The sequence below is a fragment of the Syzygium oleosum genome, unplaced genomic scaffold (assembly GCF_021117445.2).
Source record: "Syzygium oleosum isolate NSW1041296 unplaced genomic scaffold, Sole_v2.1 Sole_v2.26, whole genome shotgun sequence".
Taxonomy (NCBI): Eukaryota; Viridiplantae; Streptophyta; class Magnoliopsida; order Myrtales; family Myrtaceae; genus Syzygium; species Syzygium oleosum.
This window is the reverse complement of record NW_026607510.1, coordinates 4,170,957-4,312,961: the sequence shown is the minus strand read 5'-3', so window position 1 is coordinate 4,312,961 and position 142,005 is coordinate 4,170,957. Positions and strand designations below refer to the sequence as shown.

The 142,005-nt window shown below is 40.8% G+C and overlaps 13 protein-coding genes, 1 non-coding gene and 1 pseudogene across 14 annotated transcripts; 7 read left to right on the top strand and 8 right to left on the bottom strand.

The window, feature by feature from the left end:
- Nucleotides 1-11,560: 11,560 nt before the first annotated feature.
- Nucleotides 11,561-12,514, top strand: LOC130134974 (probable WRKY transcription factor 27). Its single transcript, XM_056303095.1, has 3 exons — nt 11,561-11,881; nt 11,976-12,260; nt 12,342-12,514. Exons 1-3 carry the CDS (start codon nt 11,598-11,600, stop codon nt 12,472-12,474), a joined length of 702 nt encoding a protein of 233 aa, XP_056159070.1. The 5' UTR covers nt 11,561-11,597; the 3' UTR covers nt 12,475-12,514.
- A 1,985-nt stretch (nt 12,515-14,499) lies between these two features.
- LOC115682019 (uncharacterized) lies at nt 14,500-15,994 on the top strand. Its single transcript, XM_030606146.2, has 4 exons — nt 14,500-14,654; nt 15,289-15,366; nt 15,444-15,713; nt 15,800-15,994. Exons 2-4 carry the CDS (start codon nt 15,350-15,352, stop codon nt 15,837-15,839), a joined length of 327 nt encoding a protein of 108 aa, XP_030462006.1. The 5' UTR covers nt 14,500-14,654; nt 15,289-15,349; the 3' UTR covers nt 15,840-15,994.
- An 8,593-nt stretch (nt 15,995-24,587) lies between these two features.
- Nucleotides 24,588-25,781, bottom strand: LOC115682016 (uncharacterized; annotated as a pseudogene).
- Nucleotides 25,782-37,404: 11,623 nt separating this feature from the next.
- On the top strand, nt 37,405-37,779 carry LOC130134994 (receptor like protein 26-like). The gene has a single exon (XM_056303139.1). The coding sequence runs from the start codon at nt 37,405-37,407 to the stop codon at nt 37,777-37,779; it is 375 nt and encodes a 124-aa protein (XP_056159114.1).
- A 3,714-nt stretch (nt 37,780-41,493) lies between these two features.
- Nucleotides 41,494-49,548, top strand: LOC115681935 (protein LIKE COV 2-like). Its single transcript, XM_030606049.2, has 7 exons — nt 41,494-41,820; nt 44,367-44,419; nt 44,505-44,614; nt 45,557-45,724; nt 47,731-47,828; nt 48,479-48,605; nt 49,215-49,548. Exons 1-7 carry the CDS (start codon nt 41,668-41,670, stop codon nt 49,313-49,315), a joined length of 810 nt encoding a protein of 269 aa, XP_030461909.1. The 5' UTR covers nt 41,494-41,667; the 3' UTR covers nt 49,316-49,548.
- Nucleotides 49,549-51,163: 1,615 nt separating this feature from the next.
- On the top strand, nt 51,164-61,080 carry LOC115681934 (uncharacterized). The gene is made up of 13 exons (XM_030606047.2): nt 51,164-51,989; nt 53,604-53,682; nt 53,771-53,827; nt 54,404-54,459; nt 55,256-55,481; nt 55,763-55,849; nt 55,931-56,005; nt 56,152-56,232; nt 57,545-57,609; nt 57,690-57,882; nt 58,002-58,090; nt 59,124-59,238; nt 60,802-61,080. Exons 1-13 carry the CDS (start codon nt 51,349-51,351, stop codon nt 60,841-60,843), a joined length of 1,806 nt encoding a protein of 601 aa, XP_030461907.1. The 5' UTR covers nt 51,164-51,348; the 3' UTR covers nt 60,844-61,080.
- A 1,108-nt stretch (nt 61,081-62,188) lies between these two features.
- Nucleotides 62,189-62,261, top strand: TRNAR-CCU (transfer RNA arginine (anticodon CCU)). The gene has a single exon. It is a non-coding gene; the product is annotated as a tRNA-Arg (tRNA).
- Nucleotides 62,262-69,486: 7,225 nt separating this feature from the next.
- Nucleotides 69,487-77,087, bottom strand: LOC115681932 (cellulose synthase A catalytic subunit 2 [UDP-forming]-like). Its single transcript, XM_030606045.2, has 14 exons — nt 76,898-77,087; nt 75,555-75,747; nt 75,237-75,457; nt 74,986-75,088; nt 74,720-74,906; nt 73,874-74,140; nt 73,446-73,791; nt 73,177-73,314; nt 72,563-72,688; nt 72,176-72,388; nt 71,810-72,083; nt 71,518-71,714; nt 71,057-71,407; nt 69,487-70,548 (listed from the first exon to the last, which is right to left on the bottom strand). Exons 1-14 carry the CDS (start codon nt 76,976-76,978, stop codon nt 69,967-69,969), a joined length of 3,279 nt encoding a protein of 1,092 aa, XP_030461905.1. The 5' UTR covers nt 76,979-77,087; the 3' UTR covers nt 69,487-69,966.
- An 11,147-nt stretch (nt 77,088-88,234) lies between these two features.
- On the top strand, nt 88,235-91,151 carry LOC115682029 (alpha-crystallin domain-containing protein 22.3). Its single transcript, XM_056303107.1, has 3 exons — nt 88,235-88,388; nt 89,880-90,059; nt 90,810-91,151. The coding sequence occupies exons 2-3, from the start codon at nt 89,891-89,893 to the stop codon at nt 91,040-91,042; spliced, it is 402 nt and encodes a 133-aa protein (XP_056159082.1). The 5' UTR covers nt 88,235-88,388; nt 89,880-89,890; the 3' UTR covers nt 91,043-91,151.
- Nucleotides 91,152-92,201: 1,050 nt separating this feature from the next.
- On the bottom strand, nt 92,202-93,199 carry LOC115681968 (citrate-binding protein-like). The gene is made up of 2 exons (XM_030606078.2): nt 92,849-93,199; nt 92,202-92,748 (listed from the first exon to the last, which is right to left on the bottom strand). Exons 1-2 carry the CDS (start codon nt 93,170-93,172, stop codon nt 92,359-92,361), a joined length of 714 nt encoding a protein of 237 aa, XP_030461938.1. The 5' UTR covers nt 93,173-93,199; the 3' UTR covers nt 92,202-92,358.
- Nucleotides 93,200-96,380: 3,181 nt separating this feature from the next.
- Nucleotides 96,381-97,480, bottom strand: LOC115681930 (citrate-binding protein-like). Its single transcript, XM_030606043.1, has 2 exons — nt 97,220-97,480; nt 96,381-96,767 (listed from the first exon to the last, which is right to left on the bottom strand). Exons 1-2 carry the CDS (start codon nt 97,478-97,480, stop codon nt 96,381-96,383), a joined length of 648 nt encoding a protein of 215 aa, XP_030461903.1.
- A 2,229-nt stretch (nt 97,481-99,709) lies between these two features.
- LOC115681931 (citrate-binding protein-like) lies at nt 99,710-100,736 on the bottom strand. Its single transcript, XM_030606044.1, has 2 exons — nt 100,476-100,736; nt 99,710-100,096 (listed from the first exon to the last, which is right to left on the bottom strand). Exons 1-2 carry the CDS (start codon nt 100,734-100,736, stop codon nt 99,710-99,712), a joined length of 648 nt encoding a protein of 215 aa, XP_030461904.1.
- Nucleotides 100,737-103,745: 3,009 nt separating this feature from the next.
- On the bottom strand, nt 103,746-105,069 carry LOC115681928 (citrate-binding protein-like). Its single transcript, XM_030606042.2, has 2 exons — nt 104,699-105,069; nt 103,746-104,144 (listed from the first exon to the last, which is right to left on the bottom strand). Exons 1-2 carry the CDS (start codon nt 104,963-104,965, stop codon nt 103,761-103,763), a joined length of 651 nt encoding a protein of 216 aa, XP_030461902.1. The 5' UTR covers nt 104,966-105,069; the 3' UTR covers nt 103,746-103,760.
- Nucleotides 105,070-109,731: 4,662 nt separating this feature from the next.
- LOC115681983 (uncharacterized) lies at nt 109,732-114,093 on the bottom strand. Its single transcript, XM_030606093.2, has 7 exons — nt 113,292-114,093; nt 112,002-112,167; nt 111,862-111,912; nt 111,598-111,780; nt 111,378-111,471; nt 110,364-111,130; nt 109,732-110,269 (listed from the first exon to the last, which is right to left on the bottom strand). Exons 1-7 carry the CDS (start codon nt 113,753-113,755, stop codon nt 109,901-109,903), a joined length of 2,094 nt encoding a protein of 697 aa, XP_030461953.1. The 5' UTR covers nt 113,756-114,093; the 3' UTR covers nt 109,732-109,900.
- A 16,880-nt stretch (nt 114,094-130,973) lies between these two features.
- On the bottom strand, nt 130,974-133,504 carry LOC115664994 (citrate-binding protein-like). The gene is made up of 2 exons (XM_030586881.1): nt 133,223-133,504; nt 130,974-131,363 (listed from the first exon to the last, which is right to left on the bottom strand). Exons 1-2 carry the CDS (start codon nt 133,502-133,504, stop codon nt 130,974-130,976), a joined length of 672 nt encoding a protein of 223 aa, XP_030442741.1.
- Nucleotides 133,505-142,005: the final 8,501 nt, after the last annotated feature.

Genomic DNA, 142,005 nt, shown 5'->3' with positions numbered 1-142,005 from the left:
CGTCGACGCCCGGCCGTCCAGCACGTCCATACGTCACCACCCAGCACCGTCCGTACAGTGTCCGTACGGGTACTGTTCACCGTCCGTACACCCGCGCCCCGCCGTCCGCCGGGAATTCCGCCGCCGGTTTCACTGTTTACCAGTGATCGGCCGCCGTTCCCCGACGTCGTGATTTTGGATTAGGTGAGTAAAATTCCTAAACCCGGATTAGGACTGATAGTGCGTTTTTCCTGGACTGGTTTAGGTATTATCGGTGCATTTTGGACTGCCTTAGATAATAGCAGTGTGTAATTCAGACTGGGTTGAGGACTGATTGGTAGAAATTATTATCGGAAAAATTTAGTGGATTAATGAGAATCATTGGGGAGGATAATGGGGTTTAATGACCAATTTAGGATCTCGTTGGTGAAATTGCCGGGTATACCCGGGTTGACTGATTGTACGTCAATTGTGCTTAATTGTGGTTGATTACGTACTGCTATGTCGTATGTTGTGTGGCTGATTTTGTGGAATGCGATTGGCCATTTTTTGGTTTACAATGAATTGCTGATTTGTGAATCGCACGTTAGGCCACACGGTATTAATTTGGCCAATGAAGCACGTGTTGTGACATTGGGTGTCTGAATTATGTTGGTGCTCGTGGTGCATTGCATTGCATAATATGGACACGCATTGCGTATGCCAAGAGTGAGGCATGTGATGAAATTGTGCGAGAATGCGTGTCTGTCACGAGCATGTGATCACCTAAAATACCCTGAAACGTTATACGCTGGGTTCAGATAATAATGAGTTGTGTGATCACCTACGGACCTTCGGGTCGATACCGTCCTCATGCACTTTGAAGCAGGACGATGCCCGGTACGTCCGGAAGGCGACCATCCTCATGCACTTTGAAGCAGGCTCTGGTTCGCAAGGAGATCAGTGTCACGCCTCATGCACTTTGAAGCAGGCTAGAGACACTGGGCCAGATCGGTTGCTGCGCCTCATGCACTTTGAAGCAGGCTAGACGCACCGAGCCGTGAAAAATTGATGACTCGAGTCGTAATAATAATTAATTGGGCAAGTGTGCCCGTGTGGGCCAGTGGGCCAAAGAAATGTGCATGACATGTCGATGACATTTGCATGCATAAACATGCATTGATTAGCATGCGAGTGTGTGAGACTCGGTGTATGAGCGTGTGATTGGCGTACGTGTGATAATGTGTGCCACGTATGTCCTGTGATTATTACATATTGAACTGTCTAACCTGCAGGGTCAGAGAATTGTATGATTATGGTTGTATTATGATTTTAAATGTTTGTTTCCGGTCAGGAGATTGCATGCTAGCCTAGCCTAGGTTTAGGGGTTGAACTCACTGAGATTCGTCTCACGGTTGTGTAAACCGAAACATTTTCAGACCCCCAGCAGTAGGATGCCGAGGTCACCACCTCTTTTTGGAATACCGCATTTCATCCAGCAATCGTCGAGCATGCACCCCGGTGGAGACGGAGCAGAACGGAGAAGTGGCTGTTTGGGTTATTCCCAGCTGTTGGTGTTTCCTTTTTGGTTGTCGTGAACACTGTAAAAAGAGTTTTAAAATAGTAAAATAAGTATGTACATATTTTCTGCGTTGATCGTTGTTTATTGGATGGCTATCCTTGGCTCATTGTAATTGTCTGGGTTTGTTTATTTTATACTTCCGCTTGTGCTTGATCTCTGTATGGGCGTGGGTCGACGACGCTTCCTGAGACGTCGCAATTTATCGACCGAAGGTGGGATGCTCACGCTTCGTGGGGTACGGGGCGTGACAATTTTTGTCGGTGGAAAATTTGCGACGGACAAGCAGGTCCGTCGCAAATTCGCGACGGACGTCAGCCTTCCGTCGCAAATTTAAGTCGTTATTACCCCTCCCCCTTCCTCGATGCCGCCCCCCGCCCGATCTGCGCATTCCCCCTCGCCCGTCGCCGTCGCAGCCGTTGCCGTCGCCGCCCAGCCGTCGCCGGCTGTCGCCGGCCGGCCCGCAGCCCCCCGCCTGCCGCCGGGTCGGCCCGCAGCCCTCGCCTGTCGCCGGTCGCCCGCAGCCCCCCGCCCGCCGCCGGTCGCCCCCGCCCGCCCCGCAGTCCCCGTGCGCCCGCCGCCGGCCGCGCCTCGCCCCGCCTCGCGACCGCCTCCGCCTAGTCGCGCACTCGCCCCGCCTCGTCGCCCGCCCCGCCTCGCGCCACCACGCCGGCCTCGCCGCCCCCGCCCGATCGCCCTCTTAGCTCCGCCTCGTCGCCCGCCCCGCGGCCGTCAGCCCCAAGCAGCCGCCAACCGCCGCTGCCGCCAGCCTCGCGCTGCCGCCCGCCCGCTCAGAGCCGGCTGCCACTGCGCGACGCTGTCGCCATCAGCCGCCAGCCACCGGTGCCGCTGTGCCGCCACCGACTAGCCTCGCCACCTCGCTCCTAGGCCACCGGCCGAGGCTGCCGCCCGCCCGCCGCTTCTTGCCGCCGCTCGACACCGTCGCCGCCCCTGACGCCGTCGCCGCTGAGCTCCGCCGTCGTTCGCCCGGTCGTGGCCGAGCACCTGGCCGACTAGTCACCATTTGAGCTCACGCTTGCGCCGGGACCGCCACTGTTCTATCGGCCGATTTTTATTGTCCTTGAACCAAGTAAGCAACTCTCTAAACCCTAGTTAGTATAATTAAGTAATTAGTTGGACTTGTTTAAGGATTATTTAGGATCACTTTTCGTTGGCTAAGTTACGGGTCGATTTCAAGATTGCATGTGGCTTTGATCGATGGTCGACTGGTTAATTTGTCTATTATGTGGATGATTAAGCGTTAAATGACGATAAGGTGATTGATTAAGCGTTTTCACAGAAAATGCTTGAAAATTGAACAATTCTATAAAAAAATCAAGGAAAATTACGGAAAATTAAAACAACGGTATATGTTGGCAACAAATATGAAATTTGACCGTAAAAGTTTTTTAAACTTTTTAAAAAACAAAAATTTCAGAATATCACAAAATGGCAAAAATTAATAGTGACCACCCATTTTCAATGAAATTTAGATTTTTTAACGTTCCGGGAAAAAAAATATTAAAAAATTAAAAATTTCCATAACCTTATAAAATGGCTTAACATAAATGTGGTCACCCATTGTGAGGGAAATTTTTATTTTTTTTGGGTGAAAAAAAAATTAAAAAAATATAAAATTTCAATACTGCACAGAATTGCCTAGAAAACATGTGGCCATCAACTTGCAGTGAAATGTAAATTTCTTTATATGGCAAAAAAAAAATTAGAATTTAAAAATTTTCAAAACTTCACGGAATGACTTATAATACCTGTGGCCACCCACTTTTAGTTATATTTAATTTTTTTAACGTGCCCTAAAAATTATTAAAATAAATAAGGACAAAAATTTTGGAAACTTTACTTAATAGCTTAGACTACCTGTGGCCACCCAATTTTAGTATGGACAAATTTTTTTATTTCACGAAAAAAATTTATATTAAAAAATAATAATTTAAAAATGCTTAAAATTTTAAAATTTCAAAACTTTACAAAATGTCTTAGAATATCGGTGGCCACTAACTTTTAGTGAAATTTTTTTTTTTTTTGCAATAATAATAATTTTTTTCTTACAAAACTGTACAGAATGACTCAGAATACCTGTGGCCACCCACTTTCAGTGAAATTTAAATTTTTGTACGTTGTCAAAAAAAATTTAATCAAAATGAATGCGATTCATATAGTGATGTTTAATACCTGTAGCCACCCAAATCGTGCTCATACATTGATGTTTCATATCAAAATGAATGGGATTCATAGTATATTTGTTTGTAGGAAATTGCACGTCATAAACACTCGACATTGGCTCATTTCAAGGAAACATTTTCTCAGTCTTTCCATCAAAATGGTAAGCTTCGTCATGTACATCATTATGTGTTCGTAATACGTGTCAATAGTTCTTTACATATTCGCATAACCTTCCTACTTGTCAGTATAAACGTGGAGGTCACATGCCTAGAAGACAAGGCTCTTCCTCGTCCTCGTCCCCGTCCCTTTCCTCTTCCGCTGTCCCGGCATCTAACCCTCAACCACAGTATGGTCCGTCACAATATGGACACGTTGGCTCTTCCTCCAACACTCAACAACATGTTACGGGACTTGGCCATATGCGAACTGAACGTTCTCCAGTTCAATCTCCTTTAGCTCCCTCTCCTTCCGTTCCACCCCATTATTCAGCGGAACAATCGAATATTGACGGAAACAGAGGTCAAGAAGATAACCGATTCTTCATATGCCCATTTGGAGATTCGTAAGTACTTCATTTTTATTTTAGTATATGTAATATTTAAGGCTTTAGATATTGATGTCAATTGAATTGTCCATGTTGCACAATATTCATATGAATTGAGATTCACGGATGCTCCATCTGTTGTGAGGGAATTGAACAAAATAGTAAGAAACTTTTGGATGGGAGAGTATATTACTTACATAAATGTCCCACAAAAAGTGAAAGAAATGTGGTGGAATGAGTTCAAGGTAAGTTTTACATATTTTATATTTTCTCACCAATTAAGTGTGGTGTAGTATATTGATGGTCAAGAATGATGTAAAGGGACCAGAACAACTCTGTAGTTTTCGATACCTAAAGGACCAAATATTTTCCCCAACATGAACTTTACAAAATCTGTCTATATTTGTCTGGTGCATGGTTATGAATATGTAATCATCATAATAATTTTCAATTTGTGTTTTTATTCATTGCAGCGGAAGTTCAAGTGGGAGGAAGCGGAAGACAATGAAGCGAGAAGAATTTTCGATAAGAAAATAAGTGATTTTATGCGAAATGTCATGAATAGAGCGAAGAGCAAGCAAGCGAAGCTGTCTTTCTTTACAGCTGACAATTGGGAGGCAATTAACACATTTTGGGCATCTGAACAGAGTCGGCAACTCTGTGAGCAGAATAAGAAGAATCGATCTTCTAGTTCTAGTGATGGTTCAGCCACTTATGTTGGGGGCTCTATCAACATTGCGGAGCATCGCAAACGACTGGTAAGTCTGTTAAATGAGTTATAAGTTAATTTAATTCAATTACTCATGTTTACATTTTGTAGGCACATGAATTGGGGACCGAACCGACATTTGCAACTACATTTGAACGCACATTTCAAAAGAAAGATAAGACATGGACTGGCGATCGAGCAAAAGCTGTTAAGGTATGTAAGGTTATACTTTGGCTTATATGTAAACTATAATGAAAACCGTGAATGCTTTCAATATTTTTGGTAAATATATATAGTGATTTTATTTTCATCTACATTGTTAATGTAGGAAAAAATGATGAACTTTCAATGAGCAGTGCTAGTGGTAGTGATGATTGTCCTGAGTCCCGGCTACCAGTTGATAATATGGCATTATGGATGGAGGCAACGGGTGGGGCGAAAAAAGGGAAAATATTTGGGATGGGATCATTATCAAGGATGTACATGCCGAATAGTCCTGGAAGTTCATCATCCACTGGGACTGGTCGAAGGAGGTCACGAGCATACGAGCAATTGGCCCAAGAAGTGCATCGTCTGAATAATTTACTTGTTAAGAAGGATGAACGAATACATAACTTGGAACAACAAATGAGAATCGTTATGCAACACCTTAACATCAATCGCTATGACGATCCTCCTGTACCTCCAGCCAATCCAGTAGGTGATGGGTACAATGATGACCAACACATTGATGCCGAGAATGCTGCTGATGATGATGATGATGAAGATTTTCTCCGGTCTTTCTAGTTAAAATTCTCAAAATCGGGGGTAAGCTTGCTTCATAATCTTGGTTTTTCATAATTTCACTCATATTCATATGTAAGAACATTTATGTTCGTCCTGAAACGTATTTTTGTTAACCCTTTTGTTATTTTACACCTAGTTCCACATCCATGCATAAACGCTTTTTTATATTACGGGTGATTTATGTATCGACATTTCCTCGAGTCTCGACAAAAGTGACTACTTTTGGTGTCCCGCCATCGTACCAAAGCCGCGTCTTCTTCTGTATGGTTTTTTTGCGTCTTCTATGGTTGTCCCGTCTCTTAGTTCATGTTTTGACTGTATTGTAAGATTGGATATCAAATAGTATCATGTCAGACTCTACAACTTTCCTTCTGTTATTTGTTTCAATTATATGTCATTGTGGCTGGTTTGTCAGAATTTATGGTTTGTTCGTTTTTTTCTGTTTCAATTATATATCATTGTCTCCTTTGATTGATATGGACAAGAATTTATGGCCGAAATGATATAAAAATAGCGACGAATATTTTAAGCCGAATTTTGCTATCATTAAAGTTTGTCACTAATTTGCGACGAAATTCGCGACGAATTTTCTGACGAAATTCGCGACAAATTTTACGACGATTTTGCGACGAAAATTGCGACGAAATTGCAACGGATTTTTGCGACGAATTTTGCGACGGACAGAGTCGTCGGAAATTTGCGACGAAATTGCGACGGATTTTTGCGACAAATTTGCGACGGATTTTTGCGACGGATTGAGTTCGTCGCAAATTTGCGACGAATTTGCGACGGATTTTTGCGACGAATTTTGCGACGGACAAACGTTCGTGGCAAATTTGCGACGAAATTGCGACGGATTTTTGCGACGAATTTTGCGACAGACAAACGTTCATCGCAAATTTGCGACGAATTTGCGACGGATTTTTGCGACGAATTTTGCGACGGATTGAGTTCGTCGCAAATTTGCGACGAAATTTGCGACGAAATTGCGACGGATATTTGCGACGAATTTTGCGACGGACTATGTGCCGTCGCAAATTTGCGACGAATTTTTTTTCGTCGCAAATTTGCGACAAACTTGTGAATTTTCCGTCGCAAAATTTTGCGACGACCTAGTAGCGACGGAATTTTTTCCGTCGCAAATTTCGTCGCTAATCCGGTATTTTTTTGTAGTGAATGATACCCGAAGAGGGCAAGCAAGGGTCCCCCATGCGCTACCTAGGCGAGGTCAGCCTCGCCTGGGCGACCCTTGCTGGCCACAGGCAAGGCTGGCCCTTGCCAAATCTAGAGGTTTGCCTTGCTCGCGGCCAATGAGGACTTGGGCGCCAACGGCTAACGAGGCCTTGCAGGTCCTCGTCCAGAATCGAGTCCGGCCACTAAGCTTGTCTAATTTGACTAAGTGAAAATACTAACATGATTTCTTTAATATCTTATCTCTCCTACGTGGCATTCTACATGGTGTTAAGCTTAACTAAAACACTAAAACGGTATTGTTTTTATCTGAATCCTAAGTTTTACGCAAAACCTTCATTATATTAGGTTAAAATATCCAAAAAAATTTCATAAAAAAGGCAAACTCAAAAAAGAAAAAAAAAGGATAAAACTTAAAAAAAGAAAAAGAAAACACACACAAAAAACCTAGGCCGTCCGCCTATATTTTTTTCTTTTCTAAAATTTTTTTTAGCTTTCTTAATTTTTAATCTAATTTAGCTAAATTTTAGGTTAAAATTGTCTTTAAATGAAAATGCCCTTAACTAGCCGGAATATTTAGCCAGTATTTGAAACTATCATGGTTACTTCGTGCCCCTTCAGGTAAGAAAAAAGAGAATGATGTGGACCACCAAAAAGGATGATCATAAAACCTATTTCTTTTCTGATTCGGTCATATTTTCCCAGGGAGACAATTTGTGATGGTGCATGACATTATGCAGAGGCCTGTAAATGCTATTAACACCTCTTAACATCAAGATGAATATCAGACAATGTCACCACAAGCTATACAGCTAAACAGACACCAGTCCCGCCACAATAAGGAACTGCGAGACTTTAGGCTCGAAAGGATAGCTTTCAACTCCCTTCCATCCTTTCCATCAGCAAAACTTCTGTCATCTGATAGGAAGAGTACAAAATAATGAAGAAAATACCAGAAGCAGCATTGGTAGTCTCCAAATTCCTGGAAAGCTTTTCTAGTGTAATGTACGTAAAGTAACTGCACCAAGAGCATAACAAAAAGTTAACAGGATACAATTGACTACAGGAAAAAATGACACTGAAAAATAACATTTTCAATTTAGCAAAATGGTGGTTCTGTTCCACCAAAATTTTGTTATTCGGTTGCCATTATCCAAAGAGAGAATGAAAGTTTAACTGTTAAAGCACCTATGTGTCACTGGCAATATAATGCCTCTTTCAAAGATTAGAAAATAACTGTGATGTCATTCTCTCTTTGCCATCACAGGCAATATGACGCCTTTTTTTATTTTTTTAATCAGCAAATAACTGTGATGTCACTTAAAGGTTGATACAACAAAATGAATGGCGCAAAATGAGAAATCTATCTCCAACTCCAAGCATGGCAAAGAAGACGGGTATGAGCAGTTTATCAGTGCATCATACCGCGCGTCCATGTACTTTAAGTACGTCGACGAAAGCAATTCCAACCAAAAACACAACTTTTGTAGAAGAATAGACCTGGAAAAGGAAGCGGTTGAGTACCATCATGAATCGAATTATAGAAAGATGAATTGCCAGAACACAAACATAGAGAGAGAAAAAAAAAATGTAGCTTACAATGCTATTTACAAGCTGGTAGTAAATGGCTGATTGAAACCTACCCCCTTTTCCCATCGTCACGAACTCCATTATTACAACGTGGCCAAGTATTGAAAATGTGAGCATTTCTAGATTTCCTGATGGTCCAAAGAGTGGTCTTGACCCTGCGGGTGCTAACGGAAGAGTTGTAAGCCGTTTCCATATGCTGAAGAAAGGTTGATTGGCAATCCTTGTTGGGTCGCTGATGACGAGCGTTTTGGAAGAATGTACAGGTGAAAGAACCCATAAGATAAGTTGTAAGCAATTGACCTGGTTTTAAACGATCCCGTTTGAGTTATTGAGCGCATTTTATATCGAAAGCAACAAACTATAGGGTGCTAATCTGTGCCCGTGGTTTGACCCTTACCCGATTGAGCCGGTTGAATTTTTATTTTTTTTAGTATGTCATATCTCTAACTCTCGTTACTTTTTGACTTTTGCTTTGCCTCTTATAAAGGGCAGGAGTCGAATCTCGCACCTGTGATACTAGCGTCCCCACTCCCCCAATCCCTTTACCAGCAGGGCCGCATGCCTATTGGTGAGCCGATTGAATCAACCGACCATGTTTTATTGGAAAAAGACTAGTCAGGGCCACACAAGGTGCAGGTAGCAACATTAGTGATCGCACACTCAAACAGATATTGTGAGTTTTGGAAAGTGGTCCTAACTCTTAGGACTCCACCAAACCAAATAGTTTCCACAAGAGCATTGGCATTCCCATAAAGGAAGGTAATTTCAAGATTGTCTTGGATTCATTCCTCTCAAGTCTTTTTTAATTTAGGAAAACTGCTCTTATTAATGTATCGATCAACAGATCGTTTTTAACTCGTGTGATAAGTTTCGATAAATAATTTTTTTCGCCTCTTATGAAGTGTCAGACTAGTTAAAAATGCTTCCAATTAATTTCATGGTTCATGACCGGACCAGACTTGATGCAAATGTCCCCGAGAGCATTGTGATATATAGCACAATTCTGTAGCGATAGCATCTCCAAAAGGCGAAGTTTCACTAGCAAAGACGATAGGCGAAGCGCCATTCCTTATATTTTTACATGCAAGTTCCATTTCTCGAATAGTGAATTCTTCTCTCTTTCTTATCAAAAACAAAAGAAATTGCATCTGTTGATAAGTAAGAGCGCAAACCACAAAAGGGTTGAAGAATTTGTGTATCGTCTCACTGATCTGCAGCACCATTGGAAGAAGATAGGCGCAGGAAAGATGAGCAAGACATTCGACCTAAATCCAGTGGCATCCCAAGCTAGATATTGCTAGTTGATTCATTAGCTCTGTCGTGATGGCGCAAGGTGGGCCTGTTGAGATCGTCGCGCGACAAGTAAGGGAAGAAATGCCGAGTGCAAGGCCTCTCTTAGTGGTTGGGGACCAAATGGAACTTTGGTGTGGAGGACCTGCTCCGCCACGCGCCCTGCCCCCCGACACGGCGGCGCCACTGCTCGGCTCGCCCTGGTGCTCCGCCACGAACTGCCGCAGCCAGTCGGAGCACACGCGGGGCCTGCAAGGGAAGGCCTCCCCGATAGTCATGGCCACGGACCGGTTTTGGCCCGGAACCGGCCCGGGTCAAACCCGGGACCGGCCCGTTGACCGGGCCCGCGGTTCGGCACCGGAACCGGCCCGTGTCCTACGGGCCCGGTTCCGGTTCCAATAATTGTGGAACCGGCGGTTCCGGGCCCAGTTCCAAAAAAAAAAAACCTGAGTCATCTTCTTCCCAGATCTGAACTATATGCACGGAAAAAACAGATTTCACTCTGCAACAGCAAGTTCGCTTCGCGTGCGAAAGTGATGAAGGAGCTGAGAGAGTAGCCATGGTGGCCATGGCTTCCGTTTCTCTTCCCATCCACGGGCTCCCCGGCTCCCGCCTCTGGCCTCGCCACGTCGAATGCGGCTCCGGAGGCCCGCCTCCGCCGCGCTTCGCCGGAGCACGCCCCGTCCGACGCCGCCGCCTCGGCCGGGCGGCGAGCCCCGGGCGCCCGTTTCGTCACCTGCTCCGCCTCCAACAAGCCCTCCCCCTCCCCTTTTCTCCTCCGCCCGCCCCCCGTCTTCCCAGATCTGACCCCCGCCGCCGTCGCCCCCGCCCATGGCCGCAGCCGCCGACGCCCCCTCCTCCTTCCCCCTCGCTACCCTGCGCCTCCTCCCATTTTCTCCTCCTCCCCCTTCGAACCGGAACCGGCCGGAACCGGAACCGGAACCGGCCGGAACCGGAACCGGAACCGGCCCGGAACCGCCGGTTCCGGTTCATACATGGCCACGAACCGGAACCGCCGGTTCCGGTCGGAACCGGCGGTTCCTGAACCGTGGCCATGACTACTCCCCGACGTCTTGATGGGTGCCTTGATGATCTCGGTGATCTTGAACTTCCGGTTGAAGTAGATGAACATCTTGTAGTTGTAGCTCCCATTTGACCATGTCCAACGCTAGCTGCGAAGTTCTTTTACATTACGCTCTCTCTCTCTCTCTCATTAGAACAGAAACTATGGTGTTATGTTTGATTATATTGTTGTTGTTGACCGACTTGTGGAGATTTATGAAATTAGTTCATGCGTTATAGTTCTAGTTCTATTTTATGAAATTGGTTTGCGAAATTTGAATTGCAAATAAATGGTTGTTCAGATTCAGAATGGAATAAGATATGATAAAAGGAAATCCTCTAAGTATGGAGAAAAAAAATTCTTCAAATATTACTTCAGATTGTAGAGATATGTAAATCTTTATAAATCTTTGAAAATCTGCACCTTAGGATCGCAAATCTTTCAAAATCCTTCTCATTTGATATTTATGTTAGGATTTTGGGATCTCACGATTGGCTTTCCCTATTTGATAGAAATTCTTTAGGAAACTTTTGAGATTGAAATCCTCTTAGAACATCCTTTGCTTTATAATAGAATTTTCCAAATAATTTCGAGATTTTCGAGATTGAATTCATGAAATCTTTTTGAATATTTCTTCCACCTTGATATCGGGTAGTTCAAGACTCTTCAGGCATGCCTGCGAGGAGAACTGCAAATAGGAGCCATGACGACACCATCAAAGGTGCTCTCTGGGGACACTAAGCTAAGGAATAGGTTTTCGGCAAATCATCTCCATGGACGGCTCCAACCAGTTGGGCATATCGAACGGCCACAGAACCCGTTACATAAAGCTCGACCTCCGAGTGCAGATCACACGACCAAACACAAACCTATGGGCAATACCCCTCCCACCCTTCTCGGAAGGCTTAATCAAGCCTCCAAAGAGAGGAAGCTTCACCGTGCCAGGTACGGCCGCGAGCTTTTAGCTGCTACAAGAGCCGCAAAGAGGTACACGGAGCGGGATTTCGAATCGTCGATGCTAAATTTGTATTAATTCTGATTTCTGTCTTTTCACCTTCTCTTCTTTTTGTGCGTTCGTCAGAGCTGTTCTTAAAGCTCAGAGATCCAGGCATGCTGCGGAGGATGCTTATTCGGCACAAGCTTGTAAAGTCCTGAACAGAAGCGCAATAGTGGTCCACAACGTGGACGAAATCACAGCCTTATTGGAGCTATTAGGAGAAGCTCGACCGCCTTACGGGCTTCGCAGGGTGGAGGTTCGTGGCCCGGTTGGAAATGCGGTAGACCCCCTCGTGCAACAAATGAGGGAGAACCTCGAGGCTAGAATGAGGGAGAATCTCGAGGCTAACGGCTTTGAGTTGCGGGAATGGTACAGTGATTCTCTGCTTGCTCTTTTGTGTTTTCTCGCCTTCTTCTTTCGTACTCTTTTTCACTTTAATTCTATTTGCAGGAACAGTGACGCCCCTCCTCAACAGCAGGGGAATCCTCAAAAGGTGGATCAGAAGAGGAATAAGCGGTGGGAGGAGGAGGAGGAGGAGGAGGAGGAGGATGATGAGTGGGAGGAGGATGATGATGAAGAGTGAGAGGATGAATAGGAGAGGAGGAGAAGCATAGCAGGTTCGAGAGAGGAGCATTATGGTTCTACCTTTGTTCTTTCTGAGAGATTTTATGGTAATTTGTGTTGTTAGTTTGCTTCCGAGGAAGTGAACTGGTATTGATGTGATGGTTTGCAGCCATTCATCTCTTATGTTGAGATTGAATTGCAGGGTGACTTCGAGCATTTCAAAACTTTGTTCGACTGTGTTGCCGCATTTCAAGTTTTCAGTCTTAATTTTCAACGGGTATTTTCCGTGCCCATGAACCTGGTAACCAGTGGCTCCTTGGATCCTTGGCGGCGCTTACTTATAGAGATGCCCTCACCAAAGAGAGGGGAAGCCGTGCGACCTCCATAGCCTGTCCCTTTGTATTCGCAAAGGCATCATTATTTTAACATACCGCATGCCTCGCACTCTGAATAGGAGTAAAGTTTTTCTTCCTCACCGAATACAACCAAAACCCGGTAACCTTTACATGCCAAAACACAAGGCCAGTGAGCCCAAAGAGAACTATGGGTCAAATTTTCTGATATGCACAATTTAGCTTCTCATCTCCTTACACCCTAGTGCTATGGAAAAAGGGTCATGTTTTATCCCTTAAGACTGAACGAGACACTGAACAGATCATGCGGCATTAAACTGTACATGACCAGAGAGATGATGAGAATAAGGTAAGGTAAGGTAAGGATTTATCTATTTGACCCATGGGCATTCAACTTAGAACATTGTGTACTGCCACCAGTTTCCACAGTTTGGCGTTACATTTTGATGGTTACGTAGAAGAAAGTGGATTTACCCTATGGCCGAAAAACAAGAGAGAAGGCTTATTATGCCAACCATCATATGTCAAATTAATAAATTCCAAACTAGATTGTATGATTCTAAACGAATCTAAGTAAAACGTGGGTCATAGAAACTTTTTTTCTAGTCGATTTGCCATGAATTACCATCATCTCGTGTCATAACAATTGCAATTAATTAATGAAGTATGACAAAGCTAATGCATAGCCCATTTTTTCCACCAAGAGAGCAAATGAGTAATGGAAGATGTTAGCAATATTAGGAACTTTAGATTTCTTTTAGAAATATTTAGGACGTTTCCTCTGATTTTCTATATCTATTTTAATTAAGACTAATTAAAAAAAACACCAATTTTATCTGGAGTAATAATTCTGGACCCAAGTCGAGTGCCGGAGCATTAGGTACGGGCACCAAGAGTTCGGGCTCAGCCTCGATGGACTCGAGCGAAGGCGCCGGGGGGGCTTGGGCCCTGGATACCGAGGTCTCGAGCCCGGCCACCGAGACCTGGTTCTGGATGTCAAGACTCGGGAATCAATGTTGGGGTTTTTGTGCCCAAGTGTAAAGTTTCGGGTCCAATCGGCGATAGCTAGTCATATTTTAGAAAACATTTTTCTGAATTTAAGCTTTAGTAATTATACATTTTCCGTTTATTAGGAAAATATTTTTCTTTGACTTATTTTCCTAAGCAAACCAAATGCCGGAAATGAGGAAAGTGTTCTCCCGGAAAATATTTTCAGCGAAACAAACGGACCCTAAATATGCTTAACAAATTCTCGAAGAGAAACTCGTTAATAAAACTTGAATGTTTTATTTTATTCTTGTATATTCGAAAGAAGGAAGGAAAAAAAAAGTGTTGACCAACCTGTCAACACGAAGCAATGGGACGTTTTTTTTTTATTGTAATATCAATGGGACTCTTCGAAGGATGGAAAATGGCTCAAATTATCCTTACATCGATGTGGTCATATTGAAAATTATCGAAATCTTTGTCCCACGAATTTTTGGTAATATCAATGGGACTCTCGGAACTCGGAAGGATCGAATTAGAAATCACTTTGGATCGGATCAAACCGGCCTGTTTCAGGCAGTTCGCGGGGGCCGCCGGTCCGGCTTCCGGTTTCATGAAATTAAAACGGGTGATTTTCCGGTCAGGGAAAATCGGACCGATCGGTCAGTTTTTATTTTATTTTATTTATTCATTTTTATTTGGCACGCATTTTACCAAGACGTCAAGGCAAGGGCTGGTTACTTCCGCGTCCTTTTCGTTTCTCTTACGCGGTGGTGCTATTTACCTTCACTCCTCCTCCTCCGCCTCCTCTCGCCGCGGATTGTCGTCGGAGTGCGGCCTCCCGTCCGCCGATTTTGAGGTATCGCCGCTGCTCTGCACTTTCAAGGGCTTTTCCGGGTTTTTGGGCTTCTTTCCGCGGCCGTTCTTTGTGGCGCGTCGGCGTTTGTTTTCTCCGTGGCTGGTTGTGCTGATCTGTTCGGCTTCGTGAAAGCTTTTTTAGTGTCTCTGCCCTTTTTGGGCTTTAGCTTGGTCGCGTTTCGCTTTGGGTTCAGCAGATCTCGGACGCTGGATTTATGTTTTGGGTTTTGGACGTTGTTTTCGGTGATGGGTCTGTTTCTGTGCGGTGTGTTTTTGGTCTGCCGATCTTCGCTGTGAGTGCTTTAGTGCCTCAAGTAGACAGATACCGTAGGGAAAGCAGGTTTTCGTGTTAGGGTTTCGTTCTTTTTATCGGTCTGGTCCGGTCCCCGGTTCCAAAACCGGTCATTCTAGTCCGGTTCCTGGGTGGGACCGGACCGGACCGGATCGAGAACCGATCACCCCCGACATAATTTCTTGTTTGAGAGGAATTACCATATGATTTCTGCGTAATTTGGCAGATGAACATTCTTATAAAGTAGGGATCTTTCTTTATCATGTCGTAATACGATCAAGTTGTTCGTCAGAAAAAAACGACCGAAATTGTGCCACTAATTCCACTTTCCTCTTCTTGGAAGGGAAGCCTCGGAACAGATAAGGGTTCGCCGTTTGGAGTTCAACCTCGAGTGTTTACCTGCCATGCCTGATGCAAAGAGGTACACGATTTCAATTGCCAGTGCTCTTTTTATTTATCCTGATTTTTCGGTTTTTCTTTTCCTTGTCCGTTCGCCAGAGCTGTCCGTGATGCGAAAAGAGCCGCGGAGGCCGCTCATGATGCTTATTTGGCACAATGTTATAAAGTTCTGTACAAAAGAAGCGTAGTAGTGGTCCACAATGTGGACGAAATCCTAGCTTTAGTGGAGCTTTTAGCACACGCTCCATCGCGATTTCGGCTTGAATTGGTGGAGGTCCATGGCCCAATCCCGGTTGGAGATGTGGTAGACCCCCTCGTAAAAGAAATGAGGGACATGCTCGAGGCTAACGGCTTCAAATTGCTAAAAGGGTATATGTATAGTGATTCTCTGCTCTCTTTTGTTTTTTTGCCTCGTTTTTCCTTCTTTTTCTCACTTTTAATCTATTTGTTTGTAGGAATACCTACTCCCTTCCTACCCATGAGGAGCAGGCATAGAGAGAAATGAAGCATGGTAGGTTTGCCTTGTTCATGTAATTGTTGAGGAAATGATTTGCTCCAATTGTGATGGAGAAGATGGATTTCCTCAGTACGTACTCTTTGGCCTTCGATGAGCCTTGCAATTTGCCGATCTGTTGTCTTGTGATGTTGAAGTAGTCCACTTGGATATCCATGCTCAGCCTTTTTTTTTTAGTCTAGAGGCTCAGCCTATTGACCTGCACTAGAAATCCTTGTGCACATCAATTAATTAGCGCAAAAAATGCATAATCTCTCATGATATTAAGGAGAGAGTAAGAGTTCTGACGAAAATTCTTCTGGTTGCATTTAGAATGCCTCGTCTGCCGAATGCCTAGTTATCTCAGCTGAATATCGCTCTCCTGGTCGTGTTCGGAGCCAAACGGGTTACCGCATAATGTGGTTTGTCCCAGCTCTTCTCCTGGAAAATGCTAAAAAAGAATAAGATGAATATCTAAAAACATCAAGGTTATTGACAAATTGACAGTCATGTACCATCAATAATACGGTTTTTATCACTATGATTGCATTTGTGCATAAATCTCAATCGAAAGAAGATCTTACATCATGAGATTAAGTCTAGACAACATATATATATATATATATATATATATCTCAGCCTTTCAATCGCCCGAAAACGACGTTTTCTGCTGCATAGTATCCTGAGGAAGAAGAATAAGGAAGGAAGGAGTAATAAGTAGTAGGTTCAGATGGGGAATTGCTGGGGCTCTCCAGCTGAAAAGCCAACCTCTGCGACTCCTGATCATCCATCTCCCTTTAGGTGCCCACCAAAAATTACTGCCGCCAATCTTTTGTTGTCTGAGTGAATTTGATTGGTCCATTGGATTTTTTTCATGTGGGTTTCTCCTGATTCACCCAATGATTTGAGGGTTTGTGCCTCCTCTCTGTTTTCCCTTTAAGTTAGAACTTGTTCATTCGTCCTATTCAAGCGACTTATACTTGCATGATCTGTGCCCAAAATCTGTTCAATTCCACTGTGCTCGTGGTTCTTGCCCCCCCGTAGATTTCTTAAACGTCCTTCCACTGTGCTCCTCATCCTCAACGAGCCCAGACCTTGAACTTGAAAACCACCCCCGACCGGCAAACCCAATGCCACAACCGAATCTCCCGCCACGATCCCTCTGCCTCTCCTCCTCGAAGAAATTCGAGGGCTCTTCGGACCTCGTCCAGCTCCGCTACCGCAGGCGCCCTGTCCTCTCCAACTCCCCCATCAACCTCTACCTCATCTGGTACAGCCGTTGGGCGTCCCAGCAGAAGCTCCTCATCAAGGACTTCCTACTCTTGAGCGAGTTATTTTCATGCTTAGAGGAAAGTTTGTGGAGAATCCTCCAAATAGCGCCTGTGAAGAGGCCCTCCTGTGAGAGAGCACTCCTTTTGTGCCCAAAAATTGTTCTTGAGCGAATCATTTCGGTGTTCAAGTCTTTCCACCTGATCCTAAAGAGACCTATATGAGGGCTTTGATCACCTTCGATGGTAGATTACATTTGGTGGAGGCTGCAAAAGCTTTGGAGCAAATTGAAGGAAAGGTATTGCCTGGTTTCTTGCCATGGCAGAAGACAATGTGCCAGCAATTGTTTCACATCTCGTTATCATTTCCTGCACCTGTCCATTACGTTATCAAAGAGCAACTGGAAGATTTGCTTGCAAGTTTCAAGGAAATTGAAGGTAGTTCTGGCATCACTTCAACCTTTTCCGCTCTTTCAAGCATTTTTTTTTTTGTGAGAATAATGTTTCTACTAGTTGTTAGTGCGCGATTCATTATGAGTCTGGTCTATTATGTATTTACTAGCTACATTTTCTTTTCTTGTTTGTTCTTATAAATATCGCTGGTCTGTGACAGTGTCTGGAAGTTACTTCTTTCTATCTCGTCACACCATGAACGGTAAAAATATGCGTAGTGCTTGCCTATTGTTGCGGAAGTTAGAACCTATTTATTAGAACCATCCTCTTAGGTGGAAGTTGGTGATTGGAGCTCTGCAGACAAATAGTAGGGTATTCTGTATGTCTTTCTTTTGCTGTGTTTGTTTGGTATATCTGGTTTTTTATGCAGGGTCTGTCAGGTGTGAGTAAGTGCCAGTGGTATCATTCTTAACAAGGTCCTTTGTTATTCTTTTGTGTCTACAATGAGCGTACTTGCCAATGTTACATTTCCGATTTCTGATTTTATCTTTTTAATGTACATCAGCATCGATGTCATCAGGGTTTTCTAGTAAGTAACTTTATAAAGTACTCCATGCGAGATTGTTTTATATCTTGAAGCTGAAGTTTAGTAGCAGTATCGATCTCCTGTGGTATCCTTTGTTAAGGAATTGTAACCCGTGATTAATAAAAAAAATGTTTACATTGCTGCACCTGCAACCCAATCTTCTTATGTGGTCTATTGTTAGCTTTAACCACTTGGAAGTGTTGGATGCAATATTTTATGACAAATGGGGTTTTAAAAAAGGCTGAAATATTTCCTATATGTGAACCTTTGGTATCTTTAAATTCTTGTGTCAGAAGTTCTCTGAATTGCTCTACCATTATGTAAACAATATAATTGACAACTATAGTTGCATGATTACCTTGTGATATTAAGTGTAGATGCTCATTTTCTTTTGGTTTTTATGAAATTGCTGAATTGCTATATCATTACTTCTTTTTTTTTTTGACATTGCTGAATTGCTAATTCATGGAAAATCGATATTTTCTGTTGATCGAATTGATTTATTGCATGGCATATCTTGAATGTAATATCTGGAAACGAAGATGGTGAGAGAGGTTCTTAGCAGTTTTGAGTTTACCTAGTTTGTTTGCAAGTTTTTTTGTCTCAAGGTTGACGAATCACGTATCTAGTGGAAACTACCAACCTATGATTTTTCTTTTGGTATTTGGTTTCCTTTCCTGGGTCAATTTTAGTAACAGAAATCAACACCACAGACTGGGAAACTATGGATTATATAGTTTGTCAACTGGAATATATGATTTCACGAGCTTTTGATTTGAGAGGTGTCATAATATTCACAGCCACAGCATCATTTTTTGAATGTTTACACATATCCAATGTGCGCTGAGCAATGCATGCTTTGCTGTAGACGGATACTAACTGCAGTAAGTAACCTCATCTCAAGGGTAGAATGGCATTGGGACGGGACTTCAAATGGTCGCTTTCGAGTGAAAATTTCTGGCAATGCAACAAGAACTGTGGCAGAGATCAGAAGACCCGTGGAAGAGCTTATGAGAGGGAAGAGTGTTGACCACCCTAGTCACAGTCTGCTGTAGTACAGATTTCTTATATCCAGAGATGGCATCACTCTATTGAAATCACTCTAGCGTGAGAGTGGAACCTGGATATTATACGACAGGCACACATTGGAATTGAGGGTGTTTGTGTCTTCAGAGAAAATTGCTGTAGCAGAGGAGAAACTTATCACAGCCCTTGTAAACCTTCATGAAAGCAAGTAACTTGAATTCAACTTCGTGGTAGGGATCTGCCACCTGATCTGATGAAGGAAGTTCTCAAGAAATTTGGGCCCAACCTTGATGGACTAAAAGAAAAGGTACCCGATGCTGAAACCTGTCTTAATGCCCGTCGCCACATCATCTTTACGAAGGGCAATAAGGACATGAAGGAAAAGGCAGAGGAGATTATCTATCTATGATTTGGCGAAGACTATTGGTGCCTCGTCAGAGACACCTGATGAAGCGGCGGTAGCAGCAGAAGATTCCTGCCCTATTTGCTTTTGCAAGGTTGAGGATGGCTGCGGGCTTGAGGGCTGTTCACATCAATTCTGTCGGGCCTTTCTGGTGGAGCAGTGTGAATCTGCTATAAGAAACCTCAATAGTTTTCCCGTATGCTGTGCTCATGAGGTTTGTGGGGCTCCTCTATTGGTTACTGATTTATGATCATTATTGTCAGCTGAGAAATTGGACGAACTATTTCGTGCCTATTTGGGTGCATTTGTTGCGTCGAGTGGGGGGTCATACCACTTTTTCCCCTCTCCAGACTGTCCTTCAGTTTATCAAGTCACAGGTCCGGCAATACTCCCTGAGCCGTTTCTCTGTGGAGCCTGCTATGCTGAGACTTATACCAGGTGCCACTTGGAGTATCATCCATATGTCTCCTGTGAGAGGTATCGCGAGTACAAGGAGGATCCTGATTTGTCTCTCAAGTAGTGGCCTTTTGGGGGAAAGACCATGTGAAGGAATGTCCACAGGGTGGGTATATGCAATAGTGAAGGTGGATGGGTGCAACCATATGGAGTGCAAGTTTGGAAGGTGTGTGCTTGAGAATATTCAAAACCAGTGAGGATTGCTACGACCACTTGAGGTCTGTTCATTTGGCCATTGCTTGAATTTTAGATACTTGTGGTTATAAGCAGCTCAGTTGCATGTTATTTATGTGAATGTTGTCAATTTTAGGACTGAATTGGCACAATCACAATTAGGTTTGGGACTTTTTTGGTAATTTCCTTCGATAGAAGACACGGCAGGGTGAAATTTTTAGAGACTTTTATAGTATGCGCAGTTGAACCACGCGCTTCTTCTTTAGAATCGGTCCCTTAGGTTAGACTTTTGTTGTAATCACGCATAATTTATGTAGGCTACCTACCTTGTGACATCTATATAACCAACCAGCAAGTTCAATTATTCCAACCAGTTAAATTGTTGATCAGCAAAGTACTAGCCTGACCGGCTCTTACACCAGTGCAAAAAACTTGCGAGGTGATTTTATTTCATGTTTGCAAGAACTAAGTAATGTGCGAGCAGACCCTACCCTTTGAATTCTAGGTAAATTGCAATAATTATATATGCCGCACATCGAGAACAATGGCACGTGATCATCTACAGCAATCACCCATTCACGCCACTGAGAATTCACCATAATATAGACCACAGGGATTTCAAGGAGTTATATCCCTCCAATGTGGAAGCAACTAGCACAAAGTCTTTACTTCGAATATTTTCCCCCGACAGAGGAAGAGGCTCTTGAGCTAAACAAAGAGGTTAATCAGCACAACACCCGTCTAAGTCAGGTTACATTTGTACTTAGGCATGAAAGCATCCTGACTAACTTAGAAAGAAGAGTAGAGAGTCCAGTAGCTATCGCTTAAACAATATATTTAAAGTCCAAAACAACCCACATATTAGAAGAATCCCATTTACACTGAAGTAACAAAATTTAAACGATACTACATTCAAAAAATAACAATAGGACTACCTAACTCTCTCCCGCCGGAAATGCATCATGACTAATCGCACCAGCACAGAAAACAATTTGCTCCCTCCCAGCACAAGGTCGACATAAGAACTAGACCAAACAAGTAATCATTCCCCTATGGATGGTCTGAGAGTCATCGGTGGCTTCTTCATCACTGCCGCTTTCTTTTTCACTAACTTCCCCGTTTGAATTGTTTACCGGAATCTTGGGCTCAAATGAAGAGGAATGAACAAATGGCATTCGGATTCTACCTTTAAGATACTGAAAGTGACAACCAAGCAACGTACACACGGGAGAAATGGAAATGCGATGTGCCAACCTTTTTCTTCTGTGAACTATCATCCTCGCTGTCGATTTCATCAATAGATATCGCGCTAAGGAATGCACAAAAAAGAGAACATAAAGATAGAAATCAGATCAAATAAAAAAATCGCATTTCAACCGTGTACCTCTTATGAGCCATGGACAACTTAATGTACTGCGCTCTCTCAAGACCAAGACAAGTTTCGAAAGAGCTGTGGCCTGGCCCATATTTTTATGAAAGTTCAAAAACTACACTCTGTTGATGAGATATATAAACAACCATCTCCAGCAAAGAGAACTGATAAACAAAACTGTTATGCAGAAAGAATCGACGGAATTTGCTATAAACATAAATAAAATGACTATGTATACTGACTTCATCCTCCTCGGATTCATATTCTGAAGACTCGGAATCATCAGAGTAAGACTGGCCGAGGCTTGCATATTTAGACGCCTTCGAAGCTGGTTCCTAAGAAGTAAAAGGGGACCGTTACTGATGCTGCGGTATATTTATATCCAAATTCACAGAAAAAACTTCTGAACTACTCTTTTTCAGTTGGCAAACGCACCTTCTCCTCTTCCTCGGAATCAGAATCATCCGAGCTGCTATTATGCTCTTTCTTCTTTATCGTTGTTTTGGCTTCAGCTTTTTTCTTCTGAATAGACTGCTGTATCTCTTCATCTCTCTTCCGCTTCTTTGCATTCACATGCTTCTCCAATGCTTCTTCAGTTCCTCTTTTCCCCATGCGACGAACGCCGAAAAACATGACATTGCAAAGTTTGCAAGTAAACTCGAACAAGGAGGCACATAAAACCAAACTACTACTTCATGCTCGCACACAGACAATGCACGCGAGCGATGGACACGCAAACGGAGGAATCAGACAAATCCATAAACAAACAAAAAAAGAGTAGAAGAACCAAATGTGCGTTGCCCAAAACACAGAACAGCAGAGAATGGACCTACCTATCTTGGCAGACTCCGACCCCGCCATGGGAGCAGATTTCTTAGTTCGGTAAGAACCCTAGTTGTGGAGAGGAGTTAGGGTTTGGGTAATCTCATACTCGGTGGGGTGACGTCGATAGAAGATGCTTTGATTTATAATAAAACTTTTTAATAATTTTGAGATTTTCGAGATTGAATTAAGGGATTATTTTTTTAACCGTGTACGTTAGAATAATCTAAACCCTAAATGAAGAGGGAATATTTCTTTCTTCTTGATAGTGGAGAGTTTAAAGACTCTTTATTGATCAATAAATTAAGAGCAATGCTGGGCATGCTAATCTTAGTTTATTAAAATGGTTTTAATGAATATGGCAAACTGTAATTATCTTTTAAAATGATTGGATCATATTCTATACCAAATAAAAATTTGACATATTATTTAAAAAATTAATTTTGTAAACCAATCTTAATATTCTCCATCTTCTTTTAGGCTAGCGATCTTCGTAAACTCATCAAAAATTTATGTTGACAAAAGTTCACTTCGACACGAAGAGATTATTTGCACCCATTTTCAAATAGAATTAATAACAAGTACTAGAGTAAGAAAAATACGCATGAGATACTCCTGATTTCCCATCGACTCATGCTTTGCCAAATATTCAAAGCTTGCCAAACTTCTGTTTGAAACGCTGCACAGGATTTGGATTTGAAAAAGACAACGATAATAATACCATCTAATTAACAAAATGTTGCCAAATATTATAAACAACATTCATAAGTTAGAAACACAAAGTCATAGAATCTCAGGTATATTGTGATCCCTTGCCATTTTATTTACAATATTTTTCCTAAGCATGTTCATCTCAACTGCCTCCTCATGCCACTCATCTACATCCTCCACTTATGTAGGTCCAAATGGGTACTCCGGATATCCATATAGGGAAAAAATTTTGTCCATCCTGTCTTGATCACAAATGTAATTATGGATAGCACAATATGCAATTACAATACATGCTTGCTTTCAAATTGTAAATGGAGGCATGTGTATCAAAATGAAGAAGTGATTCTTTAATGCCCCAAATGACCTCTCAATTACATTCCTTAATGAAGAATGCCTATGGTTGAACAATTCTCTTGATGTTCTGGGCCATCTCTCCCTACCCCTATAATCGTTCAGATGATATCGTTCACCTTTAAATGAAGTTAAAAATCCTTGAAGTGCTGCATAACCAGAATCTACCACATAGTATTTTCCTATAACAAGGTATATATAAATTTGTTATGACATCAACGCAATATAATCATACAAAAAATTACTCCTTATAGATAAAGCAAATACCGGGTGGTGGTTGAGAAAATTGCAGTTGAGGATTCTCGAGTGCTGTCAAGACCACCCGACAATCATTGGCAGATCTTTCCCACCCAGCATATACGAAAGTAAATTTCATATCAAATGAACAAACACACAAGACATTTTTGGGTGGTAGTCCCTTTCCTACCTCTAAATGGGATTTGCTTCGACACAGGCACGGAAGCATTAATGTGGGTGCCATCAATATCACCTATGCAGCCCTGTGATTTTATGAAAGTCTAGTGCTATACAAGATTATCAACACATGTATTTGATAGAGTAAAATCGACATGAAAATCATACATTAAAGTAGAGTTTATGGTTATGATCCATAAGAATCTCCTCTGGGACAACATCAAAAGAAGGTGGCTTGATAACCTCTTTTGACAGTTTCGTAACGGCTTTCAACGCTACGGTAAAATACTTGCTGATTGTTTCTCCCGAATGTTGGAATCTCTCACATAAATCTCTGATGGAGTTCTTGTGACCAACCAAAGATAAAAATATCTCAACTTATTCATCTATCCTAACACACCGACTATCTTTCAACAAACCTCTTGCCCTCATTAAATCACATAGATTCACAAAAACATGTTTCTCTATTCTAAATGCTTCATATATTCTATCTAAATATCCATAAACATTCTCTCTTACCCATTCGGGTCCTGATAATTTGCTGTCTCTAATAGGTTCTCTCAAATGCACGGACGTGTCCATGGAAAGTGCACAACCATCCTATCATTATATCAATATCAAACTCATCCAAATACTGTTCAACCGGTGCTACCTCCCCATTAAACACACTATTTGTTCTCCCTTCCATAGTACCTATGCCATCACACAAATAAAAGAACATCAATATGGATATCTGGAAAAAAAAAAACCAACAGCAACTAATAACAGAAGTCATAGAGTGAAAGCAAACCAAATATAAAAATCCCACGCAATCCATCACACCCATGCCACCACACAAATAAAATAGTCTCAATATGAATATCTTTAAAAACCAAATAACAAGCAATACCATAAGTCATAGAGTAAAATGAAACACAAAGTCATGAAAATCCTACGCAATCCACGGTACAATTCCCACCATCTAGTTAAGAGATTGGAGAAGTCCATTTCTCCTTTCAGTTGGGGTTTTGATGAAAGCCTCACTCCATCTGGCACTAGCGCATGCTCGTTCCGCTGCTTTGTTGTAAAGATCCTGGTCCAAGTCAGGCATGCTAACTAGGAGATCAATCACAGCAGATACAGAGAAGGGGTCTACAAGTGGCGATGCGACTTGTGAAGTCACAGAGCCAGTCACAGATTGACTAGCCCTAGCTTTGATCATCTCCTGTATGGCTTTGCAGGTGCTAGGAACATTGAATGCGTTGCTCTCTCTTCTCCTCTTCGTATTTGGAGTCCTATCCAACTTGTGCTTGCCATGAACTGGAGTAACCGTCTTATCATATGTAAATACTCCATCATCAAGGTGGTGTTCACCGATATCTTCTGGATCATCGTTTGCATCACCACCACCACCATTGAATAGTCCCTCGTCATCATCTGACAACATCAAGCCTTCAACATTTCTTACTGCATGCTCCCTAGTAGCATATGTATCACCAAATACAATACACAAGTAGGATACTGAGGAAACCCATCCTTCTTGAATTTTGCCCACTCACTATTATCCTGCAATTGTCACAATGATGACATACGTTAGTAATATAATCAAACATCTTAAAACTTACATCTACAATGATCTCAAAAGGACCAAAAGTTAAATGATACCTTGATATGAGGTTCTCATATGCTTGGATCATCGACAATAACTGTTTTATTCACATTATCCTAGCCAAATCCGAATTGTGAAAGAAGCCTCTTAAAACTACCATACTGTTTTTTCAGTTTGTTCACCTTGTTCTTCAACTGTACTTGGTTATATTGGAGCCCTGTCTGATTATTGAATTCAGCCCGTTTGTTATTCCACCCTGCTTTGTTGTAAGTAAAAGAGGTGCAATTTCCCTTTTTGACATCTTCTACCAACAAACTTATAAACATGTTGGTTAAAGGCTCGGTTCACTTTGCATTGAATACCTCTTTCTGTGATGCCATTTAACTTTCACTGGTTGAGCATCATATGAGCCATGCATTAAATCATACCATAGTCATATAGGAATTACACGCAATACTACATTAAATCATAACATTGTAACCACCCAACATTGGCCACCACAGTTGCCCCTAGAAAGGAATTAAAATGGAAGTGAATTTCATCAAAAGGATTTCTATTATTGGCGACCAGAAAATGTAAGTGCCACATGGATACTCACAAAACATTTTCCATCTAGTGTCATGAAAGAACCAATTCTATGAATTTATAGCCCTTTAAATGTGTTAACTAGTAAAAAACGAATCCCAAATAACAACACACAAGAATAGAGGAAAGTCATTTGCAACATGACAAGAGATTAACTAATTTATTAATTAAAACAATAAATGCTACAAAAAGTTGATACACGTATTTAGGTATTACTCGAAAACAAAATACTAATCTTATGACAGTGCAATTCGATACCCTCCCTGTTGTAGATATAAGGGTACCTGCCAAGTTAATGGAAGATACATATGAGGATCCACGCCTTCATAAAATTGAAACCAATTAAACAATAGATTGCTTTTGGGGGTAGCTTTTGCAAATTGGATCCACACCTTTATAAAATTAATGCGACAGTAATGGAGAACTCCCAACTTACGGGATTCACCAAATTTAGGTCACTCTCGAAATACGCAGGTAAGCACCAAAACAAAGTAAACACAACCTAAATTGAAACCAATTAAGAAAAGACGTGAGACTTTAGCCATAGTCTTAGTCCTCAATTATTTTCACAGTATATTATACATCGGGCTTGAATGCCTAGGTGGAGAAGTAGGGTAGGCCAAACCCAAAGCAGAACACATTGAGTCTAAATCTTTCCATGCAACATGCAACCCATAGGACGTGGCTTCACCCAAGTCAATGTTAAACACGACAATGCCAAATAACTATCAAAGTCAACAGATAGCAAAGCTAAAGCTGGGACTATCTGTTTTGCCATCTGTTTCTCTCCTATAATTGCTATCGAGTGCTACAAGAACACAAGAGAGCCTTAAGAAAGATCCTGCGGCATTAGATGCATATGATGACACAATATTTCAAAACTCCAGGACATTGAGAAGGATTTTATATGCGATTCGTCAGAGTATGAGATTTAACACCACCATGCATCTAAATGAGACTCCACAATAGCAGCCTCAACTCTTTTTGGACCAAAACAAAAGCACTAGAGAATTGAAAAGAATAGGCCAAAAGCTCACTTTCATTTGTTGATATACAACTGGTGACAAACAAATTGCAAAAAATGTTTGGATCGTTTCTACGAGAGGTTTAAAGAGGAGCGATCATTTCTGCGAGAAGTTTAGATCGTTTCTACTAGAAATATATGAAGAACCTAGATCCTTCGGACTGACGATTGTATAAAGAGGAACAATGTACAAGATCGGCAAGAGCGACCCTCGCTCGACGGCAAGGGCGACCCAGATCGGCGAGGGCGCCTAGATCTGGGCACGGGCAGCCCTCGTCACTGTCGATCGAGGGCGGCCCTCGCTCGACGGCGATGAAGGTTGCCCACGCCCAAACCTCGCTGATCTAGGCGCGGGCCGTCCTTGCTACCATCGACTGAGGGCCGCGGCCTGCACCCAGATCGGCAAGAGTATCAAACAGAGACGAGAATAGAAAGGCGTACCGGCAGCTTTCGATTGGCCGGGGCTTCGCCACGAGTGATGGGGGTGGTGGCCGGTGCTTTGCAGATGACGGAGGATGGAGAAGGAGCTGAAGAAGCTGCTACTTGAAAGGGAAAAAGAGGTAAGAAGTAAAAATTTTAGGATTTACAGAAACCTTTCTACCTTTCTATTTCTATTTTTATTTCTAGGAACAAAGAAGTAGATTTTTTCTACTTCTTATTTATGTTCCAAATTTATTTATTGGCCACTTTTCTATTTCGAAAAATAGAAAAATTAACCGACGTTATCAAACAGATTTCTGTTCTTTTTTTGTTCCGGGGAACAAAAGAGCAGAAAAATAGAGAAGTAGAAACGTTACCAAACGCGCCCTTAGTTGCCCCATTTTAGTTTGAAGTATTGTAATGAAAACGTTCAAAATTGAAATAATCATTTGACAAATGAAGTTTCATGAAATTTTAATAACAATTTGAAAAGAAATAACCATAGATTATGATTCTTTGAATTGTATGATTTCTTGAGATATACATTGATAAGAAGTTTAACGCACAAGACTAAGGCTTGTATAAAAGTTCTTATCCTTATTAATCGAAAAGAAACCATATAATTGAAAGAATATAAGTTGTAACCATTGTTCTTCATTCTAACGTTTGATATCTTCAAAACAGGTGATATAACAACGGAAGAAAGGAGGACACGAATCCGAACCCGTTTGCAAACAAGAATGGCAGAAGAAGAAACGCACAATCGCTTAGTAGAGGTCGAAAATCAAATGATCCAACTAGCCACCATAATGGCGGAGATGAAAGCTTTTATTATCGCTGCAAGAGGATCTTATCCTATGGCTCCTAATACTAATACCCCAAATACTGGAGAAACTTCTCGAGACAACAAAAATCAAAATAAGGAGACAGTTCAGGAGAACCCACCAAAGATAACACCTGAGGTGGTGAATTTAGAAGAAGATGGCACATAAAAAAAAAACTCCATCTAGGGCCAAGGATGAGGAACAAGCCAAAAGTTTAGCTAAATTTGAAGAATACCTTGCAAGCCAAGGCTACGAGTTGCAAAAATTTGATAAATTCTCGCCTTATGCAGAGGTGGTCAATCCGGAAAATTATAAAGAACCTGAATTTGTGAGCAAATATAATGGAAATGGTTGTTCCAAAAGCCATTTGAAATATTATTTCTATAAGATGGTAAGGTATTCAGATAACACACATCTTCTCATCAACACCTTTCAAGATAGTCTAAAAGGAGCAGCTCTGGCATGGTATACCTCTTTGAATATCGAGGACTTTTGCGAATGGGATCATCTAGCGGTGAGTTTCTACGTCAATACAAATTCAATGTCGAAGTACTCTCAACGAGAGAAGATCTCTTGAGAACAAAGAAGAGAAGAAGCGAAGGATTCCGAGCCTTTGCACAGAGGGGGAAAGTTGTTGCCTTGGAAGTTAAACCCGCAATCAATGAAGACGAGCTTATTGAGCTCTTTTTGAAGTCCCTCCCATATGAGTATTAAGACAAACTTCATGTCTATAGTTGTCAAACATTCACCATATTGATAAAAGTGGGAGAAAGAATAGAATGGGCATTGAATGAGAAGAAGAACCAAGAAGCATCAACATGGAGATCATATCCAACGAGAAAGGAGATGGAGCTTGCTCATGAAGTGGCAGTGATAACAAGCCCAAATAATTATCCAACACCACCTCAGAACAACCAAACACCACTTGGAAAAGTACAAAGCCATTTGAGCCAAGGAAGAAGCCCATAAAGCAATTTACACTATTGCCATGACCATTGTCGAAATTATTACCCATGTTACTAAAAAAGCATATGGTGGCAAAGGAAGTACCAAAAGAGAATCCTCCAATATTTCATGGGTTCGATGAGTCAAAAACTTGTGCGTATCACATGGGAGAACGAGGGCATGACGTGGATAATTGCCTCACTTTAAAAATCAAAGTTCAACAGCTCATTGATAGGAAGATTCTCAACTACCAAGAACCCGAACCAAATGTGTATCAAAATCCTCTTCCAGAGCACAATGTAGTTGGCATGATTTGGGACGAAGATGAGAAAATTAAGTCTGACGAATACGATGAGTACAAAGCCAAAGTAAAGGCTGCTCGTCGTGGCAATGATCAGTTCCACAATAGAGCACGTCAGAATGGTGAAGTAATAGACACCTTAGGAGAAGATTCTGGAAAGTATAACTACCAAGTTAAATACACACCTCCTCTATGGGCATTTAAAAATGATGTTATCGTGCTCGATAGATGGAGCGGTATGGATGAAAGTCAAACTGACAAGTTAAACCTCGAAGAGAAAGAAGATAAAGAAGAACAAGAGAAAGAAAGGATTCGACGAGGCGACAAACAGTTCATTCGCAAGGCATGGAAGCAAGGTGAAACTGTGGACTTATTGGGTCAAGATAGCAGTCGCTATAACTTTCACGTCAAGTATACAACCCTTTCATGAGCCTTTAAAAATGAGGCCTGTAACAGCCTGAATTTCGATGTAATTCCGGGATCAATAAATTGACCATATTTCGCATTTTATTTTAGTAAGTCTCACCCAGAGCTGATTACTCTCGGGATACTAACCAATAGGGTATGGCTAACTTGGAAAATGGTACGTGGACCAGGGACCCGATCGTGAATTGGGCACCGATCTCGAGAAATGACGAGAGAATATTATGAACCAGTATGGACCGATCTTAGGAAAGGTAACGGATCTGGTTTGGCCAAGGCCAACGATGTACCATCAGATCGCAGGTGATTCTACAAGACCGAAAGTACACGTGGCCAACCAGTCTTGAACTTGAACCGAGCGATCGTGACCTCTGGAACTAATGATAATTTCTCATTCTCTCAATGATCGAGACCATTACGATATGGATAGCCCTAGGTCGATACGCGTAACTCCTAAACAGCTGCCCGTTAGTGAGAGACCCTGAAATTGAAAGTTTAGCGAGTTTTGTTCACGGAATTGAGCCCGGATTTCGAGGTCAATTTTCGAAGGCTTAAGAGACTATTTTTGGGAATCTGACGTCATATTACGCTGGCCACACACGTTTGGGGTTAGTACGAGTGAAAATTGGAATTTCGGTCCGGGGGTGAGAAATTACGGTTTTGCCCCTATGGGCACCGAGGCCGGATTCGGAGGCCGTTTGAGGTTATTTTTCGCGGCCAATATCATTTTGGGGTGGCCACGCACATTTAGAGTGGTTTTGGCCAAAAAGTGGAATATCGACAAAAATTGGAAAAATAATATTATTTTATTCCCGAAATTTTGCAGTCAGTTTTCGAGGACTTAAAAAGTGAATTTCGCGATTCCGACGCCATATTATGTTGGCCACGCACATATGGAACGCGTGTGTGCGAAAATTGAAATTTTGACCCGGGACCGAAAAATTACCAAAATGCCCTTGGACCCATTTTTGGTAATTCCGAATTTTGGATTTAATTAGGGGACTAACCAAGGTGAGTTAGGGCTAAACCAGGTCTGGTTAGCTTGGGTTAAGGATCAATGACCATTTTACCCCTAAATTATTGGATGAGAAGGAAGGATAGCCCTTGGATCAAGGGCAAAATTGTCCAATTGGCCTAGATCTTGACACTTGGACTCCACTAAGACCAAATTTGACCCAAATTTGACCAGAAATCTCTCTCTCTCTCTCTCATCCATTCTGCTGATCTGCCGAGAGCTCCCTCTCATTTCCTCTCTTCATCGCCATTTACGTTGCGGTGCACAATTCTCGCACGTCCCGGTATTGTTCACGCCGAACAGCACTGCAGGGCGGAGCTACCGGTCGCCACCAGCCACCATCCCGCACCACCAAGCAACCATTTTCGCCCTTAAACAGCCACCACATCCCATTTCCAGCTGAGCAACGAAGAAAATAGCGACAAATCGCCGTTCCGTCGTCGCTGTGACCGCCGGCTTGCACCCGAAACGCCGCCGTCGATCCTTACCGCGCGTCGGCGATCGACCGCCCGTTCCTGTCGTCCCGAGTCGCTAATAGGCGAGTATAAACCCCTAAACCCTTAATTAGTCTAATTGTGTCCTTAGGGGGTAATTAGGGGTTAATTAAGCTCATTTAGGACCTAATGATGTTTATTTGGGTGTAGGATGATTATGATAGGTCATTAGGGCTTAATGAGGTTATTTAAGTGTGGATTAGTGTTCAAAACAGCCCCTGTTCTGGTACTGTTCACAAAGTACCGAAAATGTGCATATTTGTCTAAGTTTTGCACTAATTGAGTTCAATGATTCAAGGCTTGAAATTAGACAATTCAAGTGTTAATTAAGCTCATTTGAGGCTTAATTATATGTATTTGGTGGTTGGATGTTTGGGGTAGGTGATTAGGCCTTAATGAGATGGTTTAAAGGTGGTTTAGTGCCTAAATGTTAATTTTTCCGGTACTTGTTCATTCAAGACCGAAAATGCCTAATTTGTGCCCAAGTTGAATATTCTAAGAATAATGGACTAATGACAAGAATTTAGGCATTTTTAGGGGATGATTAGGACGTGTATAAATCCTATTGAATGACCCCGAAGTGGTGAGAACAATTATTGAGATGGATTTGCCCAGGGCGGGCCTTTAACGCATTGAACTACCTTGGAATGAACGTGCGAATGAATGTGGGATTCGTTGAACCAAAGTAGAAATATATTGAATGTGCCAAGGATGCGGTGAATTCGTTGATTTGGCGAATGATTGTGTTCGGCATGTTGGCTTAGGTATTATCGGTGTAGTCTGGACTGGATTAGGTAGTACCAGTGTGTAATTCGGACTGGATTGAGGATCGATCGTTGGAAATTAAGTCTAAGGAATTTAGTGGGATTATTAGAAATAATTATTGGACTAGCACAGATTAATCGGGGATTATGTGATTGGACTGCTGGGTATGCCCGGGTTGATTGACTGGTTGATTTCTGTACCCAATTGTTGGGAAATTGAGTAATGCCATGTCGCATGACTGCGTGGCCGACTTGTGCGGAGTGTGATTGGCCATATGATGGCTTGATTGGATTATTGAATTGCACATTGTGGAATTGAGCCGCAGGGTATTAATTGGCCAGTGAACGATTGTTGCGGCATGAAATTAACTGAATGCTTGAATTGTGCTGATGCTCATGTTGCATTGTTTTGCATTTCATGGCACGCATAGTGAATGCCGGGAACGAGGCGTGTGACGAATTGTGCGAGAATGCGTGCCTGCCATGAGCATGTGATCACCTAAATGCCCTGATGCGTGATACGCGGGGTGCAGATAATAATTGATTGTGTGTATGTGTGATCACAATTTCGCCCTGATGCGTGTTACGCGGGGTGTGCCGTCCTGATGCGTTTTACGCGGGACGATGCCCGGTACATCCGAAAGACGACCAACCTGATGCGTTTTACGCGGGCTCTGGTTCGTGAGGATATCGGTGTTGCGCCTGATGCGTTTTGACGCGGGCTAAAGACACTGGGCCAGTTGATGCGTTTTAACGCGGGCCACGAAGTATTGTGATTAAATGAAGAGACCTGATGCGTTTTACGCGGGTCGTAATAAATGATAAATTGAGCAAGTGCCAAGGTGCCAGTGTGGGCTAGTGAGCCGAGGCATGAGTATGGTGTGACGATAGCATTGCATACATAAGAATGCATGGGCCGGTTTGCGGGTGTGCGGGACTCGGTGATTGACACGCGTTATTACCATTATTAAGTATGAGCATACGTTTGACGTACGCGTGAACCGAGTGCTCGCGTATGTGACTTGATTTAAATCATGATTGTCAATAACCCGTGGGGTCACCAGGTCGAGATCCGGGTCGAGGGCCTAGGTCGGAGTTTATTTATAAATTGGTTGGTTATGTTGTTTTGTGCTGTCGGTCAGGAGATTGCATGTTAGCCTAGCCTAGGTTTAGGGGGGTCATACTCGCTGAGATTCGTCTCACGGTTGTGTAAACCGAAACATTTTTAGACCCCCAGCCGTAGGATGCCGAGGACACCACCACTTTTTGGGATGCTGCATTTCATCCAACGGTCGTTGAGCGTGCACCCCTGTGGAGACGGAGCAGATCGGAGAAGTGGCTGTTTGGTTATTCCTAGGAGTTGGTGTTTTATTTGAGTTGTTGGGAGCACTGTAAAAAGAGTTTTAAAATAGTGATATGAGTATGTACATATTTTCTGCGTTGATCGTTGTTTATTGCTTGGCTATCCTTAGTCTCATGCGATTTATTGTATGGGTGTATATATTTATTTATATACGTTGCTTCCGTATGTGTTTGATCTCTGATTGGGCGTTGGGTCGGCAATGCTTCCTGGGAGCGTTGCACCATAATCGACCGTCGACGGGATGTTGCGTTCCGGTAGAGTACGGTGCGTGACAAGGCCATTATACATGATGGTTAAGGTGGAATGGACGAAGTAAGTGACGAAGGAATGGTGTCCATGATTACACCATTTGTGATTAAACTAGACGAAGTCGACAAGTACAGAGAAGAAGAATGTCACGTAGAGTCGATCACTATCCAAATTCCTATCGAAGAGTTAAGGATTGACGAAGGTGAACCGCAACCGGTGGTGATTGCTTTACTCTCAAAAATTGAGTTTGACACTAAATGCGTATCATGGGACTATTCTGCAAAAGAAGTTGATGCCATGACCCGATCAAGTAGATATTAATGAAGAGAGAAGTGGAAAAGAAGAGAGTAACAGAGGAAGATGCCAAGCAACTTCTATAAGTCATGAGAACAAGTGAATTCGAGGTAATAGAGCAATTAAGGAAGATGTCGGCACTAATTTCTCTTTTGGACCTATTCAAAACATCCGAAAAACACAAAATGGTCCTTATGAAGCTTCTCAACGAGGTACATACGCTAGAAACTATTAACGAAGTACAATTGGAAGATTTTGTTGGCACTGTTCTCCTTAAAGATCATATCGCCTTCTCATATGAGGATTTTCCTATGAACGGACGCTCACATAATAAAGCATTACACATCGCGGTTAAGTGCCAAGGTAAGGAGGTATCACGGGTGCTAATTGATAATGGCTCTGCTCTCAATCCATGCCTATTAGGTACACTACACCGATTGAGGATCAGTAAAGAATTCATTAAACTAACGAAAGTAACTATGAGATCGTTTGATGGCATGAAGAAGGATATTATTGGAGACATCGAGCTGGAAGTGTTCATTGGTTGTGCTCTATTTCTGATTAATTTTCAAGTTATTGACATTCCAAGAACCTTCAATCTATTACAACAAGATGAAATGTCTCGACAGACGAACTGTGATATTACTCATTTAGCACAAATCCTACACGATCTCGGTTGCGGCAGACACGATACCTTCAAAAGTTACTACGTATTTTACTCAAGTCATGATAAGCGGACACGATCGCAATTCAATTCTACCATCTCAATTGGCTAATTTCCTGCACTTCACTCTAATGATTGCTAATGATGTGGCTTAAACAAGTTCTTGGAAGGGTTCCTCTTGTGGAGGATGAATGCTCCAAAGCTAGTTAAAAAGTTGTGTTGCAGGTCTGAACTGTGAAGTGGACCAAATGCCGATTTGGGAGTTGACCTCGTCGGTTCAAACAACCAATGAATTGAAGCTCTTCGAAACCAAAAAGCCTGTCTCGTTCACGTCTCGAAATCCTCAGAAGATGCCTTCGAGCTCCAATGGATATACCTCGACAATCGTCGATTTGTTTCGTCCGACGATGTTCGGGCCCATGCATTTTTGCTTAAATTTGACTTCTAGCAAGTTGGTCTCCCTCAGCCGGCGCACCTTGAAAACTTCACGACGGTTTTGCTAAGGAGAGAAGGGGGAATGTCATGTTGCATCAATGGATATGTGTTGTTAGTAAAGTCTAACTTAAAAGCCTACGCTTTTATATGGAGGCGTGATCTAACTTGTATATATTCTAACTACCCACCATGATTAGGCTGGATTTCGGCCTAAAACTTAGTGTGAAAATATATAATAAAAAAGGCAAATAAGAGATTTGTAAAGATTTGAATTCGGTATCTCATGCTCTGATACCGTGTAAAACATCTGTTTTAAAAACTTAAAATTTTTGAGTTGGATATTTTAACATCATAATGTGGCACGACATAAACGCTTACATTTTCAAAATAGCCAGCAACGATCTCGCAACATCTTTCATATACAATATTAATTTCTCTAATCCCGCACCCTTATATTTCTAAAATTTGCGCTTTGCAATCTAAAAAACTCGGGAAAAAAAAAGTAATTTCTAGAATTTTAAAAATTTAAGGGTACAAAATTAGGTAACGATTCTCATTTTTCAACTAATAAATTATTAAATAAATAAAGCAGAAGGAAAAAATATGAGCTTTGAAAATTTGATCGAAGACATTGCAAATCGACGATGCTTACCAAGCCGACGTCTGCTGAATGGACTCCTGGTGTTTCGTTAGTTGATGCAAGTCTGCCGTCGACCGCTCCTGCCATGGAGGTCAAAACTTGTCCTTGTAAATAAAAATAAAGAAAAGGAGTGGGGAAAAAGAGAAGAATGGTATCAATATTGGGGTCCACATATTAACAAAATTTACTTTTGGATACCCATATTTATGAAGATTGAGATCCTTTCGATTTAGACTAAATTTACCTCTTCGATTTACTCATTTTGAGAGGTTGACATAACAACATGAAGAGATAGGTTCGATTACTCCTTTGCTTTTCTTCCCTTTCACCCATTTTCTTTTCTCCTATCTTGCTAGTTCTCCTCTCCCACACCTGATATTGGAGGTGATCGATTTCAGTATAGGTAGGTTCCAAGAGTCAATTCATGAATTTTGGAACCGAGAATCTAACCGGTTCCCTTTGGGAATGGAACAAGAACCAAATGATTTCAAGGTCAATCAAGAACCAGGCTTGAGTTTAAGTAATATATAACTATTATTATAGGGTAAACGTATCATTGTGAACAATCTGTAGCGTAGTGGTTAAGGGATCGATGGATTTTCTAAACTTCCTAGTCTTGAAACCTATCTAAAACAAATATCTATATTCAGGAACCAAATCGGTTAAGGCCTATTACCCAATTCTTCACCAAGGAATATACCCGGTCTTCATGCAAAACCGGCTTGGAACCAGTTTAGTAATGTCTGCTCGGCTCAATTCTCAAATTGAACCGACTTGGTTACTCACTCCTATCCACCGCAAAATCATAGGTGAGTGAAGATAGATTAAGACCTCATACTATTACGACTAGTGACATTTATGTTAAGTGTGCAACCTATTTTTCCAAAAGTTTATGTTTTGCTTCTATCTTAACAAGTATTTTTTTGGGAAAATAACACAAACAGTCCATGAACTTTGACTCAATGTGTAATTTGATCCCTCAACTTTTAATTTGTTCAATGTAGTCCTTAAACTTTAGCCTAAAGTTTAATTTGGTACCTGAACTTTTAATCTATTCAATATGGTTCCAAAACTTTTAGTACATGTTCAATTTAGTCCCTAAATTATATGAAAATGTTCAATGTAGTCCTTCCATTAATTCAAGTTCAGGGACTACATTGAACATTTTCATATAGTTTAGGGACTAAATTGAACATGTACTAAAAGTCTTTGGACCACATTGAACAGATTAAAAGTTCATGGACCAAATTGAACATTAAGCTGAAGTTCAAGGACTATATTGAACAAATCAAAAGTTTAAGGACCAAATTGCACATTTGACCAAAATTCATTGACTGTTTGTGTCATTTTCCCTTTTTTCTTCAGCCCAATCTTAACAAGTGGGCCGGATTGTCTGATTTCCTTAGAATTGGCCCAAGTGATTCTCGGTCCAAAATAGCAGTGGGCTTGGCCCCAGGAGACCACTTCAACGGGTTTGCTTGCATGCGTTTATGATCCCATTTAAGACCTCTTTACTTGCTTTTCTCGAAAATTTCGTTCACGATACTCAACAAAGGAATCGACATGGAGCACAACAAGATCTCGGAGTACCTGACCGTGATCAACCCTTCGAGCAACGGCTCTGTCGGAGAAATCCCGAGTTCCATCGGAAGTTTGAAGGAACTCCATTTGCTCAATCTCTCCAACAATGCCATCGCCGGCTCCATTCCTTCGTCCCTGGGAAATTTGACCATATTGGAAGCTCTCGACCTGTCAAGGAATGAGCTCACCGGAAAGATCCCTCCGGAGCTAACCCAACTCACTTCCCTCGCCTTCTTCATCGTGTCGGACACCCGTCTTTCTGGGCCTATAGCTCGAGAGAAGCAGCTCAACACATTCGAGAATGGCTCTTACGGGGGGAACTTGGGACTCTGCGGAGCTCCCTTGACAAAGAAATGAGGCAATCTCGAAGCATCGCCACCTCCGCCGTCCCATGATGTGTTTGTCAACGAGGACTCGAGGACATGCATCGAAGAACTCGATTGGAAAATCGTGCTGATGGGCTTTGCAAGCGGGTCGGTCATTGGCGATCGTCGACAAGTTTTGCCAAGGAAAGCAGAGCAGACGGAGGCGCAGAAGAAGGGTTGTGTGATCTGCATTCTGTCATCTAACATGATGTAATCAGCTCGAATCTGTGATGTAATCAGCTCGAATCTATGCGAGATATGAATAGATGTCACTCGAGTTCATCAAGCTAATGCCAGTGCTAGTGTGCGTGAGATGATCTTCAGCTCCCAAAAGTTTACTTGGAAGTACTCAAGAAAGCAGCAAAAGATTATAAAATGGTCTCTTCTTGTTTGCGTACGGAAAAACCTGGGTAGTTATGACAAACTGATATACTTCAGTTATGACAAACCGGTCAATTATATGATTTTTACTTTGCTATATAATTATCACTCGATGTAATATCCGCTTTAACCAATAATATTTCCGATAAAAAAAAATCCGTCCCATTTCAAGCCTTATGGTTTTGTCCTTTGTTATACATACAACCACTTTCCCATGAGATTGCCCATTTTGATAGGTCTAATGAGGAAAAATTACCAAAAAAGTCATAAACCTATTGCGATTGTGTCAATTCAAGCCTAAATTTTTTTTTTTGCCAATTGAGTCTTAAACATTTTACATTTGTGTCAATTTAGTCCATTCGATCAATTTTTGCCGGAAATCATTGATATGGATGTCGATTATCCTATGTGATACAGTCAGCACTGACGTGGACAATTTTTAATAATATTTTAATATTTTTAAAATTTTTCTTTTTTTCTTTCTCTTTCTTTTTTTTCCTTCCTCTCTTCCTCTAACTGGTCGCCAAACCTCGAAGACCGGCCAAAGATGAGGATCGGTGAGGTTGACCTTGTCAGCCACTCGGCAAGGGCTGGTCGTCGAGGTCTGGTAACCAGTTAAAGGAAGAAGAGAAGAGAAAAAAAAAAGAGAAACAAAAGAAAGGAAAGGAAAAAGAAAAATAATTGGAAAAAATATTAAAATATTAATTAAAATTGTCCACGTAAGTACCGGTCGTGCTACGTAGAACTGCCGATATCCATGTCAGCTATTTCCGGCCAAAATTGGTCAGATGGATTAAATTGGTACAAATGCAAAATGTTTAAGACTCAATTGGCAAAAAAAAATGAGAAAATTCAAAATAAGGGTCTGAAATACCTTTATTATTTCAAGGGTTAATACCACAAAAAACCCTAAACTGGTACATTTGTGACACATTTACCCCAAACTATTTTTTTGACCATAAAAAACCCCAAACTGGTACACCTGTGACAATTTTACCCTGAACTAATTTTTTGACCACCAAAAACCCCAAACTGGTACACCCGTGACAATTTTACCCTGAACTTACCACAAAAAATTCCAAACTGGTACATATGTGACAATTTTACCCTGAATTAAAATTTTAATATTATTTTTTATTTTTTTTGAAATTTTATTTATTTTTTATTCTTTTCTTTTCTTTTTTTTTCATCTTCAGACCCTGGCAGGTCGCCGGTCCGGCGACCGGCCTGAGGCGAAGCCGCGAGGGCCGCCCCCGCCTCGCTGCGTCGGCGAGGGCCGCCCTCGCCGCGTCGGGCGAGGACCGTCCTCGCCCGCCCAGTCAAGGGCGACCCTCGCCCGACGCAAGCGAGGCCGCCTCGCCGGATCCGGGCGAGGGCGACCCGCCAGCTGCGTGGCGAGGGCCGCCTCGCCTAAGCCTCGGGCGAGGGTCGCCCTTGCCATGGGCAGGAGAGGACGGCCCTCGCCCGACGCAGGCGAGGGTCGCCCTCGTCAGATCCGGCGTCTAGCGAGGGCGGCTCTCGCCGGCTTCCGCCTCTGGCCGGTCGCCGGTCCGAGGTTGAAGGTGAAGGAAAAAAAAAAAAAGAAAAGAAAAAAGAAAAAATTCAAAAAAATTCAAAAAAATAATATTAAAAATTAGTTCGGGGTAAAATTGTCACATGTGTACCAGTTTAGGGTTTTTTGTGGTATGTTTGGGGTAAAATTGTCACGGGTGTACCAGTTTAGGGTTTTTTATGATCAAAAAAATAGTTTGGGGTAAATGTGTCACAAGTGTACCAGTTTTGGGTTTTTCGTGGTATTAACCCTTATTTCAAATAAGAGCCTGAAGTGAACTTTATTTCAAATAAGGGCAGGAAATATGTCATCATTTTCTCAAATAAGGATATGAAGTAAACCTTATTTCAAATAAAGGCCTAAAGTGATTGTGTCAAACTCAAAGAAGGGCATGACTTCATCAACTGGTCAATGGCATTTTTGTCCTTCACTTTTCTGATTTTTTTTTTCGTTTGTATGTTTTTTTCTTTCCTTTTCGCCAGTGGCCGGCCACTACCGATAACCAAAGAGGGCCGAGTGAGGGTCACCCATACCATACCTGGGCGAGGTTGGCCAAGCGACCCTTATCGGCCATAGGCAAGGCCGGCCCTCGCCAAATTTAGAGGCTTGTCTCGCCCATGGCTAGCGATGACCTAGGCGCCAATGGCCGACAAGGGTATGCAGGCCCTACCCTCGCCCAGAATCAAGTCATGCCACTAACCCTGTTTAATTTGACTAATGAAAAATACTGACGTGATTTTTTAATATTTTATCTCTCCTACGTGGCATTCTACATAGAGCATTAAAACCATGTCGCTTTGATATGAATCCTAATTTTTACATAAAATCTTAATTAAATTAGGTTAAATTATCCAAAAAAATTCATAAAAAAGACAAATTAAAAAAAGGATAAAACTTTAAAAAAATAAGAAAACACAAAAAAAAAGAAAAAACCCAGGCCCTCCGCTTGTATCTTTTTCTTCTTCTTTTTTAATTTAACTAAAATTTAGGTTAAAACTATCTTTACATGAAAATGCCCTTAACCGGTCGGAATATTTAGTCGGTCGATGAGATCAGGCTCTTATTTGAAACTGTCAGGACCACTTCAAGCCATTTTTTAAAACAAGATTCACTTTATGCCCTTATTTGAGAAAATGAGAACACTTCAAGCTCTTATTTTGAATTTTTCCACAAAAATTTAGGTTTGAATTGCTACAATTACAATTAGGATTTTTTTGATAATTTTCTCGTTTCAATTATAAAAGTTGCCATTACGTCGAAAAGCGCATATTGGTGAGTCAATTTTAGTTTCACAGCCGCACACAAGAAGATGAGTTGTCTGTCTTATTATCGGTGACCTTACTATTGTGAAAATACCGAATATATAATCCAAGAAAGCTCCTCTCTTGGTGCGCAATTCAATTTACTCCTATCCCCTTTGCCATCCTAAAAACTCGCAAGGAGTTGCTCATTATCCGAGCCCTCTAGCCTCAATAATCACTTCTCGCCCTCGCCGATTTAGATCGTTACAAGACTGAGCACAAACTCACTGTTAACCACAAGCCAAATCGAGAACAATTTATTCAAAAGCATGTGCATAACAAATGAATTCTACGCAATTCCGATCTCTAAAGTTCAAAATTTCCTAAACAATCTGGGGGCAGATCTAGAGTGCTATCCTGTCAAATTCCACAGATCAATAGCAAATACACCTATCATTACATCTAACATTTCTATTGAAGCAACCATCACATCATGACACCTTGCGGGATCTGGCAAGAATAAGAAAACACATCATTATCATCATCCAACCACACACTAATCCTTTGCTTAACCCCGCAGTCTCCCTCCCTCTCTCTATCCACACTTCTCCACGAAATCTGTCAAAGTCAACCGCCGAAATCGCTAAGATTCCTGCTCCATTCTCTCCAAGCTCGGAACGAGAGCAAAAGGGCGCCGGCGACGACCATGGCGGACGACAAGGAGTCGACGTCTGTTCCGCTGAGCAGCAGCAGCAGCAGCGGCCAGCGCGACATCGACGAGGCCGCCGAAGGGGGAGGAGATCCCGAGGATCCGGTCAAGGCCCGCCCGCCCTCTCCCGCCAATTCCTCCACCCGCCAGGTCCGACCCGCATTCTCGCTGTGGCCGTCCCGGGTTCGGGGCGGACCCTTTGCTTTGTTGGGTTCTCGTATCTGGGTTCTTGAGTATGTGTGCTGTTAGTTGACTTTCGACGCTTCGGAACCTTTATGGGCGTTTTGGAGAGGCAGATAGTGTGAATTCATTTTTAAGTCGCGGAATTTAAGGTTGAAGATGTGTTCTTGGTCTTTTTCCGTGTCCCTGTCCTTGCATTCTTGGTCTCTTTGTACGGTCCCTGTCTTGGGCAGAGGAGGCAAGTGGAAAGAGCCGAGTTGATGAGGACGCCGGTGAAGGAAGGGAAAGGACGAGAGGTGAAGGGAAGTGGGAGAATTATGGGTTGCATTAAATTCTTTGTCATGGTCCATACGTTGGTGATGGCTGAGCTTCGCAAGTACGGTAATTCAGTGTAACAAAACAATATTTCTAGTCTGTGATTCTTAATGCATTTTGATATCCAACCGAGCGTATTCCTCGGGATCACTTGCACCTTGTCGACTTTACCTCCATATCTGCAGTGTGGCTTCATTAGGTCTGTTGAATTTTGATTCTTCCCTGGGCTTGGGCAAAGCTAGGTTCATGACAATCCTTTAACGTAATCCAATTTATAAGCAACATTTTTACAACTGATATAATCTCAGTCTACTACCTCAATATCTCATTTTCACCTGCTCAAGTGGTTAGCAGGAACTTAAGTCTGGGTTACCCATATTCAACAGCTTGTTTTTTCCCCTTCAATGGATATATATGCTCAAGATTTTCTCGTCAACCTGCCCCAATGATCTGGTCATTGAGGACGAGACTAGTGAATTAGGCATTTATACTTACCATCTCTGCCGTCTTCCAATCATCACACATGAAGAGTGATGCCAAGCCCTTTCTTAGTGGATACAATCAGCTTGAGTTTCTCCCTGAAAAATCTCGAATCTCATCTTCATCCCCTCCACTGTCTCATGTGTCTGCTCATACCTTATCAAACATCAACACCAGCAACAAGAATTTTGATAACAATGAAAAGATTGAGACCTTACAATTCCACAGAGAAGACCAAACGAAAGTCTTGAAGAGCTCTTCTTTCCTCGTCATGTATTGTCATCAACGACTAGATCCAGCGCGAATCTTATTGCTGGCTATGATAGAACGCATTTATAATTACTAGTATGGATGCACACGTGATGGCTGTGCAAAAAGTACATAACTAATTTGTATAATGGCTATGAAAAGAGAAACCATGTCTTACCTAGAAACACTAAGAATTCCATGAAATGTAAGAACTTAAGGGAAAGCAGAAGTAATATTTAAAGGAATGAGTATAAGACATGGAGAGAGTGGTTAGAGATGGGAAAATAAGCAATAGCTAACTGCAGGGAGTGGAGAGAGAGAGAGAGAGAGAGAGAGAGAGAGAGAGAGAACCTTGTAGAAAATTACCCCCAATAGGAGTTACTGTTATACCCTTATAAGTGAAGTATAGATAGATTTTGCTTGAGGGATAACTGATGGAATCATATGGATAAATTTTGTCCACTATATTTGATATCTATTCGTTTGATTAATTAAAGGGTATTAGTCTGGTTTATGATAAATCGTCTTTTACAATCCTTCTGTGATTGTGATATCTCCTGGATACTAAAAATTGTCATTTCTTTATATATAACCTCATCCATGGTGTATGCCAAAAAACTCTCATCCATGTTAGAGTGGGTTATGTAATTACTACATTTAGTTCATGTTCTCTTTTTTCTTTATTGGCCACTATCTCATATTGACTTTTGAGCCAAAAAGGTATATACTAATATAATAGTACTTTGTTTGGTTAAATGTGCTTAATCATGGTAAACATAACCATCTTGCAATAAAATAAGTGGAAGTGTGGTAAATTGCTCGGTTCAGTGGTTGTAAACGTTAGAATACTTTTAAATAATAAACCACGCTTTCATCTAATAGTTTAAGCTTTTAGAATAGTTGGTAATGATCCCACAAAATCTCACATGATATCAAAGGAAAGGGTCTTGAGTTCAAATCTTTCCAAGCCATTATTTGCTTTCCCAATTGCATATTTCCATGCTTTAGGCTAAGGCCAAAGTCCAGCCTACGCGTGAGGGGGAGTGTTAGAATATTTAAACAATAAACCATGCCTTCATTTAAGAGCTTAAGCTTTTATAATAGTTAGCAATGGTCCCACAAAATCTCACAATAAACTTGCTCTCACAATAAAACTTGCTCTTTCGTAGCAAAAGTATGTATCTTGTAGTAAACCCTCCTAATATATTGTAAAGCATTTAATGTTTTATAAAAAAAAATATCAAGTGAAGTTACATGACTAGTTTTTGGTCAATAAAAAAATTGTACTTGGTAAAACACACTCGTTCGAGTTAAGAAATTTAATTTCTTTGTAAAGTACCTTCAAGTGTGGTAAAATTCTAAGTGTTGGTAAAGGAGATTCTATTATAGTAGGAAATCTGTCAAGTGAAGGTTGTGACAAATGAATGCAATATGTTTGCAAGGCTTATATATTTTTTCACTTATTTTGGCAGGCTTGCTGTTTTGTGCTTCAGAGTTGGATCTCAAAGAAGTTTATGACTGGATGGTAACATGTTTCGCTACTTGTTCATATGCAATGATTGGTTGCTTACTACTTCTGGATGACTGATATAATTGATGTTTATTTGCAGTGTGGTTCTGTTCCCGGTTGCGGTCACATTTTTTATCACATGGTGGTTTATTGAATTTGTTGATGGTTTTTTCAGTCCCCTCTATGCCCAGCTAGGGATAAACATATTTGGTAAGTAGCGAGCGCTTAGTGAAAAAATGTTCTTTTGTCATATTCTGCAAATATTTGTTGTCTGATGTAGCACAGTCATTGGCCATATGAGTGAAGCAATATTTTTTATAGAGTTATTCAGTGGTGAATCCAAAAAGACTCATTTAGTTTAATTTCTCTAAAGTTGAATTTCATGGGTGCTAGCCTGCCAAATGTTCTTAGCAAACGTTTAGGATTGCATGAAATGCAGCTGTTTGTCATAATAGTTCACTGCCTGACTTTTTAGAAAGAACAGTAAAAAATGCTTCTGGACAATTCTGTAGGCCTTAACGAATAGCCTATAAACTGGTCATGCATTTCATACTGCCTGAGCTAGATGCTTATGGGAGAATAAAATATAAGAAAGATGTTTTTGCTGTCAATAAGGGTGATACATGACAAAGTGCTACATTAGACTTATGTTTGCTTAAACCTAATCTTTGACTTGAAGACTGTTTCCACTTGATTCATGTAGGAAACCTTAGGCTTTTGCATTCCCCTTTCCTTGGATCTTACCTATCAATTTTCATTTTAGGTATTTGGGCACATCAATGACCTGATTTTTGTCTTTGTTATTCCAGTAAAGAGAATATTAACTTTCCGTGATAACTTAATAAGAAGTGGGATCTATCCTCTTCTTCCTCTACATATCTTAATCTCTAGTCACCCCTTTCTGCTTGGAAGCTTCTTTCTCTATGTACTCTCACTCCCTTCCCAAACTTCTTAATAAGGCCCTGATTCACAATTGGCAGCTTGACTTAAATGTGGTTTTCTGAAGGCACAAATCTTGAACTATCTATTCTACGCTTATGTAGATACAAAGTACTCTCATATACTTCATGTTGTGACCTTTTCAACTTAGTCTGATGAGGCCATCCTTTTCAACATAATGATTTACAAAGCTCTGGATCTTTTATTTTGCAGGGCTGGGCTTTGTCACATCTCTGATGTTTGTATTCCTTGTTGGGGTTTTTGTTTCATCATGGCTGGGTTCCACTGTCTTCTGGATTGGAGAGTGGTTTATCAAGCGAATGCCATTCGTTAAGCATATATACTCAGCCTCTAAGCAAATTAGTGCAGCAATTTCTCCTGGTAAAGATTATTAGATCTTTGTTCTGCCTAGTCAACTACTGCAAAACCAGTTATATCCTTGCATAGTAATCATTGTGAATAGTACTCTCTGAATGGTTTGTGCTTTGTCAATCCCAGTTTTTAATGGAAGTTTGGAAATACAAATTTTGTTTCTAATTAGTAGTTCAGTAATGCAGATGTACTGTATGTAATTTAAGTAGATTTGTTTGCTGTCCTGCCAAGTTGGGCATTTTACTTTTGGTCCATTTCTGAACGTAAGGACACTGTTGATGACCTCGTGTATGTTCTATGCTTGTCCATGATTAAAATCTTATTAATTGGATGAAGACGCTTAGTCTACATTTGGTTAACGGGATACAAATCAGGATAAAATAATTATATCCTATCTAGCGACCAAAAGAAAAATTATATCCTATCTGGTGTTTGGTTGCTGTTCAAGATAGGATAAAGCCGGATAAAAAAGGAATTTAGCCCGGATAAAAATATCCGGGCTGTGCACTTGTGATTTAAGTGGGGGGCCATGGCGGTGGGTTGCTGTGCTAGTCTCCCCCGAGAAATAGTCGAGGTGCGCTCAAGCTGGCCCGGACACCTCGGTTACCAAAAAAAAAAAAAATATCCCACGTGGAGGTGGGATAAAGGTGGATAGGATTTTTCATGTTCATGATGTAAAAGCTATATTCTGAAAAAGCTACCCTCTCCTTCTCCTTCTCCTTCTCCTCCATAGCTCTCTGGCTCACGTCGAAACTTCATAAAAGCAACGAGCGAGTCAGAACACTATACTTTTTGGATTCACGAAGGTCAATGATCATGCTTTCTCTCATTGTATATCAATTTGATTCCTCCGATTTTACGCAGCATTAATCAGTGTATCTGCATCCGTGTTGTTTTATGACATTGAACAACATCGAACAATGTTTTTTTCTTGTGAAGTTGTGAATAACGTAGATGTGGATTTTGGTATGATCAAATGCTTGTATATTTAAAAATCATTACCATGTAAAAGGTGGTTTTGTGGAAGTTTGTCTCAAGAAAAAGGGACTATGTCAAGTGCATACAAACTCAGTGACACAGCAGGTGCTATTGATGGATTTCTTCTACAGATTAGTTGCTTCAATGGTGGTTTTGATGTCTGGGAGAATTAAGGTTGATGGGGCTAAAGAAACATTGTTACTGTATACTTACAACTTTTGTTAAAGACCGAGATTGCAATTGTTCTGGTCTTTAACTATCTCGTGTGCTTTTGATATGGCCCCACAAGTGCCATAGCTCCGAGCAGTTCAATCTCTATTTTTATTTTTTTTTGGACAAAATGCCATCTTACCTTTTCCTAGTGCAGGATGATTTTTTGTTTTCGAGTTATTAAAACCGCTTGCTGTAAATTTGCTAGCAGACACTCTTCTTTTGTATAATGCATGCTTTTTTTTGTTATTTGGGTATACTTGCTCAATTTGCTGATGTTATGACTCTTCAATGGAAAGCCTTTCTTACATATTGACCGATAACATTTTTTTACAAATTAATATGCAAATTTCATAAAGTGGTCAGATTTGGGAGTTTTTTTTCCTTTCTCTTTATTGGATTTGGGAGTTTATGATGATAAATATGGTACTTTTTCATGGCAGTAATATATTTGTCGTTTTCATTGATATGTAGTTTCCACCAAATAAGGTATAAGCTAGGATATGAAAATATTTAGCTTTATTCTTGTGATTCACCAAATAGGGGATAGGATATAATAAATTTCCAGGATTTCATAACTAATCTTATCCAGTCTTGTCCGGATTAGAAATCCAGACGACCAAACACAGCCTTAGGCTTTTGTAATAGAATAGCTTTGAAGGAGGGGAGAAAGAAATGTGACATTAACTTTGCCTCAGACACGGGCTTCCTCTTTACTAATCATTTGTTTCTTATGGTTGGTTAGCCTTTTCTTTCTTTTTGTTCATCTTTTGTGAACTTAACAATGGCATGCATGCTTGAACTGGGTGGTTTGTTTTTCCCTACAGACCAAAACACGACAGCCTTTAAAGAGGTTGCAATTATCCGCCATCCACGTATTGGTGAATATGCATTTGGTTTCATCACATCAACTGTCGTCCTTCAGGTGCTTCTCTTATGTTACTATTCACCATCCCTATACTGAGAATTCAAGAGCAAAATTACTTCTTTAGCAGAAAATAATTGACAAACTTATCATTTCTATGCATCAGATAATTCTTCTTACCATTGAGTCTACAAATCTTTTTCCCTATAAATCAAGGAAAAGCAAAAAAAAAAAATAATTCTTTCATTGATGTTAATAGACAATCAAAACAAAGGGTAAAGGAGAAAATTTATATTGGAAACTTGAAGATCCACTGTAAACCAGAACAGAAAGTTTGAGTTCAGCATGCTTCTAAATGAACTAAGTTATAGATAAATCAATTTGTTAGAGAAACTAAGGTAGTGCATTGTATACAAGTCATTAGAGTGATAAGAAAACAAGAGTCACATTACAAAAAAGGCGAACAAAGGGGTTGTTCGGGCCCTAAGATCAGTGTTCTAGAAATAGGAACTTTCATTGATGCACTTTTCACTAGTCTAGTCTTATAGTCCTATAGTGGACCGGGTAAATCCTGCAGGGTTGTCTTATTGCTGTTAGCTATTGATGCCTGAGCCAGAATGTAATGGGCAGAATACATAATTTAAAGGTGGTTCTGTTTTGGTATTGCTTATACTTCCGCATATTTTACCTACTATGGTTTTGTCATACAGAAAGACAATGAAGATGAGGAGTTGTGTAGTGTTTTTGTCCCAACAAACCATCTATATATAGGCGACATATTCCTTGTTAATTCCAAAGACATCATAAGACCTAATCTCTCAATCCGAGAAGGCATAGGTACGATTTCCTATTTGCATGCTGATGAATGGTGTTGCTTTTGTTATGATTGAGTTTCTTTCCGGATGCTCTATACTTTTTGCTATTTTTTGTTTTACAAGAAAGTTTCTGAAGAAACAGGTCTGTTTTCATGTTTCAATTGGAAAAGAAATATTGCAAGTGCCCTTTTATGGGAACTTAGATTGTTAATTTCGGGTGAGAGATGGACTTTCATTCTCTAGTAGGGCAAGCGATGCATCTCATGTTTATCTATCATGTGTGTGCATCCAAAAGCTCTAGCTATACTTTGTTAAGCTTATTGCTGTCAGTGATATCGAAGCTCTAAGGGCCCAAATGGTTATCATATATGAGATTTATAGCATTCCTTTAACAATGGGAACCGTTCACTTGCAGCAATTGAAGCCGTTGTTTTCCTCATGTCTTCTCATCCATGCTCGCTAAAACTGTTTATATCCTCTAAAAATCGCTTTCACTGAGTTCACTGGTCATTTGTACAGTAAATTTGCCTTCTGTAAGTCGGAATAATCTGGCATCATCTACATTATTGTAAGCATCACATAGAAGCATCTCTGAAGTATTTTTACCTAAATGAGAATATCCATTTTGCAGAGATCATCGTATCTGGGGGCATGACGATGCCCCAAACTATTTCGCCTCGGGAAAAAGTCACAAGGAAAGGCGAAATCGTACCTCTTGACAGAATCATATGATTTTTATGAAGACGAGGCCTGTCTTGATGGGTCTAGCTGCATTCATTTGGATGGTTATTGTTTTGTAACCTAAATCCATCTTCGGTAGCCACGTAGTTGTAGTCAGTGTTCATGGATTGGAAGATGGTCGAATCAATTTGTGTATGATTCTATTTTTACTGTTTCATTTCTCTTGGGACTAATAATGCATCTGTAAGTTAGTGATATACAAAGCTCTCATCGCCGACCGAGAATTTCCCGTGTTTGCTTGTAGTTCCTATTTTGAATTCTCATTCTGCAATTTCACAAGTTAATTCTCCGGTTTCCCCGGAAATGCTAGTTTATGTGTTCTGCAAATTATTCTGCCTCTGTGTTCAGAAAGGTTGTATGCAGCCTTTAATTGGGTTTACAGATTCATCTTCAAAGTTGTGTTCAAGTGGCGTTGGAATTTCAACTTGGTATGCTGGAAGCTCCATCTGGGCCTAGGTTGAAGATCAGCCCAGACTTCACCTTTTCTTTGCCCCAACTTCAACAATATCCAAACTTGTTTTTACACCTCGTGGACCAAGTGAAGCCTTTTAAGGATATGCTAATGTCCGAACCGAGTAAAATTAACCATATGCATGGTTTTGCTTGGAGCCTATGGCCATGGCAAATGTCGGTGTATGGCATTAACTTTTTTTTTCTTTTATATATATGTATATATATATATTTATTAAAATTAAATGGTGTGTATATTAAATAGGTGGCGTGGCATCTCGAGGAATATGCAATGTTTTTTATTGTTTTCCTCAATTCCACACTTTGTTACTTTTTACCTAACCCAGAATTGCCGTGATCATTGAGACAATATTTTAAAATCTAAAATTCTTATTTTATGTCGTGGACATATAATTAAATTGAATATGGAGTTAAATTGAATATTGCGAATTTATTTAAATCGCCATGTCAAAAATTTATTTTGATTTTTCACAATCGTTTGACGCAAACCCATTTTTCTCCCTTTTTTTTTTTGCAATTTCTTCTTCGCGACATTTTTTTTTATTTTTCATTTTTTTTCATGGCAGTGTAGGCACGCAAGTGCCATCATGACACTTGTCGGCTGCATCAGCATGTTCGTTAAACATTTTGGCCGAAGGACCAATTTGAACAAATAAATATATACGATTCAAAGATTTAACTGAATAAAAAAAAATTCAAAAACGACATTCTACGAATCGAAAAAGTTGAGGCAGCTCCTATGCCATTATCGTTAAAAGAATTCAAGCTCGTCGATTCGTATACATATTACATAGACAAATCTTTTACCACTTTGTTAAATTTTTTTTTATTCAACCAAAAGAAAATGAAACTTTTTACCGCAAAGTAGGTAGTATTTTTCTTGCAATAAATATTCAACCAAATATAAAACGTTTTATTTCAAGGGCGGAAACATATTTGACTGGTAAAAAAATGAACAGTTGGGATGGTCGTTTGTTTTATAAAAAAAAAAATCTTTCGTATTTTATTTAACAATTACTTACGTACCTATATTTCGAAAATATCAAATATATATGACTTTGAAAATCACTTTGCACCTTCAAAACCCTAAACAAAAAAAAAGGCCCTAAAATGAATTTCCAAGGTTCGGTATTTTCCAAAATGGGGCTTAATTAATTTATTCGTAAATAAAACGATAAATGTTCTTGATATATTCTTCCTTTCCAATGCTTAAAAATACGCGAAAGCGATATTTATTCACAGGATTATAAAAAAAATGAGAAATTATTTTTGATATTTTTCCTTTTTGCATTTCGTTCACCATTTTCAGTGAATTAAAATCTCATAAATAATTTCCCAAATTAAATCTCACGTCAAATCGAGGCCGGACCCCCAAAGATCGAATTCGAACCGAAGAACCACCTCGCGATTTCTCTCGTTCGTCGCTCTCGGGGAAAAACCCTAGAATCCGCGAAGCCCCCGCCCCCCTGTCGCCGCCGTCGCCACCGTCGTCGCGGCGGACCTAGGGTTTCCATCTCCGGCGGAGGGACCTCGACTCGGCCTGGCCTGACTCGATGGACTTCGACGAGTACGAGTACCTGGAGAAGACGGTGGAGAACCAGGACGACCGCGACAACTCCTCCAGGCCGCGGAGGGGCAGGGACGGAGCTCCACCGGAGAAGGGCGAGAAGAGCTACAGGAGGCGCGATGCGGACGAGGACGCGGACGGCGAGGACCGGAAGAGCAAGAGGTCTCGGAATGGGGAGGAGGAGAACGGCTCCAGGAGAGACCGGGACCGCGACCGCGACGAGAAGGACAGGGCGTCCCGCAGGGACAAGGAGCGGCACAGGAGCGGGAGGGAGGGGGATAGGAATAGGGATGGGGAGAGAGAGAAGGACCGCGAGCGGGAGCGGAGCAGTAGAGAGAAGGAGAAGGAGAAGGAGAAGGATAGAGAGAGAGATAGGGAGAGGGATAAGGAGAAGGAGAGGGAGAAGGAGAGGGAGAGGAGGGAGAGGGAGAAGGAGAAGGAGAGGGAGAGGAGAGAGAGGGATAAGGAGAAGGAGAGAGAGGAGAAGGAGAGGGAGAGGCCGCGGAGGAGCGCCAGCCATTCGCGGAGAAGCCCGAGCGCCAGTCGGTCGCAGAGGAGCAGCAGCCGCTCACTGAGGCACGACGGTGAATTCGATAGGGAAAGAGAGGTCGAGTTTCGCGATAACAGGTTTGTATCGCTTCTTTGATGTCCTTTGCAGATCATGTAGTTGAGATCGTGCTGCTTTGTTGAAATAACGTGAAATTACTACCTAGAATTGGTGGCTTGCCAGTGAGATTTTGGTTGCCCTAGAGGCTTGCTGCTGTGGAGCAGTTATTGAGTGAGCTTCATCACCTCGACTTAGCTATCCTTAGCACTTAGCGAAAGGTTATTGGGTTTTGGGCATAAACTTTCTGACCGATGTTTCTGGAGTGAATTTTGAATTTTTAGCTTTTAGGAAAGTTATTATGAAGTTTCACATATGATAATGTCTTTTGTGTTATGGCTTTTCTATTGTCAGCGTGAACTCATATTGTCTGCAAACTCTAGAGGCTGCGGCCTCAATAACAAGGATGAATGTTTTGTACACCCCTTGTCAAACTGTGTACCTGCTGCTCTCTCTCTCTCTGTACCATTGATATTGTGATAGTGGTCTGAAATCAGCTCGATGCTTTTATTCTTTTGAATATATAGCTACTACATATGTTGTCTCGTGCATCACTCTACATGTTTGTTAATAGTGATAAATCAGTTATGAACTACAAAGTGTTGCATCCTGATTCTGTTTGGAGGACCTAAATGCAAGACTCAGTAGGATTCTGAAGAAAAAAGGAAATTATAGCTGGATCTAGACAATCAACTACTGTGAATATATAATATAGCAAAGTAAACTATATAATTAATTTCTAAAAAATCAATATGTTTCTCCTTTCTACCCCTGGTCTTTTTCCTCGATACACCATTAGCCATTGGATTCACTTTCTCAAGCTGTTCGTCCTAATCATTGGTATGTGGAACAAGAGGATTTTGACTTGGTCTTCTCTACCTGACCAGCAGACAATGTGATGTCAACAGTAAACAGCAGTTGCTTGCTGAATCTATGTTTAATTTCGAGCTCCATTTCTTGCAAATTGAACTTGAAATGAAGTTCAGTGATTGTAGGGAAGCTCCATGCTAGGAAAGCGTCTTCTTTCACAATTGTGCTCTAGCTATATAATTTAAGCACAGGGAAAAGGGACCAATAATTCAAAAATGTCATATTTAATGGAATATTGAAACAGTAATGAAACCATCCCTGCTTTGTGTGCATTTGTACTGGGTGGACTTGGAGTATCTTTTATTTATTCAAGTTTTTCTCGTGGAACCATCTGTCACCCGATAAGAATGAAATCTGAAACAATGAGATGAATTACAGGAAGTAATACCTAACTATCTGCTGCTTTGATATAGACCATAAGGCACTTGGCATTTCGAGCTTTGTTGTTCGTTTTAGCATGAATTGGGAGTGCTATTAATTACTGCCTTTTAACGTAATCCTGTGTTTTCAATCTTTTCACCTAAGTTGATGTTCTCTTTTGCTTCTGACCTAATTAAAAACTTTACAAAAAACTGGTGGTAGTCATTGCTAATATCAGTGTCTATAACATTATGGCCTTTCTCTTGGATGAAAATTCTACTTACCCAGGAAAGTTTCATCTGCATGAGTATCATTTAATAAGTACTTTTAATTATTTCCAGTATTGGACTGTATTGTCTTTGTTTCCTTGCACATTAGTCTTATTTTATGTAAATTGTAATATGCAGGAGATTTAAGGACAAGAAAGAGGCAGTGGAACCTGAAGCTGATCCAGAAAGGGACCAGAGAACTGTTTTTGCTTACCAGGTAGAATTTTTTATATGATTTGCTTTAGCCAGCTTAGATTTGGTGAAATGGTCCTGGTGTGATCTTCTTTATGGTGTTGATTTTGCAGATGCCTCTGAAAGCAGCTGAGAGAGACGCTTATGAATTTTTCTCAAAAGCTGGCAAGGTTAGGGTTTAACAGTTTATATGAGCCACTGAACGTTTTCTGTTTGAAGACTGAGTGCTTTTCTTAATACCTAGTTTGGCGCTGCTAATGTTGTTTCAGCCAAAATCTTTCTATTTCTGCTTTCTGGAGATTAGCTCTGGTTGTTCCGCTATTCTGGTTATTCTGATTTTTTGTTATTGATTAATCTGTGTACTTTCTTTTTTGTGATGAGTAAAGAGAAAATTACTTAGAGCATTGATGAGAGGCAAAATTATTGACCGAAAGAGCTCTGAAAACAGCATATCTACAAAGGAATCTGTTTTGCAAATTAAATGCATTTACATTTATGAGTTGTTCCCCCCTATGCCAATGCTGTTAGGTTTTGGACCGAATTTTAGTAATTACTACTGGCATGACCTGCACAAGCATCTTTTGGTACCATGCATAAGTATTTGAATGAGAGACCTGATCATTTATATTCATCTGTGCTTTGTTGGACTATTTGCTCTTACCAGCATAAAAAGTGGTGTACTTTTTCTATTTCTTGACAGCACATATGGATCCTGGTTTCATGAGTTGTAATTTCCTTGTCTACAGGTAAGGGACGTCAGGTTGATAATGGACAGGAATTCAAGACGTTCAAAAGGTGTTGGGTATGTGCTTCGCCATAGAAAAGCTTTATGACATTTACATGCCTGTAGAGTATCTTAAGCATATCTTATTTGAAGGATCAAGTTTAACTGTATTTTTAAATTCACTAGCAATGCGATAATGATGAGGGATGATGGGAATACCTTGCACTCATGTTTTATCAATTCATGCTGCGTTGCCAAGGTAGATGACATGACCCTGAGTTCCTTTTATTTTCGCCATGTCTACTTCTTGTTACACAGAGCAGCGAACCACATGTGGAAGCTATTAAATTATTGGATTGAATGTTGCACCCCATACTTAGTGAGTGATGGTTGTTTCATGTAGGGATAAACCAGGTATATGCATTTTCTTGCGTGGACGCTTATTGGTCGATTCTGATCCAATCAAAATAACTACTGGTGGTTAATATAATTGAATTTCCTATGGGTGGTGGTTTGACAATTTAATTCAATTCTTTCTGTTTCATACTCTTTTGAGATATTGGTGCTGGTACTAGATACTTGTGAAGTTAACATTAGGCACAGCTATATTGTAGCCTGGTTTTCTATCATTTGCATTGCTCTTTTTATCTTCTATAATTACCTTTCGTCGTTGCTTTCTTATATCTTCACTGCGATGAGCTAACTTTTTCTTTTCATATGAGGCGTCAGATTGATCAAACGAACCTCAGCTTGAGCTCACTTCACTAGAGTTTTTGTTTCCCTGCTTCAATTTGCTATGCTTTGTAAGTTTTGATCACAATTTCTGGTGGCATACATGTCCTGACCACCTTAGAGGAGCCTCGTGATGCTGCAGGTATATTGAATTTTACGATGCAATGTCAGTACCAATGGCAATAGCGCTCTCTGGACAGCTACTTCTTGGGCAACCTGTGATGGTTAAACCTTCGGAGGCTGAGAAGAATCTTGTTCAGTCTACCGCCACTGGTGCTTCAGGTACTGCCGGAGCATATGGAGCCACAGACAGGAAACTCTACGTGGGGAATTTACATTTTAATATGACAGAAAGTCATCTGAAAAGTGTAAGTTTTCTTTTGTAAATCATCACTGCCTGTTTAAAGACACTCTGCTTTTGCATTTCGACTACTATTGTAAGAGAATAAGGGGCTGGGGCAGGTTGTTTGGTTTATCCAATTTGATTTTGTTGTGGACAACTTATTGGAAAGCATCATAAATGGGAATGTAGAATATTCATTTCCTTGCTTGACTTTGTTTTTTATACCAGCTTATTGAAGATTCATTTATAGTTGCCTTCTGATTCTGCAAGTTTAATTAACGTATGAACCTTGCTGTTGGGTTTTAGATTTTCGAGGCTTTTGGTCCTGTTGAGCTGGTGCAACTGCCCCTTGATCCAGAGACTGGACACTGCAAAGGCTTTGGGTTTGTTCAAGTCTGTATATGTTTCTGGCTGAATTAGTGGTTGTTCCCCTGTTTTTAGAATCTTGGTGTGTTAATTGATTATCCGTTGCAGTTTGCTCAGCTTGAACATGCTAAGGCCGCTCAAAGCGTAAATGGGAAGTTAGAAATCGCTGGTCGTTTTCTCAAGGTAAGCTTGAGTCTCCTGGAATCAGATCTGTCCTTGTTCATCCTTTTTGTGCTTAAACGGTTTTTATTCCTTTTATTCACTGTTCATTGATTTTTGTTTCCTTTCTGGAGTTCTGCTAATTTTGTACATTTTTATCTACTGTACAGATTTCTTCTGTAACTGATCATGTCGGAGCACAAGATATTACAGCAAAGTCTGCGGATTTGGATGATGATGAAGGTGGATTGGTAAGTGACAGCTTCATTTTATACTTCTTGTTATAGAAGATATTTGAGGTACAAAAGGTTGGCACTTTGGATGCTGTAATGTAACCTTAGTAGGAACACCTTGGCATTGTCAAATATGCATCAGAATTTTTCATCAGGATGATTAGTATCTTCATGCAAGAAATAGCTATCTTCCGATAGTAATAGCCAAAATATTATAGAGGAGCATAGTTGGCAACTCGCGAAAAATTGATTTTATAAAAGCTTCTTCAAGGGACGACCAAAAAAATAAAAATAGAAAGCTTCTTCAAGGGAAACAAGGAATCGTTTCTCCTACAGAAAGTTGGGTAAAAGATCATGGAGCTTTCTCCTGCATTCAAGTTTCTGGGGAGGCTTGTGAAATATAAGTACTGTTGCTATTGCATTAAAAAAATGCATTATTGTTACTTGAGCTTGTGTCTTCTAGGTCAATGAGCAGCTCTTCCTCTACACTAAGGCTAGCAGAAAAGGATTTGCTTGCTCACAGGAGAAGGGAATACACTCTGTCAAAGACTGCCTAAGAGCATAGCAGTCTGAAATGTTATTGTGCCAGTATATCTAAGATCCCTGAAGAAAGCAAAATGAGAAGCTTGACTAGTGTGGTTTTGTTTCATGGGATAGTGTTAAACATTTTGGCTCAAACTCAACAGAAATTCACAGAGAACCAGAATCTGATGTGGCTGAAAGATTTATATGAACCTGCTTTGACGCAACTTAGTTCAACTCTTAAAGGCGTACACGTGTTTAGATTGGCTTAGGAAAGTAGTTTTTTTGTTTCTTGCCAAAACAAGAGCACTATCTTAAGTTTAAGAAAATATGAATAGATTATAAATGGCCACATCAATTTTGGCACCTTCTTTATTGTTTTGTGGCCTTTGCCTTGTTCGAGGTTTCAGGTGTTCAATATTGAATTAGAGTCTAAACTTTGAACACCACTATAAATGACAAGCAAATTGTGTAGAGCAAAGTCCTCCCAAACATGCAAGGTTGAGATACATTGGCTCTAAGCTGAAGTTGACACAATTTTGAATGTCCATAAAGGCTTAGTGCTGTGACATATTTAATCTTTTCCCTTAACAAAAAGGATAAGAGTGGGGAAAAGAAATTTCATATTCTCTGCTGTTTATGTTTTTGCTTTTAGCTGTGGAGGTTGTGGTTGACAATTAGCATAATATTTTCGGTATCTGCTGCATGTGAGTTTTTTTACCACAGTTTTCAAGAATTGCCTGCTCTGGAAATGCTACTGCTTTGGATTGGTGGATGATATATCCTTTGTGGTATGCGCTTCATGCAGGCCTTAAATGCTCAGTCACGAGCCTTACTAATGCAGAAGCTGGATCGAACTGGAATTGCCACCAGGTTTGTTGTGCCAGCAGTATTTATTGTTCTCCAGATAGAGAATAAGTATTTGTTTTAACCTCGCTTCACCATGTTTACAGTATTGCGGGTTCACTTGGAGTCCCTGCACTAAATGGAGCTCCAAATCAACAAGCTGTTAACCTGCCTCTCAACAAGCAAGCTGCAGTTCCTATGGCTATGCTTCCTGCACAAGTTATTTCTGCAGCCACTGAAGCTGTTGGAAGCCCGACTGAGTGCTTGCTGCTGAAGAACTTGTTTGATCCAGCCACTGAGGTCCGTATTGAGCTTTGATCTTTTTGTTCCTTTCAAGTGAAATTGACTTTCATGATACAATTTTTGTTTTTTTGTCTTTCCTTTTCTGGATTATCACTCATGGGAAATTCTTTCTGCAGACGGAGCCTGATTTTGATTTGGACATAAAGGAGGACGTGGAAGAAGAATGTTCCAAATTTGGCCGGGTGAAGCATATATACGTGGACAAGTATGTATTGTAACCCGATATGTGTAGTAACTCTACAAAGTCTGGGATGCTATTAAATTCTCTTTACCTTACTTGATGCCACTGATCATTGATTCCAGTTTTTTATACATCAGTAACATCAAAACTTTTTTGCAATCCGTGTGCCCATAGAAGGCACCAAGTTGGAATATCCTGGAGTTAAATTGATAAAGGGATAATGACACAAATAGTTTATGAACTTTGGCCCAATGTGCAATTTGGTCCCTGAATTTTTAATTTGTTCAATATAGTCCCTAAACTTTAGAATAATGTTCAATGTGATCTCTGAACTTTTAATTTGTTCAATGTCATCCCTGAACTTTTGATACATATTCAATTCAGTCCCTAAATTATATGAAAATGCTCAATGTAGTCCCTAAACTTGAATTAATGGAAAGGACTGTATTGAATATTTTCATATAGTTTAAGGACTGAATTGAACATGTACCAAAAGTTGAGGGATGACATTGAACAAATTAAAAATTCAGGGATCACATTGCACATTGGGCCAAAGTTTAGGGACTACATTGAACAAATTAAAAATTCATGGACCAAATTGTACATTGGGCTAAAGTTCAGGGACCGATTGTATCATTTTCCCATTGATAAAGTAGTTTCATTGGAAGCTTAAAGGATGGCTTCATCATGGATCCTGCTGCAGTGGTTCTAAACTTATTCTTTCACTGTTAGTAAAATTTTGATAGACAATACTGTAGGGTCTCAGAAGAGGCTGAGCATCAGTAGGAGTTAGTTAATTGTCACAAAAGAACAATCTGAACACTCATGGGGCACTTTTTGCCGAACTTATCTTGATATGACCATGACCTCTAGAGGATTTTCTTTCTGTGCAAAAGAACTGGTTCCTTTTGCCATGGAGCTTCTGAATGATATTTTGGCGTTTGCCTAAGCAATTATTTGTTGAGCACTCTTTATACATGTTCAATGTGTTCGTTTTCTCAGTTGAACTGTACTCGCATTTTCTGAACGTAGCCTTTTATACGTTTTGTTTTTGCAGAAATACCGCTGGTTGGGTGTATTTAAGGTTTGAAAATGTACCGGCAGCAATGAATGCTCAGCGTGCAATGCATCTGAGATGGTTCGCAGGGAGGTCAATATCGGCAATATTCATGGTACGCATTTCATCTTTGGATTGTAGTACGGCTGCGTTTGGGAATAGCTTTCCCAAGGGCCTTTAGGGGTCCAAAGCTCCTTCAGCCAAATATTGGGTGTTTGGTAAATTTTTTGCAACTCACCTTGAGGAAAAGAAAGCCTTCGGAAGGCTGAAAGCCCAAGGCAGGTCCTAGGCTGCCTTGGGCTTTTCAGCTTTCTCGGCATACAACTTCCAAGAGTAAGTGAAAAAATTTTCTTCCGAAACTACCCTCATCTTTTTTTTTATTTTCCGGTTTTGGCCTCATATGTACTGTTCATCGTCTTCTTCATCGGTAACCAACGAGCTGTGTTTGTGAGGCGACGGCGACCGGCCAGAGGGGGGCCAGCGTGGTCGCGCAACCCACCGGCCGTCGCCTGGGCTCGCACGACCGCCGCGAGGGGTCACGCGACCCAGGCAAGGGCCGCCTGAGATCGCGCGACCTTGACGACCTCAAGGCCCGCCGGCGACCCAGATCCAGAGCCGGCGGCCGTCGTCTGAGGAGAAAGGACCTCCGGCAGCCCTCGGCGACCACCGACGAGCTGAGGTCGGTCAAGATCTGCGTCTGAGGCGAGATCTGCGAGGCGCCGGCGCCGGATCTCGCCTCAGTCGCGATGTGGGTCGCGGTCCTTTCGCCTCAGACGAGTCGCGGTCCTTTCGTCGGTACCGACGAGCTGAGGTCGGTCGGCCTCGGGCGAGGGCCGCGAGGCGTCAGATCTGGGTCGCCGGCGGCCCTCGCCTGGTTTTGGCGACCCTCGTCAGGGGTCGCTTGACCCCAGGCGGCCCTCGTCGGTGGTCGCTGAGGGCTGCCGAAGGTCCTTTCGCCTCAGACGACGGCCGCCGGCGCCGGATCTGGATCGCCGGCGACCGGCTGCCCTTCGACGGAGCCGGCGAAGAGTTTCAACATTTTTAATAAAAAAAAAAAGATCTTTGCAAGTATAATTTTTCCAAACGCTATTTTACCCAAAATTACTTTGCAAAGGACTTTTAAGTTATAACTTACCAAACACAATTTGCATTTTGAAAAACCCCTTCAACCTAAAGTCCTTTACATTTCCCCAAAGACTTTCCCCCAAAGCGTTCCCAAACGCAGCCTACATGGCATAGGCTTCGACACGTCCACACATGATAGCTGTATGCATCAACATAATATTCAAATTCCCCTCTGTACATGGGACAAGGGACTTGAGAATCTAAAAGTGATTACTTTAAACTCCTGGCTAACTCAGCTAGGGAGAATATATTCAAGATAAATGCCATGATAAGATTAACAGATTGAACGAGCAAATCCCACTTCCACTTTCTTCTCCTTTTCTACTTCTGTATAAATTTATCCAATTGATCATTGGTCGCAAGGCTTAGAAATGCACTTCTGCTTCTGCATCTCCACCGATTGTTAAATCACCCCACCACAGTGAAAATTCGAAACACTCTCACCAAGTGCATTTCTCCACATTTTCAGTGCGAAGAACTTCCGTGTTGGTGTTGCATATGATTACATTAGCATCGTCTCCTTGTCTAATGTTTTTACCTGTTTTCTGCGCAGCCACCCCAGGAGTATGAAGCAAAGTTCAAGGGTGCAGCCTGATCGGGATCAGGCGAAGGATTTTCTTAGGAACAGTTTTGCTTTTGCGTTTGATGGTCTCTTTGTTTTGAAAATTTTATGTGCTTGGAGGGATCTGTAACTTTTATTTGTCTCTTGCCTCTAGGATTTGGAACACTCAGAATATGTACCCGATTCTCATTGTGTATTATCAACATGGAAAATAATTTGATAAAGCAGGGAGCGGATGTATTTCTTGTTCTTATTGTCACTTTTCTGGAATGCGTCGTCTGCAATCTGAATCGGAGTTCTCATAGACCTGTCTCGATCCGCGTAAACTTGCTTGATCTTATTGCAGGTTCGATACTGGACCGGGTGTAGTGGTTGTATGCCGGTGTGGTGCGGTGTTGACTTTGTCTGCTTAATAACTTATTGAGTAACGATTGGAATCCGACGCGCAAATGGCTTCGCCCGTCGCACGTAGGAGAGGATATTTGCGTAGTAGCGGTCATGCCACGTTGCAATAACTGGTAAGAGGTATAGATTAGTGGGAAATCAAAGTTCGAAATTTCAAACACCAAATCAACAAGAATGCATTTCATGCGGATAAATCGACGTTGGTTACACCGCGTCGATCATCTCATGCATGCTCAGAATACTTTAACGATGCGAGCGCATCGGACGCCTAAAATTCGACTTCGCGTGAGGGTAGGCTCAACTACTTTTGGAAATGAATGGGAGAGCCAAAATATGGACAAACAGACGTGGGAATGGAAAAGGGTTCGAGACAATATGATATAGGAGTGTGTAAAGGAATCGGGAACCGCTCGGAACCGGACCAGAACCGGCGGTTCCCGTGAGGACCGGTCCGATTCCCGGTCCAATTTACTAGAACCGGTGAGAAACAGTCCGGTTCCCTATTCTAGATGTAGAACCGCCCACTAGGACTAGACCGGTAATATATATATAATTTTTAAGAAAATTTTCCAACAAAAAAAAAACAAGAAAACAATTTAAGAAAAATAAAAATTCTAAAATCCCTAATCTGAAGCTCAACGCCCATGAACTAAGTGCTCGTCTCGTCTCACTCTCACTTTGTCTGAGTCGTCTCTCTATCTTTCATTTATGTTCTTGATTCTTAAGCTCATCGCCAATCAACTCACTACCTCGATTCTCAACTCCTATCAACTCATAGCCACGCCTCCGGCCGTTCATCGCCTCCCTCTCTCGCTCTCGATCACCTTCATTTGCGTGAAATTTGATGGGACCGGTTCCATGGACCTATTCGTTTCCAATTTTTCGGAACCGGTCCATAATGGGTGGTATGCGGCTTCTCTCTATCCTTAGTTTTGGTGATATAACTTTACAATGCCATACGCATCATGTAATTGCGCCTGTAGCTCAGTGGATAGAGCGTCTGTTTCCTAAGCAGAAAGTCGTAGGTTCGACCCCTACCTGGCGCGTTTCAATTTGGAATTTTTTTTTTGTTTTTATATTTTGTCTTGTTTTATTTAATATGTAATTATTTCCAACCCCGATTTATTTACTTTCCTTCCCCTTCTTTTAAGTTCTTCTAGTATCTCTGTAAAGTCCGATTGCCTTAATTAAGAATATCGCTTGTTTTGTTTTGCTCGTTTATTCCGTGAGTATCACCATTTATATCGAAGGCACTTTACCTATGTAGAAATTAGGTTCATCGAAGATAGAAATTTTTAGGAAACCTAGTTCGTTTCCACATTGTCGAGCATATGTATAGATTAATTGTTAAGTAGAACATAGAAAAATATTAACATGAACAATTTTATCGATACAGTCCCATGTTTATAAACTGTTATTTTTTCTTGTGCATATATCACTATCAAACTGTATGGTATCGGTTATCTTTTATATATATATAAAGGGATGATCGGATGAAACAAATGAAAAGGTAGAGATTTGCCAAACAAATCACATTACATTCTCCATCGAAAATTTAAAACACAAAAATTTAATTAAATCGAAGCTTTGCATAAAATAAGGTAAATCTTAAAATGCCAGTTAAATTTCATTTTTTTTTTGGATTGGAAAGACTTATATCATTTACGGAGTGTTTACGAAAAAAAATATTATCGTTCATCGTGGATTAAATTAAATCATTGGCTTAGACTTTTGAGTAAATGCGAGTCCAACCAAATATGTTGACGGGTTCGGACATGGCTCTCTTTTAACGATCTCTCCAGGTAAATGATTGGATTTCTGCTGTTCACTCACGATAAATATATGGATTGAATGTCAAGGCTGGCAATTCGTGTTTACATCTTGTGTTCATATTATGACAAAAATATTTCAGCGCAATTATATAATTTTTTGACTAAAAGTACGTAAAATGTGTTAAAACACAGCGGTTTCAAATTGCTTAGTGTCATGTCATATCGAATTTTGATTTCTCTCAATAAATTCGTGTTAGCATCGAGTCATATTCTCATGTTGTGTTGGGAATTACCCTCGGTGCAACTCACCAATATTGTAATTTGTCGTGACATAGTCGATCTCGATTATGACATTTCGCCCAAAAAAAAGAGGTCTCAAGTTCAACGCTCACCTGCACCCAAGATCGATAAACCTATTTGGCTCTCTAATTTTGGTGCTGTCGAGATGAGGTGATTGACACATCTAGCGGGGATTGATCCGTTGCCGACACATCAACTGCTCAAGGATAAAAAGGATAATTATGCCGATAGTAGATATATATTAGGGAAAACTATACAAAACTCCGTGAACTTTAGTGGTAGTACACGTTTGCCCCTAAATTATCAACTACTATATAATATCCTCCTGAAATTTCTTGTTACTATAGCCCCTGAAGTTTGGTTCAGTGTATGATATGGTCCATAAACTTTTAATCTGTTCAATGTAATCCTTGAATTTTAGCTTAATGTTTAATGTGGTTCATGAATTTTTAATTTGTTCAATGTGGTCCCTAGACTTTTAGTAGATGCTCAATGTAATCCCTGAACTATACAAAAATGCTTAATATAGTCCCCGAACTTGAATTAATGGAATGATTATATTAAACATTTTCATTTAGTTTAGGGACTAAATTGAACATATACCAAAAGTTTATGGATAACATTGAACATTAAACTAAAGTTTAGGAATTATATTGAACAAATTAAAAGTTCAGAAATCACATTACACATTGGGCCAAAGTTCATGAATTATTTGTGTAATTTTCACTTACAGCTATTAACCCTCCATTTTTTTCCTGTAGTATGTGCAATGCCTAGAACAAAGTGCTCAAAGCCACTTGACTCAAAGCTTTCACCGGTCCAGATCAGACTTGACCAATGTTAACCAGAAGATTGATATATTAGTAATAGCTACACAACAGCTCCTATGAAATGGAGCAGTTGGAGAGGCTTTGTTGTGAAAAATGAAAAATATATATATATAGAATATGGAAGAAAATTAAATTAACAGAAATAATGATAATATAACAAATAAATATCAGTAAAAGTACTAAAGCAAGTTTTTTTTTAAGTTTGATAGATACAGCCAGGTTAATAGAGATAGATAAGATATATATTTTAAGATGAAGAATAAATACAAATTAAACGATAAGGGGAAAATGTCTTCATAACAAAAATGTCAGTGACATAAATTGGTTACTCATTACACAGGTAAGAGTTAATTAATGGAATGAATGATTGATTCCTAAAAATATATAAAAACATTGAAAAAGAAAATGACATCGTTAACTCGTAGAAGGAAATGATTAACCGAATTTGAGTTGATCTCTTGAAGTGTGTGTATATAGATATGTAAGCATGCACACGACGTGAGTTTCATAAATGAATTTGAATAATGTTTCTTGAGATAGTGAGGAGCTTTAAAATTAAAGTAGTAATGGCTAGTCAACAATCTGTTACTGTTTTACAATTTTAGTCTCAAAAAATGTTTTTCACTGAAAAATACTAATCAAAATGGAGAACGGGAACGAGATATTTCATTTAAAAGATAGCAGATGATAAGAGCATAAATTTGGAAACACAAAGCTGACATAAAAATGTGTTTTGAACTTATATATATATATATATAATCGAGGAGAATTTATCTGAGAAAGCCTACATCAAATTCCCTTCTTCATTGGACCATCTGAAGTGCTACCTCATCCCATTCGCCTACTGCTATACTCCATCCAATTTTTGACAATGCCTTCATTATTTCTTCATGCGCTTGCAGTGTCTATATGGAGACTGATGATGTTTAATATAAGAATCTTATCAAAGAGTGCTTCCAATGAATGCTTTAAATTGCGAAACAGCGACGATTACATGCGACAAGAGAACACCGACGCGCCACAAAACCGCGGTAAACTTTCCTCAACTGCTTGCTTAACAAGTTTTCCGAAACGATTCCCTGACGAATTCCTTCGTCTGAAAGCTAGAAGTCACTATTAATAGAAGGTTGAACCGTGTTTCTGTAAAGTTGGAAAGATGGCTTTGCACTTGCTCGTGTTTGAGGCACCGCGAAGCTGCCAGACCAGTTATAACCATTCTGCATTTAGAACTGGAAAAGAGGATGTGAAGCGTGCCTGAGTGTGGCTTGATTTTGACCATGTTCGTCCTTGCATGAGAATGCACAAGCAAAGCAGAAATGAAGGAGGGCAAGGAAGAAGACGAAGAAGCAAAGAATCAATTCTGGGTAGAAACCAACACCTCGCGTTATCCTTCAGTTTTTTATAATCCAAACATATGAAGTTGCTTTAGCGTATACTCTTTCTTCTGTTCCTCAAAGCCTACGCTTTTCCTATCCTAATCATGCAAAAAAGGAAAGAGTATAAACACGCAAGTCTGCAAGGAAAGTGGCCACGCGCACACACGGAGACCGAAAGAAAAACTCATTAACGCTAAGACAAAATTTTCTTCATCAAAAGTCTCGAAATTGAAATTCGAACAGTAGTCGAAGAAAACATCCCTAGCACCAACGAAAGGCTCGCTAGACTATGACGATAACCATCGTTTACCCAAGAAAGACCCGTGACCTGTATGCTCATCTGATCACATTATGACCACTCATCCTTCTCGATTCGATCGGCTTCGTGACGGCGTAAATCTCGGCGATGCTTCTGAACCTCTTCCTCCCGGGCCGGCGAAGAACCTCTCGGCCGCGATCCCCCCGCTCCCTATCGAAGACCGCTTCGATCCTCGCCGAGGAGACTTCGCGATCGACGCCGCCGCCGCCGCCGACGCTCGACGACCCGCCGTCTCTCGCCGGTTTCCGCTTGTCCTCGTCGCTGTCGTCGCTCAGCTGTATGAGCTGGTGAGCCGCCGCCACGTCCGAGTCCGTGAAGCCCTCGCCCTCGCGACGGTGGTGAATTCTCCTGCCCTTGTGTGAAGGAGGAGGAGGAGGAGGAGGAGGACGAAGAGGCATACTATCTGCCATTTCTTGGTATGGCGATGGCTAGAGATGTTGAATTCTTCTTGATGTGAATATATATATCTGCAACGGTTTCTATTCTTTATTTTCGTTTGCTTCTTTTTCTTTTCCTTTTTTTGGGTTCTTGGCGACCGCGGTTTCGGGGTTCGTGCAGGGGGTTTTTTTGGAAGGAGAGAGAGACAAGAAACTGCTGCGCTAGTTCCATGAAGATGACCCGGAAGATCGAAAGATCGAAGTTGCTTCTTCCGGTTCGACAAAATTTTCTTGATCTGCTGCGGCCGTTCCCATGCTAAGCGCATCCCCCGGGAGATGTTTGCTGTCGTCCGATCCGCTTACTTTGACTGGGGCTGTCTTCAGGATTAAGTCATGGGGGGGGTTTCTTATGAGGTCTAGTGAATGACTTGGGGGCAATCAAGGATGGTCGTGAAGAAAAGAATGTACTCCTCCCATCAGTTTATGGACCTGATAATATACGGACGATCCTTGTTAATAATTGCCCTGTGAATACTTGTTAAATAATATATCGAGTAAATTACGCAGCTTTTTTATTCGATGCACTGACTGTTCTGGTGTTGTACATAATCGTGATCAATTATTCTGTCGATGCATATAATGATGCTCAACAAGTGCACTTAAAAGATCACTCTTGTGATGACCTTAGTGTAAGCGCATTGGTTTATGAATAATCATTTATGGACTAAAAGTTTAGGTCTCCCCGATATTTATTTTATCAAAGGGGTGAACAAACTCAAGTGCCAAAAGCTACGGCGCTTGAGATGTATCGGGTGCTTCAAGTGTTGCTTTCAGCATATTTCAATCGTCAGATACACGAGACTGCTACATATTTAACTGTTTCGTTCCATTAATTTGACGGCTGAAATGTAGAAAAAACGACACTTTCGAAGCATGTGATAATCCCACGAGAGAGCGAGAGGATAAATTGCAATTTGGAGAGAGTAATCCCCAATTTTGTTTTGGGTAAGAAATTTATCTTATTATTGCTTCCTCTTTTCAATCAGATATTTCCACGTCATTTTGGAGGAATTGTAAGTACACTCTAGGCTCTACCTATTCGTATTCTCTGTCTCATAAGACCGACCAGATGGTGGCAATCATTTCGAGCCCGATTTAGCTGCATAATTTTTTTGGGAAACCTACAAAATATGCAAATCAATTGACAACCTCACATATTTTGGGCCTAAAATGTCATTCTACAACTAAATTAGTCTTTTCTTTGTTTGATGTTAGCACCCCTTTTAGTTAGACCTCCAAAAAGGTTTTGACTTTGAGTCCTTAATGCCAAAAATAAACTAAAACCTAACCAACCAAAGCGAGTAATTAGCCTCTTTCTAATTTGCTTAGTTCATTTGCTCGTTCCCAACGAAATCTAGGTTCGGTTCAAGGACTATCTCGGAAAAAGAAGAGAATGACAACACTCGATCATTCGATCGCCTTTCATGATTCCATGTAATCGATCGAGACGCTCCAATCAAATAGAAACGTGAAACATTCTCGAAAGGGTCCACCGATTGAGTTTTTTTAAGTTCTTATGCAGGCTTTTTAAATGAATCGATGCTATAGGTGCCCCAACTGATTAACAAGGTCGGACTATAAACCGATATGATGTACTAAGGTTTTGTCGAGTCCATGTATATAGCTCGCTCATTTAGATGTTCACTTATATAACCAACTCCATGAATCAATGTTTGTACGTCTAATATAACCATAGATTTTTGACCCCTTACTTAGGAATTGATCAAGTCCAGGAGAGAGAGACCTAATAAAATGGTCAATTTCGGGAACATTTTATTTATGTTTTATTTGTGATTGGGCGTATCTTATCTTATAATTATATGTTTAAACTGCCTAGGACTTTCCTTAGGGGATTAAAATAGGAATTTCTTCATTCAAACATGACCAAAAGAGCAGAAAAGGGCGATGGCCAGGACCGGTCTAGGTCAACCAAGACGAATTTTGACCCGCGTAGGAATGACTCCAACGGTGTCTAATGTCCAAGTCTCCCCTCGCCTTTACACTGTCATTTCATCGATCGGCTTGACCAATTGAATTTCAAAACGATGTATTATGCATGCTTTGACGTGAGGAACTTGATTTGATAGACAGTTAATTGGGTGTTTAGTGTTTGGATGCGCAATAGAAGTCCCAATCGAATGCCTTCTTCACAAGGTGACGTCGCAAGGGGAAGCTCAAGTTCGAATTCGATCCTTTCGTCTGGCATACCTAATCGAATCCCAAAAGAACTCGATTTTTTTAAGGATACACGAATTAGCTCGTTTCAATTCTAAATATCTGAGTATATATGATTTATTTTTTGCACTCGCACCTCTTGCTTGCACCTAACAAATTTCCCCCTCAGTACGAGTTTGTCACATCGGGCCAACGATCCCTCAATCAAAGTCAAGTGTTCTAATCCACGAGCAAATCTTAACTTGAATGTCCGACATCTTGTGAACCGAAGTGCCAATAGGACGTTAGATTCGGGAACCGGAGTGCCAATAGGACTTACTGATCTGTTAAGAAGTTACGTAAAGACCGGAGAACCCATCTTGGATTAGTGCAATTGGCTGAAGCGTCAGGGAAATTCTAACTCAAGACTTAGAGATTATATATTCGAAGTGCACAAACTTTCTTTAAATTGCTTGGGATAATGGCCGTCTGCACAGCCCAAGGCTTAAAACATCACAAGACTTGCAAACAATTCCATGGACCTGTACATAAGTAGGCCTCCACGGTCGGACCCTTAAATACATAATATTATATTAAGTAACTTGTGGCAATATATTTACCAGCCCCATTAGTAACTTCGGAGAATAGTTGACGAAAACGTCGGCAAATATTTCTTTATTTTATTATTGATTGCATCGGTAATTACGACCCCCAAAATAAGTAAGATTGATACTACCAAAAAATAACCCCAACCGATACATCGTGTCACAATAACCCTAAACTTATTATGACATCACAAAAACTCCAAAGCTGGTATACCAGTACCATGTTTATCTCGAACTAATTTTGGCATCATAAAAAACTCAAACTAATATACCCATTCTACATTTACCCCAAATTGATGCACCCGAGTCACATTTATCCTGAATTGTGATAAATGCTTATAACAATTGCTATATGATAGTCTCATTCATCAAAGGTAAGATATTCTCATAAGAGCCAGCAATTGTGTACCAACTTAACATTAGCATCAAATATGAAAGACCAAAAAATTGCTCAAGAAAATCTTGTTCGAGACAACAATGAATAAAGACGTGTTCTTGTCTTCAAAAGAACAGATTACATGCCATGTCCACATTGAACGCGTAAAAAACCAATGCAACATGAAACGAACACTTCTTCACCCAGACACGTACAGAAAACGCCCAAGTTTCACAGAGGGAATGCACCTTTATAATTCAATCCCCCACTTTTTAGAAGTACATAAGAACCCCCAAAAGAAGACATACAAACCCTAAATTTAATAAAAGAATTTGAAGAAACCCTGTAAAAACAAATGACAATGTGTCAGCCCCAGCCTCTTGTATCTACAGCATCAACCCAAATTACAGATACAGCTTCCTTCAAGAAGTCCCTTACTTTTTCGGCCTTGCCCATCAATTGTTTTTTATTTCATTGTGCAAATATCCCAGGAAGCATTCAAAGATTCTCCCACAACTCCATGACCATCTCCTCCTTAATGTCGTGACCTAATTGACTATCTAAAAATTTTTTATTGCACCTTCAATCACAGTTCAACCCACAAACTTCCAGCACAGGGCCGTCTCTTGACACAAATGGGTTGATCCTAACCCACATGAGGGTCAAGATGGAGGCGAGCAATATTGACCACACCACGATGATTGTTGGCATCCGGTCTTGCTTCCCGAGCAATCCCTTTAGGAATGGGTAGAGATGGACGATGACCCAGAAGGCGAAAAATAGCCTGCCAAAGAGGGGACCCCACGAATCATACCCGTTATTGATGGCATCGGAGATCCCGACAACAACCCCGACGATGTTCATGATCAGGAGAGTCATGGGCGGGATCAATAGCGATGTCCATTTAAAAAGATAGAGTTCCGAAAATGCTCCATCATCCGCTGCTTTTGAGGTGACGGTGAAGTTTGTGTTGACTCCGCCCAAAACCTTGAGTAAACCCTGGACGAGAGCAAAAAGATGCGACGAAGCGCCTCCAATAACCCAAAACTGCTCATTTCTCCACCAGTCATCGATTCCAACGCCGCCCCATTGCATCTCAAGAATACCAGTCGCAGCAATCGAGATGAAAAGTCCAATAAAGACAAGACTTGCATAGTTGCTAATCTGCAGACAAAAATCAAATTATTAGGATAATCACTGCTTGAAGTTGATGCACAGAAGTATCAGAAACAGAAAGAATATCTCGTATTGGAAAAGTACTCCATCAGAAATAAGCCATGAGACCAGTAAGTGCTGTCAGATACTCTGTGCGGATCTTTCATTTTCTTCATGAAGGCTTGTAATTTGTGCACGACTCACCACAGTAAGGCCCAAATCTCAATAGTATTCTGATTCAGTTGAACCATCTAAATGGCCGTTCCAAAAGATATATACTTGCTTACTTACATATCTAATAATGATGTTTGTAATAAGCCAATTCGTGAGGCACTCATAAGATTAGCATCTGTGTAAGTGCATAAGTAACACTATAGCATCAAGTAGGTAATCAAGCAATATCCAACCACCTCCAGAGGTGGCAACGAAGATAGAACTGAGAAAATGTTTCCCATCATAATTCAGCAGGACCATTTTCTAATACGTTCAACAAGAATGACAACATAAAAGTCCTTACCTCAGGCACAATGAATTTCCCGGTGAGAAGGCAGATAGCTGGGAGTGTGCAGTAAACAATCAAGGGGATGGAGGTCCAAGGGTACACAACCGAATTGATGTAAGAAAATCGTTCCAACCACTTCAATCCTCCCCCGTAGCCATACCAGATCGGGCAATGCCTGCTCAAGAAAATCTCGACCGACCCAAGAGCCCACCGAAGAACCTGGTGCAGACGATCCGAAAGGTTGATTGGTGCCGAACCCTTGAATGCAGGCCTCTTAGGTATGCAGTACACTGACCTCCAGCCATGGCAGTGCATTTTGAACCCAGTCAATATATCCTCAGTCACCGAACCGTATATCCAGCCAACCTGGAGCAGATTGAAAAATTTCGGGGAAATTAAGTATGTAAAAACAAAAGTTGCTGCAATTCCAATTTCAAAGCCTATCTTGATCGTTTGTTTAATTTTATTTCACTCACTTCTTTTCCCCATTCTGTCTTGTCTTCGTATCCACAACTGATGACTTGGATGGCTTCTTTTAGTAGCGACGCAGGACTAGCATCTGGCGGAACACCACCATCTTCCAAATTCGTGGAAGCAACAAAAACAGGGGATTGACCGAATTTCTTCTCCAATTTTATCTGAGTCATCTCAGATGACTTCTCGTTGCTCACTTCTGCAATGGAAAATCCCGTATTTATCTACTTTAAACTTGACTTTCGGATATAATGTATAATTGCGCAAGCCTATTAGAAATAAAAGTATATGTACCTGACACTCCCTCTTCAATATTTTCAAGCGCATGTATCTGCTTGGATGTTTCCCTGTTCTTAGTTTTCTTGCTCCTCTCCTTCTTTGCCTTCCCTTTCTTGTTCTTTCTACCTCCACAGCAGAGGCAGCACCATTTTGGCCAACAGTTGCATGTCTTACTAGGAGGTTTCTTCTTGGAAGGAGCATCATGTCCATAAAGGGCCTGCCTTCTGAAGACGCACCCAGTACCAACATAAATTGGTCCTTGGAGACCGTCGAGTCCTTTCATGTTGATCTACACAGAAAAAAAAATTCAGGAATAAGATTCCTCAAGCACGAAGAGCAGAAAACAAAAAAATGCCAATAAGAAAGGAGGAATATACGTACATCGAAGAATACGACGTTTCTGTTAGAGTATCTATCATGACGATCAATCCCATCGAATCTTTGAGGAAACTGCACATAGCAAACTTTCTTCCCAGATGTCGGATCCATCATGAAACACATAGCTTCTCTGAGTGCCTTGCTGTTGTTGATGTAGTGATCGCAGTCGACATTCAACACGTAAGGGGCATTGGAGATGACGGCAGAGACCCGAATCTGTATCATTTAAACATCAGCACCAAGAGAAAAACGATCATTCACGGCATCATTCTTCTTATGGTGTTCAAAACAGGGTCTTTCGTCACAAGAATCATATTAAACAAGACTTCACAGCAATAGCATCCGTGACACCCAGCCATATGCAAAGGAAAATAAAAACAGAATGCTTACCAAGGCATTCATGGCACCAGCCTTCTTGTGGTGGTCAAAACCAGGCCTTTTCTCACGAGAAACATAAACCAATCGAGGCAGCTCATTTCCATCATCATCGCAGACACCACTATGACCAAGAAAGACCTACAAAAAAGCATGTCCAGGATCTTTACATGTAAATGGAAAGAGCAATTTGCAGTGATAAGAACGCAAGTTATTCGCAAGCTAAACTGCATTAGACTGATCAATGAAGTCACAGCTTATTTCGGGGGCTCAATCATGACGTCGCTAGACAGGTTTGAATTGAAGTGATAGAACATTGCTCCTCAGAGCAATGGCAAATGCAATACTCATAAGGTAAATCACATTGAGCGCCTCACTATTGTATTGGTACATGCTTGTACGGTTGTAACTCAGGTTTCTTCTGTCAAATCTTAAGGACGCTCAGCTGAGTTGACATGAATCAGGTGTAAAATATAAGGTAAGCAGAAGGTCACAACTGTGCATTTAGACCTTTTTCCTTTGCTCTCAATTTGAACGAGGGGATACTATGTTTCTGTCAAGCACCTACTAAGTATATGACTCCTATTAGGGATGTAAGAAGACGTAGAATCTGAGGAACATCAACCGACCTGAATCATGCCAGGATGATCGCGGACATTGTTTCCAGGCCATGGGGTTCCATCCTGCATCGTCCAACCTTCTTCTGGTACCTTTTGTGCCATCGCAACTAATGCATTTATTCTGACTTTGAATTCTTCATATTCTCTCTGCTCAAAAAAAGCCACACAGATATTGGTCGAAAGTCTTAAGACATCTGATTGTCATTATGGTAGAAATCACTTGCTTGGGAACTCATGAACATATTAGGGTTGGAAATTGCATATCAGAAGCCACAAACCTTAATTGCACGCCTCTCCCTCACAAATTCTGGGTGAACTTTGTTCTTCAAATAGTCCATCTTCTGAGAGAAGTACCATTCTGGTGCTCGGGGCTCGATATTAAATCTCTTACAGAAAGGGACCCATTTCTTCGCAAACTCAGATGTCTCAGACAGTGCTTCAAAAGTCAGCATTGCAGCACCATCATCCGAGACATAGCATGCAACTTTATCAACTGGATAGTCCACCGCAAGGATAGAAAGAACCGTGTTTGCAGTGATTAGTGGAGGCTCCTTCATTGGATCGACCGTACTCACAAAGACGTCGACAGGGGCCAATTCCGATGGCTTCCCTTCTCTTTCATACCTGCAATTTAAAATGAACTACCGCACGTGAGGCAGCAAGTTCAATTAAACGTGCAATGTAATTTGAATTTGTCTACTCATACCTTAGAGACAGACGATCGAGATACGTTTCTCTCACTATTGGGTACCATTTAGGGAACTGATCCAATATCCACGACACAGCAAACCATATTTCACATATAACCGATGTCAGCCACAATCCATATGCATCATTAACAGGATGGAGAAGTCTATAATGGAAAAATAGTCCGAGAATCACAAGACGGAGGACAATTATTAATCTGTATGGGTTTATCTTGCTCGAAGGAATGGGTAACTTCCTTGAAAGAGGCTGTCTCCCTTCATCCATCCTGATAATGTGCAAAAGGGAAAATCTTGTAAACTATTACACGAAACAAAAAGTTATTACAATGATAAAATCGTATTAAACAAGTAAAAAATAAAAGATAATCGACACTAATGTCCCAAAACTACAGCATCGTATCATATTTACCACTTCTGTCTTCCTTCAAGAAGACAAATTATATGCGACCTGAAGGACTACTTACTACAAGGTTGCATAATAATTCATTACAACAAAATCAGGTGATACAGCAATCTCACAATTACCAATTACACATGCCAATGACTAACTATGTTTATAACCATAGATTTTTTCAGTGGTATAGTATGTGTATGGTAAACAGACAAGGGTTACACCATAATTCCTGACTGTTCAGTCTCCTTTCTCTCTGGCAGGTCTCATATTCAGTCTCTTATAAGTCGCTCACTAGAATAAATAAGGGGTGCACAGTAGATCTCTATCGTAACCAACACTTTTGGTTACAAAGAAAGACAACCCAACAAAGAAAACAACGCAACAGAAAAACCAAATGAAACTGTTCAAAACAGGAAATCAAGTTCAGAAGAAAATGAAAAGAGAAGAGTACATGGGCAAGTCGGGATCATCCAATTCGTCACCGCCAAAGTCTCCACCATCATTTGGTCCTTGATGTTTAACAACCTGAAGTTTCTCATTTTGCTTTTTCCTCCACTTCTCCATTTTATCCTTCCATGCCACGCTTCCATACCCATACAGCGTGATGTCTTTCTCGGGGGCCATTGGTCTGGGTTGAACTATAAACACAGAAGCACTCAATTCAGTCTTGAGTTAATTAGAAACATCCACAACAAAAGTTGTCGGAAAATGACTCACGAGGATTAGAAGAATCCGGATATGGCATCGGATGAACTCCATATGCATGAGCCGAGGCAGGGGGAACAATAAGAGCGTGTTGATCAGGAGAAATCTCAGCATCCTAGAACAAGTAAAAGACACCATCATGATGCATTATCTCAAACAAACCTAATATTATGCAAGACAGCAGATCCCTTTTCTGTCCTGAGATATATATATATATATATATATAGAGAGAGAGAGAGAGAGAGAGAGAGAGAGAGAGAGACCTCTTGGCCATATGTCAAGAGAGGAATTTGTGAACTGAGCGGAGAGGATTCAACTTCAGTGGGCATTCCAGATGCATTTGGATGAGCACCACGGCCATAATTAAGCCGTGAGGAGAACATTTTCTCCGCGACTTGTTGGGAATCCGAAGGGTCATAATCAAACTCATTGTCCAAATCATCAGTGTCATCTTCTTCCTCATCGCCTTCAACCCTCGGACTGCCTGAAAATCGAATTACAATAACGCGATCACTTCGTCAACCAAACCAACCGTACTTCAGGGACAGTTGTTTATTGAGGAATGCGGAAGAACATCTCACCTTTGAGGCGCTTGTATCTAGTTTTACATTGTGGGCAGGCCTGATTTCCTTCTCTTCTCTCATACTCATAGCAAGGCCGACACACTGGAAAAGCACATTCATTACAGGCAACGAAGAGCTCGCCGTCCGCTATTTCCACTTCATCCCCACATATCTGACATATTTGCCCGCTCAGTTCTTTCACAGATTTGATCTGGAAAAACATAAACATCGCATTAGTGCCCGGGTTTTCCAAGGACAACCACATCCAGAAGCTGAGCATCCTCTCTCATCAAATCGATAATGCAAGACTAAAACGACTGAACGGGCATGCACACAAACAAATTAACTCAAAAGAATCAGTTGAGGCTCCCGTATTGATCAATCGAAAAGGAACGATTGTCCAAGAGAACTAGCAAATGGATACATCGGGTCATCTGAATAAAGTTAGAAAATCTTGAGGATCCAGACATCTACATGCGGATGCCTCTTCTAGTTCGGATTTCAGATCACCAGCATTTTGCTAAGAGGTTATTTATGGCCTGTCCACACACTCATTCCTTGAGTGCACCCTCCTGAACGTTATATGCATTCTCGGTTTCCGGCACTAGGTCATAAATTTATGGTACTAGCAGGAACATAGAACAACCAACATTCTCGGTTTCAGTAAGCTCCACATTACACAACTTCACAAAAACAAAAAGCCGAGATGGCAGAATTGTCATGCCCGTGAATTAAGGAAGAATCCTACGAGTATTAGCTATTTATATTCCAAATTTCCAGGCCAACCGATCTTTTACTTCAGCACACAACCACCGACCGACCAAAGAAAATCCAAACTTTCGACTGCACACGAAAACCCGCATCATACCTTGGCGACGGAAGTGGTCAACTGAAAGCAAGAAAGGTACAATGCACTTAAGTTATTGGCCAAACCATGAAAGTAACCAAAGCGAAACCCTCTGAATTTGAGAGAGGGAGTCTTCCTATCTCGTCCACAAAGCCACAAAGCCACAAAGTCGCATCAGAAGAAACCAACTTCGTCGCCAGTGATTTACCTCCCTAAAGCAAAACTTAACCCTCACGACAGAGCGCGCATTATGATACCAGAACTCCTCGGAAAGAAACAAACCCCGCATAATGCAACAAAAGTCAACAGATTTGCAACTGGGAGCACAAACATCAGCGAATATAGCCGATGGATTTCCATGTAAGACGAACCTCCTGATTCATCACGCAGTCCCCCGAATCCCACTTCGTCAAGTCCAACAGTCCCACCGAAAAATTTCGAAACGCGAAGACCCAAAAATCGATCCGATACCACCGACACGAGGAAAAGAAGAAGGAGGGAGGGAAATATTTACCCGCGAAGACTCGTCGGCATTGATGAGCACGAACTCGTTCCGGTTGTGCGACCCGGCAACGAGCCTCCCTCCGGTGTTCATAGCGGGACCAGAACAGAAAAACCCCAACTCACCCACGACCCCACCGACAAAAATGGAGGAGGAAACGGAAGAAAAGAGGAGAGAAAGCAAAAAAAAAAAGATCAAGCGGGCCCCCGGCTCTTCAGAATCGACCGGGATCTTCGCATTGCCGCGGCGCTCGGAGATGATGGAGGAGGAGGAGAGAGGCTTCGCAAGGGCCCCCCCCTCGGAGGCTCGACTCGGTCCACACGGGTCCCTGCCAAACTGCCCCCCACAAACCCCAAAACGAGAAATGCAGTGGCCGATCCGGAGAGGATGCTTGTCGAGCGAGGGGTCTCTCGATCTCGATCGGCGGGCGACGAACGGCCTTTCAGACAGATAGACTCACGCACACGGACACAGAGAAAGAGAGAGGGAGAGAGGAAATGGGTCGTGTCGGCGTATGCGGGTGAGCGTTTAGAGAGGGGGAGAGGGAGTGAAAGATGTGGACGCGTGACGGAGAAGGGAAGCGAGGAGGAGATGGCAGTCAAGACGTGGTGTGTTCGTCTCTGTGTGTGTGTGTGTGTGTGTGTGTACGAGTGAATCCAATATCTAATCGAAAAGTCAGTAGTGATAGAGAGAGAGAGAGAGAGAAGGAGGGAGGTTTTGGGGGAGGGGGGGGGGTGTGGGTGGGGACCACAATGTGGTGGTGGTGGCGCTGGGCTGTGTCCCCCCACCGGCAAAAAGAAAACACAGCTGGAGGCGGTGGGAGGTGGAGGAGGAGGAGCAGGAGGGTGTGACCAGACGCTTCTCTTCTCCCTCCCCCTCTCCTTTTCTCTCTCTCCCCTCCTTCAACCCACAGGCACACAGTGATAGAGATAGAGAGAGAGAGAGAGACTGTGCTGTGTGTTAGAGATAGAGAGAGAGAGAGAGAGAGAGAGAGAGGGGCTGTGGTGTTTGCTTCAGTTTTTGCTGAAATGGAAATTTAATTAAAGGGGGGGGGGGGGGGGCCGTGATTTTAATGGCGGATCCTGGAGCGATGCTGAGCTGGGGGGACGATTTTTCTTTTTCTTTTTTTTCTTCCCTTTTTTCTCCTTTTCTTTTGTTCCCTTTTCCGTTTTTTTTTTTCTTCCCCTCGCTCGGCGAAAGGGAAGTTCGCGAAGCGAAGCGAAGCGGAAAACGCAAGTGGGGATCTCTTTTTAGAGAGAGAAAGGGACGGTCGGAGCCGGAGGAGGAGGAGGAGGAGGAGGACAGCTCGACCCCAACAGGACAGGACAGAGAGGAGAGAGAGAGAAAGCGCGTGGGGGTTTTTAACTCACCGCGTGAGCAGATCCTACTTCCCAGGCCTCTCCCTCCCTAACACCGAACGACAGCAGCAGCGTCGTACGTGTTCGGATTCGTGTCCGTGTTCGTGCCCGTGGGTTTCGTTTTCTCGCGAGACGAGATGTTGGCGATTGGTGAAACCACTGGACGACGGCCCCGGGTTTTTGACTGTTGAGTTCCGCCGTTGACTGCAAAGCGGCACGGCACGGCACGGTCACGCTCACGCTCGCTCCCTCCCTCCCGCCGTTTCGTTTTCGTTTTCGTTTTCGTTTTCGTTTTCCAGATCTGAGTGTCGGTCCTACGTTCTCGTTCGTATAAATGAACCGGACCACCACCACCACCATTATTATTATTATTATTATTATTATTATTAACTCCAAACTAGTATATCTTGTGATAATTTTATTCCGAACTAATTTTTTGACCATCAAAAAATAAATTTGAGATTTTTTGTGATAAATAAATTAGTTTTTGGTAAATTAAATGTACCAGTTTTTTTACCACAAAAAACCCTAAATTGGTACAGTTTTAGATTTTTTGTGGTCCAAAAAATAGTTCGAGATAAATTTATTATATGTATATCAGTTTGGGGTTTTTCATGATATTAACCCCTATTATTATTATCATCAATTATAATTTTATTAGGGTTTCATTTTCGAAATTTCATCGGGAGGCAATTATTTTTATTTTATTTTAGAGACCTTAGTTTTATTTTAAAAAATTTTATTGATGACGTGTCGGCACATTACATTAAAGCTCCGGTTCCATTTTCTTTTCTCTTTTTTTTTTTATGACCGGACTGGCCACTCTCGGTCAAGAACTTTTTATTCATATGGATCGGCACATGGAAGAGACTATTTAAAATCTTTTTCTCTAGGGTCTTCTGCTTTTAATATTCAGAGTGGTTCACCGTTTCTTCCAATCCCTCCCTTGACTTGTCTCTCTGCTGAAACCCTAGTTGGAAAATCGTGATGATGCTTGCTGGGATTCCGCCTTTGAACTTTCCCTAGATCTGGTGCCGGCGTTGAGGAACGACCGGCGGGTGGACGGCGCAGGGGAGGGGACCACCATTTTACGCGCGGCGGCGGCGGCGGCTCCGATGCCAGCCATCCCTCCGTTCGGGAACGTTGTTCGGCACCGTCCTGTACCGACGAATGCGGTCGAACAATTTTGGTACCCTTCGCTCCAGCTATTAATGTGGATAATGATGCATTTAAGGTGCTCTAGATTTCGATTTCGCAATCCTAAGGGCGATCCGGTCCCTCCCTCCCAAGGACGCACCCATTAAAGAATGTGGTCACGTACCTACATCGAGACCATGGATAGCAACACATCCTAGACATTGAGTCAATTTTCTCTTTTTGGGTAAGGACTATGGGCTAAAAATTGACTTATATTTAGACATCGATTTTCATCTTTCTGGCAATTAAGCAGGTCGTATCTTAACTTTAGGCTTCGCAAGCAAAACCATATCTCTAAAACCAACGCCTCCGATTTTTTTTTTCCTTCGTATGAGGGGTATCTCAAATTTAATTGCGAATTTCGAGTTGACAGTTATGCCCCCGGTCCGAGCCTCCCGATCTCGCGTCCGGCCAAGGGCAATTCCGTCAATCCACTCGCCCCGAAACTGTCGGTGGGTCAAACGAGCTCTCAAAATACCCACCCCCTATTTTTTTTTTTTTTGTTTTTCTTAATTAATGAGCGTGTAAAGTACGTGGGGCCCCCGGCCTTCCACCACTCACATGCAAATTATTAATTTGACCTAAGCTTGTGATTACTTTTCAAGATGATCTTGCTTTTTAATTTTATATTAATTTAAATTTTTCTTTGGGTTAAAAATACTTCTTGGGATGATTGCGACGTAAGAACGCCTCCTCCATTTAATTGAATATAAAAACATTGGTGAAAACTGGATGACCAATTGCTAGCATACCTCTCCAACTACAAAAGGAGAGGGAAAAAAAATAATTGTCCGTGTAATTAATTAAGCTCTTTAATCTAGACCGACGAAAAAAGGGTAACCAAGTTTGTATGCCAATTTTGGCTAGTCTTTTAGCCTTAGGCCAACATAAGTTGCTAGCACAATTATACTCCTACTTGGTGCGCTTGGCAAAAGAAATAGCAAACCGACTCAATTTCTCAGGTATAATGGTATCATAAGTACTTAAGTTTCTACCCGTTTTTACAATTGAGCGTACAAACTTTTTTTTTTCCTTCGATCAAGTACCTTAGCATTTCAAAGACGGGTCGATATAAGATGTACATTTGAAATCGTAGACAAAAAGGATGTGAAATTAGACACTAACACTAGACCTTAATTGCCCACATTAGCGGCCGAGATCGTTCAAATCAGCACACACTCTCGCTCTCTCCTCGTCGCCCATCAACCTTAAAGGGAATAACATGATTTTTGCTCAGCCAGCGTGTCACACTAATAATTGGACCTAACTTATGCCAAGTAAACGAGTCGCATCAATTGCATAGCAATTTATTTAACGAATACCCCAAATTGAGCCGAATCTCGACGGTGAATGCACCTGTTTAAACAGGAAAATAATCTAAACACTCGATTTTAAAACGGAAAGAAACAAATTCGGGTACTGATTTAGCAAAATGGGCATGCTCAATTTCCGAAAAGTACCTATCCTCTCCTCAAATCGAGGGCACGAGCTAATTCCAACATCACAAAACATCGTGGACCGCCCATACACGTACCTATTCCCATAAAATACAACCGTCCATTGCTTTCATCGAACACATTATAAGTTATAAACCCAAAAAGAAGGGTCACGAAAAGCAAGCCACGAGGAGGAAATCACGGGGGCTCTCCGAAGCACGTGTACATAAACCGGTAAGGCTTTTTCCCCGAGCCACGATTCCTTCCTTCCTTTTTTCTTCTAAGAAGCTTCACGTTCAATGCACTCCAGCTACCACGAAGAAAACAACATCAAAGCCCCAAGCAGCGACAACAACGTGGACGCAAAGGAAAAGCTTTGCACGATTAGTCGCTAAATCCCACACTAATCATCGTACCGTTGTCCTTTTCCCACCTCCAGCGATCACGCGCCACGTGGCGGCGCGCGACCTCCACGTGGCGGCGCGCGACCTCCACCCGCGGCTGATCTCCATCATCATTAAATCAATCACTAAACTCGAAACCGGGGGGGAGGAGGGAGGAGGGGGGGAGGAGGGGGGGATCATCACGTGGGGGCCCCACCTCCTTCCCCTCCCCCGCGGCCCCTCGAATGGGGACGCGCCACGTGGAGCCCCATGTGACGGTGGGCAGGGATCGCGTACGGGTAGGACCAGGTTAATTCATTTTATCGGGGGGGGGGGGGCGGGGGGCGGGGGGTGTCGGGGGCCTTTCCGTTCCGGCGGGGCCCGCGCGGGGTGGGGGGATTGACGGTGATTGATTGAGATTGATGACTCGACCTTGTCGCGGGGATACAGCTGGCACGGGGTCCTTTACGTGGATGGAAAGTGAGAAAATTAAAAAAGGAAAAAACGGAAAAAATAATTTGTTCCGGGCAGCCTGGCGGGGCAGGGCGTGGGCCTGCAACGACCTGCCCGATTCCCTCTCTGCTATGCTCGGGCGGGGATGCTCGGGCAGGTGGACAGCTGAGCGCCAGCTTTTTAAAATTTTTTTTAAATTTTTTTTTTTTTCAGGTACCGCAGAATTTATATTTTGCGTGATTGAATTTCATTCAAAATGTAAAAATATATGATCTACCTGGTCGCGCACTGTGTACGGGCATGAGAACGCGCCAGAAGCTGTTTGACTTTTGGGTTTTTACAGGTCGACGACAGGAAGGACGTTGTCCGACTTCTCTGCCCGTATCGCAAGAGAAGAGCCCTCTAGATCTTGAAAAATCTAAAAGCCAAGTCCCACCAAAAAAATAAATCAACTTTATTTTGAATGATAATTTTAGTTCAAATATTTTTTTATCTAAAAAAAAAAATCAACTTTTATTCGAATCTCAAATCTTGCTCTCATAAATTAAAAATTTTTAATTGTCCTAGTGAAAGTTTGTGATTTTTAATGACACAAAAAAGTTCAGCAAGGTAAAGTTGGCGTTTTTTTTTTTTGGAATTAGGCCAACAAATCTGTGAGTTTTTACGGAAGTTCTCGTGTTAATTGCTAAAGTTTGTGTTTTTTTTGGAATTAGGCCGATAAATCAATGAGTTTATATAGATTTCTCATTTTTTTTTTTTTGGTAACCCAGGGGAACCTCCGCACTACTGACACCGTAGGAAGTAAACCCCCAAGGGCAACACGCTGCTAGCCACCACACACGTGCCACCTAAGTTAAGTCACCCGCGGCGCCCGGGATTCGAACACTCAACCTTTTGCGAGAGGAAGAGTGCGCGCTCCAGCAGCGCCACCCAGGCATGTTAATTGCTAATAAGTACAAGAAAAGCGAAATCGCCAGTAATAGATCAAAAAAATGAAAGCGAATTTGAGAAAAATACGTATGTAGATAGAGATAGGCAGGTCTAGATAGACTTTTGCACTTTTAAGTTTTGCTTAATTCTAAATCTTGTGACGCGCTCGTTTTGACTATGCTTAATCCTAGATAATTGAAAATTTCGCAATATGCTAATATTGACACTTACATACACCTATATTTTCTTGGAAATTTTTTTTTTTGGATAATATTTTAAATTTTGTCGAGAAGGGAAAAAAATATTTTTTTGCTCCGTTTAAACTCGATCCTAAGTAGAAGAGTAGCTCATATTAACACTGTAATGTCATGTAGGTGTAATAGTTATCACGCCGTTTGGTTTAAGTAATAACTGTAATATAATACCTATTATGTTGTCTGTTGTATGAATAACATATGTAACAAGAGGAAAACATCAAGATTCTCAAATACTCTAAAATAGAGTTAATATAATAATCATCGCTTTAGTAATCAATTGTAATAACTCGTGAGTTTAAAACCACGTCTATATTATCAGACATACAACTTGTCATATAAAATATTTATTTTTAATTTACCATTTTGTTCACGATTATAATAAAAGGGGTTGTTGCCATTAAAAATCTCAAATTAGTACCCCATTACAAATTTACTCAAAATTATTTTTTGTCAATCCAAACTTGTTCCCCTAATCCAGATGTATTATCCTTTTAGCATTTCGTCCAATATCCCATCACAATGCATACGTGTTAACATACGCGGTAGACAATTGTAAGACGGATCTAATAACGTGGAAAATCCACATGTGTTGACACGTATCCATTTCAGCATAGGGTACATAGGAAACAAAAAATGGTTTATAATAAATGTGTTATGGATACCAATTTGAGATCTTTAATGGTAGGGTTAATACCACGAAAAATCCAAAATTGGTACACATGTGACAATTTTACCAAAAACTAATTTTTTTTACCACAAAAAATTCCAAATTGGTATACAAGTGACAAATTTACCCTAAACTAATATTTTGACCACTAAAAACCCCAAACTGGTACATTTGTGACAAATTTACCCTCCGTTAGTTTCCGTTAAATTGGATTAATACCACAAAAAATCAAAAACTGATACACCTGTGACAAACGGAGAGTAAAACATAAAACCGGCACATCAGTCAGCTGCCAAGTGTCGTTTAACAAAGCAATTTGACCGTAAAATTTAACGGAAACAAATTGAGGGTAAATTTGTCACGGGTGTACCGGTTTTGGGGTTTTTGGTGGTCAAAAAATTAGTTTTGAGTAAAATTATTACGGGTATACCGGTTTGAGATTTTTCGTGATATTAACCCATAATAATATTAACTCTAATTAAGAGAGAGAGAGAGATAGCGTCGTCAATGGTGGTGGCTACATACGGAGGATCCGCACTAATTGCGACAACAGTAGTTGGAATGAAGGAATCAATGGGACGGCAGCCACGGAACCGTGTGTGAAATCAGTATTTCAAGACATAAGGGAACAAAATATGAAGAAAAAAACCAAAATGAATTACGATACCCAAAACGAACCAAAAAAAAAAAACGATCAGATTATCAAATCAGTCAGACACCACGTCGTATCTCTCATCGTGCGAGATTGACGAGCTTAACGAATACCCTCCACCGCACCGATTCCGCAAGTTGTGGAACTCGATTTTCACGGATCAAAAAGGCTTTCTTTTTTAAGATTGAATTACGCTTTGAGGAAAAAAAGATTTTAAAGGGCTTTTTGGTCGACGATCGCATGAATCTATTTTATCACCAATGAAATTTAACCCCATTTTTCCATGACGTCTCCTTCCTTTTTCCCTAAAAAACAAGCAAAAACGAAGATAAGTTCGTGACTTTGTGATCGAACATGAATCATAAGAAGATGTGGCTCAACGGGTGTTGGGCCCTAGCCCATTTCTTAAATTCTCTCTCTCTCTCCCTCTCTCTTCCATTTTTCCCCCTTTTCTCACAAATATTTTTGTAAAAAATTGTATGTATATCGCTTTATCGTCTTAAGGTGCATCTGTTTCACGGAATTTTCGAATAAAAGTTTAGGTCGCAATTTTCAGATATATCTAATGTGAATCTCGCCTTATTTATATAGCCGACGTAAATAAATGAATAATCTAAAAGTTGTACACCTATCTTTGAAAATAAGATCATGGGAAAGAATAACAATAAAAAAATCGACAGAATATAGACTAAATCATACAACTAAAAGAAAGTAGGAGAGAAAAAAAAACAGTATTCTTATTTATTTACGATTCTATTTATGCATTTGCAGAAGGAAAAATGACACAATTGGTCCCTGAATTTTGGCTTAATGTACAATGTCATCCCTGAACTTTTAATTTGTTCAATGTAATCCCTGAACTTTAGCCTAATGCGCAATTTGGTCCCTGAACTTTTAATTTATTATATGTGGTTTTTGGATTTTTTGTACATGTTCAGTTTAGTTCATGAACTATATGAAAATATTCAATGTTGTTCCCAATCTTGAATTAATGAAAGGATAGTATTGAACATTTTCATATAGTTCAAAGATTAAACTGAACATCTACCAAAAGTCTAGGGACCACATTGAGAAAAATTAAAAGTACAGAGACCACATTGCACATTAGGCTAAAGTTCAGAAACCACATTAAATAAATTAAAAGTTTATAGATCATATTACAGATCAGATCAAGTTTATCCTTTTGCAGAATCAACTTAGTTTTTTTTTTTTCATTTGTACTTCTTTTCGTGACTTGGACATCTTAAGTTTTGTTGAGGGTTCAATTTGGTGTTCAAACAAATCTAGTGGCATCAAAACTAAAAATATAATGGGGTCAAATTACATTAACTCGAAAAAGTTATAAGTATGATTGAAAATATTTTAAAGTTAAGTGGGCTTAATTAAAAATATTTACTCAACACAATGTGGCGTGGCCACTAATTACATCCTATAGTGAGCACTCAATCGAAAGATTTATTTTTATCCTTCAAACATTAGCTTAAATGTTTTTAATCCTATGTGATTATAGGATTTGAACAAATGTTCGAATACGATATTAACCAATCTAAGTTCACGACTAAACCCCTTTGCATCGCGAATTTCAGATTAGATATCGAGTTACTAAAGTTCTGAATTTTCTTGGATTCAAACATTAGTTTGAATATTTTTAATCCTACGTAATTATAGAATTCCCTTTCACTTTCCTTAAGTTAAGAGTGATAAGCATAAAAATTTGTGCACAAAATGGGGTATTATTTGGATTAGTGGAATTGCAATTGGCGCATGTAGCATGGCTAGATCTTTTGCATATGCATATAAATAATATGTTGACTTATTCAGGGCAAAAATACAAAGTAGGTTTTGAATCATATTTGGACATTAATTTGGGGATCTAATCTATAAGAAAATAAAGAACACTGCCCAAATTGAATAGGAAGAATAATACAGGGACCCCATTTATAATTTCCTCTCAATTTTTTTACTCGTAGATCCCACATTTGTTTCACATATTAATCTTTAATTCTCAGTCGATGCTTTTCATTTGTATTCCAAAACCCTGAATTTCCAAGTTAATATATAGACCAAATTTGTCGAGACAAAAAAGAAGAAGTATGGGGTGCAAAAATTAAGGGCCAGATATAAAAAAGAAGAACGACTATCATCGTGACGAATTTGACACAACCTTTCAAACGTATCAAGAAAGAGCGCAACGTTTTATCACCGTGACAAATTTAACACAATCTTTCAAATTCATTATAACAATGCACAACTTTTTGCAGTGTGTCAAAAATAGCATATGGCAACATTCGGTGCATGACCTTCCTTTATCCGAAACGGTCCTATTATGGAGATACATCTTTGAGCACTTGTCTTTGGGAGAGATACTGCGATTTTAGTACCGAGAAGACACCATTAAACCAATATAGATGAATGTTGATACCAGTCGTTACTATTTATTAAAGTAGCGAGAGCCGGGTGAGCCGAAATGTGGATAAGATTACATTGAGCATAGATAAAATACGAGAGGATGCTATTTTTTTTCGCAATGGCAAAAGGTTGTGTGATTTTATTTGGTGCATTTGAAAGATCATGTTAAATTTATCATAATGGTAAAAAGTTATCTTTTTTCTTTCGAAACATTTGAAAGGTCGTGATAATTTCTTTTAGGTTGCGCATGACAACGATTCTGTGCCCGGGAACAGATTCTGCTCAGAAATGATTCTTTTTGATTCTGTGCCCGGAATTGATTCTGAGCATTTTAAGGCGTTTGTTAAGGGCCCAAAATTCCATCTCTAGAATAGAAAAAGAACAGAAATGCGTTTGGTAACGCCACAAAATTTCTTTTTATTAATAATATTTTTAAATATTTTAATATTCCTTTTTTTTTTCTTTTCTTTTTTTCTTTTCCTCCTTCTTGGCCATAGCCTGCTCGCTGGCCATGACCGGTAAAATATTTTTTTATTAATAATATTTTTATTAAAAGTATTTTTTCTTTTTTTTGGCCATGGCCTGGTCGCCGGCCATGACCGGTAAAATATTTTTTTAAAATATATATATATATTTTTTGCCATGGCCTGGTTGCCGGCCATGGCCGGTAAAATATTTTTTTTATTAATAATTTTTTTATTAAAAATATACATTTTTATTTTTTTGGACCATGGCCTGGTCGCCGGCCATGGCTAGTAAAATATTTTTTATTAATAATATTTTTTATTAAAATTATATATTTTTATTTTTTTTGGCCATGGCCTGGTCGCCGGCCATGGCCGGTAAAATAATTTTTTTATTAAAATATTTTTTTAAAAAATATATTTTTTCTTTTTTTTTGCCATGGCCTGATCGCCGGCCATGACCTGTAAATTTTTTTTTTATTAATAATTTTTTTTATTAAAATATTTTTATTAAAAATATACATTTTTATTTTTTTTAGCCATGGCCTGGTTGCTGGTCATGGCCGGTAAAATATATTTTTTATTAATAATATTTTTTATTAAAATATTTTTATTAAAAATATATATTTTTATTTTTTATGGCCATGGCCTGGTCGCCGGCCATGGCCGGTAAAATATTTTTTATTAATAATATTTTTTATTAAAATATTTTATTCTCGTCAGATCCGGCGAGGGCGGTCTTCGGGCCGGACATTAGAAGCTAAATACAAAATCAAGAAAAGGAAGAAGAAAAAAAATTGATTCTCAAAATTGTTTCCAGAATCAAGAAGCTACTTTTTTTTGATTCTTGATTCTGCTCCAAAACTTATTCTGGGAACAATTTTTGATAAAATTGTGCCCAGAATCAAAAAACTAAACAAATGCATTTCTGTTCCCAAACTGATTCTGGGAACAAAAGAACAGAATCAAATACTATTTGGCAAGTTGTCATGCGTAGCCTTAGTGATAAAAGTTGGGCTACTTCTTAATGGTATTGGGCCAAAATTGAAGAGGCGCAAGACTTGGGGGACTCCTCTCGTAATTTCCCCAAACATTTATTTTCTCTCTCTCTCTCTCGTCACTCCACACTTTCCGCTCCCTCCATTTCTCTCTTTCCACTCCTCGCGGTCGCGGTCGCGGCCGCCCTCGCCGCCGCCGCCGCCGCCGCCGACGAGGTCGCTGCGCACCGCCCGAAGGCCACGGCCGTCGTATCTCTCGTCGCGGAGGTCGACCCTCGTTCGAGGCCAAGTCGTTCTAGGTTGGTGTTTTCTCGAACTTTTCCCTTTCGGTTTCTTGTTGCTGTTCGTGTTCGATTTCGTGGGTCTGGTGGGTCTGTTTCATTGCGGGGCTTCTCCTGCCGATCTTGTTTTTCTGGCCTTTGCACGGTGCTGAGCGAACTTGTCTGTAATTTTCTCTAGCGTTCCTGTTTTCTCGGCCCCCTTTGCAGTTCTTTAGCAGATAGATGTGTTTTGACTAGGGGGTGTCGACTCTTGATGCAATGCGAGAACGGGGCTTTGTTAGGCAGGCGTTTGTCTAGAGTACCCCGGATTTGATCCCACATGGAAACGACCGAAGTTGAAACTGCCGCACTGAAGCGTTCTGACCCATTTGCAAGCAAAAGGAATTTGTCAACGCAACGAATCGATTTTTAGCAATATTTGTAATGTAATGTGAAATGACGAGTAGCTGGCAGGGATACGATGACATGACGTGAATTGGCAGCCCATGTACCCGGAAATGGTGCCGATCTTGTTGGTTTGGTTGGAGTTTCTTGGGTTTGTTCTTGGCTGTGATGATTCTTTTTGTGATGCTATTGCCCCATGTTGAAGGTTCTCTGCATGTTCTGGGTCAATGTAATGTGCTCATGTCTCTCAATTGCCTCTAGCGGTACGTCCAGGTTTTCTATTGTTAGATGCATATCTTCTGTTTAGAGCTGTTGTTAGTAAGGTTAGAAGATGAGGTAGATCAAGCGCTACAATATGAAGTTGACGTGGTAATGCAAAAAGTGAAATTTCTGATAGGCGGAGGAGGATTTCTAAGAGGTATAAAAAAATGGCTCGGTTTTTGATAATTTTTGCATGTAATATTGGTGTCTTAAGTTCTCGGTGTTTCCATTTGGACATTTATTCTGGCTTCTGCCATTGCCGAACCCTCCTTGGTATGGTCTTTACTTACAATGAAACAACTCATGGCTTTTACTTAAAATCAACATGAAAATCGTGACTTTATCCTCTAGATGGTTGGTCTAATGAGTGTGACTAGATCACTGATAATAATGATCACGCTAGCTATGGCCCATGGAACAGGATGGAGCCACACATGGTTCCTGTTCTTGAAAGTTATAGCCCCGGTATTTAAACTTCTAATATTGATGGATTTCATAATGCTTTTTCATCAATTACAATTCTTGCATATCTAAATATCAGAAGAAGACTAGCACTCACCTCAAGGTTAAATGTCTGTAGATATCGTGAGTAGCGTGAGTAGTTAACGATCATCTCATAATTCCCCTCAGAAACTTATAAGCAACACTGAAGATTGATGCTTCTTTCCTTGTTCATTTATTTGTTCCATTGTTCCTTGGTAGTTCTTATTCTTTGCAGCTAGAACAATTGTGTTTCTTGAAAATTTAACATTGAGAAGTGACAGATGAAGGAAAAATTACCTGCGTTACAACTCATAGAAAATAAAACGTGTTTTACCATGTAAAGTTTCTTCCACATTCTGCTTATTTAATGTCAATTCACAGGTTTAGAAAATATGGATGCACAAGCATATCCAGACCATCCGCAGATGAAATCTGCTGTTGTTCTTAGAGGGACTGCCAAAGATGGGAAACCTGGACCCCCCGTTGGTGTTGTTGATATTGGGGTGGCTGAGAAAGCCTATCTATTTCGGGTTGCTGTGCCTGGTGTTGACAAGGAATCAGGTATTCACCATTGTTTTTTCTTTTGGCCTGTGTTCTTTGTGTATGCTTGTTATGTAAATATAGCATAATGTTCCTCAGGAAAGAAAGCAAAATTGGTTGCCACCGTGAGGCGGAGAGCATGATTATTTCAAGTGATTTCACAAGATCGTTGTTATGTAGTGAGATATTGTGATTAATTTTTGTGTCCACATTATATGAACGTGCATGCATAAATTTGTGATGTTTTGCTTATATCCATTGATTTATCCACATCAAATTCACTATATTAGATTATTTTATGCACTGTTTTCAGAGAGATGAGCTTGGGCTCTGTTTTGCAAGAAGCAGACGAGGTCAAGTTGATTTTGAGTTCGTTGATTATATTATCAAGGAAGTAAAAAAAAAATGTAGTTGAGTTTCTTGAACAAAGACTTTCTGAGCTAGTTATGTCCAAGCATCTTGCTTTATCAACTTAACTGAATAAGCTTGAGGTTGACCCTATTGTCATCTAGGTGAGCGGAAAAGAGTGACGAAATGTTGCCTGTGGATTGCTTGTTAACTTATAGCATTTTACTGCATGTGAGATCTTGTCAAGTTCTTTGCTTATCTTTTGTATTGCCTTCTCCTCTCATACACCCATGCAGCAGAACCTGCATGGTGTTGCTACGGTGACATCACTAAAGCATGCTTAATTTATTTTTGTTCAACTGTAAGCAGTGATTATGTTCTAGCTTGTCGTATTAAAAGAATCGTTGTGCTTTTATTGAGAAGGTAAGCTGAAATTTTCCATTGGAGCCAATGGGAGGATTGAAATACAGGGTGAGATCACGGATAGAGGCGTTCTGAGCAGCTCATCAGACGTGTACCGGATGATAACCCAGCAACTGAGTCCAACGGGGCCGTTCTCTGTTTATTTTAACCTGCCTGGACCTGTAGATACCCGTTTTACTATTGCCAATTTCCGTCAAGATGGCATTCTGGAAGTAATGGCCTTCAAAAAGTGAAGTCCAGTGGTCTTGCTAATGTTCTTGTTCAGAAGTTACATGTACAGGGCACACAATGAGCAAATATTGCCGTTTTCTGTGAGGCACTCGACTCATCTGGATTATATCAGTGCTGTCTCAAAAACCTGAATTCTCGGAGTTAACTGTTGCGTACTTGCAGATAAAGCCTGAAGCTGTTTTAATCTTGGCCCCATAATGAAGGGGAACGCAATCACACAGATTCGGTCATATTTTGGGCAGGCACCATTTTCTTGTTGGTTTTATCTTGTATCCGGGTAGATTTTCCTAGTTATATACGGAGCGTCGGAGATATGACTTGTGTATCGCGGCAAAACATCGATTGTTGGTGACATTATGTGAAGTACTGTCGTAGCGCAGAATTGGATGTTATCTTCAAAGTCTCTGTTCTCTGCTCTGCAGGCGAGATGCTTGTGCAGTCGGTCCATTCATTTACCATCTCACTTTTCTTTTGCTCGCACTTGTTTGCGGCTCTGATGTAGGGTGAGCTAAAACGGTCCGAGCTGTGAAATCCAATCAAACCAAATCGGTTTTTAGCAGTTTGGTTTGGCTTTTTGAGGAGAACCGGTTCACGGACCAACCTTTAAGGCTCCGTTAGAGACGAACTGGCTACGAGTTCTTTTATTGCCTATCATGTTCGCAGTCTTCGGTGCAACACTCTATAAGTAGAACAGCTTAGGTTCACTGGTACCAACTTGCGAAAACCAGGACGAAGCGTTGAAATCAATTATGCATTCATGTCCACGACTTCGGGGACTTGCACTAGTGAGTTTTGTGAGACCCCCCTTTTACGATACATCCAAAAACTAAATTGAATTACGAGAAAATTTGATGTTTAGACCATGTTAGCTATAAAGAAAGAAATTGCTACTCTTATGACCTTTCTTCTTCTTTTTCAACCTTTCAAATTTCTTTTTTCTTTTATAATTCAGGGGCACGACCGCGGAGACTTGGCTAACTGGAGGCTCATGGAATACCCTATAAATCCAATGAATTGATTATGTCTAGACCATTAGCCCGTGTTGGTGGTCTTGATGTAGAGTGGTTTATCTGCAATTGACGGGATTTGAGTGGCTAGCCTCCGGTGAGCCGAAAATCTCCCGACACTTTAACTAACTGTGCTAACCTTGAGCGTTGGAACCTTCGCAAGGAGAACAAAAAAATTCTGCTTCTTATTCTAGATGTACAGTATATAGATCAGTTAATGTTTTCAAATGGATGGGGAAGAAGTAATGATTTTTACTATTATTTCAACGTAGGATTCACATCTGATTGGAGTCCAGGAGAACACAAATCATTCAGTCACCCTTCTTCAAAACCCTAATTCCCTTCCAGCGGGACTCCATGTAGTAGGAAGCGTTGTCTTGTGCATAGACTCCACACTTGAAGTAATGGAAGGTACCTCCATGACCGCTCGTTTCGAACTTGAACTCGCCGTCGATGTAGACCTTCAGGTTCGACGCAGCCACGTCGTGGATGATGTTGACCCTGAACCACCTGTCGTAGATGTCCGGAACCAAGACCGTGTCATGGTAGTAGTACAAGGAACCGTTGTAGACTCTGAGCATCAGGGTCGTGTTCCGAGGGAACGCGGCTCCAAAGACCTGCGTGATGCACACGCCCGAAGTGCCGCACGGCACGTACCCGTGCGCTTCGAACTGCCACACTCCGGAGTAGTAGATGTATTGCTGCGCGGTCGAAAAACGATCCCATTTCAGCGCGATACACGCATTCATTCACACATCAACAGAAGAACAGAATCAAGATTTGAGGGGAGAGCAAGCAAACGTTGAGGAAGATCTCGGAGCGAGGCCTGGTGGGGCTTCCCTTGGAGAGAGGGTGGTCGCTGGAGTAAACCCAGAGCTTGTGGATTCCATTGATGAAGCTGTACCTGTCGCTCACCGGCAGATCATACGGCTTTTGTATGTGCAGGTTGGACTGGTTCAGCGGTAGCTCTTCGAAGCTGGAGGTCGGGTCCGGTTGCCAGCCACTTGATGATGATGAGGGAGTCAAAGTCGAGATCAATGGAAGAAGGAGAAGAAGGAAGAGGGTGAGTTTGGAAATGGTGGGTGAGAGATATTGGTGGTGGAGAGAGCCATCACGAGCGTCCATTTGAGACTTTCAAGCTAAAAGACCAGTGCCAGAGACTAACCTGAAAAATATTGCCAATCATGCACCATGTAGAATATCACTTACATATAGAGAGATTTAATTTAGGTCCAACATTGATGGCAAGAGATAAAAAAAAAAAATTCGCAAATGACATCGAGTACAATGAAGTGAGTGGTTAATTAATGTAAATTTGTCTGTAGATGTGTTGCGAGATCTATGGCGACGTTTGTGAATATGTTATTTCGCTGACAGTGGACCTAAAAGAAATTTATATATATATTTACGTCGTTTTGTAGTAAAGAAATAGATAATTGTTTTCGTATATCAAATTTGAGCTTGGGGTTGCATGCCCTACTCTTTAAAAAAAAATAAAAATAAATTGTGGTTAATTTAGAAAGCACTTTAGATGGAGGCTATTATGCTAATTGAATACACTTATTGCAGTGACATATGGAGTTAATAGATTGGTCGAATCTCCATGTGTAGTCAGGATTAAATTTGCTTATATAAAAATTTCGCAATGCGTTAACGGACCTAACAAAAATCCATGAATATAATGTGGATTGATTTATTTGAGGAATAAATCCTTAATATACCTATATGAGTATATGCTTCATATATTCGAATGGAATCTTCCTTTGTGTTTACATTATGGTAACAACATAAGCGGTTCTGAGGGGTCATCCTATTCAGTATTCAATAAAGGATCTTGAAATATTCCTAAAAGATTCGTGAAATTTTTCTTGTAGGGTTAAATTTGGATGGCCAATTTGGCAAATTTTTGACCTAGGACACAAGGGGTGCCAACCCCAAAAAGATGGTCGTAATATACATACACTCAAAAAAGAAAAATGTAACGAAAATGAACAAATTTAACACGAGCTCGGGACGCTAACTTTAGGAGCGCAGAGAGTACGGCATTCACATCTATCCAAACCAATTGCCATATATCTTGTGTTATCTTTTCAATTGAAAGTAGGGAAAAAGCCACAAAAAACTCTAAATTATGTCCACCGTGATATATTTACCTTATACTTTTCTTTGTGACATTAAAAACCCCAAAATTGTGCATATATGACACATTTATCCTTCGATTTATCAGATGATTTTTCAACCAAAACAACGTCGTTTTTATTTCATTTAAATATCGTTTGCTTTCTGGTGTCTATATAGGCAAATTTTTAACGATTCTCATTTACAGAACTTTGATGGAGGGTAAATGTGTCTTACAAATACAAGTTTGAGATTTTTGGTGCTACAAAAAAGTTTAGAGTCAATGTGTCATCGTGTGCATAATTTAGGGTTTTTGGTGGCTTTGCCCTAGAAAGTAAGCAAACTCGAGTGGTAATTAATTTAGGCAGATCGATACCGTCATGCTTCAGGAACACCCCTTAACACAAATCGCCAAAAAGTCTTGAGGCAAAATTAATTTATGACCTACAAATGGACCCCGAAAAATAATTAACTAATAATGGTGACAGCCGACGATGAAAGTTATGTTTCCGCGACAGTCAACCCGAGTGTGAATAACAGCATAGACAGATGAAAGAGATATTGTCCAATATTGACAAAAAAATTATTATTTTTATTAAAAGCTTAAGCCCACCTACTAATTATCTTATTAGGCTTTTCCTTTGTCTTATTTACTCGTCATTTTGCATTCTCGCATGGAATCGACTTTGGGTCATGAAATTTTCAACGGAGCTCGTAAGTTTGTTTTTTTTTTCTAGAGCTTGTTTGTTATATGAACCATAGACTAAATTTTGGCTCTTGTTAATTGTTAATCATGGACGATCGACATCTAAATTCCGAAAAAGAAAAGTACAAAAGGGAGCCGTCGAGCATCATTTGACAATATGAATATAGTGTTACGTAATATTTAGGTGTGCAAAAATTGGTGGATGTTCTTATTAGCTCTTGGAGGAATATTACTTGAGGTTGAGGGCAAATAAGTGCTAAAAAGTTAGATAATCGGGATTAAATGATATTCTTTGTAGTGGAGAAAAAATCTCCTTGTAAATGGGGGTAAATTATTGAAGTCAATTTAGTGCATTGACAGGCCACCACGTCCATATATTATAGCAAATAGACCGCACTAAGAGCGGATTTTTAGTATTTTTATTGTTTTTGTAAAAGCAAACATTGACGATTTATGGTAATTACGAAGTAGCGAGAAATGTTTGTAGAACGTCGAACTAGATCGGTGCTCATGTGTATTAGCTAAGTCGGCTACACATAACACAGTAGACCATCTCGTCAATCTCTACTGTGCAGTACGCACATTGCAGAACCATGCAAAATGCCCATATTTACGTATAATTTCTGCAATTTTTATCTTGCTCGAATCGGTTCGTTGTTTACGCTTCTGCGTTTGCATTAGTTGGAGCACAGTCTTTGTAGGACTCTTATGAGACCCACATTAGCCCCACAAGTCTTACTCATTGTTGTGACTCAAGGATGCCATTAGGACTTCTTCAGTAATAATATAGCGCCTTCCTCGACTCACCGAGCTACTTTGCTAGCTAACTGTATTTTACAATGTCACTCCTCTCTATTTATTGCAATATTCAATAGCAAAGACCCTCGACTTCACTCTCTTATGTCTTCACTGAAGTCCTAAATCTTATGTAAAGAATGCAATCGAGCATTAAATCTTTGAATTGTGCATTCGAGTCCTATACCTTTCCGAAAATGCAACTGAGTATTTCTGATACACAGTGCCAAAAGTTGCCTGAGTGAGACTCGAAATTTGCATACGTGGTGGACTGAAGATCTATTTTTCAGTATGTGTGGGACTTGCTTGCACTTTGGAATGTCTTTAAGTAAAAGTATAGGATTTGATTATATCAATTAGAGGATTTAGACCTTGACTCTACTCTATATTTTGCTTTAGAACTTTCAAGATGGCACTTTCGTTAAGCAACCCTTTAGCGAGGCGCCTAGGCAAGCTACCTCAGCAAGGGTTATCACCCGCAAGCGAAGGTCTCCTAAGGGTGGCAGGCCAATGAAAGAGCCAGGATTTACAAGGTTTGCACCGTTTCCATAATCTGTCCATCCATTTTCCAATGTACCTAAAGGACACGGGTCAAGGCACATGTTCTCATAGAGAAAAGCGCGCTGACTAGCGCATTCTTACGTAGTCAACTCAGTTATTATTACAAAAGTAGCGACGATTCAGTCGATGTAACTAATGAAAACAAAAGGTCTCTCAATCACATATCTTGAGAACCTTGATTCCCTTCCAACGTGACTCCATATAGTAGGAAGCATCATCTTGAGCATACACCCCGCACTTGAAGTAATGTGAAGCCCCACCGCGACCAGGAGCCACCATCTTGAGCTGTTCGTCTATGTAGATCTTCACGGTGGAGGTGTTCAAGTCGTGTATCACGTTGAGCTTGAACCATCTGTCGTAAACGTTCTCGAGCAAGACCGGGCTTCTGTAATAGTATAACGAGCCATTATAGACTCGGAGCATTACGGTTGTGGCGTGAGGGCTCGCCCCAAAGACTTGCATGATGCACACGCCCGATGTTCCGCACGGCACGTACCCATATCCTTCGAATTGCCACACTCCGGACGAATAATCATATCCCTATAATTCAGTTTCATTAAGCATTATTAGTCGATGAAAAACACATATTATAAACAATGTTTCCTCGGTGTGAGTGTGACATAGTATTTGGATAGATTAAGTGTTTTTGATACGATAGGATAGTGATTTCACTGATTTGACCATGACTAAACAAAATCGTAGTTTATCTGTCTTGAAACGTCGTTGCAAATGTCTGATCCTTATGTCACTATGCAGCTTGTGATGCAATGGATCACTGAAAGTAAAGGCCACTACAATAACACATGAATAATGACCTTGTGAGTCACGCTTTTGTCATTCTTTTCAAAGCCGGCACTCGGACTAGAATCATGAACTTATGAGTGAAATCGCTGACCAAAAAATTACTCCTAACTCGGGTTTATAATTCTCGATATATTGGGGTTTCTGCTGATCTCGGTTACGTTGCAAGTTCGGGAGCAGCGAAAGCTTACGCTGATGCGGATCTCGGTGCGAGGGTTGGTTCGGCTTGTGGGCGTGTGAGGCTTGTCACTGGAAAACACCCAAAGCTTGTGAACTCCATCTTTGAATGAATATCGCTCGTCTTCAGGTACGTCGTAGGGTCGTTGAATATCGAAGTTGGATTGATTCAGCGGAAGAGACAGGAACCCTTTGGTTGGATCAACGTGTCCCCAAGAGGCAATGCGGTGGACGAGGCCTAACAACAGAGAGATTGAAAGAAGAAGGCGTGTCATTTTCTGTGGGAAAAGCAGGTAGAAGTTGAAGGGTTTTTGGTGTTTTGCTTTGAGCACAGATTGGCGAGCAGGTCCTGATTTTAATGGGAGCAGAAGTTGGTGGCCATGGTGTTTTAAAATGTGCTGTATTCATTGTCCTTTTGTGCTTGGATCCTTTTTGATGGTGGATTTCGTGCTTGTCATTAAGCACTCGCGGGTCAATGCTCTTGGTGAGCTCATGTAGAGATGAATGAAATTCATGGCGTATAGTTGTTACCTTTCTTATATGAAAACTCTGTTAGTCACATGAGCAAGTTGCCGACAATATTAGGAATCTCGCCCATTTTATTAAGGGTAATGTTTACCAGTATTTCGGGTAGGTATTAGATATATTTTATATAAGATAATTCGATTCTCAAGTTACTGATCGTGTATAACACAATGACAATTAATGAGTATAAAACTGTAAAGTTTAATTTGTTGATTGTTTAACAAGTAATCCTGAGGCACTCATTGGCATAATCCTTCCAAAGATTACTAATTAATTGACCAAAATTAGTCATCTCCTTTTTTTTTGGTTCTGTGCCACCAAAGCAGGAAGTTTTTTTAGAAATTTCTCTCTCTATATATGAAATTATAAATGATAAACTTTAAGCTTGTGTATTCTATCTAAAATTTGTTTGCTATCCAATTCAATATAGTTTTTTTGGCCAACCTATTCGATATACTTTAATTATAAAAAATGATTTGATTATTTTGAAGTACTTTCTCTAGAAAAAATGCTTGGAGGACGGTACCGTCACTTTCTTCCATAAAGTGACAGGTACCCTTGTGGCTACACATCTCCTCTTTCACATGAACAATCTATTTAAAAAATGTTTAAAAATGGCTACCTGACCACATACACTTGGTGATGTGTGGTCGGGAGTGTACCATCACTTTCCACAAAGTGACGGTATCGTCCTCTAAGCATTGCCCTTCTCTAGATACGTCTCTAGTTGTGGTCGTAACCTACCACCAATGGCAACCCTTGGGCTAAAGGCTATCATTGCCTGAGGAAGCGAAACCTCAAGCGGGGGCTTCCTCATTAGATTTGATGAACGCTTGGGGAGCAACACTCTAGCAAGGCACCTGAGGAAGCTGCCTTAGCAAGGGTTAACACCTGTGGCCTTAACTATGCTTGAAACACCGCAACAGAATGGAGTTGTCGAATGGAGAAATAGAAAATTCTTTGAGAGAACCCAATGTTTTCTCTTACATGCTGGTTTATCACGAGATTTCTAGGCTAAGGTTATGAATATGTGCCATTAGGTTTTGGATTCCAGAGCAAGCAGTGAACCGGTCAACCTACTTATATCTTGAGCATGCGAGTGCTTGGATGCAAGCATGGTGGCACGTGTGATGGCTCCAAGCTTCCGTTGATGACGAGATTTCGGTATGTTGTACATTTGATGGCAGCAAGTTTGGTGGTGGTGTCGGCTTCTTGAAACGAGAATTGAAAAATCGAGAATCGGAGGCCAACAACATGCGTCCTTTGCGGTCGACTTTGCTGTTGGAATAGTAACTGAACAAACGCGCCAATACAGATGGCATGGTTACAACAAGAGGAATAAGTAGGCTTTGCTGAGCAAAAGTTATTGTGCGAAGACGAGTCTTCGTGGCTTCGAAAAATACCTCCGTGAAAAAGAAAAGCTCGACTTGGCGATGCATTGCCGACGTTGTAACACGATCATCATGGCGCTTGGTTAGACGCCAATGAGGCACTCCGGTGAATATTGTCGAGTGGCGGGATGGATTTATTCTGCTACGAGGTGCGTGGGGTACGAAGTGCACTCGGGTTGCGTCAAGAAATGAGGCTTTAATATCAAGTTAAGAATAATGTGAAAGATAAGAATTTAGAAATTTCAGTATATTTCGATGTATCATAATGAAGAATACATCAGTCTATTTATAAGTTTTATGAAATGACTATCTAATGTAACATCTATGAATCAAGATATGCACAATTAAAGGTAAATATACATGCAATGTTGAGAGATATATATAATCAACAGAATTATGAAATATTTCTAACATAGAAAATTATCCTAAAGAAATCCCTAACTGTCTCTAATAAAGCTGATGAACGACTGGAGAGAAACCCTTTAGGTAGGCGCCTAAGGATAAGTCGACTTTTATCGTGGTCGACTAGGTTGTTATTACAAAAGAAGTGACGACTAAGTCGACGCGATATCTAGAGAAAAAGGTCCATCAATCACTCATCTTAAGAACATTGATTCCCTTCCAACGCGACTCCATATAGTAGGAAGGATAACGTTGAGCATAAACCCCGCACTTGAAGTAGTGTGTGGCCTCACCACGACCAGGAGCCACCAACTTGAGCTGTCCATCTATGTAGATCTTCACGGTGGAGGCGTTCACGTCGTGTATCACATTTACCTTGAACCATCTGTCGTAAATGTTCTCAAGCAACACCGTGGTTCTGTAGTAAGACAACGAGCCATCGTAGACTACGAGAGCTGCGGTTGTGGCGTGAGGGCTCGCCCCGAAGACTTGCATGATGCACACGCCCGATGTTCCACGTGGCACGTACCCATATCCTTCGAATTGCCACACTCCGGAGGAATAATCATATCCCTGTAATTCAGTATGGTTAAGCATTATTAGTTGGTGAAAAGCACATATGATGAGTATACCACGGCTAAATGAAATCGCAGTTTGTCTGTCTTGAAATTTCGTTGCGAGTTCTGATCCTTATGTCAACATGTAGCTTGTGATGCAATGGATCACTCAAAAAAGTAAAAGCTACTACAATAACGCATGAATAATAATCTTGCGAGTCACGCTTAGGCCGGAGCTCGAACTAGAGACGTGAACTTACGAATGAAATCACTAACCAATAAATCACCTCCAAACATCAATAATTGCCATCCGGACCCGGGTTTATATCTTGATCTATCGGGTTTCTGGTGATGATTTCAATTGCATTGCGAGTTCGGGATCATTGAAAGCTTACACGGATATGAATCTCGGTGCGAGGCTCGGTTCGGCTCATGGGAGTGTGAGGCTTGTCACTGGAATACACCCAAAGCTTGTGAACCCCATGTTGGAAGGAATACCGCTCATCCTCAGGCACGTCGTAGGGTCGTTGAACATCGAAGTTGGATTGATTCAATGGAAGAGACACGAACCCTTTCGTTGGATCCACGGGTCCCGAAGAGGCAATGTGGTGGACGAGGCCTAGGCAGAGAGAAATCGAAAGAAGAAGGCGCGTCATTTTCTATGAGAAAAGCAGGAGAAATTAGTGAAGCAAGTCGAAGTTAAAAAGCTCGAGTAGATGATGGGCAAGGAGGTCGAGACTTTATTGGGAGAAGAAGTAGGTGGCTATGGAATTATCAATGTGCTATATTCATTGTCTTTTTGTACTTGGATGCTTGTGCTTGTCATTAGGAGCTCAAGTAAACAAATGAAATTCATGGCCTGCATCTACATTGCTTATATGAAAACTTGTTAAGTCACTTGAACAAGTTACTAACTTTATTAGGATTCTTTCTTTTTGGTAATGTTCATGTTAATGAGTGTCTCGGGATACCTGCTAAGTATATCTTATTTACAATAATTTGATTTTTAAGATTTGATTGTGCATAATGCGAAAGTAATAAATGCATAAAAATTGTAATGGTGTCATTAATTAGTTGCTTATCAAGCTCTCCTGAAGCACTTGTTATTGTAATCCTTTTAAAAATTGCTAACTATTTGGAAAAAAAATAGTCACTGCTATCTTTTTTTTTTGTGACACCAAAGAAGAAAGTTTCTCTGGGAATATCTTTCTCTATAGTGTATATATTTGGATATATATGAAATTATGAATGATAACTATTGAGTTTGTCTATTTTATTTATAACTTTTTCTAAAGCCCTATACAACATAATTTCTTTGGCCAACCTATTCGATATATTTTAATTATAAAAGAATGTTTGATTATTTTATTCTCATAATATAAAGTTAAGTTTAACTTCTTGAATTTTTATTTTTTCAAAATTACGTTAGGATACGGTAATATACCTATGAAAATAGTTATTATTCTTGCAAACTTGATTTACTATTCTTTCAAACTCAACAGAGCCATATTTGGCCCCGTTGCCCTTGACAGAGCGAATATTTGGCGCTGTCGAGGATGTCGCGGCCAAATCTGGCCCCATTCAGTATGGGGGGCCAGCATTGGCTCCTTTCGTGATAATCATCACAATTGTCAGGCCACTATTCCTTTTGCACTTCTCTTTTGCAACATTGCGTTCAATGTAGAAGGTACGAAATCGTGGTTACAAAGCAATCAAATGAAGCTTACTATCCGAAAACCATCATTTCAATTGCATTTTCTCTGGAGAACCTTTGACATCCTTCCAACGTTTGTAGACATTCACATTGGAGGCATCGACGTCATGTATCATGTTGAGCTCGAACTATTACAATTGCCATCTCGTAGCACCACCGTTACACCGATTTCCCGTTCCTAAATCAAAACTCTTTCATCAACCACCCACACCGATCGGCCATAGATGGAGTAAGACACTTAGAAAATTACGCAATTTTCTCTTCTACATTATTCTTATTTTAGGAAAATATATGTATTAGAGTGTGGAAATATTGGGGTAAGACACTTACCTGAACTGCTGGGTCTTTCTAAATGAAAGTGATCCATTGTGTCCGATGTTGGTCGATAAGTGATGATCTGATCATGACAAATGGCCCAATGTCATGACAAATGGCAATGGTCATAACACGTGGTCAAACCACGTTTAGTGGCCAATTTTGTTGAGCTTTTGGACAGTGGTTCCATCGCTCATCCTTCCAATGAGATGAACTTTAAGGGGAGGTCTTGACAGGTGGTCACCCGTTGGGAATGGATGACTTGAGATACTTATCCGAGCGACGCATTTTCGTATAACGCTCGTCCGACAAGAAGCCTACGACCTACCTGTCGAGTACAAGTGACACATGGCTCGCGTAAATTAGTGAGTCAAATGCGTCAGCATCAGTCTCTATACTTGCTTTTACAAGAGGACGACAGCTACATTTTGGCATTGCAAAGAACTACATGGGACAGAGTGGGGCATGGTGCTAGATTAATGGCCTTGATGTGACCTTCATTTACAGACTTAGGTATCAGGACAGAGTATATTCGACACCAAAATATAAAGATAGGGGGAAAGAGGACCGCCTTGCTTTAGTCGCTCTATCCGTTGCAAGTATCCTTAGAGGTTCTCCGTTGACTTTGAAACTGACAGACGATGTTTTCTTTTCAAGACAGATAATGTTGTTATGTGTTGCATAATCTGAGTTTTTCATCTGTCAAGAAACGGTGATGCTAGCATAAGGGCACCGTTAGATAGGATTTCTAACGGTGCCATTGACACCAAATATTTTCTTCCAAACAAGTTCTGTCAATTGAGGGTGAAAACAAAGTTTCATTCCAAACAAGCTTTTCTTGAAGAAATTTGTGGTCGAGAGAGTACCGTTTCTCTCATTGCAGGATACGGACGGTCATTTCATCATTTCTCGTCGAGAAAACCCATTCTTTCCAAAATTCCTTTCAAAATATCCCATTCTGGGTTATTCTGCAGCAGAACATCTCTAGGTTTTTAACCCTTACCAAAAAAAAAACATCTCTAGGTTTTTAAGTGTGTTAAGATTTGGTCGAACGAAGTTCGAAACTCTCATGATAATCATCGAAATTGTCCGGCCACTAGATTCGTTTTTTGTTCATCTACTATAAGTCTACGTCGGATATGATTTAGTTGGACATCTCTTTCGTCGACACCAAAGCCGAATGAGGCCATGCTATATTCTGTTTGCTCGGAGGTCATACGTCTGCACATCGAAATTCTTTGGTGTTGTCAAAGCACAAAATCTCCATCTAGTCCATCCTTACATGCTAAGATCTTGTGAATTTTCCTGTTCTTTGCACGACTGGCGTATGCTGTTTCTTTGTGATCAACAGCTTAACTATCTCTTCTCGATTCACTTTCTGCTTCATATCAATCGATTGTTAATTTATTCTCGCTTGTTCTCATACTCGACAAGTTTATATGCAGTGATGTGTGGGGAGAGGGTGGTTGCTATTCAGTAGGAGGTCTGGCGCGGTGCCGCCTCCTAATCTATGAGACATATGAGAAAAAGAAAGAGTCATGTGGTCGTACAAAGTTAAAGGAGCTACTGGAATTATTTTCGTATCTATATAGGCGATACGAAGAGCCATTACAAAGCAAGTAAAACTTGCTATACGAAGCCATCATTTCACTTAATTTTTCTTGAGAACCTTGACATCCTTCCAACGTGACTCCATGCAGTGAGAGGAATTATCTTGAGCATAAACCCCGAACTTGAAATAGTGCAAATCCCCACCGCGGTCCGGAACCTCATACCTGAGTTGGTCATCCATGTAGATCTTCACATTGGAGTCGCCGACGTCATGTATCACGTTGAGCTTGAACCATTTGTTGTAGATGTTCTCGACCAAGACTTGGCTTCTGTAGTAATACAACGTGCCATTGTAGACCCGGAGCATGGAGGTTGTGGTATGACCGACAGCCCCGAATATTTGCATGATGCAGACGCCAGACGTTCCGCCTGGCACGTATCCTTGCCCTTCGAATTGCCACACTCCGGAGGAATAGTCATATCCCTGTTCAATGTCTTCGTCTCGTTAGCATTCAATGGTCGGTGAAAGGATTTCCAAAGTTTAACAACGGAATACTAATATAGATTATATGATGAGTCCCCAGATAACATGGATCAAGTCCAATGTGAGGAGCTTTCGACGAAGATCGTGGTTCTCACTTGCACGAGACCACTCGCACTTCACGGTTCGAATAATACAGAGTGCTACTAATGATGTTTTTGAGCCAATATGTGTATGCTAAAATCAATTTTCATTAACACCGTGTATGTTATCTTTCTACAAGTTTAAACACCTCCAATATCATTTGATTGGATAGAATGCCAGTGTATACATCTAGTCTACACATGATTGAACAAAATTAGAATTCGTTGTCGAACACTTACCAGAGAAATCGTACATCGAGACGCATATACAAAGCACAATTATCACCAGAATACCGACTTATAATGCTTCTATATAGGGTTTCTTTCTGGTTATCACATCCCCCGTCCGGCTCCGGGGTCCCAAAGCTTGGGGCGTAACACTGTTGAGCTAGACTAGTCATGAAGGTAGCTTACCCTTATACGGATTTCGGTGCGCGGCTCGGTTTGGCTTGTGGGGGTGTGAGGCTTGTCGGTGTCGAACACCCACAGCTTGTGAACTCCATCTTCGAAGCTGTATCTCTGATCTACCGGCACGTCGTACGGCCTTTGCACTTGGAAGTTGGATTGATTCAGCGGAAGCGATGTGAACCCGTCTGCGGGATCAATCTGCGCCTGAGCATCAACTTGGCGTGGCACCAAATAACCCAGGCTCAAGCACAAAAGAATTGCAAGGATTCTCATGTTCAAGGGCTCTAGTGAGGGACGAAAGAGAGAGATGAGGAAGATAATTGTTTGCACGTAGGGTGATGGTGAAAGGATAGCCACAAAATTTACCTTTTTCCAACAGAGAGAGAGAGAGAGAGAGAGAGAGAGAGAGAGAGAGATGAAGAAGATAATTGTTTGCGCGTAGTGGACGGTGAAAAATGATGGCCACAAGATTTACCTTTTTCCAACACAAGCGCGTGGAAATTTCCAAGCAAAACAAGCTCCCTCTCTCGCATGTGGAAAATGCGTGACTGATTGATTGACTGTTCGTTTTCCAAGCCAACGGTACGGTTAGCCAGGAGCGAGCACTTCTAGATTTCTTATAAATTTAATCTAAAACCTTAAATCGTTAGAACATATTTATCGTTATTTAGAATTTGAAACCTAGTTTGCATATCCTGAAGCTTACTTATCACAAATTCCGGGATTTAACAATTTTGTTTATTTTATTTTTAGTTAAGCAAAATGAGAGTAAATGCAATAACAAAAATATAGTTGTATGTCATAAATTATAAAGTATGAAATCAAATAAAGCAACTTACATTGTAGGAAGCAACAGAGGGTTGCCAAACCCAATGAATTGGCAGAGCCTGAGTGGCCTTATTCTGTATGGCCTCCAATAACATTTCCAAAACATTGCTCAAATCTCACCGGACTCAACTTGAAAATCGAACGAAACACCCTATTTAAGATTGAATCGTTTCAATAATAATTTGTAACTCAGAATTCTCTAACATTATTGTAGCTTAACTCAATTATCTATGAAGCAATTGATCTTGTTCTCACAATCTACTCATCCTTGCCTGGCACATGATTGCATCTGCATTTATTAAATCCATCAACAGAAACCGCGACATGAATCTTCTCTAAGATCAAGAACACAGTTGTTGGACTTGGACATAAGAGCGGCTAGAGACTAACCACAATATCTCATGGTCTTGCACTTTTCTGGGACGAGTTGTCCAAATGCAGCCTATCCCTTGCCAGGTTTGTGTTTATCCATATTTCTTTATGTCTAAATGCCCTTCCATCTTTTCACATTTGGCCCCGGTACTTTTGTTTTATTCCCAAATGCGTCTTCACTTTTAAGCAAATGCAATTGAAGTCAAACAAGTGAATGAAATCTTCCATTTCGTGGCCCACATGCATGTACAAGATCTATAAAAAGTGCCTAAAGGCAAACAAGCACGTACAAGATCAACACAAAAAAGAGCGTGTTCTCGGTTCCCCTGGTTTGTTTCCCAGTTCTTGATTTCCGATTCCCAATTCTCGGTTTCTGATTTCCGGTTCCTAAAAAAATGGAACCGTGAACCGGACTTGGTTCCCACCGGTCCGATTCCAAAGTTTCCGGTTTTATCATGAAATTATGCTCACCCTTACTATTAGCTAATAATTTTACGTGTACCTATACGTATATGTAGACGTGGTGAAGATATAAGTAGCTATGTATCGATGGATCTTAAAATGGTCATTGTTTCTTTGGTTTGGTAGCTGGTTATATAGTTTCTGGTGGACTGTTTAATGTGATGATCTTGTTGTCATTTGATACGAAGCATACGAGATTTTTACCACACGTTTTTGTCGTGCTATGAGTTGACAGCTCGAAATACAATATTGTTAATGTCCTTGTTTGTTTTAGGATTAATACCACGAAAAACCCTAAACTGATACATTTGTGACAAATTTACCTCAAATTAATTTTTTAACTATAAAAAATTCCAAATTGATACTCCTGTGACAAATTTACTCTCCTTTAATTTCTATTTAATTTTATCATCAAATTGCTGAGTTGGATGACACATGACAATTAACGGGTGTACCAATTTAAGGTTTTACCCTCCGTTTGTTTCAGGTTTACCGGTTTGTGATTTTTTTGTGGTATTAATCCAATTTAACGGAAACTAACGAATGATAAATTTGTCAGAGGAGTTCCAGTTTGGGGTTTTTGATAACCAAAAAATTAGTTCGAGGTAAATTTGTCACAAGTGTATTAGTTTGAGATTTTTTGTGATCAAAAAATTTTGAGGTAAATTTGTCATAGGTGTATCAGTTTGGAGTTTTTCGTGGTATTAACCCTTTTATTTTATAGTGGTTAAAGCTTTATAAATAGCCGAGTAAAACCTATAATCACAAAACCTTTAGGGTTGACTTAGCAGATAGTGGTGTTGGAAGATTTCCAACTTGGGAATTAAGGTCGTTTGCACAAACTGTTCTGAATTAGGATTACCTGTACAAATAAGATAATTTGGACTTGACGGGTTCACGGGGTTTGTAGGGAGTTCCATTAACCTTCAAGTAGCCAAGTCATCGCACTCGTATCATTGTTTGTAAAAAATAAACTATAGTTATTGATTTACAAATCACTAGACCTCACTGCATTTTTCTGTGGTCTGTTTGATTGGGCATGCAGATTCTGTACTGCTTTGTTCGTGTGCTCATGGTTGTACTGTTATAGGCGAGTGAACTGATACCACCAAAAGCTACGAAAACTTGCAATATACTTATCAATTCTGTCGAGACTTACTTTCATAGGCGGAAAGAAAACGCATGGTATAAACTATGAGAGCCTAGCTCATTTGGACGGTTGATCAGTGGGGCCGACGTGGGGACCCAACATGATTAACAATCTAGATGGCCTAAGCCCACTGGTTTTATGTACCATGCAAAACCAGCTCTCCAAAACTGGGCACAACATGCACAACATGCGAGTGATGAAGGATCAATTCAAGAATATTAAGCCTCATCTAACAATTAAGAGCACATTGCTTGAAGGTCAACTGCAAACTATGCTAGCAGAATTTTAAGGCTCACTCTTTTATAGATTTTGATGAGGATTTCATGCTTCAATCTAGTCTCATAAATATATGGTTCCAGTAGCTTCAAATGTATCGAGTTACGTGCAATTTGAAATTATCTAGAGGAAGTTAAATGCTAAGTGTTTGCGAGGAAATCTGAGATGTATGTAGTCGTTGAGTCATATTTATTGCATTTTGTTTCTACAGTCATGTTGATTCAACAGTCAATGTTCTTATTTACGTATTGTTCGGAGATAGTGTGAGTCTTGTCTTAGGAATAGAAGATTAGGAGTCTTAACCACTTGGGGCTTACCCCAATGGGAAGGTGGAGAGTTCGACACTCCCCTCCTCCGGAGAGGGGGATTTACTTTCGAGTAATAGGTTCAAGACTTTTTTGGTGCTTTTCTTGGGATTTATGAGTTTATGGGATTTCCCCAGGTGGATCCACTGGGAGCCTGCGAAGCTCCTCTTAGAGGAGCTCCAAAATTCAGGAATAAACCTCGCAGACAAAAAAAAAAAACAGAAGATTAGGAGTCTTAGGTTTCGTTTGTGTTTGATGAGATGTTCCAAAAGTTGAGTCCATATAAGCCACTCTTAAGACTTCTTTGAGGAGTAAATTATAGTGTCTTGTTCAATGAAGTTTATATTTGGACTCTTCGATTAGATTGTAACTTCGCATCTCTTCAGTGAAATTTTTTTTTGGTCCCGTCTTGAGTGGATTTTATTGAGTGATAAGTTACACATCCTAAAAGTGGATTCCTTAGCTGTGGTGAACATCTATCCTCTAATATGCCCTGTTCCCTGAGGAAGATTTTTGAGGTGGTGAGCATTTTCTTTGTTGCATTTACGCTATCTTCTAAATCTCAGACCCCTCCAAGATCAGTAAAGTTTATGTCGGACTAGGGAATAGAGAGGATGAGGATGATAATTCAGTCTTTCGTAACTCATAACGGGGGTGATTGTAAATCAAATTCAAAAGCATGTTATCACAAATTTGTTGAAATGTAAATCAAGCAAGTAATTAGGTCAATGGCGACGATCCCGACCAGCCCCTTCAAGTCCTTCCCTCCTTTACTTTGATTGTCTTGATTTATGTCATATGGCACTCACGTAGGAATCAATCTAATTCCAAGAATTCGAACCGTTTTCTGCTCATCCCTAGGCCCCTGTGCACAACCTCAAGTATGGAACAATATGTGGATGATGGGAAATCAATATTGTATGATCTTCTCCCGAACAGTATATCAGAAAAGACGAATTGCAAATTTATCCATGAAACTCGAGATTTCCTCGGTCACATATATACATAACATTTGAAAGAAAAGTATTAATGGGAACAACATCTCCTGGACAGTCTATTTCCCATCCCAAAATCCCCGTGCAAACTCGAGCATGGCAAAAGACACAAAGATGAGGTACCATAGATAGACTTGCAGCACTCAAGAGAACAAGGAGTAACATACATATATATGATCTTTCCCAGAATGTCAACCAGTAAAGGTGCTCAAGGCTCTGACCCAAAAAAAGAATAGAAAAGATGATCAAGATAATTTAACCATGGTTCGCCTGTCAAGAATAAATAAAGGGAAGGCAACAACAGATTACCTTATCGACAATCATCCCCACTCATTAAAACATTTAATTCGAAAGCACTCACGGGGTACTCTGTCATTCTGTAGTACCAACCTCAAAAGTCCAAAGGGCAATTCTAATAGCACTGACCTTCTCCAACATCCAGGTCTGGCTCTCTTTATAGACAAAAGCTTCATCAAATCCAAGTTTATTCTTCAGAAGGTCGACCCAAATATTTCCTTTTTTTTACTATTAGATGTTTCTCTGCAATCTGCACTTAACAGAATGGAAGTGCAGTTCATGACTAACAGACTTGCCTTTTGGCTTGAGCCAGTACTTCCAACAGCCACGCAATTCAATTTCAATAGGACACAATTGGAATAGAAGAATAAGGGCGCTTTGTTCAGTAACAGTATCTACAAGAACCTAAGCTCTCCAGAATGGGGGCTCCAGTCCACAAGCTTTTTTACCTCTGGATTTTGTGTACATCAAGTTGTGCAACTGTCTTTCATGAATGATGTTAAAGGTCGTGTCCAAGAATGATTTAGAAACCAGCCCATCCTGCAGGTTGAGAAGATGATTTGTTCTCCATTAACTTTGAATCACCAAACCGCTGGGAAGTGCCTCCTTCTCGAATGGGTTTTGATATCTGAGAGCTGGCATTGGGCATAGCAGTAAAACTCTCCGAGCCAAAGCCCCATGTCTCGTAATTAGATGCTGCTTGAGTGCCCTGCTTATTTTGTTGACCATTTCTCGTCCTAACAGATTTGGTGGTGGTATCCCTTGAAAGAGGCTGCTTTGGCTTAGGATCATCGGTGAAAGCCTGCCATGATGTGGATTCTGAGCTTCGAAAATTCTTCTCAACTTTTTCCTGACGGATGTCCCAGTTGGTTTTTCTAGTTTCCTCTGATGGCTGTATTAACCGAAATGGTTGTCAACGTAGAATGTAACACAACCTAATAATTGCATATGATGGATAAAATCAGACAAAAAGAGAACAAAATTACCATAGCAGCAGCAGATGACTCGGTTCTAGTAGGGGTTTGAATTCTCATAGCATCCCTGCTTGGTGATGGAGCTCTAGCAGCGAGAGCTTGTTTGAGTTCCTGTATTTCCTGCCTCTGAGATCGGCAGATGGCAGATAGCTTTTCATATTTAGAAGTCATCTCAGTCTTCTCTAAGTTTGCCTGCTTCAGCTGCTCTTTTAGCCTCTCTAATTCAACCTCCAAATCTTCTTCCTTTTGCGTCCTGTGATTGCTGATACTAGAGCTAAACTTTTTGGTATCAAATTCAGCGACGAAGGTATTGAAACTATTATCTTGAAAAATGGCCGCATTCTCAGGTTTTGATGCTCCTGGTCTCTCGTTACCCTGGTCTGAATCTTTTTGGGAGAAGTTTATCTCGAAGTCTTTATGATGAATTCCCTCAGGCCTAAGGTAGTTTTGTCCATGTGCACTCCTCCGAGTAGGTTGTGGCTGTACATTTACCTCTTTCTTCGGATAAGTGTTCTTGGAGAAAGTATGATTCTCTGCATGCTCTCTGTCAAGTTTTGACGTTCTATGACTTGTTGGTTCTTCATCGAACTTTGGGCCAGTATTATCCTCAGCAACAACTGAACTCTTTGCATGCTGAGTAGACCAGAAAGCACCGAGCTGCCCCCCACCTCCACCTGCTTTAATATGAGGTGACGATTTGACTGAGTCACCATATGAAGGTGGGGGAGGTGGACTTCTACGAGGCACTGGTGACACCCGATTTGTGGACTTTGGAATGCCTGGAGGATAAGGAAGCTCACCTTTTTAAGTCTTAAATAAAGCAGAGAAGTAGACATTGTCGAACGAAGATCTGTCACTTGAATACTTGAGTGACTGAGTTGTAAACTTACAGAAATTTATTAACAACAAATACTGCGAATCAAACTACCTGCACTTCAAAAGGGTTTCATATATATGAATTAAGTCACTCAGTTCATGGTATCAATTCCATGTTTGAGAAGAACAAATGTCAACTAACAGGACTACCTTCATGAATCTCTGCCGATTGCATTTCTGGGGGCTGATCAGGCAAAGACTTTTGCTGTCCAACAGGTAACTGCTCATTAACACGGAACCAGACCTGCCACCAGGGGAAGAAATTGCCAAAATCAGTGAAGCAGATTGTTGAAACTCCAATGATTGTTGCCAAAATCTATGACTAGTTTAATTTCATCAAGATCAGTGGCCGATCAAGCAAAGCACTTGCCTGCGTGATGTCTGGTCTGGCATCTGGAGAAGCTTGAAGCAGGTCATTAATTAGATCCGTGATGAAAGAGCTGTATTTTGGTAACTCTGGAATACGATAATTCCCGTTCAGGATTTGTAGCTTGGACTCTCCATCGAATGCAGATTTCAAGTAGCAAATCCGAAAGAGGAGGCATCCAAGGGCCTAGGATGAAAAAGTAAATAAGTTCCAACTGACTTTTATACTCCTCCCTTCAAACAGAAAATAAATGCCAACTTCACATACCCATATATCTACTTTTTCGTTTAGGACCTCCTTTCGATATAAATCCCACATCTAAATCAGAAAGGGAGCAAACGGGATCAGACATTTTTTCCACTAGGGTCAACAACATATATGTAAATGCACAAATTTTTATATTCAACCTCAGGAGCCCTGTATGCAGGTGTCGTGTGCTTCCTGATATTGTCTTCTTCAATACCCATTTCTTCAGGCTTCTCAAACCGTTTGTGATTGGTAGAGGTGCTTCCGAAATCACACAACTTCCACAGTCCATCAGTCCCCAACAAAAGATTCTCAGCCTTCAAGTCCCTAGGCAATTAAACAAGGACTCCTTAGAATGCAAGATGAAGATTGCCTCCAACAATTGGAAAGGGAAAAACAAGATAATTCTGTAGATAGAAAAAGCACATCAAGGGTGCTTTTATTGCTCCTTCCCATTTTTTATTTTTTCCGATCTGAAAACTATCCTCCAATACTCCCAGCCAAAACATACACTCAAAAATAGATGATATCCACTAATCTTTAGATTTGATCTTTGGATATTCTTTTCATCAGTCATTTTCATGATTAAAATGCATCAGACCCAAAAGTGGCCAGACTGAACTCAGTCACCAGTTTCTTTGCTTTCAACCAATAACACAATCTAGAGTCTCAATTGCTAATAAAGGGCACAAGTTATACCATATGTTATATAATCCGAGTACCAATAAGTCTGATCCAACAGAGAGACCATAACAAGTATAAAGATCATATAAATGCCAACTCATGTATCCACTCCGATTAATCTTTCTGAAGCAAATTTCTTCCTAGTAGGCTAGAACAGAAAGGTGGCATTATAAGACCTTTTGCTAGATGCCAATACTCTTTGACGAAACAGAGATCACGCAGAAGGTACAACGATTAGGAGTAATGATCAGCAACTATAAGTACAACAGCAAGAATATTAAATACCAAGGTATGTGCTGTAGGATTTCTAAATTTCAGCCATTAATTTAAGCACGTAATGGCAAAATCCGAATAAATCGTCAAGAACTCATTTTTCTATAAGCAACCAAGGAAGAGCAGGATTATCAAATTGCACCTGTTGGGTCTAACTCGGGCGGGAAGGATGCACGGAAGGCTAATGGGATTGAAAGAAATCACATCTTTAAAGGTGCCATATATATACAATCAGAGGGAGTCTGCTGTCAAGTGTGTCAACTCATTTAATCGATTAAATAGCAAAGATCAGTAGCGAACAGATTAGAGGAGTAGCATCATTGCAGTGGGTGGAATGAGAGAGGAAATTACAAGTTTCTTCCTTTCTTTACATGGATCACCAAAAGCTCATATTTTTTCCTTCTCTATTATGGATGAGCAGGGACTAGCTTGCATTGGCAGACATGTCGAATGCAATAAAAACAAGGCAGAAGCTGGGATACTATGACAATTACCTATGAGCGACGGGAGGCGACTGGCAGTGCATTGCGAAAACGGCATTACAAACATCCCTGAACATCACCAATATCTGTTTTTCCTCAAAATGCGCAGCTCCTCTGCTCTCCAACACATTAACCAGGGACTTCTCGCAGAAATCCATCAAAAGCAGAACTTCTTTGGTCCGTCCCATGTCCAAAACAGTGTGAGCATGAAGTGCGACTACGTTCGGATGCCCCGCCAGCGATTTCATGACCGAGATCTCCTTCACCGCGACTTCCAGCGACTCCTCGTCGTTGCAAATTATGTGCTTCAGAGCAAACTGTTTGGACATATGCAGAGCATCCCGAGCCAAGTAAACGCAGGAAAACCCACCCTCGGCAATGATGTTCCGGACATGAACCTTAACGTTCCCGATGTCGATCGTGCGACCTTCGAGTCCAGCCTGCTCTTTATGCGCGAACGCCTTGAACCTCCACATGGTGTCCGGGCGATGCTGGGTTCAAAGGGTCACCGAGATCTCACTCTGGCGTGCGATTCGCGATCTGGGTCGCGCGCTCCCCCAGATCCCAGATCGCCGGCGATCCGGATCCGCCGGGCGCGCCGTTCCGGAGAGATGGGTAGGCACGGAAACCGACCGGGAACCGAAACCCTCTGGAGCTGAAGGGGAAGAGGAGGAAGACCAAGCTCGCCCTGTTTGAGCTGCAATTCCGTCTTCTTGGTGGCTGGCTACTCTGTTGTGGGTGGTGGTGAAAAAGTGCAACTTTAGACGGCTGGTCGCTGGTTTGATAATGAAAAGAGCATTATGCTTACCTTTGAAGGAATGAATACGTTGAAAACAGAGGATCAACGCGCTTTCGAACCTATTTGATTGAACTGAATAACTCCCAAATGTTTGATTTTTGTTGTTGAGTCTATTATAGTTATTTTTGTGGAATTGGTTTACGAAATTTTATCGAATTATTTTGAACCCCACCAACTTAATTAACCATTTCATTTGCATACTCGTTTTGTAAAATAATTTCACGAACCCAACTTAATATACTCCTCCGTGTTGTTCAACTAGATTTCTATTCTTTATTTCTCACCCTTTCGATTGAATAGTATTTGTTTGCCTTAGAATTTAGGAAATAGGAGTCGGACAGGAGATAGTTATGCCATTATTTGAAGATTGGTCGGATGTTCAACAAATTTCGAATCATATCGGTTGATATTCCAGAAAATAAAGTACAATTGATTAGACTTCAATTTGTGTTATATGACAGAACTACACTGTAACTCCATTGTCCTTTGAACGGTGTCGTTTTGCCAAATGGGACTCCCTCCGATCAAAATATGTCAAACTCGGGAAGCCTTCCACTCGTTTGTATTGAAGAAATGGTTGCAAAAAAAATGGAACACAATAGAAAAATCATTAAAAGGATTTCTGGGTCTAACTAGGTATAATTATAAAAGGATTTATTGGCAATATGGCCAGATTTGCAGGCCTCCAGCAAACCTTCTCAAGAAAGATGCCTTTATGTGGGATGAGGCGGCTACTAAAGCATACCAGCACATATATCTGAAGGAATTGATGTCCCAAGCACTAGTCTTAGCTTTGCTGGATTTCAGTAAGCCATTTGTCATTGAAACCAATGCATCTGCCGGCGGCATTGCCGCATTTATAATGCAGGAGGGATATCCCCTTGCTTTCATCAGCAAAGCTTTGTCGACTAAACATCTGAGTTCTTTCACTTCATGACATAAGAATTGATGGCACCAGATCATGCTGTCTCTAAATGGCATCCTAATCTCATGGGAAGGCTTCTTTTTCTGTCATCAAAACTTAGTGTGAAGTTCTTGATGAGTCAAAAAATCCACAATGTGAGCCACTGAAATGGTTGGCCACGCTTATGCCCTATGACTATGAGATATGTTTCGAGCAAGGGAAGGAAAATGTAGCTGCTGATGCGCTGTCGAGACTCCAGTATTCTTAAACATTTGGCAATCACTTTGACACTTGTGGAGCCATCTCTTTTGCGAGAGATCAAGCTGAGCAGGGAGCAGGATCCCAAATTTGAGCCACTCATTCAACAGCTCAGCAGCTCTCATTCTACCGCCTCTTCCTACGTGTGGCATAAGGGCACCTTAACAAAGAAGGGCAGGTTGGTAGTGGGCAAGAATGAATAATTAAGGAAGAAATCATACTTCTTTACCGCAACTAATCCATGGCTGGTCATTCTGGAGTGGGAGCAACATAAAGAGAGTTGCGTCCACTTTTTACAGGAAGGGGGTTGAAGAACAAGTTAGCCAATGCTGCTACTCCTGCCTTGTTGCAGCCTTTACCTATTCCTGACGGGGAATGGCAGGAAGTGAGCATGGACTTTGTTGCTGGCCTTCCTAAACCCCAAGAAAAAGATGTAATCTTTGTGGTGGTAGATTGGTGCAGTAAATATGCTCATTGTATTGGCCTTCAGCATCCTTATTCAGCAGCTCAGGTTGCCCAAGCTCATATGGACAGTGCCTATAAACTCCAGGGTCTCCCCAACAGAGTTGTGAGTGATCGAGATATTGTCCTCATCAGCAAATTTTGGGCTGCACTCTTTGAACTACCGAAGGTGGAGCTGTTAGATGTATGCCCTAAAGTTACCATGTAATAGTTACATGTTAGGGATTTAAGTTGTACTTTCAATTACATTATTTATTTAATGGCAAGGACGCATTCATTCATTTGTCCAATTATTTAAATATATGAATGATTCCATACGATCAGTTGTGACTGGATCTATTCTTGAGACGTTAAGAATATGTGTGACAGGTTCACAGTTAGACTGAATCTTTAAATTGTTCTCGGTCGATGGATCATTGAGTGGATATTAATGATCCTGTTGAGACCGGTGTGTTCGTAACTTCACCAATAAGTATTGGATACTTAAGAGAATGACGAGTCACGGGTCATTGGATATTGCGATACCCGAGTTAGAACACAGGTGCTTGTATCAGACAAGTTCACTGAACGTGACATGCATAGAACGATTAGCAACATGGAAACTTTTAGCGTGGTCAATGTCTAATCGTTCGTGCTCTGGTCTTGTATGGATAATCCTTAGACCTGAGGTACAGTGTTGACTTGTATGTTGGATGGCTATGGTTCACAGGTGCGCATATTGCCGCTTCGTTGATTCGTCTCTGTACTTGATGGCCATAGTTCGTTCACATACGAAGTTACACGTGTGCGCAAAATGGAATCTGTCTCCATGTTATATGCAAGGTATAATAATGATGTCCTATGCAATCTAATCTTGACATTGCATTGAAATCCTCGGCCGGGGTTGTAACCGAGAATGAACTGTTCATGTCTCATATAAAGTGCATGTCAATTAGATTTGTGCATATGATCGAATTGGTGACTTGACAAATATTCCATGGTCTTTGTTCGATCGGGACATAGTAAGGCAGAGGGATTGAATTACACTGTAACCAAAGCTGACAGGTTCATTATGTTCTTAAAACATTCACACTGTCTGGGTAGCCATGACATATTGCTAGATGTCAATCATGGCTTGTAGAACCTAGAGGTTGATCGGGACAATCAATTCTCTTGGGAGTACTAATGTGTTAGTGCAAGTCTTACTACTAGCTCAGTGATGAACCTAGGGATGTCACACACCATAACCAATTTTGGATGACGTAGTACGGAAGAGACGATATAGCAAATATGTTTGCAATCGAATTGAATCGGACTGAAATTAAATTAAATGGGATTTAATTTAATTCAATTTTTGTCATGGGCATGTGTGCATATGATGCTCACAAAATACACATATGCTAATCATGCACTTCTATATTTGTATATACATGTTTATATTTATTTATAAAAAAAAAAAATTGTCGCATGCACGTGGCCAGCAAGCGCTGACCATGTGCATGGCACACGGTCAACAAACGGTTGCTGACCGTGTGCATGACACACACGATCAGCAACCGTTGCTGATCGCGTGCAACGTGCACACATGCGATCAGCAACTGTTGCTGATCGCACATTATTAATGATGCGATCAGCAACTGTTGCTGATTGCACATTATTAATGGCGCGATCAGCAACAGTTGCAAATATGATGAAGAAAGCGTATGCAATTAATTATGTGTTTGTAAGAGTTAAGAAAAACATTTTTTTCTCTCTTCCGACGCCGTGACTGAAATATCGAGAGTGCGAAGAATTGTCGCAACAAGATTGCTAGCACAATTTTATTGGTGATTATCCGCAAGTTCTTTCTTCTGTTCGTCGTGCGATTGGTGGTGTGTCTGAACTAGAGGTCCGACGGTTGTGGGGCTCGAACTGAAGAACATCCGAACCGAAATCGTTTTGGGCACGCTACGAGAGGTAATCCGTTTAACCCCCTATGGTCTTTCGATTTTTTGATTGAAACGCACGAACAACGCCTTTGGAGATACATGTATGGTTATAATTTTCCGCTGCGTTTATATTTAATTTTAACCATGCATGTTCCGTAGAAAACCAACAGGAGCTACATCATTTGTTCAGCTTATCATCTGCAGAAAATTTGGCGGTCAGCAGATGTTTAGAGTCTTATCTTGGGTGTATGACTCATGATTGTCCCACTGGATGGATGAATTGGCTTTCCTTGGCATTGTGGTGGTACAACACTAGTTATCACAATTTTACTAGAATGATGCCTTTCGAGATTGTTAATGGTTACACATTACCAATCCACATTCCATATGTGCCTAAGGATGTTGTGCTTCCTGCTGTTGATCAAAGATTACGAGATCGAGAAGTCGTGACTCATCTCTTGAAGGAGCACTTGCATTGGGTGCGAAATACGAAAATAAGATGAAGAAACTAGCCAACTGTTAGGATGCACGTGTGAGTTGTGTTAGAGAAATCCCATATCGGATAATTGATGTGGTGCAGAGCAATTAATATATCCTAATTAGTTCATAACTCATTGGTTTAAGCTTTTGAATGAAGGTGGATCCAATTGGATATATTAACAGGCTCGGACTTAGGCTCTCTCTTGGTGATCTCTTCGGGTGAAAGGTATTGGGTTTGGTGATCTCTCCTGGTAAAAGGTATTGGGCTTGGTGATCTCTCTGGGTGAAAGGTATTGGGCTTGTTCCAGGCTCGGTCTCGGACTTAGACTCCCTCTTGGTGATCCCCTCGGACGAAAGGTATTGGGCTTTTGCTGATGCGGTCCTAACATTGACTCTTGGTTCAACATTTGGAAAAAACTTTTGAGTAAATGTAAAGATCTTTAGTTTAAAGGCTTTTCATGAAAAGCAAAGACAGTTTGGTAAACTTTAATTGAAAAACGCATTGGGATGCAACTTTGAGAGAAATGCTATTTGGTAAAATTACATACGAAAAGTCTTTTAGTGTGATCAATTAAAGCTTTTTTTTTTAATTTCTAATTTGTTTAAAATTGGAAAAGACAACGTTTACAACTTTTACAATTTTAATGTTGAGAACAATGTAAAATAAACGCATTAACAAATTTATAAATAAAAAAACGCATTTCTTTTTTGGCTAAAAAAAACAAATGGATCATAACAACGGCGGGTTATTTGATCATGTAATTGTGTAACCCCCTTTAGGGATGAGCATGGGTCCAGGATAAAACCTGGAACCTGACCGGTGGGAATCTGTAAATTCTAGATTCCAAGGTATGCATGGTAAGTTCCAGATTTCAAAAATTAGGATACCTGTTTCGACGAATAGGATCTAGGTTCTAAGTAGGTGAAACATAGAACCTGGAACTTTAAGCAAGTTTTGAAAAATGCATTGGGCTTCTGTTGTTGTAGTCCTAACATTGAGTCCTGGTTCAACATTTGGAAAAAGCTTTTGAGTAAATGTAAAGATCTTTAGTTTAAAGTCTTTTCATGAAAAGCAAAGACGGTTTGATAAACTTTAATTGAAAAATGCATTGGGATGTAACTTTGAGAGAAATGCCATTTGGTAAAACTACATACGAAAAGTCCCTTAATGTGATCAATTTAAGTTTTTTTTTTAATTTCTAATTTGTTTAAATTGGAAAAGACAACGTTTACAACTTTTACAATTTTAATGCTGAGAACAATGTAAAAAGAAACGCATTAACAAATTTATAAATAAAAAAAATGCATTTCTTTTTTGGCTAAAAAACAAATGGATCATAACAATGGCGGGTTATTTGATCATGTAAATGTGTAGCCCCCTTTAGGGATGAGCATGGGTCCAGGGTAGAACCTGGAACTCGATCGGTGGGAATCTGTAAGTTCCAGGTTCCAAGATATGTAAGGTAAGTTTTAGGTTTAAAAAATTGGGGTACCTATTTCGACGAGTAGGTTCTAGGTTCTAAGTAAGTGAAACATGGAACCTGGAACCTTAAACAAGTTTTTTGTGTTTTTTTCTGTTCTATGTTTTCGCGTGATCCTGCGGTGTTCCATGGCGTTAGATGATAAGTGTATATGGCCCCGTTTGGTTCAGCTTTGGGAAGGGGCTTTCGGCCTCGAAAGCCCCTTCCCAAAATGCTGAACCGTTTGGTTCGGCTTTCCGGACTCGGAAAGCCGAAAGCCAGCATTTGGAATGCCATTGGAATGCCGAAAGCCCAAAGCTGGTCCGGACCAGCTTTGGGCTTTCAGCATTTGTGGAATGCTGAAGCCTATTTTTCCTTCCCAAATTGCCCTCACTCAAATTTCAATTTTCCGGTTTTGCCCTGTTACTGTTCATCTTCTTCACCGTGAGGGTGGCCGGCGAGGGTGGCCGGCGAAGGGCCGGCGAGGGCGGATCTGGCCGGCGAGGTCGCCTGACCCAGGCGACGGCGCCTGGGTGGTCGCCCGACCCCAGGCGGCCCCAGGTGCTGTCGCCTGGGTCAGGCGACCTCGCCGGCCCCTCGCCGGGCCTTCACCGGCCAGATCCGCCCTCGCCGGCCCCTCGCCGGCCACCCTCGCCGATGAAGAAGATGAATAGTAATAGGGGCAAAACCGAAATATTAAGAATAAAAATTGCCAAAGCCCTTTGCAAAAATAAATTTACCAAACACTACTTAGGCCAAAGTAGCTTCACAATTTTTTTTTACCAAACACCACTTGCATTTCCCCAAGTGGCTTTCACTTAAAGGTATTTGCATTCCCCCAAGTTGCATTTGAAAAGCCGAACCAAACGGGCACATAATCTAGAACCACTAGTTTTAGATTTTTTTTTTATGACTTGTTAATGTTTCATATTTTTCGTGTCTCTAAATAAAAGTTATTGGGCAAAAGGACACTATTCGTGCCATAACTTGTGTACGGAGATCACTTTAGTGCCATAACTTTTTTTCGAATCACTTTGGTGCCAACTTTTTTGAAAAACGATCACTTTAGTGCCAATGCTGACATGGCTTGCCGGAAATCCTACGTGGAGCTGACATGGCTCGCCGGAGAGCTCCATGGCTCGCCGGAGAGGTCCAGTCAGCATTAAAAACCAATAACTACGCCGTTTAGTCCGCTGACGTGTACTTTTTTAGAAAAATAAAATTTATATTATATTTATTTATATTAAAAAAAAATCAAACATTGCAGCACCTGCGAGGGCTCCCTTGCCGCTGCTGCTGCCACCCCACCACCGCTGGGAAGGGTCGGCAGTGGTGGGCGGTGAGGGTCGCCGGCCCCTGGCCGGGGTCCGGAGGCCTTCGCCGAGAGGAAGTGATCGCCTTTGCTGGCGAGGCGACGGCGAGGTTGGCCTCGCCTTTGCCGGGCGAGGGGAGAACTCGCCGTCGCGACCCAGGCGACGGCGAGGTCTGCCTCACCTTTGCTGGGCGAGGCGACCTCGCCCAGCCAGGGGCCGGCAAGGCTTGCCCTCGCCGGTGGCCGGCGGGGCGAGCTTCGCCAGAGGCCGGCGAGGTCGGCCTCGCCGGCCCTCCCCTCTGGCCGGTCGCCGGATTGGCGACCGAGAAAAAGTTAGAAAAAAAAAAGATTAAAAAGATTAAAAAATTCGAAAAAAAGCCACATAATTTCCACTTGTACAAGTCAGACCATTTTTTTAAAATATAAATGCCACATTAGCTTTTTGACCGTAATTTTGGTCGGAGTCACTAAAGTGATCTATTTTCCTCTGATTTGGCACCAAAGTGATCCGAAAAAAAGTTATGGCACCAAAGTGATCTCTGTACACAACTTATGGCACTTCTGGTGTCCTTTTGCCAAAGTTATTGTCAGTGGATCGTAGAAGTAAGTTGTGATCGTTAAAGGTGATGATTCACTACAATTATTAATTTATAATATATGTGGAACTTGTGTATTTCCTAAAACCGACCTTAGAACCTGTGATAGGGTAGGTTCCAGATTCCAAAAAATGATGAACCTATTCTCATGGGTAGGTTCCAAGTTCCAAACAGAACCTGTATGGAACTGCTCACCCCTAGTCCCCTTATTTACACCATTAGGGTCAACCATTTATCCATAATCATTATTCAATAAGACGGGCGGCATTCATACAGCCTAACTTCATAAAAATGCAAATTCGAGATGTTCGGGGGAGGACAACCGGTAGCGAGGAAAACTACTTCACAACGTGCTGTCAGCGTAACCACACAAATATCAATCATGAACTGGATCAGAACCATGATGGGTTGCTGCACAACATATGTTGGAGGTTATGGGTTTGAGAGAGAAAATTGTGTTTTGCTTAAAGTATTACACCAAGAGACGTCAAGTTTGGAACGCTCAACAGTGTTACCTCCAGCGTAGGGAAACCCTAGAGTTTATATGTAAGCTATTGGGCTCCAGCCTATATGAGCCCAAAATAACCATACTTTAAACCTATTGGGCTTGTATGTGAACATATTATTTGGACTATATTAATAATATATCCAACAATCTCCTCCTATGTTCACCATACAGCACAATCCAATACGGTGATCAGTGTAATGTTCAAACAAATATGAATCATCCACATTCAGTCCAAGACAATCAACTTGGATCGGTCAAAGAGTTTTAGCACTAAATATTAAACTCAATCATAATTTTCAATCTAAATAAGTGAATCATCCTTATCATGAATCTGTTATGAGATCAATACATATAATTAAATATGAAGAGTTTCAAATTCAGTTTAAACTCATACAAATCCCAATATCCAAAATAAATCTCAGAATCAGTTCACAACCAAACACAATAATGTTCACAAAATAGAGATAGCAAAATGGAAGTCTCAAGTAAATGAACTCCATCAAAATGGGCAATGGCAGGTGACTTGTCAAGTCCCTATATACTCTAAATGATATATTCATTCATCTAGTAGATCATCTTGGTCAGGATCCCACCCAGTAAGCTCTCCTCCATCTCTGCCATCCCCTGTAGAATGTCAAATATGAATTTCATATTATTATGAATTCAATCAGGCAGAGAAGAACATATATTAATGTCATAAAGCATCATAATATCATGTTCATAAGCATCAAGCCAGTTTCATAAATTATGAACAAGGCCTAAACAGTTTGAATTACAAAGAGCCATCAAGTTCGGTTTATTTATAAGAGAATAACCATTGTCTAGTTTCAAAGAACAGGACCAATAGTCATGTCACTTACAATAACCAACAGACTTCTTATGCAAACAACTATTTCTGTATTTCAATTTGGAATGTCACAATTACTAATTCCTTAAAGTCATAATCTAGCATCAAGTTTGGAATGAGATTATTTAACCAAAAGGATAGTCCAATCTAGGTGGATTGTATCATCAAGTTTGGAATGACACAAGCTCCCCAGATAGAACCTTTGAATTGGGTTAACGTTATTTTCATCAAGTTTGGAATGAGACAACTCACCCTTTTCAAATTAATCAGCAACCATGAACATCGATGAAACACATAAATTGTGCTTATCATTATGGCCAACAAAGGAAGATTCGATAATGCAAAACATACAATTAGAAGGTAAGTAAATGGTAATTAAGACATATCTACATAGTCTTTAACCCCATTTCCCCCACTGTTTTGAATAATCGATCTGTAGGCATACCCTTTGTGAGAGCATCGGCCATGTTATCCGTCGATCGCACATCGATCAAGGTGATAACTCCTTGTTCGCGCAGATAATTCAACAACGCATGTCTCAGTCTCACATGCCTTCTCTTGGAATTAAAGAGAGCATTCTTAACGACTTGGACAGCGGCTTGATTATCACAAAACAAGTTTAAAGAATTAATCTTTAGCTGAGTCAAAGGAATATCCATAATTAGATTCTTTATCCACTCTGCCTCTTCGCCGGCTGAGGCTAAAGAAAAAAGTTCTGATTCCATAGACGACAATGCAATACAAGTCTGTCTTTTGGATTTCCAAGTAATAGCAGCTCCACCCAAAGTGAATACATATCCACTAGTGGACTTACTATTTCCAATTTCTGAGCACCATGAGGCATCAGAATATCCATCTACAGTTGGAGGATAACCAGAATAACATAGAGCATAATCTTTAGTACCTTTAAGGTATCTCATCAGCCTACTAAGGGCATCCCAATGCTCTTTACTAGGATTACTAGTGAAACGACTCAGCATGCCAACTGTAAAGGCTATGTCAGGTCTAGTGCAACTCATGGCATACATGAGACTACCAATCAGTTTCGAGTATTTTAACTGATAAACACTGGTCCCTTCATTAGGACTCAGTCTTTTATTGTAATCACATGGTGTCGCACTCGGTTTACACTCACTGTATCCCCAGGTAGAAAGTAGTTGCTCCATATAATGAGTCTGACTAAGGGAGATGACTTGCCTTTCAAAGCTTACTTTCATACCAAGAATGGTATTAGCAATACCAAGATCTTTCATGTTAAATTCTTTAGCTAAAGTAGCTTTCACGTCACTCACTACAGAATGATCGGAACCAAGAATTAACATGTCATCAACATACACGCAAATGATGACTATCTTATTTGACGTAGAACGATGGTAAAGGCATTTATCGGAATAACTAGACTGAAAGCCATAACTCTTTACCACTTTGTCAAATTTAAGATGCCACATCTTAGGTGCTTTTTTAAGACCATACAAAGATTTGTTCAATTTACAAACTTTGTCCTCAAGACCTTTCATGACATACCCTTCCGGTTGTTCCATGTAGATTTCCTCATTTAACTCTCCATTTAGGAAAGCTGTCTTTACATCCATTTGATGCACTACAAAGTGTTCAATAGATGCCAAAGCAAGAAGAATTCTTATAGTTGATAGATGACACACAGGTGAATAAACATCAAAATAGTCTATTCCACTCAGTTGTTTATAGCCTTTAGCTACTAAACGTGCTTTGTATCTGGCTATTGATCCATCACTATTCAGTTTCTTCTTCAATACCCACTTACAGCCTATAGCCTTAGCCCCTTTTGGCAAATGGACTAGCTGCCAAGTGTGGTTCTGTAGCAGAGAGCTCATTTCATCATCTATGGCTTCTGCCCACAGTAGGGATTCCCTAGATCTCATTGCTTCCTGATAGGAGAATGGATCATCCTCTAGATGGTAAGTAACAAAGTCCTCACCAAAACTTTTGGGAACCCTATCTCTTGTAGATACTCTAACTGGAGCTTGTTCAACAGTCAGCTGTGGGGAATTAATGTCAGAAGAGCTTGCTTCAAATTCTACAGGAGACTCTGAAATCATATCTGTAGATCCAGAAACATTCAAGCCATGATCTCTGAGAAACTTGTTCTCGAAAAATTCTGCATCTCTAGATTCTATCACTGTATTAGTAGATAGATCTAAAAATCTATTTGCAGCACTATCTTCCGCACAACCTAGATATACACAAGTAATGGTTCTAGGTCCCACTTTAGGTCTTTTAGGATCTTGTATTCTTACATAAGCAACACAGCCCCAAGTCTTAAGAGTATCATATCTACAAGGATACTTATGCCATATCTCATAAGGTGTCATAGACAACTTAGAGTGCGGCAACCTGTTTAGGATGTGATTAGCAGTTAGAACTGCTTCTCCCCAATAGGAGGAAGGCATGCCAGCTGTAAGTAACATGGAATTTAACATTTCAGTTAACGTTCTATTCTTACGCTCGGCAACACCATTTGATTGGGGTGAGTAAGGAGCAGTGGTTTCAAGTATTATGCCCTCTAAAGCACAAAAGTCCTTGAACCCTGTCATAGTATATTCTCCTCCTCTATCACTTCTAAACCTCTTAATTTTCAAGTTGAGTTGATTTTCTACTCTTGACTTGAAAATCTTAAACTTTTCAAAAACCTCATCTTTCGATTTCAACAAATAAACATGACAATATCGAGAAAAATCGTCTATGAATGTTAGTAGATACTTCCGACCACCTCTAGTAACATAATTTCTGAAGTCACAAAGGTCAGAATGTATTAACTCAAGAAGTTGTGTGCTTTTAGAAACCGACTTAAAAGGTTTTCTAGTGATTTTAGCCTGTGCACACACTTCACATTTGTCAAATCGAATAGAAGTATCCAATGGAATGTTGTGAGTTTTAGCTAGATGTTGCATTTTCCTGTAATTCACATGTCCAAGTCTATTGTGTAACAACTTTGGATCAATCAAAGTAGAATTCATATGGTTGATGCTATCAGTATCTAAACTCAACCTATACATACCATTAACCATGAATGCACAACCGAAATAATATGAGTTAACAGATAAAGTTACTCTACCATTCATAGTTGAAAAGGACATACCAGCTTTATCAAGTAAACTCATAGATATCAAATTCTTTTTAAGTAAAGGTACTACTCTAACATGTTTCAGAGTTAGTAATTTACCTGAAGAAAGCATCAAATTTGCAGTTCCAGCATGAGTCACCTCTGCCTCACCACCATTACAATTTTCTACGGTGTCTTTCACTTCTATGACCTCAGTGAGTGAGTTCTTGTTATTTGTAGCATGACAAGTAGCGCCACTATCTAACCACCACTCAGAGGAGACGCTGGCCTTTCCATTCTTGATCATTCCAATGAAGGCTTGAGGCTCAAATTTACTAATTAACATATTAGTCGCAATTTGTGGTGTGTCATTCTTTGGCTTCTTTTGTAGCTTACATTCTGCTGCCCAGTGACCCCACTTTCCACAGTTATGGCACTTGCCCTTCTTCTTCCTTTTGAAGATAGTCTTTTTGGCCTCTAACTGTGAAGAGGATTCACCTTTTGATGACTTGAACCTTTTCTGAGGTTTATTGGAATGTGAAACTAAGTTGGCAACCGACTTTTGTTGTCCTTCCTGTTCCAAACTCTTCCTAGATATGTTTTGATCTTCAATGTGAATATACCTCTTTAATTCATCCAGTCTCATCTGTTCTTTCTGTCTGTGCATTTCAGTCTTGAAAGAACTCCATTCAGCAGGTAGCTTACTCAACACAAGACCAACAAAGAGATTATCGGACATATCAGAGTTATCCTCTTTCAACCTGTTCCTCATGTTCTCAAGTTCAATTAATTGAGAGGTGATACTCGAATTAATATTGAATTTAAAGTCAAAGAACTTCTCCGCTAGAAGAGTTTTAGAGAGCCCCTCTTGTTTTTGGAACTGAGCGTTCAAGTGATCCCATATCTCTTTCGCTGTCTTAAACTCACTATAAGTCATAGCTAGACGAGGATTTAAAGAGGTCAACAAGTAATCTCTACAAAAATCTTCATCTTTGTTCCATTGATATTCATCAACATCTTCAGTGGTAGATGCAAAATCACTCAGTACTGTGTAGAATATTTCACGTTCTTTCATGCCAAATTGAACATGCAATTTCCAACCATGAAATTCAGTGACATCAAATGATTGCAGCTTGATAATATCATAGGAACTATGTTTTGCCATTTTAATCAGAGCAAAGACGTAGAAAGAGTGCACCTTGAAGTCCGCGGAGCGCACAAAGTCGAATAATGCCCCTAACCTTGGTCAAACTGCTCTGTAGAGATGGAGTTTGCCAATACAGACCCCAAAAACAGATCCGGAGCGCCCAAAAACCTTAAGATGGACTGCCCTTGTTGCTGGAAGCCGAGAAGTGCCGGAAATTCGCCAAAAGCCGAAAAGTCGCGGAAATTCGCAGGAAGCCAAAAAATCGCCGAAACTTCCGGTTGTCGTATCTCAGCCGTCCGAACTCCTTTCAAGGCGAGTGACCACTCAAAACGCTCGTATCGATGAGGAGAACAAGATCCAAGTGGTTTTACCCTCTGAAATTGGCTATAATTTCTGGGTTCTTGAATCAAAGATTTCGGCCACCGAATCTTCAAACTCAGATCCCGGCCAACCCTCTTGTCGAAATCGAAAATAAATAATACCTTCGAGTTCGTCTCGACAAGATCTTCAAGTAGACAACTTTCTTGCTCAAATCCGACACACGAATCTAATACTTTAAGATTGTTGGAGGTTATGGGTTTGAGAGAGAAAATTGTGTTTTGCTTAAAGTATTACACCAAGAGACGTCAAGTTTGGAACGCTCAACAGTGTTACCTCCAGCGTAGGGAAACCCTAGAGTTTATATGTAAGCTATTGGGCTCCAGCCCATATGGGCCCAAAATAACCATACTTTAAACCTATTGAGCTTGTATGTGAACATATTATTTGGACTATATTAATAATATATCCAACAACATATATATGCTTTTGGCGCTAGACAGACAAATTCAGACAATTCGTTATACTGATACGCAATAACTTATGGTGAATGATGTTGCACAGCACTCACCGAATACTTGCTCCATGAATCCATGTATGAAGAACTTCTGACCAATATTTCTGTAGGTGCTGATCGTAGTTCAGTAAGTATAATACCAGTGACAGTTTCTGAAAACCTGCTTATACCCAAAAGCAGATAGTCATATCGATCAACAATTCGACATCAAAACATCCCATTGTCAATACCAGAAGGATCAGTGAACTGCACAAGTCCCAGAGACACATTGCTGGTGCAAACAAAGTTTGCAAATTGATCCTACCTTCACTTCAGGATAGCTAGTTTCATCATCTCAAAGTCAAAAGCCATCCTTCATCTTGCTCATTCTGCCATGTGCTCTCCTCCGACTTCCTTTGATTGCCTAGACCTTTTCTCTCTCAACTTGTCCATGGCAACTTGTGCCTCATGGCAGTCAGTCGTACAAAATGCCCTCAAGTGGCTGCAACACACTACAAACATTTCTTGTCATTACTTCGACTCTAAATGTTCGGGCAATTTGAAGTTCAAAACATGCTCCAAAATATTGGCTTTCATCTCAGACGGGTCAAACATGCTCACTAGCACAACCAGAGCGAAATCAGCTGGAAATTCATCACTTGTAAATAGAGTGCGATTCCACATAGCTCCGTCTTCGCATCCAAATCAAGCCAAACATCACCACAATTTTCCGCACATTCACACACAAGCAAAATGTCAGAGCTAGACCTCGCTATCAAATCAGAACCTCTCAACTTTGCAAACACGCTGATGAGAACAAACAAACATATCAAAACAGCGACAGTAGAGCTCAACGTGCAATATAAAGTTGTGTTTATCTGTTCTAAAGAAATTAAAGAACTTATCCCCTTCACACATAATACATAACAATTCCAAACTTTCGTAAAATATGTGCAAGCAACATTAGCTGGAAATTCATAACTCGAGCAGTGATATCCTCAACCAAACACAGCATCGAAAGCAACAAGAACGAATCTTTGCCTAGTCACTAAGCTATGCGATTGCTGCAATGTGAAAATTCAGCTTTCGACCTTTAATTAGGAAGATTGTTTGCCATGATAAAGTCATCCCAAACAGAGTATTGCGTTGTTTGGACAATTTCCATTTGGGTATTTCCCAACCAACTCCATAACGGATCTTCGCATGCATTAATGAGAACTTAATATATGTAAGAAAGAGTCAAAACCCAGTCACAGATGTAAGTATAACAAATATAAAATGCTAAAGTTTTAGGCTTTTGACCACCGAAATGACTACAAGCTTAATGGGCACGACAGCAGCTGCATACAAAACCCAACCATCACAGCAAGCCCATCTTTTCAATGCATATGCACTTCAGCACGATACAGAGACGTGATGGTCCTGCAAAGGATACCAAAAACATACTCAGAAAGAGTCTCTAATTGCTGCAAAAATCATAAATCGCCGGGCATAAAACGAATCACCCACCACCAAATGTTATCAATCCCACAAGCCAAATAGAAGTCCACACCATTTCCAATGCCCCAGATCAAAATGTGGAATTACAGGGACTCTTCCCCCAGTTAAGTTTCACAGGTAAATTACAGTGCAATTAGAGGTCTACTATGTCATACCATATACCAGAACTGAAAAAAGAAATCTAGCAACTGCAATTTGGGCAACTTGTAGATCATTTCAGAAGAACATGTTTACTCCTAATGAACAAGAAAGGCTACAAATCACAGACAAAAGCCAATTGAACCATGACCGCGCCAACCCAGATTGCAGCTTTACACTAACAATGTCACATCAAATCGAATTTACGAAACTACAAATAAACAATCAGATGAATGTGAAGTACCTGGGCAGGTTTGGACTCTGACGAAAGGATCGACTCCAAATTCGAAATTCTTGCTGCCAAAGAATGGAACTTCATGGACCTTCGGGTAGTCGAACCTATACGCTCGTTCCGCTGGCTTATAACAAAATCAAAATGATATATTATATTATGCTTTTGTAGAATATCACGTGATTTCATCACATACATTGTAAAAGTCCTCGACCCTTTTTTTTCTTTATGGTTTAAAACTTTTTGTTGGTAGTCAAGCAAGCATAGCATAACCTGTCACAGGATATGTACGTAATTTGTGCACCTGTAACGGATGGGCCAACCCGTCTATGCATTACGCATCGTGTGGATTAAGCCTTTCTTCTCGTTCATGTCACGTACAGTTGCACTACTTAACAATATGAACATGACATGTTTGGATGTGTTTAGGCTCCATTTATTTTGCGGAAAATGAATGATTTGAAATTTTTTTTCCTAAAAATGACGCTTGTGTCGCTTACAAAAATGAATGAATGAAAAATATTTTCATTGTCCATGAAAACGTTCAAACATAAATTATCGTCGATAATGAAAATAGTTTTCATTGACTAATTATTTCAAGAGATACAAGCAATCATTTTTAGGAAAATATTCTCAAACTCATTCATATTCCGTGAAACAAACGGACTCTTAAATTACTCATCCGTTTACCACGTCGGACCAATTTAATGGTCGCTTTGCCATTATGTATCTTTGCAATGACCTCAATCGGGGTAATCATGAAATATTTGAAAAATAATCATAATCATTAGCTACAATAGTAATTATACTAATTTTGACTGTGTAAGCTTTATTTTTTTCTTATTTCAAGAAAGAAAAATATCGAATCGAAATGCATAGAAAATCAGAAAGAGTCAAGCAAATATAGGAAGAACATAAGTAGCTGAGAATACGAGTTTTAATGGGCTTGAAATGAATGGGTACACGTTTCTATAGGTTGGATTAATTATTAATGTGTTTTAATAACATGAGTCGGAAATGGGTCAAATTTGATATGAGTAACTAAATTTATATTGTATATAAACGGGTCAAGCAGGTTGATTTGGGTGTGATAATTTTCGACACCCAACTTGACCCGACTGCCTTAAAACATATGGCAAGAAAAGTCATACAGTAGTGATACTTTATACCTCGATCTAAACAACGTTTTGTTCATCATCATGAACATTATTTTCTGACGCATACAGAGGAAGGTAGCATACTGCATGCTCAGTGGTTTTTCTTTAAAACTTGAAGGCCTCTCCAACGAGACTCCATGTAGAAAGAGTCGTCGTCTTGGGCATAAACACCACATTTGAAGGCATGAGAAGTGCCTCCTCGACCATCTGCCTCTAATTTCAGATGCCCATCAATGTAGACCTTCACTTTCGAACCATCCACGTTGTGTATAACATTCAACCGGAACCACTTGTCGTAGATCTGGTCAACGAGGACCGTCCTCCTGTAGTACATGAGTGAGCCGTTGTACACTCTTAGCATGAAGGTGGTCGAGTGAGGGGGGCTCGCTCCAAACACTTGCATTACGCACACGCCCGAAGTCCCGGCCGGGACGTATCCATACCCTTCGAATTGCCAAGTGCCTGAGGAATAGCCGTATCCCTAAGACGTAAAATGTTGTTCAAATCGATCAGAGTAAATCAAGCAGAGGTGTGTCCAAAAATCTATTCTAATAAATTAGTTCCCTTATTAAGTGCTCTCCGAGCTTCAGCTCTGGCTGGTCAATCTCGGAGATCTTATCGGCCGGCAAACCGGAGATGGGGTTTTGAAAAGCTAGAGGAGAATAGCGCAGTATATTCTATATATTTGAGATTAGGCATAACGTGATGGAGCATTGTTTGATTCAACCTATCTCATCCTAAACAAGGCCAAAAAAAGAAAGAATACTGTCATAGTAATAGAAGTACACGAAGTAAGAGCGGTTTATAAAATTGATGTACAGAGTAATATGACGTGCGCACTCTTATTATGTATCGAATATAACTTACTACTATTCAAATGCCTACCTAGTTGCATTTTTGGTACGTCACGTAATAGTTCATTTTTCATGAGATTCTCAATATATAACCTTTCATTGCTCAAAAGCGAGGTTTTTCAAAAGTTTCTATCGAATAAGAAGGGGAAAATTATCCAAGAAGTCTTAAATCTATTGTATTTTTGCTAATTCAGTCCTAAACTTTTTAGGACTTTTTAATTTTGCAATTGAGTTTTGTACCTTTTCATGTTTTGTTAATTGAGTTCATCTGACCAACTTTGACTGAAAATCGTTGACGTGGACAAATTTTAATAATTTTTTCGAATTTTCTTATTTTGTTTTTTCTTTTTTATTTTCTTTTATTTTCTTTGTTTTTTTTAAACTGTGGCTGGCGAGGGCTGCTGAGCCCTCGTTGCTTGGCCTTGCCTAGAGCTGGGCGAGGCCATCGCGACTGCAAGCAATGCGGTCTCGCCTGCGGCCGCAATGGTCTGGGTGAGGATTGCAAAGCCCTCGTTGGCCTTGGGTGAGGGTCGTAGTCCTGGCCATGGCAATGACGCTTCTGCACGACTTTTGATGAGAAGAAGAAGGGTTCGAGGGTTCGAGATGCGAATTGAGAGGTGAGGGAAGTGGAAGTCATTGCCATGATCGGAAGGAAGGGTTCGAGGGTTTAAGCTTTGGCCGCTAGGTGGCCCTTGTCCTGCCCTAGCGAGGGCCGCGACCCTCCCTTGCTGCTGGCAAGGGCTTCGCGGCCCTCGGCAGATTTAGGTGAGGGCCGCGACGCTCGCCCATGATTGGCAAGGGTCGGCGAGGGCTTGCGGACCCTTGCCAGCCATAGTTGTAAAAAGAAAACAAAGAAAAGAAAAGAAAAAATGAAAAAGAAAATATTATTAAAATTTATCTATGTCAGCCTCGGTCGTGTCACGTAAGATGGTCAGCGTCCAAGTCAGCGATTTTCGGCCAAAATTGGCCGTATAGACTTAATTGGCAAAATATGAAAATGTTTAGTATTCAATTTGCAAAATTAAAAGGTTTATGATTTTTGACTTTTTAGACAATTTTCCCTAATAAGAGGTATACTTGCATGTAGCGGGTCTATATGAATGCCTCCTATAAGATGACTATTCGGTCGCCTGGGACGTTCAAACATTCTAGGATCTCAAGAGAGAAGACGAGAGAAAAGGTACATATTTATGAAGTATTGAGAGACATCCAAAATTCTAATCATCTTTATTTATGACTCACTTACCGGCCACGTATAGATTAAGAGTTCATTTATTTCACGAAATAAACAAAGCCTAATATACTTCAATTCTCCTTCTCTAGTTTATGAACTTCGTCGCCATCAAATCATGCTAATTACGAAGTGATGACAATCCACTGTAAAACCAGTGAGATCAGTGTGCTCTATACTTTACTGAAACTGTGGAGCAAGTAAACTTTTTTTTTTGTTTAACAACATACTTGTTTGGCCCTTTTGTTGCGTTACCTGTATCGCGATCTCGGTACAAGGCTTGGTCCGACTAGTCCGAGTGTGAGGCTTGTCCGTAGAGTAAACCCAGCATTTGTGGACGCCGTCGCAGAAGGAATAGCGCCGGTCCTCGGGCACGTCATATGGCTTTTGGATGTGGTAATACGACCGGTTGAGAGGCAGAGACACGAAGCCTTGGGTCGGATCGACAGGTTCCGAAGCTGAGCTCCCGTGCGATAGGATAATGAGATGAATGATAGTACTCAAGTACTTAGCTTTTGAGAAGAGGAAGGTAGACATTGTGAGGTGAAGGAAAGGAGTTGGGACTGGTTTTATGGATGGTATAGCAATCATCAAGAATCGAGAGTATTTATAGATCCCGATGGAGATGGAAATGACTAGGTTTAAATTAGATTGACCAGTGGATGGAACGTTTTTGGACCCGGGATGTCGCAATCGGAAGCTAGCAATCCAATAAATTACGCAAAAATAGGTGGACTAATCATATAACTATTCTTTTTACGCATCCCGCTTCTAACGCCATTGACACCGGCAGTTTTATTTTTGGCAATTAACTAATTGTCCATCTCGACGAGGAGAGATGTCGAACGTCTCAAATACGGCCCGTGTACCCAATATTAATCCTTACTTAATTTTGCTACGTCAACTTTCGTGAGTTCTGTGAAATAACATTTAGATTCCAATTCACACGGCAGAATACCTAATGCCCATTAGAAGTGGACTCAATATATATATTTTTTTCGATTCAACGGTCAAGTGCAATCTGGATCAAATTTTGGAGATCTTGATTCGTCATGCAATCAATATTCTAAAATTGACGAAGTCCATTTTCTTTTCCCGATGATGTGGCCACTGTAGCGGGTAGCCGGCGTGCCGCTGTGCATGACGGAGGTGAGTATGGAAGATGATGAAGAAGGGTAAAAGAGATATACGAAGAAAGAAAGAAAGAAAGAAAATGTACTCTCAGGAGAATAAGCTAATTAGTTCATTCGGATAATCTTAATTAAACCTCGTACTTAGTTTACTTTGTGTATCTTTATCTGCCTTTGACTCTCCTGAGGTATGCTTGAGCTTGATTGGCACCACCGAATCAAAGACCAAACTGAAGAAAGACAAATTGCAGACGAACCATTTGTAAGGTATACGTTGCCACCTGACAGTCCAACGCATTACCCTCAATCCGCAGCGCAGTTGGTCAACCCAGGATTGGCTCTGCATCAAGTTTCCAATTGACAAATTGCAGGACTTTCAGTTTGGCGAGGTGATAATCAATTAATTTGATGGTTTCTTGTGATTGTTGCCCGAGATTGTTAAACTCTGTGTTGGACATTAATCTCGGGTTCTCCTCGCGTCAAACATTGGAGAGGCCTAATTAGGTTTACAATACGGCCGGAGAAATTGTCTAATCAGTTCCAAACTTATTTTACGGATCGATTTAGTCCTAAACTTTTCAATTTTGCAAATTTAGTCATAAACCGTTGTGAGAAATTTCGAGGGAAAATTACCAAAAAAGTCATAAATTTATTGTAATGATGCCAATTCAGTTTGAAATCTTTTTTTTTTTTTGTGTCAATTGAGTCCTAAACCTTTTGTATTTGTGCCCATTCAGTCCATCCAGCCAATTTTGGCTGGCCGGCGCTGACGTGGCACGACTGGCGCTAATGTGAACAATAATAATATTTTAATATTTTTTGATTTTTTAATGGTTTTTTTCTTTTTCCTTTTTTTTCTTCTTTTTTCCCTTCCTTCTTCCTCTGGCTGGTTGCCAAATCGAGGTGACCAGCTAGAGGTGAGGGCCGGCAAGCTCAATTAAAAATTGTTCATGTCAGTGCTGACCATTTTATGTTAGCACTGGTCGTGCCACATTAGCACCGGCTGGCCAAAATTGGCCGGATGGGCTGAATTGGTACAAATGTAAAAGGTTTAAGACTGAATTGACACAATTGCAATAGGTTTATGACTTTTTTGGCAATTTTTCCGAAATTTTAATATAGTCATTCCGGCCAATTTTCTCAGAAAATTATTAAAGTGGCGGCTGGTGATGACTAGACCGCTACGACAGTGATTTTCGGTGAAACAATAGGTTTATAACCAATTAGGTAATTTTTTGTGACACAGCCTACTGTCTTATATTTCTAGAGAAATTTTGGTGTGTATATCTTCTTGTCCTCCGTGGTGCACACTGCACATGAACCGTGCTCATAATCAATAAGACTAAGTGCACGCAGGCTAGAGACTGAATAACAAACTTCACCACCAAAAACTTAATCAATATAAAAATCAAATCTCCTAAATTGAAGACATTCAGAACTCACAAGATATTGAAGCAATCCTTGTTATTCTTCTCATATTCCACGTTAAATCTAGAGTTCACAAGAGACTGAAAAATTAAATATTATCCATATAATTCAGTAACTATTTACCTCGAATAAAAAACTGCTAGATGTTACGATCTACCCACTTGAAATAAATTTCGTCCTCGAAAGGGTACCGATATTCCTTGAAAATTTTATAGAAATTCAAATAACAAATCATATGACAAGTAACTTGATATGTCCAATACTCTAGATCCTCGAACCACCGTTGATATCTAAATCTCCTTAGGTGGTACGACGAGAAGGAGTTTACTATAGTCAGTGCAGTGAGATTTGCGGAACTAATCATGCCTTTATGCCTGTTGTCGTTCATATCAAATAACTGTCTTCCACTAAAGCACTGGCGTCCTTGCTAGTGTCGACGCATAAAACATACAACCGTCGAATTTTTCTCGAATAGGCTCATGGCGAAGTAAAATCTAGGTGTCCTTAAATAGGACAAGAGCACCATTTTTTGAAAAGGTGATACAAGATGTTAAACCATGAACAAGAACGCGCGCTAAACTCAATTAAAACATATGTAATTGATACTCCCGACATTCTGAAATGATAATTCTTTTAAGTAGCTGTGAATTCATCACCATGGGCAAGGATTAGACCAAAACGAAATCTTCACTTATCGCTCCATTATCAATCGCGCTTTTTCAAAACTTTGATGTCTCTCCAACGCGACTCCATGCAGAGAGAATCACCCTCTTGGGCATACGCACCACACTTGAAGGCATGAGATGTCCCCCCACGGCCATCAGCCTCTAATTTCAGATACCCATCGATGTACACTTTCACTTTCGAGGCATCTGCGTCGTGCACGACGTTCACTCGGAACCCCTTGTCGTAGATCTCGTCAACGAGGACCACGCTCCGGTAGTACATGAGCGTGCCATTGTACACTCTTAGCATAAGCGTGGACGCGTGAGGGCTTGTGGCTCCAAACACTTGCATTATACATACGCCGGATGTCCCGGCCGGGACGTATCCATATCCTTCGAATTGCCAAACTCCTGAAGAATAGTTGTATCCCTAAAAAAGGTACAACATTTAAGAAAAGGTTTAAATAGGCTATTAAGGAATGAAATGATTTATCAAGTCCCATGTTGGACGAATGAAATGATGTAAATTGTGACACCGTATGGGTGAGGTCTTTTGATGTTATTTTATAACTTAAATAAGATTCATCCCCAAATGATCACCATCTTGTGTACTTACTCAAATTTGCTTTTGGGGCAGATTCAAGTGAAACAAGTCGGGTGTTACATATATTATGTCAGCAAAGCCGTTGGATGTGGAAGCAATATAAGTAGGAATTTTATGTTGCCTAAACTCATCTACTTAAAATCCATGATTTTCCCTCTTCTTCACACCCAATGAAAAGTCACCACATGAATTAAGGAGTTGTGGTAAGACTTCTTAGTACTCTTAGCTTTTCTAATTAAAGAACACAGGAACTTATGTGGGGTAAATCAAACTCAGATCCAGTAAGTAGCGTTAATCACGTATCTGAAAACAATGGAATCTGCACTAATTCAAGAAAGAAACACGCAATTCCTGTGTTGTGATTGACTTTGTCCATCGCGCCATTAAAAGAATTGGAGTCTGGATGATATTATTAATTTTCACTTGGACCATGTTGAAAAGAAATTTAAAATGCCAAACCCTCAATAATCTGCATATAGCTGGCTGGATGGAGGGGGTTCACGGGTGTAATTTGACCCATGACATCAAGACAAAGTCCAAAACATGCTTTCGTCGTTTCGTTCTAATAGCTCAACTTCTCATATTAGAAGAACAAACCAGTGGCAGTCCACAAAAGCAAGTGTGCCTTATCGCTACAAGAGTTCACACGACAATCATAACGGACCGAGTATGCCAAACAAAAAAATGAAAAATGAAAAATAAAGATGTAGCCATCGTATCACGTGAGACTCGCGTAAGACTCTAACATGATCGACGATGAATTCGATCTAGACAACTATTTTAACGCGATAATAGGTCGCCACTCGGTGTGATATCAAATGAGCTTAGCTCAGTGACAGCATTCAAAATCTCAAATGGTTCACTTGTGATGTGAGTAATCATGCTCTGGCTCTACTACGCACTTACACAAAACCAACACAGGTCATGTTGAAGCAAACGCGGAAAAGCAAACACAGAACACGAGGATTTACGTGGTTCGATCACAACGTGATCTACGTCCACGGGCGAGGCAAGACAAGATTCCACTATAATCAAAGAGAGTACAGTTTTCAGAAGTCGAAACAACGACAAAAGCTCACGGCTCATAAAACTCTCCGAAAACAAAATTCGCTCTCTATAACAATGAGAAAACCTAGCCGCGGTATAAATAGTGCTCCCAAAAAAAATTTCCTCGGGGGCGTAGCCCCCGAACCCCCCGAAACATTGGTTCGTTGCTCCAGCTCGGGCGGACCGCCATAGAGACTTGCTACAAGTTGGGCCTATCGGCCCAACTCTCTGCGTCGCGAACTAAATCTCAATTTTCGGGTCGCACAAAAATATGTCGGGTCGGGTGTTTAACCGGACCGAGAACATAAAATTCAAGACATTTTAACAAATCTCCACCTTGGCTTGAATTTCCCAAAATAAAACAGTCAAGAAGCCGAACACATTCTCTCGGCGTCCCTAAGCCTACGTGAGCTAACTCGGTGTAGGAAACAAGGGCTGCAACGAAAGAACATATCCACTTCAAAAACAAATGTAGAACTGTCATTTACCTCTCCACCAAAGCCCCAAAAGGGGCAAACTCAACTGAGCATGCCAATCAAGTTCAAGCAATGCTTAAACTTGTTGGCGGGGACTGGCTTGGTCAACATATCAGCAGGATTGTCAGCTGTACCAATTTTCTTTACTGTCATATTTCTCTCAGCAACTGCCTCTCGAATAAAGTGATACCTGACATCGATGTGCTTAGTCCTCTCATGATATGCTTGATTTCTAATCAAGTATATAGCACTCTGATTGTCACAAAAGACAACCGAATTGTCTTCCTGCTGTAGCCCAAGTTCCTGAACAAGATTCCTTAACCAAATACCTTCTTTCACTGCTTCTGCTGCTGCCATATACTCTGCCTCTGTAGTAGACAAAGCAACTGTCGACTGTAAGGTTGACCTCCAACTAATAGCCGAACTAGATAGTGTGAAAAGATAGCCAGTCAAAGATCTCCTCTTATCGAGATCACCTGCATAATCGGAATCCACAAATCCCACGATTGAGGTACCGTTGGAACTGTTTCTATCAAACACTAGGCCCAACTCTGCGGAGCCTCTAAGATACCTAAGTATCCATTTTACTGCCTGCCAATGGACCTTTCCAGGATGCGCCATATATCTACTAACCACACTAACTGCCTGCGCAATGTCTGGACGAGTGCATACCATAGCATACATAATGCTACCGACTGCACTGGAGTATGGGACACGAGACATCGCAGCCTCCTCGACCTCTGATTGAGGTGAATGTAGAGCTGAAAGTCTAAAATGGGATGCCAACGGTGTACTCACGGGCTTAGCGTTTTGCATGCTAAACCTCTCAAGTACCTTCTCAATATAACTCCTCTGTGAGAGATATAACTTCCCTTATTTCCTGTCCCTCTGAATCTCCATTCCTAAGATCTTCTTGGCAGGACCCAGATCCTTCATCTCGAACTCCTCACTGAGCCGTTTCTTCAAGATCAACACTTCTGACATGTTCTTTGCAGCAATGAGCATGTCATCCACGTATAAGAGAAGATAGACAAAGGATCCATCTGAACCCTTCCTGAAGTAGACACAACTATCATAGTTGCTCCTGTGATAACCGCTCCCTATCATAAAGCTGTCGAATCTCTTATACCACTATCTTGGTGACTGCTTCAGACCATACAAGGATTTCTTCAATTTACAAACATGATCTTCCTTGCCTTCTACATAATAGCCCTCGGGCTGGGCCATATAAATAGTTTCATCAAGCTCGCCATGCAGAAAAGCAGTCTTCACGTCAAGTTGCTCAAGCTCTAGGTCAAATTGAGCAACTATAGCCAGCAACACACGTATGGAAGTGTGTTTTACCACAGGGGAGAAAACTTCGTCATAATCAATTCCCTCCTTCTGGTTGTAGCCTTTAGATACGAGCCGAGCCTTGCATCTAGCATTTTCAACACCTGGAATTCCTTCCTTTTTCTTGAAGACCCATTTACACCCGATGGCTCTTTTTCCCTTAGGCAACTGCACCAAGTCCCAAGTCTGGTTCTTGTGAAGTGATTCAAGTTCCTCAACCATAGCAATAGCCCATTTCTCTGATTCTGTGCAAGTAACAGCTTCTGTATAGGTAGAAGGTTCCTGAATACCCATATCTTCTGCTGTCGTAAGAGCATAAGCCACCAGATCAGAGAACCCATATTTCTGAGGAGGCCGAGTCTGCCTCCTTTCTCTGCCAGTAGCAATAGAGTATGGCTGCTCCACCTCATCTACAGCTTCCTCATCTGAACTTGAATCAACAGAAGCATTTTGCTCGTTCAAAACATTCTGAGAGGTCTTTTCTGGAAGCTCCACCCAAACCTCCACCTCATTCATATCACTCTCATGTTTTCCTGCAAACTCATCAGCAACTTTCCTTTGATCAAGCATATGCATTTCATTAAATGTAACATCCCTACTAATAATGAACTTAGGTGAGTTAGGTTCCTGGCACCATAAACGATAACCTTTCACCCTATCAGCATACCCAACAAAAATACATTTCTTTGCTCTAGATTCTAACTTACCATCCTTAACATGATAATAAGCAGGGCATCCAAAAACCTTTAGATTAGAGTAATCACAAGGCTTACCTGACCACATCTCAAAAGGAGTCTTGCATTCTATTGCTGTTGAAGGAGAGCGATTAACCAGATAACAAGCCGTGTTAACAGCTTCAGCCCAAAAATCCTTTTCCATGCCAGCATTAGAGAGCATGCATCTTGCTCTCTCCAATAGAGTTCTGTTCATACGTTCAGCCACTCCATTCTGCTGTGGAGTGTGTCTAACTGTACGGTGTCGAAAAATACCTGCATCTGCACAGAATTCATTAAAATCGCCACCACATAACTCAAGACCATTATCGGTCCTAAGACGTTTGATCTTCTTCCCTGTCTGATTCTCAACAAGAGCTTTCCACTTCTTGAAGGTTTCAAACACATCACTTTTTCTTTTCAGAAAGTAAACCCAAACCTCCTGGAATAATCGTCAATGAACGTCACAAAGTAAAGAGCTCCACCCTTAGATGGAACCTGTGCTGGTCCCCATAAATCGGAATGGATATAGTCGAGTGTGCTCTTTGTCGAATGCGTCCCTGTACTGAATCTGACTCTGCATTGCTTGCCAAGAACACAATGCTCACAGAAATCTAGCGAGGTCGTCTGCTCCCCACAAAGCAAACCACGTTTACTCAAAACTGACATACCACGCTCACTCATGTGGCCCAAACGCATGTGCCACAATTTCGTTCTATCATTATCAGAAACAGAATTGCTTGTGCCAATCGAAGGACCCATAACGGTGCTACCCTGCAAATGATACAAGTGATTCACCTTGCTTCCTTTCATCACAACCAGATTGCCTTTTGTAACTTTGAGAACTCCACCTCCGCCTGAGTACACACACCCAATGGAATCCAAACTGCTCAACGAGATAAGGTTTCTCTTCAAGTCTGGTATATGTCTTACTTGAGTCAAGGTTCTTCTTGCTTTGTCGTGGCACTTAATCCGAACAGTACCAATACCCACGACTTTGCATACAGATCATTCCCCATCAAGACGATCCACCATCCAATGGCTCGTATGTGGTGAACCATTCCCTGTTTGGGCACATGTGATATGATGCTCCCGAATCCATTATCCAAACATCATTGGACAAATTAACAGCAGAGCATGCCGTAAGAACACTGTCTGACGCATTAGCCTCATTTTCGTTTGCAACATTCGCCGAATCTTGTTTTTGACCATGCTGCTTATCCTTTTTCTTGAGCGAAGGACAATCTGACTTGTAATGTCCCTTTTTATGACAATAGTAGCACTCAATGTTCATCTTATCTCCAGGTGGCTTAGATTTTGAACGACCAACAGATTTCCCTCGGAAAACTTTATCCCTGCTCTTGGTCCTGCCTCTCACAAACAAACCATATGCTTTGTTTTCACTGGTATTCCCATTCAATTTAGTTCTCAGTTCTGCAGAATTCAAAGATGCTTTGACATCCTCCAAAGTTATGGATTCACGTCCATAAAGCATCGAGTTCACAAAATTCTCGTATGAGGCAGGCAGTGAACATAATACGATCAAAGCTTGATCTTCATCCTCGAGTTTAATATCTAAATTTTTCATATCCAGAACAATTTTATTAAACTCATCCAAGTGTTCCTGAACAGACGTACCTTCA

Excerpts from the sequence above, each read along its gene's own strand:
- LOC115681932 (XM_030606045.2), bottom strand. The coding sequence starts at position 76,978 with ATGAACACCGGAGGGAGGCTCGTTGCCGGGTCGCACAACCGGAACGAG. Across the intron at positions 74,141-74,719 it reads GATGATCCCGACTTGCCCAT|GATGGATGAAGGGAGACAGC; the intron begins GTACTCTTCTCT and ends GCACATTATCAG. Across the intron at positions 73,315-73,445 it reads GGGAGAGGCGTGCAATTAAG|AGAGAATATGAAGAATTCAA; the intron begins GTTTGTGGCTTC and ends TTTTTTGAGCAG.
- LOC130134994 (XM_056303139.1), top strand. The coding sequence starts at position 37,405 with ATGGAGCACAACAAGATCTCGGAGTACCTGACCGTGATCAACCCTTCG.
- LOC115681931 (XM_030606044.1), bottom strand. The coding sequence starts at position 100,736 with ATGACGCGCCTTCTTCTTTCGATTTCTCTCTGCCTAGGCCTCGTCCAC. Across the intron at positions 100,097-100,475 it reads GCACCGAGATTCATATCCGT|GGATATGATTATTCCTCCGG; the intron begins GTAAGCTTTCAA and ends ACTGAATTACAG.
- LOC115681928 (XM_030606042.2), bottom strand. The coding sequence starts at position 104,965 with ATGAGAATCCTTGCAATTCTTTTGTGCTTGAGCCTGGGTTATTTGGTG. Across the intron at positions 104,145-104,698 it reads GCACCGAAATCCGTATAAGG|GGATATGACTATTCCTCCGG; the intron begins GTAAGCTACCTT and ends GACATTGAACAG.
- LOC115664994 (XM_030586881.1), bottom strand. The coding sequence starts at position 133,504 with ATGTCTACCTTCCTCTTCTCAAAAGCTAAGTACTTGAGTACTATCATT. Across the intron at positions 131,364-133,222 it reads GTACCGAGATCGCGATACAG|GGATACGGCTATTCCTCAGG; the intron begins GTAACGCAACAA and ends TTTACGTCTTAG.
- LOC115682019 (XM_030606146.2), top strand. Across the intron at positions 15,714-15,799 it reads GGCTTCAAATTGCTAAAAGG|GAATACCTACTCCCTTCCTA; the intron begins GTATATGTATAG and ends ATTTGTTTGTAG.
- LOC115681935 (XM_030606049.2), top strand. The coding sequence starts at position 41,668 with ATGGCGGACGACAAGGAGTCGACGTCTGTTCCGCTGAGCAGCAGCAGC. Across the intron at positions 44,420-44,504 it reads AAGAAGTTTATGACTGGATG|TGTGGTTCTGTTCCCGGTTG; the intron begins GTAACATGTTTC and ends GTTTATTTGCAG. Across the intron at positions 48,606-49,214 it reads CTCAATCCGAGAAGGCATAG|AGATCATCGTATCTGGGGGC; the intron begins GTACGATTTCCT and ends TCCATTTTGCAG.
- LOC115681968 (XM_030606078.2), bottom strand. The coding sequence starts at position 93,172 with ATGGACGCTCGTGATGGCTCTCTCCACCACCAATATCTCTCACCCACC. Across the intron at positions 92,749-92,848 it reads GCTCCGAGATCTTCCTCAAC|CAATACATCTACTACTCCGG; the intron begins GTTTGCTTGCTC and ends TCGACCGCGCAG.
- LOC130134974 (XM_056303095.1), top strand. The coding sequence starts at position 11,598 with ATGACGACACCATCAAAGGTGCTCTCTGGGGACACTAAGCTAAGGAAT. Across the intron at positions 11,882-11,975 it reads GCTACAAGAGCCGCAAAGAG|AGCTGTTCTTAAAGCTCAGA; the intron begins GTACACGGAGCG and ends TGCGTTCGTCAG. Across the intron at positions 12,261-12,341 it reads GGCTTTGAGTTGCGGGAATG|GAACAGTGACGCCCCTCCTC; the intron begins GTACAGTGATTC and ends TTCTATTTGCAG.
- LOC115682029 (XM_056303107.1), top strand. The coding sequence starts at position 89,891 with ATGGATGCACAAGCATATCCAGACCATCCGCAGATGAAATCTGCTGTT. Across the intron at positions 90,060-90,809 it reads TGGTGTTGACAAGGAATCAG|GTAAGCTGAAATTTTCCATT; the intron begins GTATTCACCATT and ends TTTATTGAGAAG.
- LOC115681930 (XM_030606043.1), bottom strand. The coding sequence starts at position 97,480 with ATGACACGCCTTCTTCTTTCAATCTCTCTGTTGTTAGGCCTCGTCCAC. Across the intron at positions 96,768-97,219 it reads GCACCGAGATCCGCATCAGC|GGATATGATTATTCGTCCGG; the intron begins GTAAGCTTTCGC and ends ACTGAATTATAG.
- LOC115681934 (XM_030606047.2), top strand. The coding sequence starts at position 51,349 with ATGGACTTCGACGAGTACGAGTACCTGGAGAAGACGGTGGAGAACCAG. Across the intron at positions 56,006-56,151 it reads TCGCTGGTCGTTTTCTCAAG|ATTTCTTCTGTAACTGATCA; the intron begins GTAAGCTTGAGT and ends TCTACTGTACAG. Across the intron at positions 57,883-58,001 it reads TGTTTGATCCAGCCACTGAG|ACGGAGCCTGATTTTGATTT; the intron begins GTCCGTATTGAG and ends TTCTTTCTGCAG.
- LOC115681983 (XM_030606093.2), bottom strand. The coding sequence starts at position 113,755 with ATGTGGAGGTTCAAGGCGTTCGCGCATAAAGAGCAGGCTGGACTCGAA. Across the intron at positions 111,472-111,597 it reads CCAGACCAGACATCACGCAG|GTCTGGTTCCGTGTTAATGA; the intron begins GCAAGTGCTTTG and ends CCCTGGTGGCAG. Across the intron at positions 111,131-111,377 it reads ATCGGCAGAGATTCATGAAG|GCATTCCAAAGTCCACAAAT; the intron begins GTAGTCCTGTTA and ends CTTATCCTCCAG.